Raw genomic sequence first — 144,179 nt, 5'->3', positions numbered from 1 at the left:
AAACTGTGGCCAAGAAACAAGTGGACCACCCTGTTATTGAGCACGCTGCCAAACATGATATCCTTCGTTTTAATGACTGCTTCACAGCCTCTGCCTTATGGATCCTTCCCATCAACGCCAGCTTTTCTTAATTACACAGATAGGAACTTTCCCTGCAATACATCCTACATACCCGTAACCCTCCTGGCCTCAACCTCTGTTAGTCACTGTCCTCACCCATCCAGCCCCTTCCCTGTTCCCATTCCAGCACTACACAGCCGTCATTCCACCATCACAACCAGTCTTTTTATTTCTCTCTTTTCCTGCTACAACCCTCCAACCCCCCCTGTGTGCCTCTCCCTTGCCCTGCATCTAACCTGCAGCACTTCACCATCTGCCACGCCCACCATACTGTCCCTCCCCTCCCTGCTCCAGCCTCTCCTTTACACCCACCCAGTTACCACTCCCATCATGCACTGGTGTTGCTGCTCAAGTGTGATTTCAATTGCCTGAGACTACAGTCACGTGTGCGAGTTGCATTTTCGTGTGTGTGTGTGTGTGTGTGTGTGTGTGTGTGTGTGTGTTGTCTATTGTTGATGAAGGCCTTAACGGCTGAAAGCTTTAATTGTGAGAGTCTTTTTGTTATGCCTATCTGTGATTCAGCATCTCCGCTATATGGTGAGTAGCAACTTTCCTTTTCATACTTTTGTATGAAAATGAAATTGTCACATACCTGTTGAGAGGTGTCATCCAGGGCAAATGGGACACATCTCTTTGGAGAGTAAAAGAGCTGTGAGGGGAATGGGAAAAGTGGCTAAGGGGTGAGAAAGGGGAACCTTTGCCATCAGGGCTCAGGCTCAGGCAGGCTGGAGTTGGAGCTGGTGCCAAGCAGCCATCACATGATGAGACATCTGTGTCGACAGAGACCTCATGTGGGAATGTAGGCAGGTCAATAGGAGCAGGCTCATCCACAGCATTGTCTGCATTGGTCCACACTGGCTTTGGTCAGTGAACTGAAATGGTGAGAGGTCGCTCATGTTGGAGGATGTCAAATGTGTTAGTTGTATGCGCTAACACTTTATGAGGGCTGGAATATGGGCATTGTAAAGCTGTGTGCACTGACTCATTGTGTAACATCACACAAATACACTTGCTTAGTTCCATATGGATGAACATGGCCGAAGTGGAGTGAGAACCAGGAGGCGGCGCATGCTGTCACGAAATATGAGAGTGCACCTGCTCTACTAGGAGGGAGTTCAGTGTCTGCAAAGCAGAGGCAAGTTGTCACTGAACTGGGCCAGAAGGACCAATAGTTTGCCATACAATATTTTAGTCAGGAAGGCCTTGAGGTCCTCCTTGAAGGATCGTGGATACCCCGGAGAACTCAAGGTAATGCATCAGCCCATGAGGAGATGTGGCACATGAGAGTGACTTTTAAGATCTAAGGCAACCATTTCATAAGGCCGTTACTTTGGGGGTGGTAGGCAGTAGTCTAGAATCACACCATCCTGCCGAGTTTGCATAATTTCAAAAAAAGAATGGATTCAAACTGTCGGCCTCAACCTGTTGTAACATAGGATGGATAGCCGAAGCGAGAAATCCAGGTGGCTAGGAAACAACGAGCAACAGAGTCTGCAGAAACATCCACCATAGAGGTAGCATCCACCCAACAGGTCACCCTATCGATAATTGGCAGGATGTATCTATCGTTTTGTGAGGAGGGCAGTGGACCAACGAAATCGAGGTGTACATGTCCGAAGCAACGTGGGGGTAAATCAAACCTGCCAGCTGTAACAAGTCCGATTTATTATGTATCCCGCTCGATTGGGATCTGAATAGCAGCCCAAATAAATATTAATTAATGTGACTGTGTACCTAATGGGGCTGGCAATCGGATTTGACTGCTACGGAGTTTTTACATTCCATTTTGTCCTTCTCAAATGCTGTAATAATGAAATGTCTGGTGACAAGAAGAACACCAACACAGCTTCATTAATCAAGAACCTATATTCGTCTCTAAAACACAAGAAAAAGGAGACAGCCACTGCCTTCGTCATACATATTTAATCACGGCTAATCTCAGCACAGACTGCAATCCAACACTGCAATCCAAATGATGCCGGCGCGGTAGATGCGAAACCACAGATATCAGCACAGAAATATCACTGATCACTCTCGTAATTATACCTTTTCACTTTCCCGTATTATCCTAACACAAAGGGGTTAAACTGCGGCGATGGCCACTCCCTTTGTCGGTAAACTTTGCATTACATCAACAGGCCTCCACATGGCTCGGCCCACAACCTGGGAACTGACTTCAACTCACACTCGCTCACGCAACACGACACTATTTGTTGTTTGCCCCCTCGACCTGTGCCGAGTGCAAACTTATAGTAAGGTCCTACGGACCCCTTACACAGTCCAGGGTTGCACATGCCTACCAGCCTTGAGCATTGGCGTGCAACACATGATCATGTCCAGTTGAGGCATTGAGCTTTAATTCCAGGCCACACGAAGTGTTCAGTGGTAAGCCTGGTCATGGCCTTGATGCCTGGGTAGGTGAGGTTGTGTATGGCATCGAAAATCTACCATCTCGCTGATGATGGGATGAGTGGGCGGGGTGAACCAGTTGAGACATAACACTGGACTGGTATGCTTGACCCACAGAGCGTGTGAGGCTCAATCATAAGAGCCATGGAATTGTCCATTAGTAATCTAGTGATTTCTGCATCATGATGTTGTGCTCGAGTGAGTGCATCAAATTCAATGACACTATCTATGGCAGAGACATGGTAGAGATAAGTCAATGACACTATCTATGGTTGCGATGTGGGAGAGATAATCGGTCATGACATTGTCTGTTCCCCGTATGTAGTACAAGTTGTTTGTGTATTGGGCAATAAGGTCCATGTGGTGATACCAGCAGGGACGGGGGTCTGCAGGTGGGTTGTGTAAATCATCTGCGAGGAGGTAGTGATTAGTGAAGGCCGTAACATCTCTATCCTCAATGTCTTCACGGAAATAACATCTAGCCTTGTACACAGTAAGTAGCTTCTAGCAGGGCAATAACTTTTTTGAGTAGAAACAAAAGGGTTGTACTTCGTCTCCAACGTGCTGTTGCAGGGCGGCCCCACTCGGAGAATCGCTGACAGCCATGGTGATGGAGATTTTGTCATCCGTGACTGGATGAGCTAAAGTGACAGCTTGCATGAGGGCCTGTTCCAAATGTGCAAATGCGTGCCCCATTTCCTCAGTCCATGGTACTTTGTGTGTGCCTGTTGTATGTGTGCCTGACAGAGAATCTGTCAATGGTGTTTGTAGTGATGTAGCCTTAAGGATGTAGTGACAGAAGAAGTTAATCATCCCCAAAAAATGTAGCAAGTCATAGTATATTTCAGGTGAGGGTAGCTGACTAACCAGTGCAATTCTGTCTGAGGTGTGTCTAATACCCGCAGCTGACTGAAGTGCATCAGAGTTGCATTTTCTCTTTGTTGATTACCACACCATTATCAGATAGGATATGAAACACTGCCTTGAGATGATTTTCGTGTACTTCTGCGGATGATGAAAAACTTATAATATTGTCCAAATATGCATAGCAAAATGGAAGCACAAGAAGGAGGGAGTCTAAGAAGCATTGCCATGTCTGCACTACATTATTTAAACCATATGGCTTGTAGTGATACTTGAAAAGGCCATAGGGCATGATGATAGCAGTTTTATGTATTTCATCAGAGTGCACTGGGATTTGATGATATGCTTTCTTGCAACCTACCATGATGAAGATCTTAGAACCACTCAGTTGTTGTGCAAAGTCCTGTATATGGAAAACTCGGTAACTGTCCAAAATGGTTCTATCATTTAATCTACGGTAATTCATTTAGTTTATGGTAATCTCCAGAGAGCCTTAATGAACCATCTTTGTTTTGGAGTGAGTCGAATTGGTGATGACCAATCGGTGGATGAGGGGTGAACAATCGCTGCAGTTAAAAGTTCCTCAATAACAGACTTAGTGGTATTTAGTTTATGAGGGGTCAGTCTCTGAGCTTTATGTCTAACAGGGGGGCCTTCGATTTATGACAAGCGCCATTGGTGACAGCCAAACACTTCACAAGTGTGGGTGGGGCTCACACTGTACACTAGCTGAGGCAGGAACACTGATCTTAATATCATCCGTTGCATGGTGGTCGGTGACAGCAAGCAGGTGGTGAGGCTGAATGGGTGGCACCTCGACGGCTGGAGATCTCGCATCTGGTGAGGTAGAGGGCGTGAGTAGTATCCTCAATGAATCATTGTAACATGGTTTGAAATACAATGTCACAAGTTGCACTTGTGAGTTTAGCTGTAAGCAAAACACGCTCGGCTGTCAAAGAGCTAAGAGAACCGTTATGAGAAGGCAGGGGTTGCACTTGGGAGGCAGCTACAAGAGAAATAATCGTATCAGTAGGTAGATGATGCATGTATTTTCCAATATATTGATAGAAAACGAGTTGTGGCATAGGAAATCAATGCCTCTCCCTGGGTAACTAACTTCTGCTACTTGAAACATCCATGTAAACTGCAGAGAGGTGGATAATTTTGATGTGAGTGGAGCTGTACAGAGCATGTTGATGTTTGAATCATTTGCAGTCTGTAGTAATGTAGGCAATGGTCGCAGATTTGGAGGTGCAAGTGATGGAGGAATGACACTTGTGTCAGCCCCACTGTCATTCAAAAATCTTTGATTAGTGGTAGCATCATGAACATAGAGGCATCTGCCATTGGGTCGGGTGATGTGTGCTGATTGCTCATGAATGTGGCATCATGTATGTTTTGTGTGAGATGAGGTGCCTCATGCATCTTGCATTATGTCTTTTCCACCGTGTGTGGTGAGCAACAGTTGTGGGCATGAAGCTAGCATAAGGGATAACGTAGATGCAGTTGAGTGGCTGTAGTCGTACTGGAGGTTGCTGCTACACTGGACTGCATGTTATACTCACCCTCTTCTTTGCTAAAAATCTGATTAACTGAGCTGCTAATTTTATAGCAGAAAATGGAATCACCACTCTCCCAGTAGACATGTACAGCAAACTACCAAATACCTGTGTTTATATTATTCATCTTGCAGCTTATTTATAGTTAAGAGAGTTTTTTAATATGAAGGAGATGACCAAAAGTATCTGTGAGTGATTAAATGGTGTTGCCTATGAACTGTGATTTCAGCAGACAAGTGATGTGGATGTAGTGAACAAAGTATTGTGGTAGAAGAAGAGTGTGAAGACAAGCCGACCAAGGAACCATTGTTACATATAGTGGAGGAGTGAAATACACTGATCTCTTCTTAGAATATGCAGAACAAAATTCATTGCTCGTACTGATGTTTTGATTCTCCAGAAAATGAAAACCATCATCAGGAAAAAAATTTAAAAAATTGGATGATTATTTTTCTGAAAATGGACTGAAAGTAAGTGACACAAAATTCAGTGTCTACAAAGAGTAATTTTTTAAATAAGTCATCAGTTTTCAGCAAATGTCATGCACTGGACTTTCAAATGTGGCAAGTAGCATGTTTTGAAAGTATAGTAAATAACAGTTTCTGGTAATATACATCTGTCCTTTGAATTATTCTCATTTTTCAGTTATCCATGCCATATCAGATCCACATTAACCCTGATAATAGGGAGCACACTGTTTATAATTTTGAAGCATTTTTCTAGGGATAGTGCACTGTTTAGCAGATTTTCCAATGGACATTCTATTCATGTGAACCAGTGATACCCCTTGTTTTAAAATTTCTTTAGTAACTGTGGTATTTTAACCCCTTCTTACTTTTTGGCATCTAAAATAAAATAAAAATATTATTGCAGACTTTTAATTTGGACATTTTAATGTGTTTTGGTTCAAAGAAATTGAATCAGAAAGCATAAAAACCATATTGTTGTATCGTCAGTCATACCAACATATAATTGATACTGATGCCCGATAGTACCACAATATGTCACCAAAGACAGTATTCTAACAATGTAGCCAACTCTACTCCATTACCAAACACAAAATTCCCTAATTACCAAACACAAAATTCCCTATAGTCAGCTATAACAATCAAAATAATCAGTTATTGATAATATAATACAAAATGTTAGATAAAAAATCTACTCACCAGGCAGTGGCAGGGGAACATACACACAAAAGTATTTAACTTTTACAAGCTTTCAGAGCAGTTCCCAACAATCAGTCTTTCCTTCTCATCCTGTCCAGTAATTCTTCCCTGACCCGGGGTGCTGGGTGACGTTTCTGAACTGCACGCTTTTCCTTAAACCTCTCCAGTCCTTTTCTTTCACCCCTCATCCTTCCCCTTAAACTCTTCTCCCAGAAAAATAGGAGCCACTGGCTCCAAAAGCTTGTAAAAGTTAAATCTTTTTGTGTGTGTGTACCCCTGCCGCCTATAGTTAGTTAGTTAGTTTCATATTCCTTGGATCATTTGCATGATAAATCATAATAATTTTATCTTGAAACTCTTTCATTATTCTGTGTTTGTATACAAAAACAACAACATTGGATTGTGGGTCTGTCTTGATGCAAACACTTTTATTATTTATTTATTCCCCAAACCAGTTTCATTGACAAATATCAGCATCATCAGTTGGTTTTGTAATTGTTTTACAATATTTTAAAGGTATGCTATTTCTACATGTTTTAGAATCAAAGAACCCATTGATGATGGCAACATTTGTCAATGAAACTGGTTTTCAGGATGAATAAATAAATAAATAGCAAATGTGTTTTGCATCAAGGCAGACCCATAATCCCATGTTGTTGTTTTTATAAATCATAATGATTTGGAATGAATCATTTTATATTCATATAACAAATTTCTTATAAATCCAACTACAGGCTAATAATTGACAATTTTTGGAAATGAAAAAGAAGACATTCAAATGTGAGTACCCACCACCTATTACACATTACAATAATAGAAACACTTCTATGGAATAGAAGGAGTTGTCAAGGGGAAACTTTTTTACATTATTTTCAAATTTTACTTTGTTGTCTGTTAGGCATTTTATATCACTGGACAAGTGCCGAAAAACTTTGGTTACAGCAATGTGCACATCTTTTTCTGCTAAATACAACCTTAAAGTGGTGTTATGAATGTCATTTTGCTACTGGATTTGTAATTATACCCATCGTTGTTCCTTTTGAACAGTGGTGTGTTATTCACAACAAATTTCGCGAGGGTATAAATATAATGTGAATCAGCAGTCAAAATGCGTAACTCCTTAAACAGATGTCTACAAGATGATAGTTGGTGAGCACCATATACTATTCTTACAGCATGGTTGTGAAATGAAGGCTGTCTTTCTTAAAGATGAATTACACTAGAACATTGTTCCATATGACATTACTGAATGAAAATATGCAAAATATTTCAACTTGCTGATTTGAATCTCCCCAAGATTTGCAATGATTCTAAGTGAAAATGTGGCTGAACTAAGTTGTTTTAGGGGTTCCAAAATGCCCTTTTTTCAGTTTAAATTCTCATCAATATTGTCATATAAGAACCCTGAAGTTTCCACTGTTTTTATTATTTCCTCACTACATGATATACTTATCATTAATGTAGTACCCCTAAATGTGCAAACCCTAGATATGCAGAACCAAATATGGTGTGTCTTTTTAAAAATGAGGGTATGGCTATTAACAGAAAATCAGTCAGTGATAACTTTTAAAACAACTGTTTACCATTTCTTCAGTTGCTGTATGTATTCTTGGACTGATTACAATATTAGTGTCATCTACAAGAAGAACTAATTCTGCTCATTGTATGTTACATGGACGTCCATTTCCTTGTCAGTTGCTGTATGTATGCTTGGACTGATTACAATATTAGTGTCATCTACAAAAAGAACTAATTCTGCTTATTGTATGTTGCTACATGGAAGTTCATTTCCATGAATGAGGAACAATTGCAGTGGACCAAAGACTGAGCTATGGGGAACGCAGTACATGACTTCTCCCCAGTCAGAAAATGTACCCAGACTATATCGGTTGAATTACTAACCATAACTTACTGCATTCTTTTAGTTAGATATGACATTATCCATTGGGTGGCTGTACCATTACTCCCATAAAACCACAGTTTATTCAGGAGAATATTGTGACTGACACAGTCAGATGCCTTAGTCAAGTTACAGAAAATATCAGCCAGCACTGTTTTGTTACTTAATGCTTGTAAAATTTGACGAGTGAATGTGTAAATGGCATTCTCAGTTGAGCAACTCTTCTCCTAATTTGCGATTTACTGAGGATATTATTGTTTCTTGGGTGAGATACTATTCTAGAAAGCCCCATGTTCTCAAAAATATTGGAAAGTGATGTCAAAGATTTAATAATTTTACTTATTTCACAAGAGGTTGTTAGGTGAAATTTAATCTGACTAAATTTTTTCAAAACAGACTCTTCCATGTACTGCCTGGCTTTTTCTTTTGAACTGTTCTCACCAATTTTTTCCGCTACACTTAAGAAATGGTTGTTAAATGCATTAGATACTTGTGTACTGTTGGTTAGGATGGTCTCATTCTCTTTAATAGTAATACTATCTACTCCAGTGGTTACTTTTCCTGTTTCCCTGCTAACAACATTCCATATCAATTTTCTTTTATTGCCGGAGTTGTTAATTTCTCCTCTAACATACATATTTCTTGATTTCCTTACAACTTTTCTCAGTATGTTACAATAATTTTTATAGTGTAAAACAACTTCTGGATCTTTACTAGTTTTTGCTGCCTCATACAGTTTTCTTTTTCTTTCTGAAGACACTTTAATATCTGTAGTAATCCAAGGTTTCTTTGAAAAGTGTGTGGCGTTACATTTAGTAATTTTCTTTGGAAAACAATGTTAAAAAGGGATATAAATTTATCAAGAAATATGTTGCATTTATCATTAGCATTTGGTTCATTATATACATCTCCCCAATTAACACATCCATCCTGATTTAGGGTTTCCGTGATTTCCCTAAATTGATCCAGTCAAATGCCGGTATGGTTCCTCCCATCATTCCCTGATCCGACGAGACCGATGACCTCACAGTTTGGTCTCTTCCCCTCAAACAGCCCAACCCAACCCCAACTAACATTTCTTAAGCTTTCTCTGAAGTGCTCTACAGATACCGGGTTGAGCGACCTCATACTTTTATTTAATGGTTTCCGAACTGTACACCCTGTTAGGTTTTGTAAGTTAATCAGTTGTGCATCAAGGTCTGACAATCCATTTACCAGAGGGAAAGAATGTGTTTGTTTTACATCCACTTTCTCTACAAATACATTATCTATTAGTGTGCTACTGTCTTGAGCTATATGTGTAGGGAAATTGATCACCGATTCTAAGTTATATGTTGTTAATAAAACTTCTAGTTCGCTTTTCCTATTAGAATTACTTAGAATGTTTACATTATTATCACTACAGATTAAGAACTTCTTCTTTTTGTCTGACAGACAGCCTAATAGGGATTCAAACTCTTTTATGAACAGCTCCCAGTCTCCTAATGGGTACCAGTACACTGTTGCTAATATCAGTACTACATTATCTAGCTTAAGTTCACATGCACAAACCTCAAAGTGCTGATCAACACAAAATTTGCTAACTTCTACAGATTTGCATATATACCCTTGTTTTATGAAAATGGCTACTCCTCCTTTATCCATCCTAGATCTACAAGTGTAAGAAGCTAAATTATACCCACTTATACTGACACTATCCATACCCACAGTTACATTATGTTCAGACAGACCGAGTATACCAATCTCATTCTTATTTTTGAGATCATCTAAACACACTAATAGCTCATCTTCTTTATTTTTTATTCTCCTGATATTTTGATGAAGTAAGTTGGTACTGCCCTTAGCTTTACCCCTATTTACCGTACATGAAGTTTCTCTTATTCTATTTATCTTGATTGTCATCTGTCTGTACTTTGGATTTAACCTAAAAAACCTGTCTGCCTGGACTCATTAACCGCAAGGATCACCCCTTCTGTGACTGTGGACCCCCTTACAGTTTCTGCTAATAGAGAAGCTAACTTATTTTTCCCCATCCAATTCAGGTGCAGGCCATGTGTAGTGTATCCCCACCTACCAATAGCATTTACTGGAACAACACTTATGTAAGATTTTGCCAGTGTCAGGAGCATCCTGTTCAGCTCAGTGTTAACACTCCTTACAGCAATGTTTACCCAGGGCTGATCATGGCGCTGAAAGACCTCCACGAACCCCACATTTGTGTGCTCAGTTTCTGCTCCTATTTTCACTCCTAATACTGTATCTTGGATTCATAGCCAGGCTGTTTGCTGCTCCCCAATCTATAATTACCTGATCTTCCTCCTCAAAGTCCCTGCATAACTAACCTAAGTTTTCTGTCACCTGGCTAAGGCTAGTACTTAGTTTCATAAAACGTGTGACCTGGAACCCAGCACCTAATTTCTCCTGAAGCTGCTGGCCCACACCGCTCCAATCACTGCTGCTTGTAAGCAGAATTCTTCTTTTCCTATTCTGGTTTGATCCCAGCTTGTCTTTTTTCTTTAAGCCAATATTCTGCTTCAACCTACTTTCAACTACATCTGGATGAGGCCCTTCCTCCACTTCAGATAGCAACATCATGTCATATTTCTATTAGAGATACAAACAATTTTTAGCTTGAAAACATAAAAGTAGCTGTCTCTTGTTGACTAGAAATATCAGAATTTTAACTGTTATTTTCTCCATAATTACAATAGCAAATTTATTCCTACCATGTGCCTGTAGTTTGTATTGTGTACGAATTGTGATGGTACGTTAACTTTTAATCCAACATGTTTCCTTCATTCTGCATGCTGGCAAGGCCTGATGTAAACAATGTCAAAACAATAGCTTAAATTAGTGCAGATTACTAATTTGTTGCAAAAAAAGAAAGAAGCTTCAGTGTATTCAAATCCAGACAACCAGAAAAGACAAAATCAAAGCATCAGTTTAAATTGGTGTAAATTACTGATTTTACACATATGCCCATTTCTGGAGAGTGGGGATGAGACTGGAAGAGGACACCGGATCCCAAAATGGGTTGTGGTATTACATTAATGACATCTCTCGTATCACCTTTCTTAAATAGCTGTTTAACAACAGCATATTTCTTCCCCTCTGGAAAAATGCCTTGAGTCAGTGATGCATTACCTATTTCAGGTAAGGTAGGGCTAATTGTGTGGGAATAAATCTTTAGTACTCTATCAGATACATCATCAAATCGAAATGAGCTTTTGTTTTTGAGAGGATACATAATTTTCTTAATTTCAGAATTAGAAGTTGGTAATACAATCATATGACTGAATTTTATGAAAGTTACATTTTCAGCATACTACTGTCAGTTTGCTCTTGAACTGTTTGACACTATAGTTTCAACTATATTTAAAAAAATGATTATTAAATGAAATTGCTGCCTGTGACTCATAATTTATAGCTCTTCCACTCATTTCAATGGTGATGTTGTCTTGTTCTGTGGCTGGTTGTCCTGTCTCTCATGTCACTACATTCCATACAAATCTTAAGCCTGTTGTCAGAATGACTGATTGCTGACATTATGTGCATGTTCCTTGACTTTTTAATAACTTTTTGTAATAATTTTGAGTAGTTTTTGTAATGTGCAACTACTGAAGTATATCTACTTGTTCTTTCCAACAGATACATCTCTCTCTTCCTTTCACAAGATAATTTAATCCCTATAGTGATCAGTGGTTTGTTACATTGTTTTTTTACATGGCTGTTTAATGTCCTTTCTGATCAGCTTACCTGGAAAGCTGTTTTCAATTAATTATATGAATTAATCATGGAATAGATTAAATTTTATGTTAGCATTTGGTTCATAATAAATTTCATCCCAGGTCATCTCTAGTAAACTATTTTTAAAAACATTTACTCTGGAGTTGTTCATTATTCTTATAATTTCTACTTAGAAGTATCAGTATCATAAGGCACTATCTTATTTATTATAGCTGTCTATGTATCATGGTCAGAATGAGCATTTTTAGCAGCTATCCATTTATTTTACTGCTTTGAGGTATATCAAAGAAAACATTATTAATTAGGGCCTTAGTGCCTTTATCCAACTGTGTTTGGATTCCATGTTAAACAATAGGTCCTTTTCCCAGTAGCATTACAAGGGCAGTTAAAGACATGCTAATCTCTGTAGTAGTATCCAATCGAAAGACTTACAGGAGGCCATTGAGCACACAGTATTAGTGTTATAATAATAATAATAATTATTATTATTATTATTATGGTACACAAGTTCAGTGCAAATGAAATAATTCAACATACAAATTGACAAACACATTAATACCACAAATATTTTCATCCACAGCAGCTTTATTGGATAAGAGCCTTTTAATATTCTGTTTTTAATTCTTGCCTCATAGAAGAACTTTTAGTTGAAGCCACCTTATGTGGTGTTTCTGAATGCATTCAGTGACGCACTCTTTCCTTGTGTTTATTTATTTCTTTAATAGTTAAATTTATCTGTAATAGAATAGCACTGAGTGCTAGAGATATTTAATAGGTCAAGTACATTGAAATTGTAGACTGCTTTATACATGTAATTCTTTAAAGTGCTATGGAAATTAAACATCCATTATAATTCTATCTACTATTAGCATTTAGCTTATAAATTTAAAAGAAAAATACATGAGCAGAAAACCGAACACATTACAGTATTTTACAGGTCCAGTGACTGAGTGAAAGCAACAGCACAGTGAACATGACTAAGAATTTCGAGAAGAGTTTTGTTCCTTGATAATTTTATGTTCTCAGTAGTTTGTTAAAAAGCTTCAAACCCCTGTGAAATGTATTGGTCTGAGCTATATGGGGGGTTTTGTTGTGTCTTTAGTTTTGTTTATGAATATTACAGTTTTTTTAAAGTCTTCATGCCTTTGTCAATCAAATGGGCTTTAAAGAACAGGAGTGCTTCCTGATATATAGAGTGATCCTGCGAAATGTTACAAGCTTTCAAAGATGATGGAGAAGGATGAATGTATCAGTTTCAGTTAAAGGACCCTTGTTTGGAAATGACCAAATCAAAAGTTGTAATTGTAGTATCTGCACTAGCAGAACAGAAATGCAGAAAACCCAAATCCTAAAACAATATATTGGACTCACCAAAACGAAACAATAATACAATCTCCAAAAGAACAACTGACTCAATCCCAACTGCAGATTGTCACTTGTTGTTGTTGTGGTCTTCAGTCCAGTGACTGGTTTGATGCAGCTCTCCCTGCTACTCTATCCTGTGCAAGCTTCTTCATCTCCCAGTACCTACTGCAATCTACATCCTTCTGAATCTGTTTAGTGTATTCATCTCTTGGTCTCCCTCTATGATTTTTACCCTCCACACTGCCCTCCAATACTAAATTGGTGATCCATTGATGCCTTGGATATATGCCCTACCAACCAATCCCTTCTTCTAGTCAAGTTGTGCCACAAATTTCTCTTCTCTCCAATTCTATTCATGTGATCTACCCATCTAATCTTCAGCATTCTTCTGTAGCACCACATTTCGAAAGCTTCTATTCTCTTCTTGTCTAAACTATTTATTGTCCACGTTCCACTTCCATACATGGCTTGGGTGATGCTGAGGGAATTAGATTAGGGAATGAGACACTTAAAGTAGTAAAGGAGTTTTGCTATTTGGGGAGCAAAATAACTGATGATGGTCGGAGTAGAGAGGATATAAAATGTAGAGTGGCAATGGCAAGGAAAGCGTTTCTGGAGAAGAGAATTTTGTTAACATTGAGTATAGATTTAAGTGTCAGGAAGTCGTTTCTGAAAGTATTTGTATGGAGTGTAGCCATGTATGGAAGTGAAACATGGACGATAAATAGTTTGGACAAGAAGAGAATAGAAGCTTTCGAAATGTGCTGCTACAGAAGAATGCTGAAGATTAGATGGGTACATCACATAACTAATGATGAGGTATTGAACAGAACTGGGGAGGAGTTTGTGGCACAACTAGAGAAGAAGAAGGGACCGGTTGGTAGGACATGTTCTGAGGCATCAGGGGATCACAAATTTAGCATTGGAGGACAGTGTGGAGGGTAAAAAATCATAGAGGGAGACCAAGAGATGAATACACTAAGCAGATTCAGAAGGATGTAGGGTGCAGTAAGTATTGGGAGATGAAGAAGCTTGCACAGGATAGAGTAGCATGGAGAGCTGCATCAAACCAGTCTCAGGACTGAAGACCACAACAACAACAACAACATGGCTACACTCCACACAAATATTTTCAGAAACAAATTCCTGACACTTAAATCTATACTCGATGTTAACAAATTTCTCTTCTTCAGAAATGTTTCTTTGCCATTGCCAGTCTACATTTTATGTCCTCTCTACTTTGACCATCATCAGTTATTTTGCTCCCCAAATAGCAAAACTCATTTACTACTTTAAACCTCTCATTTCTTAATCTAATTCCCACAGCATCACCTGATTTAATTTGACTACATTCCATTATCCTCTTGCTTTTGTTGATGTTCATCTTATATCCTCCTATCGAGACACTGTCCATTCCATTCAGCTGCTCTTCCAGGTCCTTTGCTGTCTCTGACTAGATTTCAATGTCATAGGCAAACCTCAAAGTTTTTTATTTCTTCTCCGTGGATTTTAATTCTTGCTCCAAATTTTTCTTTTGTTTCCTTTACTTCTTGCTCAATATACAGATTGAATAACATCTTATAACTGCCATCTGGTTTCTGTACAAATTGTAAATAACTTTTTGCTCCCTGTATTTTACCCCTGCCAGCTTCAGAATTTGAAAGAGAGTATTCCAGTCAACATTGTCAAAAGCTTTCTCTAAGTCTACAAATGTTAGAAACGTAGGTTTGCCTTTCCTTAATGTATTTTCTAAGATAAGTAGTAGAGTCAGTATTGCCTCACGTGTTCCAACATTTCTATGGAATCCAAACTGATCTTCCACAAGGTAGGCTTCTACCAGTTTTCCCATTCAACTGTAAAGAATTCGTGTTAGTATTTTGCAGCCGTGGCTTATTAAACTGTTAGTTTGGTAATTTTCACATCTATCAACACCTGCTTTCTTTGGGATTGGAATTATTATATTCTTCTTGAAGTCTGAGGGTATTTTGCCTGTCTCATACATCTTGCTCACTAGCTGGTAGAGTTTTGTTAGGCCTGGCTTGCCCAAGGCTGTCAGTAGTTCTAATGGAATGTTGTCTACTCCCAAGGCCTTGTTTTGACTTAGATCTTTCAGTGCTCTGTCAAACTCTTCACGCAGTATCATATCTCCTATTTCATCTTCATATTCATTCTCTTCCATTTCTATAATATTGTCCTCAAGAACATCACCCTTGTATAGACCCTCTATGTACTCTTTCCACCTTTCTGCTTTCCCTTCTTTGCTTAGAACTGGGTATCCATCTGAGCTCTTGATATTCAGGCAAGTGGTTCTCTTTTCTACGAAGGTCTCTTTAATTTCCTGTGGGCAGTATCTATCTTACCCCTGGTGATATGCCCCTCTACATCCTTACATTTGTCCTCTAGCCATACCTGCTTAGCCATTTTGCGCTTCCTATTGATCTCATTTTTGAGACATTTATATTCCTTTTTACCTGCCTCATTTACTGCATTTTTATTTTTTCCCCTTTCATCAATTAAATTCAATGTCACTTCTGTTATCCAAGGATTTCTATTAGCCCTTGTCTTTTTACCTACTTGATCCTCTGCTACCTTCACTATTTCATCTCTCAAAGCTACCCATTCTTATTCTACTGTATTTCTTTCCCTCATTGTTTCCAATAATTCCCTAATGCTCTCCCTGAAGCTCTCTACAACCTCTGGTTCTTTCAATTTATCCAGGTCTCATCTCCCCACCCAAATTCCCACCTTTTTGCAGTTTCTTCAGTTTTAATCTACAGTTCATAGCTAATAGATTGTGGTCAGAGTCCACATCTGCCCCTGGAAATGTCTTACAATTTAAAACCTGGTTCCTGAATCTCTTTTTTTTCTTACCATTATATAATCTATCTAAGACCTTCCAGTATCTCCAGGCTTCTTCCATTATACAACCTCCTTTTATGATTTTTGAACCAAGTGTTAGCTATGATTAAGTTATGCTCTGTGCAAAATTTTGCCAGTTGGCTTCCTCTTTCATTCCTTAATCCCATTCCATATTCACCTACTAGATTTCCTTCTCTTCCTTTTCCTACCATTTAGTTCCAGTCACCCATGACAATTAAATTTTTATCTTCCTTCACTATCTGAATAATTTCTTTTGTCTCTTGATACATTTCATCAATCTCTTCGTCATCTGTGGAGCTAGTCAGCATATAAACTTGTACTATTGTGGTATGCATGTGCTTCATATCTATCTTTGCCACAATAATGTGTTCACTATGCTGTTTGTAGTAGCTTACCTGCATTCCTATTCATTATTAAACCTCCTCCTGCATTACCCCTATTTGATTTTGTGTTTATAACCCTGTATTCACCTGACCAGAAGTCTTGTTCTTCCTGCCACCGAACTTCACTAATTTCCACTATATCTAACTTTAACCTATCCATTTCCCTTTTTAAATTTTCTAACCTACCTGACCAATTAACGGATCTAACATTCCACACTCCAACCCATAGAATGCCAGTTTTTTTTCTCCTGATAACAACGTCCTCCTGAGTAGTCCCCACCCGGAGATCCGAATGGGGGACTATTTTACCTATGGAATATTTTACCCAAGAGGACGCCATTATCATTTAACCATACAGTAAAGCTGCATGCCCTGGGGAAAAATTACGGCTGTAGTTTCCCCTTGCTTTCAGCCGTTCGCAGTACCAGCACAGCAAGGCCATTTTGGTTAGTGTTACAAGTCCAGATCAGTCAATCATCCAGACTGTTGCCCCTGCAACTACTGTAAATGCTGCTGCCCCTCTTCAGGAACCACACATTTGTCTGGCCTCTCAACAGGTTGTGGTTGAACCTACAGTACAGCTATCTGTACTGCTGAGGCATGCAAGCCTCCCCACCAATGCCACAAAGATGATGTGACTTACCAAATGAAAGTGCTGGCAGGTCGACAGACACACAAACAAACACAATCATACACACAAAATTCAAGCTTTCACAAGAAACTGTTGCCTCATCAGGAAAGAGGGAAGGAGAGGGAAAAGACGAAAGGATGTGGGTTTTAAGGGAGAGGGTAAGGAGTCATTCCAATCCCGGGAGTGGAAAGACTTACCTTAGGGGGAAAAAAGGACGGGTATACACTCGCACACACACACATATCCATCCACACATATACAGACACAAGCAGACATATTTAAATATGTCATCTTTCGTTCATACAGAACACCTGGACAACCGAAATCATACCTGACGACTGGAAGACCGCACTCATTCACCCACTACACAAGAAAGGTGACAGGACAGACACAAACAATTATAGAGGAATTTCCCTGCTACCGGTCATCTACAAAATTCTATCAACCTGCCTTCTCACCAGAACGCAAGGACAACTGGAACCCGCCATCTCGGAATACGAAGCGGGTTTCAGACCCAACAGAGCCTGCCCCGAACAAATCTTCAACCTGAAATCAATCATAAAATCCCACATGACAAGCCCCAAAAAAATCATCTGCACTTTCGTCGACTTCAAAAAGGCTTACGACTCGATCGACAGAAAGTCCCTCATCCAAATCCTCAGAGAAAAAGGCCTAGACCAAAAGACCCGAAGACTAATCGAACAGACACTAACCAATACAAAATCCAAAGTCAAATTCATGGGCGAAATCTCGGACCCCTTTGAAATCCACACTGGCCTAAGACAAGGAGATGGACTATCCCCGCTATTGCTCAGCATCGTCCTGGACAAAGTAATGAGCGAATGGGAAGCTGAAGTCAGGAGACAAAACACCTGGAGACCAGTCACATTAGGAAGGAAAAGACTGGAAATCCCTTACCTAGCATTCGCAGACGACCTAGCGATACTGACCTATGACCCAACATCAGCAAAAACACAGATTGAAATCCTGAAAGAATGCGCCGAGAAAGTCGGCCTACAAATCTCTTTTGAAAAAACGCAAGTCCTAACAAGAGAAGGCGACGACATCACAACCAAGTACGGCAAAATTAAAGGGGTCACACACTTCAGATACCTAGGCGAAATCATCGAACCGACCGGAACAGAGAAACTGGCTTACGAAGACAGACAACAGAAGACACGGAAATCACTAGGCATGATACGAAACGTCTACAACAAACAATGCATTTCCAGAAACACCAAGATCAGACACTATAACACAGTGATCAAACCCGCCGTACTGTATGCCAGCGAAACACTAGCACTCAACAGGAAAATCAAAATTGAAGAAATCAAAAAAGAAGAACGCAAAATCATGAGGAAAATTTTAGGAGGAAGACCCACACCAGATGGCTACAGACTACAGAAGAACTCAACAGTAGAAGCATATTCGAACATCGAGAATGATATGAGAAAAAGGCGCCTTAAATTCTACGGACATTTAGATAGACTCCCTGAAACAAGACTCACCAAGAAAATTCTAGAACACATCAAGACACTTAAAGTCTCGACACCCTGGATGGAAGGAGTCCGAAAAGACCTACAAGCAATTGGCACCACAAACACCACAGACAGAAGCACCTTCCGAAAACACATAGACAATTGGGAAGTAAAGTCAGAAGCGCTAAAACAGCGGACCAAACAAGAATGGTCTGAGGAGAGAAAAGAGGCCCTCTCCAAGAGAATGAAGGAGTACTGGAAGGATAAGAAGAACAAGCCTTCAAAGTCATAAGCTTAACGATTTCCTTTTAGGGAAAATTCGCCAACAATAATAATAATAATAATATATATATACGATGTGACTTACCGAACGAAAGCGCTGGCAGGTCGATAGACACACAAACAAACACAAACATACACACAAAATTCTAGCTTTCGCAACAAACGGTTGCTTCATCAGGAAAGAGGGAAGGAGAGGGAAAGACGAAAGGAAGTGGGTTTTAAGGGAGAGGGTAAGGAGTCATTCCAATCCCGGGAGTGGAAAGACTTACCTTAGGGGGAAAAAAAGGACGGGTACACACTCGCACACACACACATATCCATCCACACATATACAGACACAAGCAGACATATTTAAAGGCCCAAAAGTTAGGTGGTTGTGTTGCCGCCAAAACACGTTAAAGGATGGAGAAATTCGGGAAAATTTCGAAAAAACTGCGTGTAATGTATTGAAAGGAGTGGTTTTGTGGTGGCAGATTATGAAAATGAGGCTAACAATTGTCTGACGAAGAAATAATGACGTTAAAACCTGTGGGAAGCGGCTAAAAATTATCAGTGATGTGGGAAAAACGGAAATGGAAATAAAGCGAAAGTTATTAGAAATAGCCGAAATGGTTGTTTAAAAGGTGAAAGGAACTGTTTGTGAACTAGAAACGGTGGATTTTATATAGCAGCGGTAGTGTTGAAAGCGGCAAAAAAATTTTTTTGGTTATGGTTTGGAACTGGGTTACGTATTATTGAGTATATATAGGCGGGATAAAATTGTATAGCAGATTACGGTAAAAAGGAGAAGGTGAATACAAAGTGAAACTACTGGCAAAAACACAAAGACAAAATAAGACGACAGGAAAGATTTCGAAATGCAACAGTGACAATAACAAACGTAGTTGTTGGGTTCAAATTAATGATATTAATATAATAGAGGGAAACATTCCACGTGGGGAAAAATATATCTAAAAACAAAGATGATGTGACTTACCAAACGAAAGCACTGGCAGGTCGATAGACACACACAAACAAACACAAACATACACACAAAATTCAAGCTTTCGCAACAAACTGTTGCCTCATCAGGAAAGAGGGAAGGAGAGGGAAAGACGAAAGGATGTGGGTTTTAAGGGAGAGGGTATGTCTGCTTGTGTCTGTATATGTGTGGATGGATATGTGTGTGTGTGTGTGTGCGAGTGTATACCCATCCCTTTTTCCCCCAAGATAAGTCTTTCCGCTCCCGGGATTGGAATGACTCCTTACCCTCTCCCTTAAAACCCACATCCTTTCGTCTTTCCCTCTCCTTCCCTCTTTCCTGATGAGGCAACAGTTTGTTGCGAAAGCATAAATTTTGTGTGTATGTTTTTTAGATATATTTTTCCCCACGTGGAATGTTTCCCTATATATAACAAATAGTAATAAAACAATTCTAGAATGTCAAGATGTTTGTTGAGTAAACCATGTCCACCTGCAAGAGATCAGCCAGCTAGAAGTGTCTGGTTGTGGCTGCCGGGGTGGCAGCTGTGTATACTTCCAAGCAGAGCACCAAACTGCCCTTTGCCGGCAGTGTGGCACACTATAACACCTGTTTGGCAACTGTATCTGGCAGAACTATTTGCAGTCATATGCCTAGCATATCAAAGTAGTTCCTGGGCTAGCTGTGACCTCTGGTGAAGCTATTCTGCAGGGTCTGGAAATGGATAGTGGTCCCTGGTGGCTATTGGTGGAGACCTGGGTTGTGTTGTGTTGTGGCCACTGGGAAATATTTGTGTTGTCAACACTGACAACATAGGTTTTCCCGTTGAATGTACATACTTCACTGCATGAAGTGGGCAGTCACAGCAGACCTTCCCCACTCCCACACCCCCAGGGGTGAGAGGAAGGTTCATCTCAATATCAGTTCTGGGTCCATCGCAGGTGCAAGATCCACCTCCATGGGCATAGGGACCTCTGCCAGAGGGTCAGCCTGGGGTGTGACCAGTGGTGATGGTGGAGATGGCGGTTGGGCAGGGAGAGGAGCACCATCATCCCCAAGGGCTGACAGCCATGGAGACAGCAGAGGAGCCAGCTGCAGACCACACTGGGGCAAAGCTGGTTAGTGTGCTTTTGGTCTACTGTGCCATCAGTGAAGGTGACTGCTGCCATAGCACAGCCGATGAGTGATGAGACCTTGGCAGGGACACACCGGGGACGATTCTGGGTGAACACCATTACCCAGACTGGATCCTGCAGAGAAAAATGAGACTGTGCTGAATGCAGAGGAGCTGGCCTGGTAGAAGACAGAAACAGGAGAGACAAGGGGGACTTATGAGGGCAGCCGTGAAGATTTTCAGATGGGAATCACCCATCCTGAACAGTGGACTGGCAGGAGGAAAGAAAGATGATAAGGGCATTGTCCAGAGAGTGTTGGGGACGCAATTTTGACATCTGGACTTTGAATGTGTAGACCAACCGTTCAGCTCACCTGTTAGATGCAGGATGAAAGGGAGTGGTAAGAATCAAATGGATGCCCAGGATGGTGCAGAAGGAGGTAAATTCAGCAGATGTAAATTGATGACCATTGTTGGTCACCAATGTCTCCTGAAGACCCTTAATAGAAAAGTTGTGGGAAAGAGCTTGGAGGGTATGGGTGGATGTTATGGAGAACATGCAGGAGGCATAAGGAAACCCACTGATGGTGTCCACAAGGATAAGCCAGGAGGAGCTGAGGAATGGGCCCACGAAATCCAAGTGCAAACGGGACCAAGGAGTGGGAGCAGGAGACCACAGGAACCGGCGTCAAGGGGGTGCCAACTGATGCCATAGATAAGAGGAACAAGAGGCCACCATGCGGGTGATGGTAGTGTCCATACCCCTCCGGTAGAAATGCTGGTGGGCAAGCCATTTCATCAGGACAATCCTCCAATAACCAACGAGCAGGAGCTCCAAGGCCCACTGCTGGAGGGAGGACAGCAGCACAACCTGCCAATGATCATTATCACACGAGATGAGGAGGACCCCATCTCTGACAGACAGGTTCTGGTGGCAATGCCAGTGGGCCTGGACATCCAGCTGTGGCAGCTGATGATGGTCTGATGGCCACCCATGCTGAATGTGGTTCATCAGTGACTGGAGGGTCGGGTTATCTGTCGTGCAACGTGCGACTAGCTTGGCATTCAGTAGCAAATCAGCTACTGCCTTGGCAGCGGCGTCATCCAGGTGGGAACATTCAACCAGTCAGCATCGAACTCAGTTTCAGCACCCACTGGGAGATGAGAGAGAAGATCCGTGTTGGCGTGGAGAGCTGTGGCCTGAAAATGGACGTCGTAGGAATATTTTGCGAGGAAGAATGCCCAGTACTGGAGGCAGCAAGGAGTCCCCATGGGGATGGTGGACGCTGAACAATGAGATCAGAGGCTTGAGATTGGTGGATAAGGTGAAGCAATGGCCGTAGATGAAATCGTGGAATTTCTTAAACCCAAAGATGAGGCCCAGGCCTCCTTCTCAATTTGGCTGCAGTTACACTGTACCAGAGATAGCATTTTGGAGATAAAGTCCATCGGGTGCTTGACTCCATTGATGATGTGAGACAAGAGAGCCCCCAAACTGTGGTCTGACACATCAGCAGCCAAGTTGAGAAGCTTGGTGGGGTCAAAAGGGACAAGGCACGCCAGCGTCAGGAGAGAAGACTTCAAACAGCGGAACGCTGTATCACAAGCTCCAGAGCCGCGGCATGTGTGATAAAAAAGCAGTAGTTGGCCCAGGGCTGACTTGAGTTGGGAGATGTCCTTTAGGGGGCAGCATCTGCTGAATAGCCTCAACATACTGGGGCATTGGTTGAATGCCATTAGTGCACAAAACATGGCCAAGATAGGTCACCTGAGGAACAAAACATTGACATTTCTCCTTCTTACAACGTAAGCTGGTACCCTGAAGCACATGGAAGAGGTGCTGGAGGTTCCCGGTCAAGTCCAGGCTGGAGATGCCAGTGACTAAGATGTGATCAAGGTAATTAACCATCCTAGGAATGTCTCTTGTGAATGTTTCCAAATAGCACTGGAAGATGGCTGGAGCACTGGTGACCCCAAATGGGAGGTGATTGTAACAGGAGAGCCCACAAGATCATTTTCAATTACTTGTCCAAAGGCAACTGGAAGTAGGCATCCCGCAGGTCAATTCTGGTAAACACCTTGCTGCCAGCCGACCTGGACAGAATGTCATCAACCTTGGGTATGTGATAGGAGTCAATAACAGACTGAGCATTGACAGTGGCCTTAAAATCCCCACAAATGCAAAGAGATCTGTATGGCTTCTCAAGGACCAAGATGGGTGTAGCCCAAGGACTATGGGGAACCAGGGTCAGGATGCTCTCAATCTCCAGGTGATGAAGCTCCTGCTGTAGTCTGTAATGGAGTGCGAACATCGTGAGTGAGATACTGGACCTAAGCCAAGAACCACCCCTGTTGTTGGATGATGTCATTGCTACAGCTCCTCAGGAAAGTATGTAATGGACAAAGTGGCAGTGAACCCAACTGACAGTGGAAATCCCCATCGATGATGGTGGTGCAGTCCCCGTATCTACTTGAAAATGGAGAGAAGTGCTGTCCAACTGCACAGTCAGAGTGACTGCTGCTGCTGTCATGTGCAGAAAAACCAACTGCATGAAGGAAATTGGCGGCAGAGGGTCCATCTCATCCACCACGGAGTTAGAGGTGTCCACAGCAGTGGGGACCACGGCCATCAACTATGACAACCAACAGACCTCGGTCGCCATCTGGAAGTGGCAACCTTGCCCCTGATGGGTGACAAAGTGCTGATTACAGGAGGGTAACAGTAGTCGCTGCTGCTGTCGCTGTGGCCACCAATGGCGCAGGTGGAGACCTGCGCCCTGGTCCGGGGGGAGGGGGGGGGGCATATGTGTTGTAATAAAAAATAAAGAAATAAATATTACTAAATATGCGTATGAAAACATTCTTTAAACTGGTACAACACGATTGTGCTAATAGAAATGTTCTGCATGACATCAGATTTCGTTTCTTACTTGTAATTGTAGCTGCAGGCGGCGGACTCTGGGAACACTGGCACTTTCCATAATCAAGAAAATCTTCTTCCTTATATGTTCCTTCACTTACTTCAATAAGTAAAAAATACTTGATACATGTTTTCCATATAATATTATTCATGCACAAATGTGATACATAGAGTTTGCAATATTTCACATCTAAAATTGTACATCTTCATCATCCTTTTATGAGAGAGTGTAAGAGCAATCATGTACAAGTAATTGAATGAAAGTCCTTTCATTTGTCTGTGTCCCACTGTACATTCACAATTAATGTCTCTGCAAACTCTTACGTTCAATCGGTGTTTCACTCTTTGTTTCTTTATTTAATAAATACTAACTTCACGATATCCTGGGGCCTTTCATCATGTACCTATACAATTGCCCCCCACATTGTACATTGACATAGTACGGAGACATTCAGTGTGGGTGGTTTTTTTTTTTTTTTTTTTTTTTTGCCGATGGGGGTCAATGGCACTTATTGTCAACTTCCTTTTTTATTTAATGGAATGGATATTCCAGCTTATCCTATTTACGTTAGAATTCTACAAGAAATTAAAAGATTATATACATAATGTGACACCCCATTATATATTTCAAATTCAGCGTGCTAACGATAATGTTCAGTTCACTTCTTTCTCACTGCCAGGTTTTGTGCAGGCTCACTGGCCGATTTAGCAGCTAAGAGCTCAGTGCTAAAGGTCACATGCTAGATGCTACCATCACACATGTGTGCACTCACTTTCTTAGTGTTGATTTCACACTGAGTGTCACACTTTTACCTGAGTGTCACATATCGAAGAATTGCCATGGTGTTTGTCTTCATCCTGCGTGCATTGGTGTGCGCTTATTGTTCAAAATCTGATGCTGTGGCAGAAGATCTCCATTTTTATAGCCTGAGTGTCATTATTACCTGTCATACTCTCATTTTCAGTGGAGAAAACCCTGACCAACAGGAGTACGCGAAAGAACTTGCCCCCCTTCTAACAGCCGTGTACCGCAAGTCTCTAGAGGAACGGAAGGTTCCAAATGATTGGAAAAGAGCACAGGTAGTCCCAGTCTTCAAGAAGGGTCGTCAAGCAGATGCGCAAAACTATAGACCTATATCTCTGACGTCAATTTGTTGTGGAATTTTAGAACATGCTTTTTGCTCGAGTATCATGTCGTTTTTGGAAACCCAGAATCTACTATGTAGGAATCAACATGGATTCCAGAAACAGTGATTGTGTGAGACCCAACTCGCTTTATTTGTTCATGAGACCCAGAAAATATTAGATACAGGCTCCCAGGTAGATGCTATTTTTCTTGACTTCCGGAAGGCGTTCGATACAGTTCCGCACTGTCGCCTGATAAACAAAGTAAGAGCCTACGGAATATCAGACCAGCCGTGTGACTGGATTGAAGAGTTTTTAGCAAACAGAACACAGCATGTTGTTATCAATGGAGAGTCGTCTACAGACGTTAAAGTAACCTCTGGCGTGCCACAGGGGAGTGTTATGGGACCATTGCTTTTCACAATATATATAAATGACCTAGTAGATAGTGTCGGAAGTCCCATGCGGCTTTTTGCGGATGCTGCTGTAGTATACAGAGAAGTTGCAGCATTAGAAAATTGTAGCGAAATGCAGGAAGATCTGCAGCGGATAGGCACTTGGTGCAGGGAGTGGCAACTGACCCATAACATAGACAAATGTAATGTATTGCGAATACATAGAAAGAAGGATCCTTTATTCTATGATTATATGATAGCGGAACAAACACTGGCAACAGTTACTTCTGTAAAATATCTGGGAGTATGCGTGCGGAACGATTTGAAGTGGAATGATCATATAAAATTAATTGTTGGTAAGGTGGGTACCAGGTTGAGATTCATTGGGAGAGTCCTTAGAAAATGTAGTCCATCAACAAAGGAGGTGACTTACAAAACACTCATTCGACCTATACTTGAGTATTGCTCATCAGCGTGGGATCCATACCAGATTGGGTTGACGGAGGAGATAGAAAAGATCCAAAGAAGAGCGGCGCGTTTTGTCACAGGGTTATTTGGTAACCGTGATAGCGTTACAGAGATATTTAACAAACTCAAGTGGCAGACTCCGCAAGAGAGGCGCTCTGCATCGCAGTGTAGCTTGCTCGCCAGGTTTCGAGAGGGTGCGTTTCTGGATGAGGTATCGAGTATATTGCTTCCCCCTACTTATACCTCCCGAGGAGATCATGAATGTAAAATTAGAGAGATTAGAGCGTGCACGGAGGCTTTCAGACAGTCGTTCTTCCCGCGAACCATACACGACTGGAACAGGAAAGGTAGGTAATGACAGTGGCACATAAAGTGCCCTCCGCCACACACCGTTGGGTGGCTTGCGGAGTATAAATGTAGATGTAGATGTAGATCCGTCAATGAGGTAAGTATTGGCTCAAACAGCTATATTTCACTTATTAATGTATCAAGTGTTGTGGGCCACGATACTTAGAAATTATTTTTTTGCACACGCATGTTAATGTCACCACACTTGACCATCCACTTGTTGAAAGACACATATAGCCACCCAAAACATTGTCTTTAAAGTTCATTTCTTCACCTGGAGTTTGATTTCCAATGCAAATTCATACAAGTATTGAGTTACAACAATATACATAACATGATAGCTTATACCTATGGCTGACATTCCGTCCATTGCTTATATTATGAACATAAATTTCTTAAGTTTCAAAGTCATAAAATTTTTATTAACTGGGTTCTGTTACTACAGTTGGTTTATTAGTTTCAACATCTCTTCATTCACACCACACATACAGATTATTTCCACATGACATTATATGACACAGTACAAGCATATGATACATTTATGTTTCATTTTATAGACAGGCTTTTATTACTTATGTGGGAGCTTATTTCCTCCTTAAGTAGAAGAGGGAGAGAAACATTGGAAATAGGACTAAAACATTGCATATTGCTGGCCTAACTACGCTTGGCACCACCTCTTTTGTTTGGGAGGGAAAAAGGGAATACTCATCTACTGGTTCAAGGATTTATGAGGAAATGTTACTCGTATAATGAAGGACTAGTTACCTAGGAACTTCTGCTTCATCAAAATAATGTGTACCGACTAATCACCCAAGTAGTATCATGTTGTTTCTTCATGTTTTCGTGCTATCTACTTCAATTCACATGTAGATAAGTGCGAAACCTGATGTTTTAACCATCACAGACTTATCTTTCTCTACTACCTGGAAATGTCATTATTCAAGCTTTCATGTGACACAATAAAAATTAACTGGTTTTTGTAAAATCTCATGCTTAAATGTTTATGTGTACTCTGCAGCGAATAGGTACTGATAATTGCCACAGAGACCCACTGCGGCGACACATATTTCATTTTTAATTTGCCTTATGATCCTTCTATAAATATTCTTATAACTAAATTGTTTACTCGAGGTGTGGCCCGTTTCTTCATTTGGTACCTGCTACTCTAAACATAATTTTCTTATTCTGCACTGTGATGATGCACTGGTTGGAGAAAGAAAAAACTTAAAACTAATTACATTTCATAGCTCGGTGGCCTCTGATACATTTGGTACATCCACAGATATTTCCATACTTTGTGTAGATTCATAGACATTTATTTGTTCTGTTACACATTATGATCGTTTACTCTGCAAAGAAAACTACCGGACATCTCTCACAGTATTTTGTCATTAGTCCATAGCTTACATGTCTTGGATAGTTTTTCATAATGCTTCCTTTTGGTTGTAAATATGTTGTGTATAGCTTAGTATTTAATTAAATCTCTGTGTACATATATCAATAGGTTCCCTAGTTCTTAGATAGTAGATGTATTTGCGTAGTATTTCTGTTTACACTGTATTTCAGTTAGGTACATATTTCATTCCTATTTTGGTTGTGCCTTCTGCTAGTCTGCTGCGCATGCACACAGCTCAGTGTCTCCTCTCCTGCTACTGATGTCAGTGCGTATTGTTGAGCATGCAACAGTTAAGGCATAAGCTAATTTTGTTTATACTTTCGCTTCGTATTAAGTGGTGTGTTATTTCTCATCGCTGTTACTATTTCTTTATGCCTATGTGTACAAATCAAAAGAATTGCTTATGTCTAAACACATAACTTTATCTTAAAATACACTCCAGAAGAAAAGTCACTTAGAATTATGTACACTAGATACAATTATCTTGTGTGTGTGTGGGGGGAGGGGGGGGGGGGAGGGGGGGGGGGGAAGTTACCAGTTACCACGCTTTGTGATTCTAGAAAGACTTTTATATCTTTGTGGTGGTGGAGACAACTGTCTCTTCCCGTTTTCTGATAAACTAATCTGTACATCCCAGGATGTGGTAATTTTGAGATTACGTATGGTCCTCAATAAAGTAATTGCCACTTCTTATTCAGTTTGCCAAATTTGTTGATTTAGTGTGCGTCCATAAGAGGTCCTGTTGCCCTTCAAAAATTTTGTAACATGTTTCAGTTTCTTGTTATAAATTTTCCTTTCATACTCAGCCCTCTTTCTAGTGTAACTATGGCTTGTTTGATTTAGGCTTGTAGTGTCATTTCTTTAGTGTGTACCTTTGGTATGGGCAATTCCCACTCATTTGTTTTTTTGTCCAGAACATCAATTCATTAGCTGTGAAACCTATTTAAGAATGTGGAAGGTTATTGACCACATGCATGAAAGGAGTCTCATATTCTACCCATCGGGCATGTTTCTGAGCTGTGTATGTCCTAATAAACTGGTTAAATTCTTTAAGGACTCATCCTACTGGGCTTGCTTCTGGGTGAAAAAGGCTTACTAATATGTGCTTTATGCCCTGTGAAGTCATAAATTGTTTCCACTTTTGCCCAACGAAATATGAAGCATTGCCAGTTAGTAGTACCTCTGGTTTACGTACTCTTCTCAGATAGTCTCCCTCAATTCTTTATCTGATATTTGTGGCTGTTGCATTTTTAATGGCATACATTTAGCATTGATTGTAGCTCAGTATATTTTGACACACTGAACTGTTTTGACTTTTGACATATTGCACACTTTCTTAATATCTGTAGGACTCACCTTCTCAAATTTGGAAAATAACGAAGTGTTGCAATTTTTTCAGTACACTTACTTACTCCATAATGTCCCCATACTTCATGTGTGTGTCTTATAGATTCGTTGATAGAATCTTCAGGAATACACACACACCACTTATCAGATTTTTCATGTTTTGTGTGAAAGAAATTGCCCGTGTACTCCTGATACCATCTACTTACCTTTCCACCTTCATCTTGCTTAAGGTTTTGCATGACTTTACTCCATCTGTGATCTTGCTGTTGTATAATTTTCATTTGCTTACAAAACTTATGGTAATCAGACTGTCGTGCTGTACCTTACGTTAACAATATTCTGATTTCTGCATCCTGCTCTGTTAATTTGCCAAATTCCTCTGAACTTTGTGATAACCTGGACAAGGCATATGCAGTAACTTTATAACTTCCTTTAATATAAATAATCTCGAATTTTAATTCTTGTAAATATAGGTACCATCTAGCTAATCAATGGTGTAATAATTTACATGTTAAAAGAAATGACAGTGACTGATGGTCACAGTAATCTTGGGTATTCTTGCCCCACAAAAAATATTCAAACTTTTTGAAAGCACATATTACAGCTAAACTTTCCAATTCTGACACAGAATAAGATCTTTCTGCTTCTGATAATGTGCAACTAGCAAAATGGATGACCTTGCGTACTTCCGTTACCTTCTTCCTCTCACATCTGGAACAAGCATGCTCACAGCCCTTGAGATGAGGCATCAGTGTACAGACAAAAATCCTTGGGCATGTCTGGTTGGCTAAGAATGTTTGCATTGACTAATGCCTGCTTCATGTTATTAAAATCCTCTTGATACTTATCATTTCATAACCAAAGGCTATTTTTTTGTAACAAGTTGAACAATGCGTCACTGTTCATCAGTTGCTGTGGTACAAATTTACGAAAAAAGGAGGCTAGTCCTAAAAATGCTTTTAGTTGTTTTTTGTTCCTTGGAGCTGGACAATTGCATGTGGCATCAAGTTTTTTTTGGATCAGGTGATATACCTTGTTCTGACACAACATGTTCTAAAAATTTGACTTGCTCCCTACCAAAACTACACTTTTTTAAATTGGTTGTTATTCCGTAATCTGCAAATCATTGAAGCACCTGTTCAATGAGCCTGTTATGTTCTAACCAAGTGGGTGTAGCTATTAGCATATCGTCTATATAAACAGTGACTTTGCTAAGCAATTCTGGTCCCAAAACCTTGTCCAATGCAGATATAAACACTCCTGTGCTAACGTTCAGTCCAAAATTTAGAACACAGAATTTGTAACTTCTGCCACCTCAAACAAATGCTGTATATTTTTTACTTTCTTCATGGAAGTTTATTTGCCAGTAGGCCATCTTCAGATTGAGTATACTGAAATATTTTGTATTGTAAAACTTCAGAAGTTGTTCATCCAAGTTGCCTAATCTTACGTATACTGACACTATAATCTTACTGATGCCACTAACACCGAGAACTAATCTTACAGAACCATCTGGTTTTATTACTGGTAATATAGGACTACAATAGGGTGAAAATTAAGGTTGTATAATTCACCATTTAATCATATGATTGATCTCTTCCCTTACTGCCTCTTGGTTTGTCCACGACATTACGCAAAATGTCTCATGTGGATAGACTTCAAATTTATATTCATAGTCTTTCATTACTCCTGACTCCTTACTGAAACAATTTGCATACTTACATACCAAGTTAGAAAGTTCTTGTCATTGCATATCATTTAGTACCTGTGATTCACTTGGTTTCTGCTCTACCATTTCGTAAGTAACATCAGTGTTTGCTTCTTGTTCAGTATCAGATTTGTATGTGAAATATACGGCTGGAACGGAATATTGTTTTACAACTTTTGACTCTGGTTTGTTTTTGTTACTTTCATCAGGTGTTTTGACTAAATCAATAGAAAAGATCTGATCTTTTACAAAAAACTGGCATTTCCATTATTGCATATTTGGTCAGGAAATGTTGGGAACTAGCTGCTCTTCTTCAATTCACAAAAAAACACATTTGACATTAGGTTGGTAGTTGAATCTGTATCTAAAATTAACTGTGTGTCAATATTAAATATTTTCACGTTAATGATTACTCATATTTGTTCCTGCTTGACTTTATCTATTATATGTAACTCATGCTGATACAAATCGTCCTTGATGTCGCCTTGTTTGTCAAACCTTATGAAACATGTTTGTAGTTTTGCTTTGCCCCCACTCCCTGAGTGGTCAATAGCCTGGGGCTAAACTATGACTGGTTGCTGTTTTCCGATGGTGTAGTGTAACTTAATTCGTTACCTGGAGAAATTTCATTTAATTTTACTGTGTGGGTACTTCACCAATTGTCGTCATTAGCTGCTGTGCAGTTATTTTGCGGCCCAGAGGTCAGCTGAGGTAGAGCGTAAGGCATGGCATTGTTGCTGTGCTTCGGCCACTGCTGTGACTGTTTCTATTCATATTCAGCATAGGGTCTTGTGATGGTGAATTGTAATTCATTTGTGCATTGAAATTACCCCTGCTGTTTTGGAAATTTCTTTTAAATTGATGGTTTTCTCCATTCCCGTTATCGTACTCATTACCTCTGGGTATGTAATTTTACTGCTGTGTGTACCAACCTTACTGTATGTTTAAATGACATTTTACTGACTGAATTACATAACTATGTTGTTGTTGTTCCCGATTTTCTGTTGCCCTATTGGGTACAGGTCTTTCCTCATAGATTAAGTCGATAGAATAGAATCACACTCTGACAGAAAATATTCAGTGTTGTGCTCTGGCATTGAGACTAATTTCTGTCTAATGCGCAGTGGTAAATGACTTTTCATAATTTTAACACATCTACCTGTGATATTGGGTTCGTCCATTAGCTTGTCTTGTCCAGGTATTTTTCAGAGTGTCCAAGTAGACTACCGTATTTGCCATTGAGTTGTGCAGGGTTGAAAACCTCGCATCTGAGTCTTTCTTACACTGCCTCAGACCAATATTTGTTGAGGAAAGCTCATTCAAACTGGATATAAGTGCTGCAATGTTTGGCTACTTCAGTTGCTCATAAAAGCACATCACCTTGCGTGTATCCCATGACAAGTCCGATTTTCTGTGCTTCCATCCAATTGCTATCACTGATACCTGCTGTGGGACTCATGACAATTTGTGTATAAATACCAACAGGGTTGTGTATTATCTACATGCATATTTTGAGGTCTGGTAATATTTTCTTCTAAAAGATTGCGAATCCTATCTTCCGCGGCTTGTAGGTTAATGTTTACCTTGTTCATGATTTCATTTTCTTTTCTCTGAATAGCCTTTTCTACTACATCTGTATGTATCTTACAATCTGTTACTAGCTTCTCTGCAATGATATTACCCTTATCTAGCATACCTGATGTGGCTTGACTAATGATATCACTCTGATTTTCATTGATCCTGTCTCTCTCCTTCTTAGCATATGCTGAGTCAACTTCTAATGTTGCTACCCTTAAAGAAAACTCTTCCACAGCTAGAGGTACACCTTCATTGTCTTTATTTAGTTCGTTAACGACAATGGTTACGTTTTTTTCAGTCGAAACCAACTGGTTTTGTGTGGCTTCAATATTTGTGTTTGCGTCTGTGATTTTGTTTATTTGTTGCTTTACTAGATCGTGATGGTCATTAAAAGAATCTACCTTCTGTTTTAACTCCATAATGTTACTCTTAACTTCAGAAAGTACTTCTGCTTTACCTATGTTTTCATATCATTCAAATTTTGTTGATTTCAGTGCAAAAATTTTTTCATGCTTTACCTATGTTTTCATATCATTCAAATTGTGTCGATTTCAGTGCAAAAATTTTTGGCTAAGTCATCCAATTTCTGTGAAACCTTGTCTTGTAAATCCTTGAATACTTGTTTTTGTTCTTTCTTCATTGTATTTAGATCTTGTGTAAAAGTGTTTTGTTGCTGTTTTGTGGTGTTCATATCTTGTGTGACGGTGTTCAGATTCTGTGTCAAATTATGAATTTTGGTACTCATATCTTGTTTCATATCACTGAAATTGGTGGTCATATTGTGTTTCATATCATCAAATTTCACATTTATTTAGATAATAACTGCCATAGGAGTTCTTCAGTTGTACTACTGTGATTGCTGTCAGCTGTACTTTCTAAGTTAATGTTTGTGTTATGCACAAGTGGTTTTTGTAACGTGTTGTCTAAATTCATTTTAGAATCACTCGCAAATGTTTCATTCATGAGCAGTATGTTGCTCTGGGAGGTGGGTAATATTGTCTCATCAGTTGTAAACATTGTATCATCGAGGTTATTCTGCTGTGGAGTGTCGCTATCATTTTTCACACCAACGACACTTATCTCTGATCTATTTAAACTTTCTGCAGAAGGCATGTATGATGCCTGAATTCCAATTTTTCAGTCATGCAATTCTATGCCATCTGGGCTGATTGCGTTTTTGCTATCACTATCAACAATGGGCATATATTTTTTGGCCATGTTACATGAAAAAAAAAAAAAAAAAAAAAAAAAAAAATAGTTAAAATTTCGTATGCTAATTATTATACTTGATATTTGTAATTCACATAATTTCAAAGCCTGTTTTATGTCTATTACAATGTGCAAACTATTGCACTGCATTTTTTTTATGTTTCTCTGACAATATGTATCACATTTAAAAATTTCCATAAATTTTTTGCAAATACAATTCAAGGAAGGCAATAATGAGGAAAAGGTTTCTATCTACTTGAAAAGAGGTGTTCTCAAGCATAATCATGCAAGCAACTTGTGTAGCTATCCTATCTTTGCTCCATCAAACCAAACAGCTTACTAAAAAAAATTTTACATGACCTGTATCCAATTATTATTCATCTCAGAAATTTTCTGCTCAGTTTTTGCCTCTTTGCAATAGTTGCTCCTTTTCAAGATTCATGCAAACAGAAAATACAGACAATTAGTGTTTATGAAAAATAACAATGTCACAGAAATTTCTTACAATAACAATAATTAACAAACCCTACTCACAACCAGTGCCCTGAAGTCCTGGCACACAGGCCACCAGTTGTGATGTAATAAAAAAATGAATAAATAAATATTACTGAATATGCACATGAAAACGCTCTTTAAACTGATACAACATGATTGCGCTACTAGAAATGTTCCGCAGGACATCGGACTTCGTTTCTTACTTCTTTAATTGTAGCTGCAGGCGGTGAACTCCGGGAATACCGGCTCTTGTTGTAATAAAGAAAATCTTCCTTATATGTTCCTTCACTTACTTCAATAAATAAAACATACTTGGTACTGTTTTTCCATATAATATTATTCACGCACACATGTGATACATAGAGCTCGCAATACTTCATATCTAAAATTGCACATCTTCATCTTCCTTCTACCTACGAGAGAGTGTAAGAGTAAAAAACAAAATCATGTACAAATAATTGAATGAAGTCCCTTTGTTTGTCTGCACTCCACCACGCATTCACAATTAATGTCTCTGCCAACTCTTACATTCAATTGGTTTTTCTTTTTTTATATAAATACCACCTTAACAATATTCTGGGGGCTTTCATCATGAACCTACACATGCAGCCTCTGATGGGGGCTCTCAGCGCCACTGTGGTGATGTGAACCGGTGTTGCGAGGGGTTGGAGGCAAAGACCTGCACCGGGAATGGCACCATGGAAGAAGAACAAAAAGACTGCTCATGAGTGTGGGTAATGGATAAATAGGTGTCTAAAGAGGGATCTGTCAGCTTCAGAAGATCAGCCCATAAGGTATCATCTGGGTCATGGACAAGAGTCATATCATGAGTGAGTGGCAAACCACAAGACTGCTTGCAATGGGGGCTGACACAGAAAAAATGACAGTCTTGGGAGAGACCTTACAGCATAACAATCCGTTCCCTGTGTGATTGCATGGGAAGCTTCTGACAACAGAAGAACTTGTGATGTGCCATCACCACATGGACCTGAGAGTCAAAATAATCCAAGAGGCTAGAAGTCAACACCTGGTAGGAGAGAGTATGAGGTTCTGCATCGGGATGCAACAGTTGCAGAAGGTGATACATTTCCAGTCGCACATGTTGTTGTTGTTGTGGTCTTCAGTCCTGAGACTGGTTTGATGCAGCTCTCCATGCTACTCTATCCTGTGCAAGCTTCTTCATCTCCCAGTACCTACTGCAACCTACATCCTTCTGAATCTGTTTAGTGTATTCATCTCTTGGTCTCCCTCTACGATTTTTACCCTCCACGCTGCCCTCCAATGCTAAATTTGTGATCCCTTGATGCCTCAAAACATGTCCTACCAACCGATCCCTTCTTCTAGTCAAGTTGTGCCACAAACTTCTCTTCTCCCCAATCCTATTCAATACCTCCTCATTAGTTACGTGATCTACCCACCTTATCTTCAGCATTCTTCTGTAGCAGCACATTTCGAAAGCTTCTATTCTCTTCTTGTCCAAACTGGTTATCATCCATGTTTCAATTCCATGCATGGCTACACTCCATACAAATACTTTCAGAAATGACTTCCTGACACTTAAATCTATACTCGATGTTAACAAATTTCTCTTCTTCAGAAACGATTTCCTTGCCATTGCCAGTCTACATTTTATATCCTCTCTACTTCGACCATCATCAGTTATTTTACTCCCTAAATAGCAAAACTCCTTTACTACTTTAAGTGTCTCATTTCCTAATCTAATCCCCTCAGCATCACCCGATTTAATTTGACTACATTCCATTATCCTCGTTTTGCTTTGTTGATGTTCATCTTATATCCTCCTTTCAAGACACTGTCCGTTCCGTTCAACTGCTCTTCCAAGTCCTTTGCTGTCTCTGACAGAAATACAATGTCATCGGCGAACCTCAAAGTTTTTACTTCTTCTCCATGAATTTTAATACCTACTCCGAATTTTTCTTTTGTTTCCTTACTGCTTGCTCAATATACAGATTGAATAACATCGGGGAGAAGCTACAACCCTGTCTCACTCCTTTCCCAACCACTGCTTCCCTTTCATGCCCCTCGACTCTTATAAGTGCCATCTGGTTTCTGTACAAATTGTAAATAGCCTTTCGCTCCCTGTATTTTACCCCTGCCACTTTCAGAATTTGAAAGAGAGTATTCCAGTTAACGTTGTCAAAAGCTTTCTCTAAGTCTACAAATGCTAGAAACGTAGGTTTGCCTTTTCTTAATCTTTCTTCTAAGATAAGTCGTAAGGTTAGTATTGCCTCACGTGTTCCAACATTTCTACGGAATCCAAACTGATCTTCCCCGAGGTCCGCTACTACCAGTTTTTCCATTCGTCTGTAAAGAATTCGCGTTAGTATTTTGCAGCTGTGACTTATTAAACTGATAGTTCGGTAATTTTCACATCTGTCAACACCTGCTTTCTTTGGGATTGGAATTATTATATTCTTCTTGAAGTCTGAGGGTATTTCGCCTGTCTCATACATCTTGCTCACCAGATGGTAGAGTTTTGTCATGACTGGCTCTCCCAAAGCCATCAGTAGTTCTAATGGAATGTTGTCTACTCCCGGGGCCTTGTTTCGACTCAGGTCTTTCAGCACTCTGTCAAACTCTTCACGCAGTATCTTATCTCCCATTTCATCTTCATCTACATCCTCTTCCATTTCCATAATATTGTCCTCAAGTACATCGCCCTTGTATAAACCCTCTATATACTCCTTCCACCTTTCTGCCTTCCCTTCTTTGCTTAGAACTGGGTTGCCATCTGAGCTCTTGATATTCATACAAGTGGTTCTCTTCTCTCCAAAGGTCTCTTTAATTTTCCTGTAGGCAGTATCTATCTTACCCCTAGTGAGAGAAGCCTCTACATCCTTACATTTGTCCTCTAGCCATCCCTGTTTAGCCATTTTGCACTTCCTGTCGATCTCATTTTTGAGACGTTTGTATTCCTTTTTGCCTGCTTCATTTACTGCATTTTTATATTTTCTCCTTTCATCAATTAAATTCAATATTTCTTCTGTTACCCAAGGATTTCTATTAGCCCTCGTCTTTTTACCTACTTGATCCTCTGCTGCCTTCACTACTTCATCCCTCAGATCTACCCATTCTTCTTCTACTGTATTTCTTTCCCCCATTCCTGTCAATTGTTCCCTTATGCTCTCCCTGAAACTCTCTACAACCTCTGGTTCTTTCAGTTTATCCAGGTCCCATCTCCTTAAATTCCCGCCTTTTTCACTTTCTTCAGTTTCAGTCTGCAGTTCATAACCAATAGATTGTGGTCAGAATCCACATCTGCCCCTGGAAATGTCTTACAATTTAAAACCTGGTTCCTAAATCTCTGTCTTATCATTATGTAATCTATCTGATACCTTTTAGTATCTCCAGGATTCTTCCAGGTATAGAACCTTCTTTCATGATTCTTGAACCAAGTGTTAGCTATGATTAAGTTATGCTCTGTGCAAAATTCTACAAGGCGGCTTCCTCTTTCATTTCTTCCCCCCAATCCATATTCACCTACTATGTTTCCTTCTCTCCCTTTTCCTACTGACGAATTCCAATCACCCATGACTATTAAATTTTCGTCTCCCTTCACTACCTGAATAATTTCTTTTATCTCGTCATACATTTCATCAATTTCTTCATCATCTGCAGAGCTAGTTGGCATATAAACTTGTACTACTGTAGTAGGCATGGGCTTTGTGTCTATCAGTCCCACATAGGCAAGAAAAAATGCACACGCTGAACATCACCAGAGACATCATGAGCAGTAAAGTGTTGCTCCAGATGAGCCATGTAATTGCCACAAGGCTCAATGGATTTTTCGAACTTGGAAAATGCAGGGGGCATGGCACGGAGCCCTAGAAGTGGGAAACTGGAGTGGGACCCCTACATCAGCACTCCGAAAAGGGGGAGGGGTGGACTTTGCCTGTAAATGCTGATTGTCACCTACATATATAATAACATACAATAATACAACAATTCTACAATGTCAAGATGTTTATCGACTGTAACAAGTCCATGTGCAAGAGATCGGCCAGCTAGAAGAGGCGTCTGGCCATGGCTGCCGGGGTGGCAGCTCTATATTTTTCCAAGCGGTGCATTGAACTGCCCTTTGCCAGCAGTGCACTGCCCTATAAAGCCCATTTGGCAGATGTATCTGCCAGAAATATTTGCGATCACATGCCTGGCATATCAAAGTAGTTCCTGGGCTAGCTGTGACCTCTGCTGAAGCTGTTCTCCAGGCTCCATGAACGGGTAGTGGACCATGGTGGCCATTGATGGAGACCTGGTGTTGTGTTGGGGCCGCTGGTAAATATCTTTTTTGACAACACAGACAATGTAGGTTTTCTTGATGAATATACACCTTATGATGCAGGCATCCCTTGTTGGTTGGATGTGAAGTGGGAGGCCTATGCAGTAGACACTACGATGTATGAAGTGGGCGGCCAACAATAGTTGAAAACAATTCTGATACCTCTGATGATGGAATATGTGTACCGGTACTGTTGTTGCCAAGATTTAATGGTAGCAATTTTCAGAGATGGTAGCATGGAACAAAACAGGAAAAAATGTCTAGAAAACATGGATTCTAAAATGCATACCTGCTATGAGCATTTGTTCATCATTGATACTGTGAAACACGTCTCTTCATTTGAACAGTTGCCCAGAGCTCATTTAGTCCATACTACTTCGTCCAAAAATATGGAAATCAAAGAGCTTGCAGTAGAAGAGATGTATTTCACAGTATCGATGATCTAGCACTCATAGCTCTTTAGATATTGGTATCCATTTTTTTGTTTATTAGACTTTTTTGCTTGTTTTGGTCCATACTACCATCACTGGAAGTTGCCTACCCTATAATCTTAGCAGCAGCACTGGTACATGAATTCCAGTGTCAGAGGTATCAGAACACCTTAGCAACAGTACTGGTACATTAATTCCACTGTCAGAGGTATCAAAACAAGTTTTGCTTATAACTTGGGACTCAGTCTTTTCCAGACCAAGGGGCCTTACCTCAAATGGACACATTTGCCATGCTCATCATCCCTGAATGTTTGCAACATCATGGAATCACCCTGTATATCTACCGCTTACATTCAAGTCCTACAGCTAACGTCACAGATTTCAATTACCTCCTCTGTAATAATACTGCTATCTTGCATTCCCATTTCATATCTGCATTTGTCCACGTTTCTTTCTATATTTTTCCACATTTTACATCCTTTTTTGTGTTTTTTCCATATTTTATGTGCAAATGTACAAGAATATTTGTGGTCTTATTGATTACCCTACTAAGTTTCTGTGGCACTCAACATTGATTCAGATTCTCCCCATTAAGCCAGAGAGAAACTATGAATTGTCTGCAAGGTCACGTATTTCTTTCCTTTTTCCAGATGTGAATCCAGAAAAAAAACATCAGTCAACACACAATGCAAACTGGTAACTCTAACCATTATATACACACTAAAATACACACATGGATTGTGGTGGAGGACAGAATGATAACATTTAATGTCTTAAATACTGCTTTATGTTTACTGATTTTTTTTTTTATTTTTACAAACTCTAACTCCATGACCACCTAGCAATGATGACACACATTTGTACTGTCTCGTATGTTGGTGACACAGAATACAGTCAAGCTGTCAAAGTTTCATATATATTCTAAAGATACAAGATGTATGTAACAGATGCAAATAATCTTCAGAATACAGATCAACTGCAGCTCCACCTCCACAGAGGTTTTTGCTACTGATATAGGCAACTGACATCAAGATGCTACTGATATAGGCAATTGGCATCAAAATAAAACATATGCTCATGAGAGGCATTCTGATCATTTTGCTACACTAAATGCATTCCAAGCATGAGACACTGTATTGATAAAAGGTGAAGTATCTGAAATCTATTTTTGCGAAGTATCGATTACATTTCTCGAAGCAACCATGGGAACCCTTTACCTGTTAGCCAATAATTCTGGTGTGGGTTCACAATTGTTGCAAGCATTGTAGATAGATTTGAGTTTTGCAGTATGTGTTGCTTTACTGCACAGAGAAGCAATATAACTGCCAACCTACAATATAAGCATCGCTTTAGTACATTATAAACCTCTAAATTTCTTTCAGAGGTGAAGGCTGTTGCATTAGAGGCATTTTCTGTATCAGAGAAGTTTTTGTTGCAAAAATCAGAGGGATTATGCTGCAGGCAGTATATTACTTCCTCCCACATCTGTCTTGCGAAATGACCACAACAGGGAATTTTGGATGTTCAACAGCCATTCTTTTCATGTGAGTGCAGCTGGATGGGTGTTAATGTACTCTCCACCACACACCATAAGGTGGCATGAGGGTATTACAAATCTGATTTCTTTGTACAGTCCCCATAAAGACACTAGGATTGTCTCAGGAAATTTTTGTATTTTAAATGCCACTTAAGTTCCTAAAAAACATATGTATCATGCAGTGCATTATCAGGCAACGAAGAGTGATGAGTTACTGGGGGTTGGGATCTACTCAACTCTATCTGATATACAGACACCACATTAAACACAGTAGAATGAAAGGCACAGTAGCAAGGTTTTCTGAGATCATTGGTCTGTATGATCACCATTAAAGAACTTACTTTGAGGTTACTGTAGCAGATGTAAGAGATGCCACTCTACAATAAATCCTATGTCAAAATCGTTTCACTCTGGAATAGCATGTTGGGAAAATGAAAAATGCTATAACTTTTTACATGTCTCACTGCTTTGTGTGTAATATTATTAGGCGATACAGATATCAAATTACTAGATCTATTTTCCATTCCAGCTATCTCTCTTATCTTATTCATATGGCCTCTATGCAAGATTTACAATGGCTGGAGCGAAATTATCATGCAGCCTACCTCAAACGCACATTCCCTAAAATCATCCAGCAGAGTTTTGTGAGAATTGTTATCACTCTTCCAATGAATCCTATTTTATTGCTGACATGAGAGACAAACCCAGGGACTGCACATGCCTATGTTCAAACAACTATCATACTGAAATGTGAAACAGACAAATGCTTGCAACACATGTTCCAGTCTTGTCAGTCATGATTTTTTTTCTTTTTTAAACATGGCTGGAGTTTCAAGTGGGAAACACTCCCTGAAAATCACTGGAAACTGCCAATTTCATGGTCGTGGAATGAATTTTAAGAAATAATGATGAATGATATTCCACTTGTGTTGTGATTATTTTAATAACGACTCATTACTGAAAATATTCTCAGGATTTACAGAGTTATGTAATTAAATATTTAATATTGTTTTTTTAAGACTGGTTGCATTCTCCTTTGCTGCTGGCTATTTCTGAGAGCATGTCACTCTAGCCACTCTAATCTGAAACATTGGCTTTCTCTGGTATACAGGCGCTGCTGATGGGTGGGGGTCCTTCAGAAACAAAATAGTGCTAGAGTGCGTAAGTTCTGTGATCTGCACCAGTCTTACCTCTACCATGTGGAATACCTGACAATTGGTGGCTGGTGCCACGGAGAGCTGCCAAGACCATATCGTCTAGCATTACCTATCATCCACGGGGCTGCTTTGACTTTTGCTGGTGGTCAAGGTGGGTGATATCTTCCTATCTCTCTCTATCTCTCTCTCTCTCTAAGTAACAAAGTGGGATGCTCTAACAAGAAGCTGTTATGATATAAATACACAAAGTAAAGAGATGTTGGCTGCCTCAGAGAAAAATGGCTTTCGCTGAGAGTGAGCAGCCATGAGATTACAACCCTTGGGCTGCAGTGGTGACACTATAGTTGAGACAGCATAAGAAGACCCCTGAGAGCTCACAGCACAGTTGCCATTTTTCAGCTGCAAAGCACAAACAGCTGCAGGCTAAAACAGTAACTGTCTATAGGGCTGTGACATCACTGAGGTGTTTCCTTAGAGATGTTTACAAAATTGCATAACGTTATCAGTTATGGTGGGTGCATGAAGCTGTCACTCTCAGCCCAATGCAGCTGCCATGGATCAACTTACTCTGACTCAACTATAGGCTGGTTATTGGGAAGAGGCTTGTGTGACTCTAGTTCCTTGTAAGCTCAGTATGTAGCAGGAGTTTATTTGCTGCACTGTGATAAATGTTCAGAATCATTTTTATGTGCATCTTTGGAATACTGGAGAAGAAAGCCAGTCAAAATTTAAATAACAATAGTAGAGTGTCATGCATCGGAGTGCTTACAGAAAATACAATTGTTTTTTAATGCATTTTAATACTTCAGGAGCAAGTTTTATGTAGACTTGTGACTTTTCTCCATCTTTATTTCTTCGTTAATTGGCCTCGGTGTCATACTGGCTGAAAAATAGGGAGTGGAAGTGCAGTACTGTCTACTGTACATGATGTAACCAATAGGTGCACATTTGCCTTTCACTTTTCACTTTTCACAACCCACCACATACACATTTAATATGGGCAGTGCACAATTGTTTAACTTTCAATAAGCCTCATTAATAGTTTCCAGGTGATCCTCCACATACTGCTACAATAGTTTACTACTGAACATCTACGAGCAGTAAAAAACATGACCTCAAAGTTCACAGTTCTTGAAGAATAGAAAGGTGTCTATGGAGCAGATACAGTCATTATTTTAACACGTGGCCTAATTTTGTAACACTTATTTCACTGATGCATTGTCGTTGTTCTAACCAACACAGGTTTCTTATCTTAACCTCAGGCATAACTGATAGTCTCATGACCAAAAATCGGGCCCTTATATATCATCATAATAATAAGCCCTGAAACTACACATTGTTCAATGCTTAATTTACAGAAATTGCAATTGAAACTTAACTCATTAAATTAGCTGAATACATTGAAGAATTGGTTCTTTTTAACAGTTTCTTCTGCTACAAGAGTCAGGTCGAATTATTTGTTTAAAAGATGAAAATAACAAATATAAGTAGAGCTGCAAAGGCATGCAGTCGTCGCGATGCTCATCATTGATGATGTGGTGGATGGCCTCAGTTGGAGGGAGAGAAAGGCATTCAATAAGCGAAGTTTTTGCCGTCACATCCTTGAGTGAGGCTTGTGGCTAGAATCTGTTCCAACTGCAGGCCCAGAGGCAGGCGTGGTGAGGTCGTAACGGCCATTGCTGGTATAACAATGGGCAGAAGGCGGTCGCGAAACAACCAAGGGGGGGGCTGATCCCAAAACCAGTGCAGAAGAAATGGCCAGTGCTGTTAAGGAGCGGGTGGAAAGTGATCTTGATGCAACTACGGAGCGATGGTCATAGCAACCGGCAAGTATAAGAATGCGCAACCCCACGCATATGAGCTTTCAGAGTACAGCTCTTGAACTGCATCTGCACATCGAACCAGCCAGAAGGCGACTGCTTAACTGGAGGAATGAAACACAGTGTCCTCCACACGATTATCATTCACTAAGTCGGAGAGCGAAGTGCGCTGTCTGGGTGGCAGGCCTTGCTGTGTAGTAGCATTTGACGGTAGCCCTGTTGGGCTGGCAATGGTTAAGTGGCCGCTGGCATGGCCGGGGCCAGAAAATTGTTCACTATTAACCAACTGAACTTTAGGAACACTATTAAAAGCACAACTGATAGGGTGCAATGCACTTGCACAAAACGACACTGGTAGATCCATTGTTTTCAAGACAATGTGGGCTGACACACACAGTATGTTACTGGTGAAAGCAAGCATAAAGCGACTTTGAAGACAGGGTCAACATGGTGGGTATTATGTGGTGTAGAACCGTAATACCACACTTGTAGAGTCAAAACGAAAATTTATTTTGGCACTGAACAGAGCAAATACAGTAGTGGACATTGAACATGGAGTGAGAGAACAAAGACAGAAAGCAAAGCCAAAGAGAATATTCAAAGAAGTGTCACTTCATGTCAGAGATGCCACAGGTTTTTAAAAACCAGTTATTTGTTTTGTTTTTTTCCCTTTATTGTTATTTCAGTACCTTTACAATAAAGGTAGGCCGGCAGCGGCCTATCTACACTGCTCTTTGGCCAAGGTGAACACATACAGGAAACAGAAAGACAGAAAAACAAACAAACATGGTGGACAAAAATGAGAGACAGACATAGTAAAAATAAATGAAGCCATTCATGGGCATACTGATTGGATAAAAAATGTTCATCACTGTACACAACAGGGAAGAAGGAGTTTACACACCTGAATTGAGGAGCACAAACAGAGAGACACTGAAGCACTGACATGAAGACACACACAAGCACTGGCGATGACCTCCGGCGCACAAAGGTGCACTGTTCACGAACACAGCTGGGGACCCGCCAAAGAGAAGAGGTGCGGGTAGAAGGGAGAGGGGTAGGGTGTTGATGCCAGTGGGAGAGGAGAAGGGACAGGGAAGGGAGGGGAGAGGGTAGGGGGGGGTGCAGTAGCCCGGGGGGGGGGGGGAGGGGGCAAGGGAGGGAGGTATGAAAAGAGGAGGGAGAGAAGGGAAGGAGGGTGCCTTGGAGGAAAAACACAGGGAGAGGAAGGGGAGGATCAAAGTTGGTAGGAGGGGTAGATGGAGGGGATGAGGGCATCATCAGGGAGGGGCAGTTGGCGGGAGCCACCTTGGGCAAGGGTATGGAGTGTGGAGAGATGGAGAGCAGGTGGGATGTGGGAGTACAGGTGCGGCAGCAGATGGGGGTGGGAAGGGATGGAAGAGACAAGCGGGTGAGGGGGATCAAGTTTGTGGGAGGTGTAAAGGATCCATATCCGTTCGAGGAAAAGGAGGAGGTGTGGGGCTGGAATTAAGTTGTAGAGGATCGGTGTGGGGGAGGGGAGGCGGATGTGACAGGTGAGGCGGAGCGCATGGCGTTCCAGGATTTGAAGGGATTTGTACAAGGTAGGAGGGGCGGCGATCCAGACGAGATGGGCTTAGCAGAGAATAGGGTAGATGTGGGATTTATAGGTGTGGAAGGCAGTGGAGGGGTCCAGACCCCATGTGCAGCCAGAAAGGAGCTTGAGGAAGCCGAGTCAGGAGCATGCCTTGGCTTGGATCCTCTGGAGATGGGGGGTACAGGAGAGGCGACGGTCAAGGGTGACACCAAGGTACTTGAGGGTGGGGGTGAGGTTGATAGGACGGCCATAGATTTGAGATAGAAATCGAAGAGATGGAAGGAAGGGGTGGTTTTGTCTACAATCATTGCCTGGGTCTTGGACGGATTGGCCTTAAGCAGCCACTGGTTAAATCAAGCGGTGAACTGGTCAAGATGGGATTGGAGAGGGTGCTGAGAGCGTTGCAGGGTGGGGGCAAGAGCAAGGAAGCGGTGTCATCAGCATACTGGAGAAGGTGTAAATGAGGTGCAGGTGGCGGCATGTCTGCCATGTAAAGAAGGTAGAGAAGGGGGGAGAGGATGGATCCTTGGGGCAGACCAGTGGAGGGGTAGAAGGTGTAGGAATCTGTGTTATGGATAGTGACATAGGAAGCATGGTGTGAAAGAAGGGAGGTGATCAGACAGACGTAGTTAATAGGAAGGGCAAAGGTTTGGAGCTTGAAGAGGAGGCCAGAATGCCATACACAGTCATAGGCACATTCAAAGTCAAGGGAGAGGAAGATGGCAGAGCAACGGGAGTTGAGTTGTTCGGAGAGGAGGTGAGTGAAGTGAAGGAGGTCATCGGCAGAGAAGGATGGCCGAAAGCCACATAGGTAGCGGGAAGGAGGCGGTGCTGGTTGAGATGCTGGTGGATGCATTGGGTGAGGATGGATTTCAAGACCTTGCTGAAGACCAAGGTAAGGCCGATGGGATGGTAGGAGGAGACAGCAGATGGCAGTTTATCAGGTTTCAAGAACATCAGGATCCGGGAGGTTTTCCACAGGTCGGTGTAGAAGACGGTCGACAAGACCACATTATATAGCCTGGCCAGGGTGGAGAAGAAGGAGGCGGGAGCTTCAAGGAGGTGACAATAGCTAACACGGTCATGACCGGGGGTGGTGTTGCGTTTCGTGCAGAGTGTAGAAATTATATCTTGCGTAGTGATCAGGGCATTGAGTTCAGTGTGTGTAATGTTGTCCAAGTATAGGAAGCCAGGAGCAAGTGGAGGGGCAGAGGTGTCAGTTCGATCACGGACACCAGGGAAGAGGGAGTAATCAAACTGGGGATCGTCAGGGAGGGTAAAGATATCAGAGAGGTAAGAAGCAAAATGGTTGACCTTACTGAGGTTATCAGGAAAGGGATGGTCATCAAAGGAGAGGGTAGGAGGGGTGCAGTTTAGATCCGGTAAGGCGGCGGAAGGCTGACAACAACTTAGATGAGATGATAGGTAGGGTAGCATTAAGATGGGTGCATGTCTGTCAACAGTCCCGGCATTTCTTGGCCGCGAGCAAGTTTCGGATATGTCGTTGGAGTTGCTGGCGGCATCGTAGTGAATCCCAGTCATGCATGAGATGGAAGGCACGGTATAGACGGCGGGATTCATGGAGGATGAGGATGGCCTGTAGGGTTAAAGTGGGACAGTGTGGGGGATGGCGACAGTAGGGATGTGGGCCTCCACGGCCTCAGACAAGGTCTGCTGGAGAAAGGAGGCAGCACGGGTAACGTCATCAGGGTGGTGGTAAGCAAGGGGGTGGCTATCAAGCCGGGTGGTGAGGTTATCCCGGTGGCATCGTAGTGTGTCCCAGTCATGCGTGTGATGGAAGGCACGGCATAGATGGCGGGATTCATGGAGGAGCAGGATGGCCTGTTGGGTTAAAGTGGGACAGTGTGGATGGATGGCAACAGTAGGGATGTGGGCCTCCACAGCCTCAGACAAGGTCTGCTGGAGAAAGGAGGCAGCATGGGTAATGTCATCAGGGTGGTGGTTGGCAAGGGGGTGGCTATCGAGCCGGGTGGTGAGGTTATCCCGGTAGGCATTCTAGTTGGCACGGGAATAGTGATGGACATATTTCAGGGGAGGGTCGATTCAAGGTTCGGGATGGAGGTGATGACCATCTGATACGGTGAGGAAGATAGGGAGATGGGCACTGCCAATAGGGGTCGAGGACGTCTACTGCTATTCCTGACACGCACTATTGGGAGGGCATTATCGGAGCAGTGAAGGAGGTAGGGCGATGTGTGGACAGGATGTTGAGGATGGAGAAAGGTTTTGTTCAGGAGGAAGGCATCCACGTGGTGGGTTGTGAGGGTATGCATGAGGAGGTTCTTGTTAAGGGGAAGGGAGCGGATGTTGTTGAACAGGATATGGTGCTGTTGTGCCATGACAGGAACTTAGATGAGGGCGTCGAGATGGGGGAAGGTGAAGTGGGCTTGGTTATGGGAGTAGGTGGCATAGGTATTTAGGTGGAAAATGGAGCGGGTGGCGAGGGATATCTGCTGGAGGCTTTGGGGACATTGGAAAGGATGGACGTTTTGGAGGATTATGGTAATGAACCTGATGATGTCCTCAGCAGTGGGGGGGGGGGGGGGGGACGAAGGGAGTTGCCAGGAGGGGTGGGGGCATTCAGAGGACGTGTGGGGATGGTGAGTTCAGGAGTGGAGGGTGGAGGTCGGGCCTTGTACTTCTGGGAGTAGGTGGGTTGAGGAAGGTTGCAGGTGTTACAGGAAGGAGGGGAAGGTTGGGACACTGTTGGAGAAAGTGTGCCTCATTGTAGCACAAACACCTCTGGCAGCGGATGGATTTGGGGGGGGGGGGGGAGAGGTCAAACTTGTAGCGGTGAGGAAACAGGAGGGCACCCTCCTTTAGGAGAAGGTCTATAAAGGGAGTGTGCTAGGAGAACACCCGCATAAGGCAGGTGGGACCGGCAGGATTGTAGATACAGCGGACAGAACGCACGTCTAAGTAGGTGTGTGCCTTAAGCTCCGCCAACACCTTCTCCTCTGTGATCGTCGGACTAAGCTGAGTGATCATGGCAGTGAGTGCCAGCGGGAGGCGAGGTGGTTGGGGCTGGTGGGAGGAGGAAGTGGGCTGGGCAGAGGTGAGGGTGGCCTTGGGACCGAAGTGGATAATTGGGATATGGGCAAGGATATCAGTGTGGAGGGTAGGGCCGGTGGATGGAGTCACATTGTGGGACAAGGATGGAGTTGGGGGAAGTAGGATAGTACTTACGGAGTAGGGGAGTGAGGCTGCAGGCTTCCAGGAGGTGGGTGTCAGAGTGGGAGAGGATGTAGGTGTGGGTAGGTTGAGAAGAAGTGGTAGAAGAAGCTGGAGGGGGAGGGGTGAGATCCAAGAGCTCTTCAGGTGAGGGTGAGGGAGGGAGCGCAGGGGTTTTCTTGGAGCTTGTGGATTGGGTGGGGATGGTGTTGGGGCATTTCTTGGGAGCAGGGTGGGAGGCGGATTGGGGACTGGAGTTACAGGCAGGTGGTGGGAGATGGAAGGCCCCATTGCTGTAGGTGGCGGTTGTGGTGATGTCGGTGGCAGAGAAGCTGCAGTATGTACTGTGGCCCCACGTGCCACAACCCGCGCTGGGGTTGCGGATGCGGGAATGGCAGGGGAAGGTGGAAGGGGAGGGAAGGGATCAGTCCATATAGAGGGAATAGGTGTGGCTGCAGGGGTGGAAGGAAGAGAGAATGGAGTGGGGGTAGGGATGGACATGAGAGGTGGGACGGACATGCAAGGGTTAGCCTGTGCACACCACCTAATGGTGGTAGCTGAAGCAGAAGGAGAAGTGTAGATGGCAGAGGTGGTGGGATTGGACATGGTAGAAGAGACTGAAATGACAAAAGATGAAGAGGAAGACTAACACGAAGACACAAATGATGACAGTGTCCAGGAGGAGATGACAGCAGCAGTACAGCAACAGCAGCAGTGAGCACCAGGAGACGGCTACACGGCGACCAGGCGGCGGCAGTGAGCACCGGGAGGCGGCGGCAGCAGCAGCGAGCACAGAGAGGCAGTGACCAGGTGGCGGCAACGGCAGCAAGCACTGAGAGGTGACGACCAGGTGGTGGCAGCAGCAGCGAGCACCAGGAGGCAGCGATCAGGCGGTGGGCTCCGGGAGGCAGTGGCAATGGCAGAGAGCACTGGGAGGCAGCGACCAGGCCGCGGCAGCGAACTCCAGGCGGCGAGGACTGGGCGGTGGGCAGCAGGCAGCAGTGACCTCATGCAGATGGATGGAAAGACGACAGCACTGGCAGGGGCCCTTCCAAATCAACGATACACCCTGAGTGTAGCCCAGGCAGTGTAATTCCTCGACTCAGAACTGAGGGAATCCAACCAGTTGATTGATCCATCACTAGTTTATAGCCTTCTGCATTGGGAGGTGGAATGTTAGCCAGAGAAATATGCCCTAGACCACAGCCTAATGCCCTGAAAACAAAAATCACGAAGGACTCGACTCAAATGCTGGCAATGCATTGTATAATCTTGTCTAATTATTCAATTGGAACTACCAAGGAAACCTTGTTTTAATGGAGTCACAGTGAGTAAATCTCACCCAGAGCTCCATAACAACAACACAATTAGGTAATGGATATCACTCCCAGTGAACTTTAGTTATCGATTTGCCAATATGCAACCATGACAATGAAGAAGAAGCCTAGTTAAATCATGCAGTATTTATCATGCACCAAATACTGGACACAGCAAATGAAATTACCTCATAAACTGAACTGGCTGAGGACTGAGTTGCCGAGGTCCATTACTGTGCTATTATGTGTGAATGTTGTTGTTGTGGTCTACAGTCCAGAGACTGGTTTGATGCAGCTCTCCACGCTACTCTATCCTGTGCAAGCTTCTTCATCTCCCAGTGCCTACTGCAACCTACATCATTGTGAATTTGCTTGGTGTATTCATCTCTTGGTCTCCCTCTACAATTTTTACCCTCCACGCTGTCCTCCAATACTAAATTGGTGATCCCTTGATGCCTCAGAACATGTCCTACCAACTGGTCCCTTCTTCTACTCAAGTTGTGCCACAAACTTCTCTTCTCCCCAATCCTATTCAATACCTCCTCATTAGTTATGTGATCTACCCATCTAATCTTCAGAGTCTTCTGTAGCACCACATTTCGAAAGCTTCTATTCTCTTCTTGTCCAAACTAGTTATCGTCCATGTTTCACTTCCATACATGGCTACACTCCATACAAATACTTTCAGAAACGGCTTCCTGACACTTAAATCTATACTCGATGTTAACAAATTTCTCTTCTTCAGAAACACTTTCCTTGCCATTTCCAGTCTACATTTTATATCCTCTCTACTTCGACCATCATCACTTATTTTACTCCCCAAATAGCAAAACTCTCTTACTACTTTAAGTGTCTCATTTCCTAATCTGATTCCCTCAGCATCACCTGACTTAATTCGACTACATTCAATTATCTTCTACGTCCTTTGCTGTCTGTGACAGAATTACAATCTCATCGGCGAACCTCAAAGTTTTTATTTCTTCTCCATGGATTTTAATTCCTACTCCGAATTTTTATTTTGTTTCCTTCACTGCTTGCTCAATATACAGATTGAATAACATCGGGGAGAGGCTACAACCCTGTCTCACACTCTTCTCAACCACTAGTTCCCTTTTGTACCCCTTGACTCTTATAGCTGCCATCTGGTTTCTGTAAAAATTGTAAATAGCCTTTCGATCCCTGTGTTTTACCCCTTCCACCTTCAGAATTTGAAAGAGAGTATTCCAGTCAACACTGTCAAAAGCTTTCTCTAATTCTACAAATGCTAGAAACGTAGGTTTGCCTTTCCTTAATCTAGCTTCTAAGATAAGTCATAGGGTCAGTATTGCCTCACGTGTTCCTATATTTCTATGGAAACCAAAGTGATCTTCCCCGAGGTCGGCTTCTACCAGTTTTTCCATTCGTCTGTAAAGAATTCGCGTAAGTATTTTGCATCCCTGACTTATTAAACTGATAATTCGGTAATTTTCACGTCTGTCAGCACCTGATTTCTTTGGGATTGGAATTATTATATTCTTCTTGAAGTCTGAGGGTATTTCGCCTGTTTCTTACTTCTTGCTCACCAGATAGTAGAGTTTTGTCAGGACTGGCTCTCCTAAGGCCGTCAGTGGTTCTAATGGAATATTGTCTACTCCTTAGGCCTTGTTTCGACTCAGGTCTTTCAGTGCTCTGTCAAACTCTTCACGCAGTATAGTATCTCCCATTTCATCTTCATCTACATCCTCTTCCATGTCCATAATATTGTCCTCAAGTACATCGCCCTTGTATAGACCCTCTATATATTCCTTCCACATTTCTGCTTTCCCCTCTTTGCTTAGAACTGAGATTCCATCTGAGCTCTTGATATTCATACAAGTGGCTCTCTTTTCTTCAAAGGTCTGTTTAATTTTCCTGTAGGCAGTATCTATCTTACCCCTAGTGAGATAAGCCTCTACATCCTTACATTTGTCTGTGCGAGTGATCGAATGATATAACGTTTTATCACATTACAGAAACGAATTTGAAGACACAGACATCAATATTTATTTACATTTGTCTTGAATGGTTAGGGGAAGTTCGGGTTAACTGGACATGTATTTTTTTTCTCATCCTGCAGTAGGTTGTCTTCCATGTCCACTGCTGAAGCACTGGAACCGAGTGAAGATATCGCTGGGACATATGCTCTCATGGTGCCGATTTCTTGGAGAATTCTATGGGAGTTTGTAATCGTGACAGCACTTACCAAAACGATTAAGACCAGCTCTCATTGTAACTATGACGTTAGTCTGTTGTACAGATACATAAGAAAAAGCCCCAACACGCTACGACAAAAGTTAAAAGCCAATGATAATAAACACTAGCGCGACCGCTGTAAGCGTCGGGAAAGATGTATTTTGCTACGCCGGAAGGAGAATGACAAATGGTAGAAATTTCATTCAATTTTTTTTTTGGTCAAATATTTACAGACTCTGTCTTTAGTGCTCGTAGGGAGAAGACGTATTCTTGTGAGAAGTTTGTAATAAACATTGTATTATCTGAATAATAATTTTTTACGAAAATATGAAATGTGAGGATTCTTATAAGTGCAAATCACGAAAGTTTTCATTTTCTTTCGCCCATTATGCTAACGTCATATCACTGTAGCTCGCTGCACCTGAAGAGGAAGTCCGATAAAAATCAGCATTGCAATCACGGTCAAAAATGAGAAGTACTTATGGCGGAAGAAGAAATATATATATAACTAATTTACAGAAATCTCAACGGCGTAGAGAACGCAAACATCGACGTAAGTTCACACTATTACTGACTTACAGTTTACAAGAGTTATAAATTAAGACCGAAAGATAAACCATTCGATTCAACTCATTCACTTCAAAATTTATAAAAATCAAATTTGGTACGATTGTAATTAATTTGTATTATTTTTATATATATTTGCACACTGTTCCAGAGAGACGTTTTTATCAAATTTTGTCGGCCAAAGGCGCTTTCTACCTCTGCATTGGACCATGGTATAACCAAAAGTATAACAGCCAGATCTGAGAGTTCTCGGAAAGGATTTAAGCTGTTGGCATCTCTACTCCACAGTATTGTTGAAATGTATCCACTGGACAGCAGTGAGCTTGGACCACTGAAAACCAATATTTGTTACTGTACTGTCCGAGAAGCCCATTTTTTTAGCCAGCGATATATTTAGTTCTTTTATCACTCTGAAGCATTCTCTTGGAGCAATTAAGGACACTTTTGGCAACACTTTTACATTTTGGAGCACGTGGCATTGCAGCTCAGAAGCAAGAGAAACAAGAAAATGTTCACATCTTTTCCTTATGGCATTCTCAACATCAGATGAAATTTTGTTCGAAGCAGTCATATCCTGCAGTAAAATTTCGACTTCATCACCTAAGTATAGTCTTGCCGACTTATATTTGGGGACATCTGCTGTTAAAAGATCGCGTCTATACCCTGGTACAACAATTCGCCTTACGAACCCACTGATTAGTAGAACAACATCGTTTAGGAGCCGTGATTGGTTTGCAGAATTTGTCTGAAATTCCTTATTTTCCAGGTTTCTGAAAAGAAAGATAAATTTTATTTACATCATCGCTGTACGTATTATGGAGGACTTGGGCAGTATAGCACTTCTCATGAAGCGCTGCTATCTCAAAGGGTGTTTTCAGTTCTAGCCACTGAGACAAAGCACGAGAAACAGCCTCTAAAATAGACATCCAGCGTGTATTGCACTTCTGAAGTATTTTCAATCGATTAGCTTCATCATGTATTGCACTGAATAACTTTCTATGAGGAATATGACGAGATGAAGACTTTGAAAACCAAGAATACCTCTCTGACAACAAAAATTCCACATTCTGGGGCAAAGTTTCAACTGCAGCAGAAGATAGTTCTAGCTGCACGGAATGGCATACACAAGGAATTAAGAGAAGATGAGGAACTTCTCTTTTCAAATTGCGATACACACCTTTATTGATGCCTACCATATCTGCTGCATTGTCGGTACACAAACCGCGCATTAAATGAATGTCCAAGCCATACTCATTAGTCAAAGATTTCAAATCACTGCGTTGCCTTCCCCTAACTCTAACATGGAAACAATGCGACCTTGGGCCTGAGAAAAGTGTATCACAAACGCAGCTAACAATTTATTGGCGCTGTCTGTAGATTCATCCAGAAGTACACTGAAATATCTATCACTTATGTCCTTTTTCAGACTGGTCTTCAAATGTGGGTAAAAAATGTTTTTAATCATACCACTACACTTGCTTCTATGCAAACACATCTGAGACACATGGTCACCACCTATAAAACACCTTTTTGAAAGGCTGCAGACGTGATCACAGATCTTATTGCAGAATAGTTACCACAAATAAAAGTAATGCAGCTTCTGCAACAGAAATTTCACTGGCCTGCCTACCTACATGTGCATCTAGTTTCAACTGCCCCTGTGAACAAAAGGGTGCCGCAGCTTTTACATGCTTTTTGTTTCTTGAATTATTCAATAAATCTGATAAATGCGAATTTAAACTGCAATGACAAACTTGACATCCCACACTAGAAGGATTGACGGGGATCTCAAGTAGCTAGTCTTTCAATTGTTTGTTGCTGAGCCACTCTTTTCTAGCCTTTTGGGTGTATATTTTGTCCTTTTGCGTCGACATTTTGATGAGACAAGTAATAAAAAAAGTAAAGAAAATCACTGATTACAATGTGATTAACTGCATCATAGACATTAGCAACTCAACACTATGCACTGTACCGACTTTGGTCCACAATAACTTGTAACTGCAATGCTAAAAGCAAATAACTAAGACGGGAAAGGATTACTCTGTTGTGTTGAGGCAGGGGAAACGCTATATCAGTATCTGGTACTTAAGAGATAGCTGGAATCAGTTTTGGATTTGTCACACTAAATATAATTTCAAATCGTATATTGGAAAGACTGAATTAAATGGAAAAATACTGTAGCAGACATCAACCCACAAATACGTTAAAAAATCCGTTGGGTGCAAAATTTCATCCACTGACAGTGTGTAAAATCCATCAAATTTAGCGAAAATTCCGCAAACTTGGCAACCCCGCTTGCTCAGAGTCTCATCATTGAACCCTCTGGAGCACTGGACGCTCGACTATCGATAGTACCTAATGCGACATGTGTGAGGCAAAGATATATTGTTCCCCTGGGTAAGAGGCGGTTGACCCCTTATGTATCGGAGGAATCAGCGTACCAGACATAATCAACATCTTCAGAGTTTCTGCTGCTCTGTTCCAATGTCTGGCACTTGACTCAACGCTGTACTATGTTAAATTCACGTTTTTTTGAAACTGTTTTGATCTTCTGTCTTTCGCTGCTGCACCTGTCTGTTGTTTAACTGGTGTACTGTTATTAACAATCTGTTAAGGGCAGCTGATTTTTTTGTTTCTTTGTACCTGTTTCTGTGTCCCTTGCGCTAGTCTCAGAATATGGCCAGAATTGTGCAAGATATTTAACTTCTTTTTGCTGATATTATCTGACGTGCAATATTCTCTGCATTGTCATCTGCAGGTTTTCTAGCACCTTCTGCCTGTGAATCGTCGGCTGTTTGTCGCTAACTTGGTAGTTGTGTGTCCATTGCATTTGATAGCAAAAAAAAAAAAAAAATCTAGTAAATATGTTTGAATTGAAATGCTCAATACCACTGACACTAAAGTCTTTCAAGATGTTGAAGACAGTAAAAGCCAAAGGATATGCTACCCCTATGAGGCCGCAGTGACTCATATGGTAATTTTGGGGGCTCTTGCTGGTGTTCCTGAGAAGTTACTCATTATATTCATTTAACAGCAAATTTCTGTTGTTAATTGAACCAGTCCACCTAACCGCAGTTTTTATTGGTCCACTTCACTTAATCAAAAATCTTCCAAATAGTGAGGATATGACTCTATGCACAGCTTGTATGTCATGGAGTATCATAAAGCAATAACCATTGAATTTGACTTAAAGAAACAAAATTTGTACTATTGGTTATTAAAATTTTAGGAGAATTACTTAGATGCGAGAAAAAATTACTTTTACCTCTGGATTTCAAATTTTTATGCAAATCTGCAAAATTAGCTAACATACACTGATAAGCCAAAACATTATGACCACTGCGCACCGCATCATTGGGCTGCATCTGGTGGCGTCGTGGGCAGGAGACGCGGTGGCAAATGTATGTAAATGGAACAGACACAGAAGGAGGATCACTCTAGCGAAGATATGGGTTGCAAATGGGAAATGCATTGAGATAAGCGACTTTGACAAAGGCTACATTATTATTACTCAGAGCCTGTGACAAGTATCTCAAAAACTGCGAAGCTGGTCGAATTTTCATCTGCTGGTCGCATGCTACTGTTATGAGTACCTATGGAAACAGATAGAAGGACAATGAAACTGCCACTAGGCCTTAAATGGTCCGACGTCTATAACTCTTCGCAGAACGTGGGGTTCAGGGGCTTGTCTGCTCTGTAAAGTAGGATAGATAGTGATCTGTGGCGTCTCTGCCGAAAGAGCACAATGCTGGTGCACACAAAAGTGTTCTGGAGCACACTGTTCATCGTTCATTGTTGAACACAGAGTTCCGCAGCAGACCGGCCCTACATGTTTACATTTTGACTCAACGACATCGTCATTTACGATTGCAATTGGCAAGGGACCACCGGTATTCGACTGTCGATCAATGGACATTGTTGGCTTTTTGGATGAATCACATTTGTCTTCACTATGTCAGTGGTCGTCTCTAGAAAACCTGTCACTGAGGTGAATGGGGACTCGAAACTTACAGCTCGCCACGGACGCCTGCTGGTAGGAACAATATTACGTTATGAGAGACATTCTCCTAGGCTTGTATGGGACCTGTGGTAGTAACCGAAGACACGCTGACAGCTGCAAACCACCTACATCCCTTCTTGCTTGATGTCTTCCCCGACGCCAAAGTTTTCTTTCAGCAGTATAATTGTCCATGTCTCGGAGCCAGAACTATGCTACAGTGGTTTGAGGAGCATTATAGTAAACTCACGTTGATGTCTGGGTGACCAAATTCACCGGATGTAAATGCTATGGAACCCATTTGGATCGGTAATGGTTGTCATCACCACGTAGCGAATCAGTGCTCTTTATTTGCGCGAATTACATGACCTATACGTAGACATCTAATGCCACATATTCCAAAAATCTACCAAAGAAATGTCGAATCCCTGATACGCAGAACCAGTAATGCGTTTCGTTCCAAAGAAGCACAAACAAGCTAATAAGGAGGGTGTTCATAATGTTTTGGCTTGTCAGTGTACAGCTGCCATATAAGTTCAGATAACACCGCTAACTAACAACTTTATGATACAAAAAATTATTTTCCCTCTTGAATCGTTAATTAATGTGATGGGCCGATTAACCTCGAGGTTCAGTTAACCACAACCTCTCCTATATGCCTGTCACATTATAATTTAATTTCACTTTTGTATCAGAACGTAAAACCAGTAAATCTTGAAAGTGTACCTTATGTAGAAACAAAGCAGCTGTTTAATAGGTGAATATCATCTAAAATCAAATAAATAAATATATATTTCCTAAGTGGTGAATTCTTCCGTCTGATATTTTCAATAATTATGCCGCTTTACCTATAAGTAAAACAGAGTCAACTTTTTAAAGTATTAGATTCGACGCCAGTCGATAATCATACAATGGATATTTCAATTCTGCGCGAAATATTTGGATGAATCTTGTACGAAGTTCTGCGGTGACCCACAGCCACCTCAGAAACAGAGGGGGCCGTGGTTGACATTCCGCTGTATTCGTGGCTATCTTTGGCTTTTATTCATTTGTTTAATTGTGCCTTGTCGTGACATTGTGTTTGTAAACAGGATGAATGAGGATGCGCTAGACGGAACAGTGCAAAAAGTCAATTTTTTATGTTTGTATTCCTGATACGCCGCAATATGCGTAGAATCGTTTGATTTTTTTAATATTATATGAACCGGTAATAATGACCAAGACAGCAATGGACTAGTAACGTGAATCGCAGCAAAATCAAAAACGTTTTATTTAGCGGACCCGCGTTCTTGTGTGAACTGTATTTAATTTACAGGTTTGGAAACCGACGAACGCCGCCAGTAAGCCGTCGTAAGTGTGATAAGCGTAAGTTGGTACGATAATCAACTGTCAGTATTGAAAATTTAAATCTTCCTTTTATTCATGTTATTCGTCGTATTTGGTATCAAAGTTTCCATATAAAAATCTATTGGCATGGTTTATGTAAGTAATGAGAACACTCACACAGAAATTTAATCTATTCATTATTTTAAGAGAACTCGCGTTCCTACCTTGTAATACCTAACATAAGTGTCATGCCATCCCAGCCTTTGATTGACCTTAATGCTTCGTATTCTTGAGGGGAATGTATTGTTTTTACAGCTGAGCGGATTATTAATTACAAGCATTCGATGACGCTTGTGATACACAGTTTTTAGGAAAGTATTAGAATAGAAGGAATAGGGGGAGGGGGGAACAAATATAGGGGCGGGATAACTGACTATATAGCCATTTGAGACACTTTCAGGTCAAATAAAAGAAACAATGTAAGATTTGTAGTACCAGTGTGTATGCATCCATGAGTGCATAGAGATGAAAGTTGCAGTACCAATACATTTATAATGGTGATGTTAGAAGTACAAATACACAGACCTCAGCAGTTTGGTCTCGTAAGAACTTAACACAGATTTCCAAAGCAAGGGGCCGTCACACCATTTTCTGTATGTTAAATTAGTACACTAGTTTGTGGGATATTAATGTAGTTTCAGCTGACGTGCCTTCACACCACTTAGTTGTTTATGTGTAAGTCCAATACAGTTCGCACATTTCATGTCTCCTGTGTTTTCTTTTATTCATGTCAATAGCTTAGCTGTCATATTGAGCTCACTTTGATATTTGTTCTAGTCATAATATTTGAGATAGCCTAGCTACATACACTGTGTCATGACATAAATTTATTATATTTTCCATAATATATGAACACTTTGATTCTGTCATATATTGCTGTGGGAAGGACTGCAGCACTCAGTTAGTATTTATGTTATCAAATTTATTTCATCATTATTTATCTATTTTGGATGTTTCCATATTCATCTACTGTAAGTGTGCACTTGGGTTGTTCACTAGGCCCAAACAGTTAGTTTTTGTATTTGTTAGCAATGCTCCCATTTTCTTACTTATTGTGTCATAGTTACCAACAAAATATGAGCACAGTGTATGGACACTTGATCTGTGAACAGTATGAAGAGACTCTAAATTGGTAATAGAGAATGAAATAAATTTTCAAGATGAACAGTTATTGATTGATGAATACTCTTCTACAGTACTACAGTAAATCATGTAAATTGGCTAGCTATATCTTGTTTATCACTTTCATGACTTATCTTAAATGTAGTATAAGACTTTATTTGAATGTTTTGTTTCTTGTGTAGTGGATTTGTTTACATGTCAGAAAAAAAGAAGAAAGGTAGCTACTGCGCGCGCGTGTGTGTGTATGTGTGTGTTTGCGATGAGTGTGAATGTGAGAACGTAAGTAAAAATATTTTCTATACTTTGCACTATACACTGAAATCTGTGTAAGGATGGTAGCATGCCGTGAGTAAATTTATCTTCTTGTTTATTGTCCTATATTGTGTTAATGTTGTTGTATACAATGTTATTTTGAATTACCCATGTCAGAGAGGTTGTTCCCTTCATGTTTTCCCAGAACACTTGAAACAGTCATTGCATGTTATTGAGAAAAGGTGAAGATTTTTCATTCATTTGTTTATAAATATGCTAGATACATGAAAACTTAGATTGGCACCTACTGTAGTGCATAATCGATGCTCTGTATAACTGTGTGTTACCATTTTGAGAAATAGGTGTACATGTTACATTGCTAGATGGAATATTTGTACACAAAGTTTATATGACCTCTGACTTATCTGTCCTTTTTTTAAATTTAGAAGACTTTCTTTCATGCTGGTAAAACAAACAGTTAATGGTACAATGGGAGGTGTTTATGAGTATTAGTTACCGTGTATTAATTGTCAAGAGTGGTGTGTGAGGTGTGTTATCCAAGAAACAATCATACTTGTACAAATGTAATATTGTGAAAACATGGCAAAATAGAATGTGTGGTGGAAGAAGCATACACACTATATATAGCTTTTGGTAGATGCATATGAAGCCACTAATCCTTAATACCAAATGCAGAGCTCTCCTCTTATTATGTTGTCAGTATTTTGATTATTAGGCCTAAAAGAATTATTTTATTTCATTTTTTTCCTTTCAGTCACGTATTACGCTTTAAAGTGAAATTTAATCTTTGTAGATATTTTTATCCAGAATTAGAAAATTAATTTGTTAAATTAGTGCTGTTTTTGATTTTATTTTGATTAATATTCATACTTGAGTAATTTTGTATACAACTTTTACAAACTGATTAAAGTTTTTGTAGTTATTTGATGCATTTTACTACTAATGAGCTTGTTTGTTTAGTCATACTTGAAAATTGTAGAAGGTAACATGAAAATTTTATAAAAGCACTGACTTCCAAAAATTGCAGCTGAAATTTAGTCAGAAGAGTAGTTCAGAACAAATATGTTTTACAAATGGTCAGATGCAAACAATAAGGAACTGCTTTTGGTGGCACAGATTAGTTTTAGCTTCTTTTTTTGTTTGGGTATTTCATAGTTTGATGGTATTTTTCATTATTTTCGAAGCACCCGACAGTTCTATTGCTAGATGTATGACTTAATGAGTTGTTGATGTGTGTTACTAGTATCAAAAATTGTTTTTATTCTGTCCTTCAGATTTGCTGATGTATTATTTTGCAGTTTTCTGCCAAGTCAGTTTTTTCACTTTCATATCGTCTCTTTATCTTTAACAATGCATGAGAGATCTGTTTCTGTAAAATGTTGGAAGGTTGGTTTTGATCTGTGAAGGCTTCCGTCAGACACTTGGTATATTTGCAGAGGGACTGCTCATCACTACTGACATGGTGACCATGGGTGGCTATGGTGGCTATGCTATACGGAAGGCAACTCTTGGCGTGGAATGGGTGGCAGCTGTTGAAGTGGAAATATTGATGGTGGCATGTAGGTTTGATTTGGATGAAAGGTCTGATGTCGCCATCCTTGAGGTGGAGGTAAACATTAAGGAAGGTGGATTGCTGAGTTGAGAAGAACAAGGTGAAGTGAATGGGGGAGAAATTGTTGAGGTTATGGAGGACTATGGATAGGGTGTCCTCAACCTCGGTCCAAATCATGAAGACATCACCAGTGAATCTGAACCGGTCATGGCTTTGGGATTCTGGGTGGTTAGGAGTGATTCATATAGATGGCCCAGGAATAGGTTGGCATACGATGGTACCATGCGGGTGCCCATTGCTGTACCACTGATTTGTTTGTAGGCGATGTCTTTAAATGATAAAAAATTGTGGGTGAGGATATAGTTGGTATGTTGACCATGAAGGTGGTTGTAGGTTTGGAATTAGTCAGGCATTGGGAAAAGTAATATTCCATAGAGGCCAGGCCACAGACATTTTGGATGTTAGTGTAGTGTAGAGGGAGGTGCATTAACAGTGATGAGCGGGGTGCTGTGGGTAAAGGAACAGGAACTGGGGAGAGTTGGTGGAAAATATGGTTGACTTTTTTTGTACAGGCAGGTAGGTTACATGTGATAGGCTGAAGGTCTTGGTTCACAAGAGCAGATATTCTCAAAGTGGGAGCACAGTTACTGGTCACAATGAGGCATCCTGTGAGGTTGGAGAGAGAGAGAGAGAGAGAGAGAGAGAGAGAGAGAGAGAGAGAGAGAGAGAGAGAGACTCACAGGATAGGCCAGCTGATTTGAGGAACGACTGGAGATCCTGTTGGAGTTGTGGAATGTGGTCCTTGTGGCAGGGTTTGTAGGTGGACGAATCTGACAATGGGTGGAGTCCCTCTGTCAGGTAGCCTCTGCAGTTCAAATACAGTGTGGAGTCTTTGTTGCTGAACAGGATTATAAGGTTGGGATCAGTTTTTAGGTGGCGGATTTCAGCCCTTTCTGCAGATGTAATGTGATTTTCTGTGTTGAGGGATTTGGGAAATGATGGTAAGGCAAGATTCGAGGTTAAGTAATGCTGAAAAGCTAATGGGTTGATTTAAGGGCAGTGCGGGGTGGATCACAGTTGGCTGGAGGAGTGAATTGAGCCAGACGGGGTTTGATATTAGTTTTGGATTGAGTCTAATTGAGAGGGTTGGTGGTGAAAAGGGGGAGAAGAGAAGCTGTGAAACAAGTCCAGCATGGCTGAATTTGGGAGTGGGCAAAAGGTAAGGCCTTTGTATAGGACTGATACTTCTGTGCATATAAGGCCTTTGGAGGAAAGATCCCAGACTGGGTTTTGAGTTTGTTTAGGTTCTGGATTCTATGAGGTACTGAGAGTGAGTTTCTGAGGGTGTAGTAAATTAAGTAGGTATGCGAGGCGGGGTTTGTCGGCTGTGAGGGATGCAGGAGAGGTTGAAGGCTCTCGTAAAAGTGGTGTAGTCTGTGGTGGGAGTAGGAATGAACAATGTGGACAGTTTTTTGAGGTGACATTGTGGATGCTGCTCCAGTTACTTTAAGGAATTTAATGTGAGAAATTGAATGCAGAAATTTGGGTTGCAGTGTAGGAGAGTTTTACGGGTGGAAGTGCTGCAAGAGGTATGGGTCTGTTTTACATGGGTTTGCTGGACTTGGTTGGTGAGGGCTATGCACTTAATGAATTTGATCAGGTAGAGGTCAGGAGAAGGAGGGTTTGCAGCCAGAGGTGGGTAATTTGCTGGTCACACAATTGTTGGGGATTCCATGAGCTAGACAACAACACAGGAACATTATGTAGGACTTGATTACGGCTAGGAATAGGGAAACCTTTCTGTTTTGGTATAGTTGGAAGGAACAGGGAACCATAGTGGAGGTAAAAACATGTAAAACACACGGGAAAACCTCACAAAAAGGATGGAATGAGTGAAATACATGGAAAAAATGGAACCTGGGGGATAGGCTCAATTATGAAGGGCGGAAAAAAACAAAAATCAAAGTGAAAACACAATGAGACCGAAGTGAAAAATAATTTAAAAGACAGTAATGGTGGAATGCAGGTTGGAGTGTAGATGGATAAGGTGAGGTTATTATATGTGTGCTGTAATAAGAGGGTGAGAGAGGGGGGCTGGGCAGGGGGTTGGTAAAAACAGGGTTCAACAAGTTCTTGTGGCACAGGAAGGTGTGGAAAATAACATGGAAAAAATAAGTGAGAGTGAGGGAAGAAGTGTGATCAGTTTAAAGTTTTGGGAATAATTATATTGGTGGGAAGAATGTGGGACACGAAATGTCACACCAACAATCCATGCAGTCGTGTAGCCATGTATTGTATGTGGACGAGAGCATTGATGCATTGTGGCTCATAAGACAGCATGTGTGCAGTTTGCAAGGCAACAGTTAAAAACACACAAGATAAAGAAAAGGATGGACACTGAGTAAAGTTATATGATGGAGAAAACTAACAAACGCAAACAGTGCTCGGATGTGGGATGGAAGAAAAGCAATTAGGAAAAATCAATCAATGGGAAGTCCAGGATGGAATAACAACAATATTATGTAAATGTTAGATAACTGCTCACCATATAGAGAAGACATTGGGTCGCAGACTGGCATGTTGAAAGGCTACTGTAAATTAAAGCTTGCAGCCAAATGCCTTATTCCAGAATGGTAAATGCGCACACATAACCGCTGGCTCTGGCCACTATGGCTGAACTGCTGACAGCAGCTGCAAGTGATGGGAGCAACAATCTAGTGTGGGTGAGGGGGGTGGGGGGTGCAGCAGGGGGGTAGGGATTTTAGGGTAGGGGTGGGAGAAGGTGTAGAGTTGCCTGTGTGGGTGTGTAGGAATGTGGTGAGGACAGGGTAGAGCTCTTAGGTGCAGTTGGAAAGATTGTGAGGAGGGTGTGGGGGAGAGCAGAAAAGAGAAGGGGGAAAAGACTACTGGGTGCTCGTGACTCAGTACCGCCCAGGACTGGAACAACTGAATGGCTCATAGCTCATATTCCTGAGTTAGACCTAGATGCGAGACCTGTCCCATATGTCTCCCTACCACCACCTTCTCTAGTCCAGTCACAGGTATCTCCTATCCCATCAAAGGCAAGACATCCTGTGGAAGCAACCATGTGATTTCCTAACTAAGCTGCAACCACTGTGCTGCATTCTGCGTGTGCATGACAAACATAAGGTTGTCTGTCTGCACGAATGTCCATTGACAATCTGTGGTCAAGAGACAGCTGGACCACTCTGTTGCTGAACATACTGTCCAACACACTGTGCTTCACTTCAGTGACAGTTTCACAGCCTGTGCCATCTGGATCCTTCCTATCCCCACCAGCTTTTCTAAATTGTGTTGTCCACCTACTCTCTTCCCTGCTCCCACTTCTTCACTAAATGTCCTTCAGTTCTGCCAATGCACCCGCTAGTGTTTTCCTCTTTCTCCACTTCTCTGCTCCCCCCCCCCCCCCCCCTCCCTTTTCCCCGTGCCTGCTCTTAGCAGCCCTATCCTGCCCCCACACAATCCCTGCATGCTCGCACAAGCAGCACTATGTCTTCCCTCACCCATACTCTCCTATCCCTCCCACTCCCTGTCCTATGCCTTGTCCTTATACCCACCACCTTCACCAGATTGCTGCTCCTGTCAGTTGCAGCTACTGTCCACAGTCTAGCCACAGTGGCCATATGTGTGCAAGTTTTGTGAATGTGTGTGAACGCTGAAATTCATAGCAGTCTTTTCTTTGTGCCTGTCTACATGATGAGTAGCAATCTACCCTTTTTATAATATTGTGGTTAGACCTTAATGCATGATTCTTAATTGGATCAATTCTAAAAGTAACTATTTTAGTTCTCCAACCTTGAGGCTGTTTGCAAACAAAGTTGCTGTCTATTGGAAGGTGACAGTATCGAACAACTGTTGAAAAATGCTTTTAAGACCTGCTGAGGTATGGTGCAAGGACTGCTAATGGACCATGAATGTAAATAAATGTAACATATTGGATGTAAATAGGTAGTGGGATCCACTACTTTTTGATTACACTATTGACAATAAAACAGTGGAAACAATAAGAACCTATTAGTAACTGTCCTAAGCAACCTAAAGTGGAATGACTGCATGAAAGCTGTACGAGAAGCAAGTACTAGACTGAGATTCAGTTGGAGTTCTTAAGGAAATGTAATTCAACCATGAAAGAAGTCTTACAAAATACTCGTTTGAAAATTTCATAAGTGTTGTTCATCAGTCGGTGACCCTTACCACATAGAATTAATGCAAGAGATTAAGAAAGCCAAACAGAAAGTTATGTTTTTTTCTCCAGGGTAATTTAGTAAGCATTATGGGGATGCTAATCAAACTCATTTTGCAGACACTAAAGGTGAAGTGTTGTTCATGATGGAGAAGTTTACTGTTAAAATCTGAGACTGTACATTCCAAGAAGAGTCAGGTAACATATTACTTTGTCCGCCATATGTCTCATTAAATGATCACGGCAATCAAATCACACAAATTGGAGCTCGTTTGGAGGCTTTATCTGTAGTCATTCTTCCCACACATCATACATGAATGGGACAGGAAATGGGGAAAATGATAGTCTTGCCATTAGTACCCTTCCAATGAGGAAGCTTGTGGAGTAAGATGTAGGCACAAAAATACTGTGTATGATTGACAACTAACATCTTCCATAGGGATGGTCACAGATTTTGCAATTTTCTCAGTTACTATCCAGAATGTTTAGCCTTACTCTTGGTAATCTATGCAAATAATGAAAATCAGTTTCAGTTGATAGAAGTGCATTTCAGAAAGAGTTGTGTTAAAATGTAACTTGCCTCTACAAGAGTATTTTTCTTTGCTATTTTTCTTTGCCCCCATGAACCATGGACCTTGCCGTTGGTGGGGAGGCTTGCGCGCCTCAGCGATACAGATATCCGTACCGTAGGTGCAACCACAACGGAGGGGTATCTGTTGAGAGGCCAGACAAACGTGTGGTTCCTGAAGAGGGGCAGCAGCCTTTTCAATAGTTGCAAGGGCAACAGTCTGGATGATTGACTGATCTGGCCTTGTAACAATAACCAAAACGGCCTTGCTGTGCTGGTACTGCGAATGGCTGAAAGCAAGGGGAAACTACAGCCGTAATTTTTCCCGAGGGCATGCAGCTTTACTGTATGATTAAATGATGATGGCGTCCTCATGGGTAAAATATTCCGGAGGTAAAATAGTCCCCCATTCGGATCTGCGGGCGGGGACTACTCAAGAGGATGTCGTTATCAGGAGAAAGAAAACTGGCGTTCTACGGATCGGAGCGTGGAATGTCAGATCCCTTAATCGGGCAGGTAGATTAGAACATTTAAAAAGGGAAATGGATAGGTTGAAGTTAGATATAGTGGTAATTAGTGAAGTTCGGTGGCAGGAGGAACAAGACTTCTGGTCAGGTGACTACAGGGTTATAAACACAAAATCAAATAGGGGTAATGCAGGAGTAGGTTTAATAATGAATAGGAAAATAGGAATGCGGGTAAGCTACTACAAACAGCATAGGAAATGCATTATTGTGGCCAAGATAGATACGAAGCCCACACCTACTACAGTAGTACAAGTTTATATGCCAACTAGCTCTGCAGATGATGAAGAAATTGAAGAAATGTATGATGAAATAAAAGAAATTATTCAGATTGTGAAGGGAGATGAAAATTTAATAGTCATGGGTGACTGGAATTCGAGTGTAGGAAAAGGGAGAGAAGGAAACGTAGTAGGTGAATATGGATTGGGGCTAAGAAATGAAAGAGGAAGCCGCCTGGTAGAATTTTGCACAGAGCGCAACATAATCATAGCTAACACTTGGTTTAAGAATCATGAAAGAAGGTTGTATACATGGAAGAACCCTGGAGATACTAAAAGGTATCAGATAGATTATATAATGGTAAGACAGAGATTTAGGAACCAGGTTTTAAATTGTAAGACATTTCCAGGGGAAGATGTGGACTCTGACCACAATCTATTGGTTATGAACTGTAGATTAAAACTGAAGAAACTGCAAAAAGGTGGGAATTTAAGGAGATGGGACCTGGATAAACTGAAAGAACCAGAGGTTGTACAGGGTTTCAGGGAGAGCATAAGGGAACAATTGACAGGAATGGGGGAAAGAAATACAGTAGAAGAAGAATGGGTAGCTTTGAGGGATGAAGTAGCGAAGGCAGCAGAGGATCAAGTAGGTAAAAAGACGAGGGCACATAGAAATCCTTGGGTAACAGAAGAAATATTGAATTTAATTGATGAAAGGAGAAAATATGAAAATGCAGTAAATGAAGCAGGCAAAAAGGAATACAAACGTCTCAAAAATGAGATCGACAGGAAGTGCAAAATGGCTAAGCAGGGATGGCTAGAGGCCAAATGTAAGAATGTAGAGGCCTATCTCACTAGTGGTAAGATAGATACTGCCTACAGGAAAATTAAAGAGACCTTTGGAGATAAGAGAACGACTTGTATGAATATCAAGAGCTCAGATGGAAACCCAGTTCTAAGCAAAGAAGGGAAAGCAGAAAGGTGGAAGGAGTATATAGAGGGTCTATACAAGGGCGATGTACTTGAGGACAATATTATGGAAATGGAAGAGGATGTAGATGAAGATGAAATGGGAGATATGATACTGCGTGAAGAGTTTGACAGAGCACTGAAAAACCTGAGTCGAAACAAGGCCCCCGGAGTAGACAACATTCCATTGGAACTACTGATGGCCTTGGGAGAGCCAGTCCTGACATAACTATACCATCTGGTGAGCAAGATGTATGAAACAGCCGAAATACCCTCAGACTTCAAGAAGAATATAATAATTCCAATCCCAAAGAAAGCAGGTGTTGACAGATGTGAAAATTACCGAACTATCAGTTTAATAAGTCACAGCTGCAAAATACTAACACGAATTCTTTACAGACGAATGGAAAAACTAGTAGAAGCCAACCTCGGGGAAGATCAGTTTGGATTCTGTAGAAACACTGGAACACGTGAGGCAATACTGACCTTACGACTTATCTTAGAAGAAAGATTAAGGAAAGGCAAACCTACGTTTCTAGCATTTGTAGACTTAGAGAAAGCTTTTGACAATGTTGACTGGAATACTCTCTTTCAAATTCTAAAGGTTGCAGGGGTAAAATACAGGGAGCGAAAGGCTATTTACAATTTGTACAGAAACCAGATGGCAGTTATAAAAGAGTCGAGTGGCATGAAAGGGAAGCAGTGGTTGGGAAGGGACTAAGACAGGGTTTTAGCCTCTCCCCAATGTTGTTCAATCTGTATATTGAGCAAGCAGTAAAGGAAACAAAAGAAAAATTCAGAGTAGGTATTAAAATTCATGGAGAGGAAATAAAAACTTTGAGGTTCGCCGATGACATTGTAATTCTGTCAGAGACAGCAAAGGACTTGGAAGAGCAGTTGAATGGAATGGACAGTGTCTTGAAAGGAGGATATAAGATGAACATCAACAAAAGCAAAACAAGGATAATGGCATGTAGTCTAATTAAGTCGGGTGATGCTGAGGGAATTAGATTAGGAAGTGAGACACTTAAAGTAGTAAAGGAGTTTTGCTATTTGGGGAGCAAAATAACTGATGATGGTCGAAGTAGAGAGGATATAAAATGTAGACTGGCAATGCCAAGGAAAGCGTTTCTGAAGAAGAGAAATTTGTTAACATAGAGTATAGATTTAAGTGTCAGGAAGTCATTTCTGAAAGTATTTGTATGGAGTGTAGCCATGTATGGAAGTGAAACATGGACGATAAATAGTTTGGACAAGAAGAGAATAGAAACTTTCGAAATGTGCTGCTACAGAAGAATGCTGAAGATTAGATGGGTAGATCACATAACTAATGAGGAAGTATTGAATAGGATTGGGGAGAAGAGAAGTTTGTGGCACAACTTGACCAGAAGAAGGGATCGGTTGGTAGGACATGTTCTGAGGCATCAAGGGATCACCAATTTAGTATTGGAGGGCAGCGTGGAGGGTAAAAATCGTAGAGGGAGACCAAGAGATGAATACACTAAGCAGATTCAGAAGGATGTTGGTTGCAGTAGGTACTGGGAGATGAAAAAGCTTGCACAGGATAGAGTAGCATGGAGAGCTGCATCAAACCAGTCTCAGGACTGAAGACCACAACAACAACAACAACAACAACAACAACATCTATGTGGGACATGGTCTGTCTAGGACTGAGGCCAAAAGAATTTGTGGGAGTGTGGTTGTGTAGTAAGAATACACATTCACTTTATTCAGAGAACCTGGATCCATAAGACATATGTTGTGAATATTTATTGAAGTCAAGCAAATTGTGCTCCGCAATGTGTTTTGACTCTGGACAGTCAACTCTCCTTTAGCCCCTGTTCATTCGGGTGGGCACACAGTTGGCCATCATGTGCACACAATCGGCTCTACAGGTACGAGTGCTTTCACAGATGGCCATGCCTGTGACATTATTATCCGAAAGTTAAGTGAAAAATTCAGTATTGCTTATATACCTAATGTTCTTCCCACTGCCTCAACTATAAGGTGAAAGATTGTTTAATTTCTTCAGTTATTTGTAGTCAAGAAATGTGATAGTTTTGAAACTGTTTAACAGAACATATATTTATTAGTGTCCATTGTTGAATCCAATATTTTCCTTTTGTTAAAAGAAGAAAGACAACTTGTGATTGTATGAGGGCAGTTTAAAAAGTAACAGGAAAGTGTCAGTATTGAATGCAATTAACACATAAAGCATTTGAAGCTGCTGGGATGTGAAGATACATGCTTTGACAAAGTTCTGGTATATGCTGGTAGATGATATGACAAACTGAATAGGAAAAGTAGCTGTAACAAAATGGCCATATACCTAGCCCACCGTAGAAGAACAGCGAGCAGTAATATGGTTTTTTTGGTAGGAGGGTGTAAAATCTTAGCAGATCCATAGAAGGATGTTGGAAAGGTATGGAAGTAGTTGCATTAGTGACAGAAGTGTGTGTGAATGGGTAGATACCTTTAAAAGTGGACATTCATCTGTCACAGATGAGCAACAATTTGGTCATCCCAGCACGGCCATTATTGACAAAAATGTAGGACGTTCCACGTTCTGACACCATTAGTTGTGAGGACTGGTGTATTTCTGTAGAAGCTTCAGCCAGGCAAATGAGTGTCAGTGTCACATCCACTCATTCCATTATTAGTGAGGTTCTTAAGTACAGTTTTTTGTGAATGCGATAGGTGGCTAGCATGCTCATTGGTGAACACAAGATGATGTGTGTTCAGGCTGCCACCTCATTTGTGGCACTATATAATGTTGAAGGGCATGACTTCCTGACATGTATCATTAGAGGAGATTAAACATGAGTGCATCACTGTGAACTGGAAAGCAAACGACAGTCTTGGTGACCACATCTTCTCCAGCCAAGAAGAAATTCAAGTCTCAGCCCTCTGTCAGAAGGGTCCTTTTCACCCTCTTCTGGGATATGATTTGGCTGATTTTCTAGCACTCTCATCAAAGGGGTGAAAAGTGCACAGTGCCCAGTACAGTGCCATGTTGGAGAATTAGAGAAAGCCATTATGGAGCCATCACAGAGGACATCTGTACAGACACGTTCTTATCGTTCATGACAATGTGCGTCCGCTCACCGCCGCTGCAACTCTTGCCATTATTCGGAGATTGATATTTCATGTCATACTGCATCGCCGTCAGCCCTGATCTTGCTCCTTCAGATTACCACACATTTGGATGCCTGAAGGCCACCATCAAAGGACAGTGATTTGAAAGTGATGATGAGGTTAAAGAAGTGGTGAACTCTTGGTTGCGGGCACAACCAAAAACTTTTTATTTGAACTGAATAGAAAAGTTGGTGCAACGGTATGAGAAGTGTGTTGAAAAGGAGGGTAATTATGTTGAAAAATGACATCTTGTTTGTACCTGTAAGTGAAATATGTGCTTTGCAGGAAATAGTTTGCTGTTATTTTTTGAATCACCCTTGTAATACTAAGAGCAAACATAACCTCTAAAAATCTTCAAAGGTTTATCATTAGCGTGGAAAGGGGATGGGGATGTGTGTGTGTGTGTGTGTGTGTGTGTGTGTGTGTGTGTGTGTGTGTGTGTTCAACATCCTATCAGAGCATATTTAGAGTCTCTTATTTCATATATAGAGGTTAAGAGTGAATTAAAGAATGTTCAGTTATGAAACAATTATTTCATAAATTTACAGTAAAGTCACAGTCCTCAAAACATTTCATGTAACAAGGATAAATTTAAGTAAAACAGCACCTATGTCACTGAAAAGCATCTTCACATGGACTCGCAAATTTAAAGATGGTAGAGTATTGTATCAGCAATTGAAAATTGCAATACTATAATATTTCTTAAAATTTAGCAGGTCTGTTCTGTCGTACTTCAATAAAATGCACGCAGTTGACTTCCATTCACATCTCAGAGCCCTCTCATGATGTGATCCATGAGATATGCCACATACAACGTAAAAAAGAGGGTCGCTGTATTTGGTCAACATCTTAGCAGCAGCAGCTGCTGCTGCTACTACTACTACTACTACTACTACTACTATTACTAGAAGTTCTGAGAGACTATAGATTCAAGAATTTAAAGCATAATAAAGAAGCAGTGTTCATTGTAAAGAGGCCTAATGCATGTTTCTACAAGCATGTGTGACTGCTGTTGTATGATAAATATCCAGTTGACCAACGTTAATTTTACGGGGAATGAAAACGTGGAACAATGTTCACTCAGACTTGTGTTTATCCTACACTGGAAGCTATCAATCAGTTTCAACTGTAATACATATAAAAACTGATTGTGTTCTTTGGTACTGCTGATGTTCATGAGTTCCTTACCAGTTTGGTTAGAAAAGTCATTAAATTTCAGGTAGACATTATTAAAAATTTCTTTCAGAAGTGGGTCCAGATGCTCCATTATATTGAACTTTGTTGCTTCTAAGATAGTTAAATAATAAATCTCAGCAGGCTCTTTTTGATTGTGAACTAACTTTTTGTCTCTGGCTTTGCCACTATGGACATGTGTCACATATATTGCACACCTGTGTGTCTGACTCTCTGATGTTTTATACCCTACTGCTCCAGAGAGGATGTTACATTTTTCTGTGGTATTCAGCTGTGTTACCTGAGCTTTGATCCCAAAACACATTGAAAGAAATATTGGCCTTCTGCATTTCTCATTCTTGCAGCCTGATTGAGACACTGAACAACACGAGTAAGAGAGAAATTGCACTTCATGCTTTTAAGGTGTTCAGAGTCAACTAAATACAGGAAGCAAATTACCAGTAGATGGTTTTAAATCATTTTAGACAATTTTTATGTGCCAATCCCCATTCCCCTGCCACACTACTTTGCACAAAAAAATGAGTCAGATATATACCAAATTTTGTTGTAATAGTTTCATCAAAATCATCAGGAAAAATTAAAATCTTTCTCCTACTCTACTTTCATTCTTCTATTTATCTCTCCCTTCTTCCACCAGCTTCATAACAACCTATTCCTCCTCTATCTTCCTCCTCAAACTCTCCCTCTCCCAACTGCCTCCTCCTGTCTCCATTCCATCTGTCTCCTCTTTTCCCCCCCTCCTCCCCGTGCATCTCCTCTTTTCCCCCCTCTCCCTGTCCATCTACTCTCCCACCTCTCTCCATTCATCCTCTCCTTTCCTCTGACCTCTGTCCAACTACATCTCTCCTGCCCCCTCTCCTCCCCCAAGGGGTATTACATCTTTTGTGAATATGAGCTAGACCACCATGTTTCACTCCCCTCCGTATAATTAACCCTTCACGCACTACTTCAGGCTCTTGTCTTGGCACATGGGCTCATCCCTAGGCTGTGATTCAGTTCACATCCAGGGGTCCCTATACCTGAATTTTCCACAAAGATCTCATCAGCATCTTCAACCACCTCACAGTGGTGAGATAGCATAGTTGTCACAATCATTAAGCCAGGCTAGAACCCTAAGTCTCTCAATAGTTACTGGCTGATTAGCCTGCCTAATATACTCTGCAAACTATTTGAAAGCATGATTCCCACAGATTATGGTTTGTTCTCATATCATGGGGCCTCTTGTCTCCCTGTCAATGTGGTGCCGGGAGGGATGATCTGCAACTGACCATCTGCTTAGGTTGGAAACAGCAATGTGACAGGTGTTTTCTAAATCCCAATACTTTGTCGCAGTCTTTTTTGACCTGCATGAAGTGCGTGACACTACTTGGTATCATCTCATTTCACACCCTCCATGCCAGGTTTTGAAGCACTGCTGGATTTTATCCATCATTTTATATCCCACTGGTTGTTCTGTGTTGGAGTCAGCACTTCATGCAGCTCTCCATGCTTCCTAGAGAATGGCATCCCATAGGGCTTGTGTTGAGTATAACTCTTTTCCCCATCACCATTAATCAGTTAGTGACCTCTGTTGGGCCAAGGGCCGCGTCTGTGATATACATCAAGGATTTTTGCATTTTGTACAGCTCCCACTTGGTTACCTCTGCTGAGTTCCAATACCAAAGTGCCATCTGGCAGGCTCCTGCATGGGCTCTTTTCCATGGTTTCCAGTTCTCTCCTACAGTAACGTGGGTCATCTATTCCTGCCATCATACCACTTTTCTTCTTCACCTGGAACTCTACTTAGGTACTCAGCACATAGGTTTTGTATCACAGTTCTGTTTCTTGGGCCTCCTTTTTGTTAAAAAGCTGACCTGGCTCCCCCATATTTGTCACATGAAGGCTAGTTGTATGCGGGAGCTTAACCCTCTCTGCTTCCGGACCTACATATCTTGGGGTGTGGAACATGCTACTATTGAATGATGTAATCTTCTCGGGTTATCAGCCGAGTGGCGGCATCATCTTGCCAGAACGTTTCGTATCGATCATCTTCAGGTGAAGTACTTCTCTTGTTTGTATTTACTGGCTCTGGTTTCTTCCTGATTGGACTATGAATGCAAGGTTTATAATGTATCAGCTCCTTCAGCTGTAAAACTGCTATACTCAGTCCATCATCATGACATGCATTTGGCCACTGGTGCCTCTTGGACTAATCTAGCAGACAGTCTTCTTGCTGAAGAGGGGATCTTCCCCCTTCAGATTAGATGGTACCAACTCTTGGAATCCTATGCAATTGCCATTTGATAGTTCCTTGATCGTCCCACTTATTCAATTCTCTCTCATACAGTTGGTGTCATCATCCTGATACCCGTCCTTGGGTGGGGCTACCAACTGGAATACACTTCTCTTTCCTTTGCCCAGATGTACATTTCCCTCCCTGGATTGTGCTACCTGTGTTTTCTCATGCATTCCCCCTTGGATGATGCCCAGGCCACAAATTAGGACTGATCTCTTCCAAGATCCTAAAGTATCCAGCAGCTGTTACGTCCAGTTCTTAAAGACTTCCAGAGTGCTACCATCTTTTACTATGACAGCTCTAAGACTGTGGATCAGACGAGATAAGGTTTTATATCTCCTGCTGGTAAAGAACGCCATTCGCTGTTGGGAACACGTAGTGTGTTTGCAGCAGAGCTGACAGCTGTTAGCAGAGCCCTCCATTTTATTAAATGGTCGTCTCTTGACTGTGTTTTAATATGCACTGTCTCAATGAGCAGCTTCCAGGCTTTTGACCAAACTATTATTGCCTACCTTTAGTCTCTTTTCTTCTTCTTTTTCTCTAGCCAAAACCACTTCATTCTTTGACTGTGTTGGTGTTTCCTTTGTTCTGTCCATATTTTCCCCAGTCTCTTCCTTTCTTTTACTTCAAATTTTGTGTTCATAATTTTGTTTCTGAATTTGTATCATTTCTTTATTGACTCCTGCTTGTTTCAGGTCTTCTTCTATTTCATGAAACCAGTTGGTGTTTTTTTAGCTGTTGACTACATCAAAAATCCTCTTTGTGAGTCTGGTGTTGTTCATTCCGTGTATGTGCCCAAAGAATGTTAGCCTACATTTTCTGATGATATCTGTGAGTCTGTCTGTATGTTCGTACAGTTCTTCATTCATACACCATCTCTATGTACTGCTCCAAAATTTGTATAACCGATGTTACGTTCTATCTTTTCTCTCTGTGATGCCTGATGCCCCAATTGTGGTCATTTCTGTTGCACAGAGGACTTCTGGTAGTACAACTGTAGTGTAGTGCCTGAGTTTCACCTGTCTTGAGATGCTTCTTTTGTTGTAGTGCATCCATATAGGTTTGTACACTTTCTGAAGTTTTTCTGTTTGTTCAGTATTGGATGCCGTGTTTGAGCCTCCTATTTGTACGTATTCTCAAAGATACTTGAAATTTTCCACTCTGTTAACCAATCCGTATTTTGTGTGCATGGCTTATGTATTGTTATCCGTTCTTTCCACTTATTAAGTTTTCTCATATATCTGTGACCCTGTTTTGGCACAGACTTCATGCAAATATTCCCGGACTTCTTGCGCTGCCTCACTGTTGTTGCTGAGTATTGCCAAGTCATCTGCACAAGCTAGGCATTTTATCATTGTCTTGTTTGCACATGTTCTTCCTAACTGAATTACTTTCACTTTTTCTTCCCACTGCTGGATAATTTTGTCCAGGACTATGTTGAATAGAAGTGGTGAGAGACCATCTTCTTGTCTGACCCCTGTATGTATCTCAAATGGCTCTGAAATTTCTCCCATAAATTTTATTTTGGATGTAGTGTCAGTGAGCATCTGTTCTATCAGTGCCCTAGTTTTTCTGTCTAGTCCATATTCTTTGAGTGTGTTAAAGAGAATCTGCCTGACAATGGAGTCTTAGGTCTTCCTAAAGTCCACAAATGTAACTACAGTGTTGTTCGCAGGTTCCAAATTTGTTCAGTACAGGATCTTCCCTTTCTGAACCCTGCCTGGTATTCACCTGGAACCCTTGTGGTTCCAGTCTGTTCAGTAACACCTTGGACAGAAATTGATAATGAGATACCTCTGTAATTAGTAGGGTCTGTCCTGTCTCCGTTTTTGTGGAGTGGGTGAATTAGTGAGCATTTCCATTCCATGGAATTTTTTCTGTACTCCATATTTCCAAGAGAATTTTATGAATTTTCTTTGTAATATTTTGGTCTGCAAGTTTCCAGATCTCAGCGATAATGCCATCTTCCCCTGGGGTTCTGTTGTTCTTTAGTTGTTTTATAGCCACTTCTACCTCTGTGATTGTAGGCGGCTTTGAGTCTGGGTTTGGTCATGTTTCTGTGAAGTGTGATTTTTCTTTGGGCTTCTCACAGTTGAGGAGTGTATCAAAGTATCCTTTAGGGTCATTCCATGTCAATTCAACCAATTTGAGAAAATGTTGCAGCTGATAGTCTCAGATGTGGCTGAAATTTAGCACACCAATGCTACCAAGTGTGGAACACTCATGTACAAAATTATAAGTTCCCCTGCCAATTAGTTCCAGAATTATGGCTTGTGAAAGAAGGTGGTGTTACCCGGAAATTGCAACCCGCATCTGGCAATCTATCTTCAGACCCAATCTCAGGTCTTAATAACTTTGGAACTATTCTGCACAGTCCAGTGAAATTTTTACAATCCAGTAACATCCATTTAGAGAACACACTCTATGAATCAAAACACCAGCAACATATTTCTGAGGCAAAATAAAAAATTCCAAAATGTGATTAAAAAAAAAAAGTAATATGTTAAAAGGTACATATTGTAGATGCCCACTATGCCATATATAATTCACTCAAAAAGGATTTTTTTTGTGGTAAGCTTAATGCGGCCTAAACACACACAGAACTCATCTTGCCCATATCAGTCACGCATGCACACGAAAATACAAAAATTTGAAACATTACCTAAAAACATGGATTTTCTAAGTGTGGTAGCACAAAAGGGACAAGTGATATCCAAGCCAAGTTTCAAATACTGCATAAGTAGACCATAATATAATATGTGGCAAAATTTCAACTTGTTATTGCAAGGCAATTGTGTACAATAAAAGTTGACAGGGATGTATTTGGTTACGTTTGTTTTAACACGATTTAACAAGTAATAGTGATGATGCAGACAGCTTGTTTCAGATAAAGCTGCAGCAATTGTTGGGAACCATTAGTCAACAGAAAGTTAAACAATGGTAGTTTTCAGGTACAGTATGAGTCATTGTTAGGCAGAAACAACAAAGGAAACAAGCAAGAATTACAGGTTACTCATGTTTTTAAGATTCTAGTTTAGACTGGTCAGTACTGTTGGGGAAAGTCAGTATGGAGGCAGAAGAATGTACTAGCGGTGCTTTTGTTCAAACAAGTTGCAGTATTGGTAGAGCACAAGCATCTGAATGCCATAAAACAACATGTGGAACAAAATGTGGCATTTGCTTTGTACTGTATGATCTGGATGAATCGCACCAAGGTTTGTTGCTATGGAGATTTGGGATACAGCCTGTGGGCACAAGAAGCACAGTTCCAGGAAAATTTAGTGTTTGTTATCATCATGTGAAAGTGCTTCTGGATAGGTATTCTTTCCTACAAAGAAGTTGTTTTGATCCATTTTGGATTCGTAAAAAGACAGTGAAGTGTAGCCTCAGAGAAATTGATATAAAATCAGTATTGAAAGTGAATCAGTGCATGGGACTTAACACGAAACCATTACAAAAGTTATGTTCGAGGTGTGTTACACTGCTAAAAAATGAAGAATATTCTGATAATTTACATGACAATGACCAGGAGTATCAGCCACCTACAACCACAGCGGATGAGCAATTAAATACTTCAGTGACTGCTCTTGGTTTGTCTTCCATGAAGACACACAAAGTTGGGAAAAGATGCAGGCCCAGCTATAAAACCACAAGAAGCTCAAATGGAATTAAAACACAAAATAACTGACACACTAATGGTGGAAGAGGAAGAACTATCTGCTCCAAAGGAACAGAAATCATGCCAGAAATGCTCTGATTTGGACAAAATTGTGCATGATTTGAAAGAAAAATGTGCCATATCCACACACCAGAAAAAAGTAGCTATTCTTACCCTTGACTTCACTGCAAAGGAATTCAATATTTGTACATATATGGTAAAGCAAGCTAGGAAATTAAAAGCAACCCAAGGAGTGCTTCCACAACTTCAGCAGGCTCAGGGTAAGCAATTGAGTTTCTTATAAACAATGGACACACATGGATCGCACAAGTCTTGAAGCAGAGCAAAGTACAGTGGAAGATTTTGTTGAAATGTGTTGTCAAAAAACGGACAATCTGACCCCACACAGATTCACAGCAACAGCACAATCGGCTTATCTCCAGTTTTGTAAGGATAATTTGAAACAAGAAGAAATTATAGTAATACTAGACTTTTCTGAAAATGATGCATTTATAGTTCAAAATGCCATCCAAGGATATCATTGGGACAATGAAATTGTTAATAAGTTCGTTATTTGTCAGTATAACTGGCTGATACTCAGACAGCTGGTTATTAGTAACTATACATCTCATTTAAGTTAAAGAAAGTTGAAATATGATGATTTGCAAAAAATGGTGTTACCCCGTACGTGTGCTGCGAGTTATTCTACATCACGCGTACGGGATAACACCATTTTTTGAAAATCATTATATTTCAACTTTCTTTAACTTAAATGAGATGTTTAGTTACTAATAATCAGCTGTCTGAGTGTCAGCCGGCTATACTGACAAATAACGAACTTATTAACAGTTTCATTTTTCAGAGACTAAGTCCCATACGGCAACTCTCCAGCCATTTGCGATTTACTATAGAGGTGAATCAGGTGATGTGTCTGTCATGAGCCTGTGCGTTTTTAGTGACTGTTTAATTCTTGATGCCATTGCAGTTGATGCCCACTTTCGCACTGTCGTGGCATATGTGAAAAACAAGCTGCCTCACATACATTTTGCGAAATACTTCAGTGATGGGGCTGCTAGTCAGTACAAAAACTGTAAAAATCTCAAAAATGTATGCATGCATTACCATGATTTTCAGATTCACACAGAATGGAATTTTTTCGCAACAAGTCATGGTAAAAATGTACGTGATGGTATTGGTACTACCATTAAGCGCATGGCATCACGAGCTAGGCTGCAGCATCCTACAGAAGGTCACATTCTAACACCTCTTAAGTTATTTACCTTGGTAACCTTGGTACAGAAAAATATCTCTGGCATACAATCATTCTCTGTTTCAAAAGATGAGTTGAAATCAGGCGAAAAGTTGCTAAAAAGCAGACTAGAACACATTAAAAGTGTTGCAGCCACAAGGAGCCATCATCACTTCTCGTCAGCGGACTCTGACAATGTGCAGATGAGCAGACTGTCCGGTTATAACTATAGGTTCATGCACATGATGTGTCTTCACAGAGTGTCTGACTCAGGATTCAGAAGCAAAAGCAGCAACATACAACCATGTTGCTATGTTATTGCTGTTTATGATGACAAATGGTATTTAGGACGAGTCGTAGAGTGCTGTGAAGCAGAAGGTGATGTACTTGTGAACTTTATGGCACCAGCAGGACCAGCAAGATCATTTCATTGGCCATGTTTGGCAGACAGGTGTTGGATTCGTTTTGAACATATTCTTATGACAGTTCCAGTTCCTGCAACAGTGTCAGTACAGTAGCTAAAGTGTGGGAGAACTTCTGTTTGAAACACAATTGACTGGTTTTTAGCAGTTAAGGTGCAGTGAACCTTAATGATAGGTTGTGTTAATCTGTCTATATGTTGTTGCTTAGTGATTAAACAGTTGTGGGAGAGGATAAGAAGAGGCAGAACAGTTTACGATGTGTTTTTACAAAATTGTGTTGTGGAACAATGGCCACATCACCAAATACACCTGTCAACTTCAATTGTACACAAATGTCTTGCAATAACATGCTGAAATTTTGGGATATATATCATTATGGTCTACTTTTGCAGTTTTAGAAATTTGGCTTGGATACCACTTGTCCATTTTGTGCTACCACACTTAGAAAATCCATGTTTTTCAGGTAATTTTTCAAATTTTTGTATTTTCGTGTGCACGTAACTCTGTTTGCGTGACTGATATGGGCATGATGAGTTTTCTGTGTGTATTTAGGCCACATTAAGCTTACTACAAAAAAATTTATACCCTTTTTGAGTGAATTATATTTGACATAGAGGGCACCTCCAATATGTACCTTTTAATGTGTTACGATTTTTAATCACATTTTGGAATTTTTTATTTTCCCTCAGAAAATGTTATTGGTGTGTTCTCTAAATGGATGTTACTGGGTTGTAAAAATTTCACTGGACCGTGTGGAATAGTTCCAAAGTTATTAAGACCTGAAGTTGGATCTGAAGATAGATTGCCAGATGCGGGTTGCAATTTCCGGGTTACGCCACCTTCTTTCACAAGCCATAATCCTGAACTAATTGGCAGAGTAAACTAATACTTTGTACACGAGTGTTCCACACATGGTAGAATTAGTGTACTGAATTTCAGTCAAATCTGAGACTATGAGCTGGAGCCCCTGGTTGAACTAACATGGAATGACCCTTTAAGAATATTGAAATTTTCGTTAGTGTTTGTTTCTAGACATCTATTTGTTCTTCTGAAGAAGATATTTGGAGGATGGTAACCCATTGTATTTTCCCAGAATGTTCTGTAGAAATTTCTCATATTATTTTTCTTTAAGTCTTCCTCGATTTCATTTAGTATATTTTTGTCGTATGCCCTTTTCACTGCTCTAATATCTTTCGAGGATTGCTTTTGGACTTTGTGAAAATCCTGCCATGTCCGAGGACATACGACAATGTCCTCGGACATGGCAGGACTATCAACAAAGAAATAAAGCAGGTTAACGTCACAGAGTAGTTACAGGTTTATTCGGCCCGGAGGAGAGAGTTACAGTGATGCTGAAAAAATGAAATGGCAGACTTTTGAAAATGGACGTAAACTTTCCCAGTACTAACAAAGGTTAAAAGAACTGACTTTAAATGATGACTATAGGGATATACTACAACCCCTACATGTCACTCACATAGGTATAATGAGGGCAAGATTTGAATATTTACAGCACGCGCAGAGATGTTCATCCAGTCATTCTTCCTGCGCTACATACGTAAATGTAACCCTGATGACTGGTACAATGATGTGCCCTCTGCCACGCAGTTTGTGGTGGTTTGCAGAGTATGGATGTAAATGTAGGTGTAGGTGATCCAGAATCAATTTATATTTAACACATTGAAGGAAATTAATGCTCTCCACATGTAACTTTTAAATGTTGGTTTCACAGTGTTTTAGATAATTGCCTTGATTTTATTTTAGTACCTACTGAAGGTTCAAAGTAAGCAGCACGTTAGTTGTTAAACTGTTTTCCCTGACCACCTTTTCAGGGTTTTGCTTACAAATTTAATGTGCTTCAAGATATATTTAATTTATGTTGCACAAAACTGTATACTATCATGAATTAGTTGTAAAAGACGAGGCATCATGGACCTTCAGAGAAAAAATACAAAATACACGTACGCTGCTGCAGTAGGAGGGGAAACGTCTCTCATTCTGTTGAGTATCAGAGCATGTGGGAAAATGAGCAAGCTCCAGGTAACATAGTGTGACAGTCTGTGCCGTTCTCCTGCAACCTGTCGTATTAGTGTTGAGTCAAAGAAGTATTCAACTGTACAGAGTTAAAGAAAGTATCGGTCTTTGAGCAGATTACCAAGTCCGCTTACCAAGTCTGAGGTCATAAATGAGCATACACTTCAACAAACAATGGAAAATCCAGGATGGAATATAACAATATTATGAAAAGGATGGATGCTACTCACTGCACTGCGGAGATGCTGAGTCGCCGACAGACAAGAAGACTCTTGGAAAGTGAGCTTTTGGTCAACAAGGCTTTAATTGAAAATAGACAAAACAAACACACACACACACACACACACACACACACACACACACACCTGCTAAAGTCAGTTTGCGACCAGCAGCTCATGATGGGAGAGGCAACTGAGTAGTTGGGGTAAGGAGGTGGCTGGGGTGGGGTGGGGTGGGGGACTGATAGCAAGCTAGGGGTGGAGGATGGTAACATGCTGCTTGTGGGAGCATACAGGGACAAGGTGGAGAGAGGGTAGGGCAGCTAGGTGCTGTCGGGAAGTTAGGAGGAGGGCAGGGGAGGGGGGGGGGGGGGTAGCAGGAAAGGAGAGAAGTAAAAAGACTGAGGGTGCATTGGTGGAATAGATGGCTGTGTAGTGTTGGAATGGGAAAGGAAGGGACTAGAAGGGTAGGGACAATGTTTAATGAAGGTTGAGGCCAGGAGGGTTACGAGAATGTGGGATACTCCTTGCGAGTTACCACCTGTGCGGTTCAGAAAAGATAGTTTTGATGGGAAGGACCTAGATGGCACACGCTGTGAAGCAGTCACTGAAATGAAGAATGTCATGTTGGATGGCATGCTCAGCAATGGGCTGCTCCAGCTGTTTCTTGGCCGCAGTTTGTTGCTGGCCATTCATGTGGACAGGCAGCTTGTTCGATGCCATGCCCATGTACAGTGCAGCACAGTGGCTGCTGCAGCTTTGGTTGTAGATCACATGACATGTTTCACAGGTAGCCATTTGTTTGATGGAATAGGTGATACTTGTGACCAGATTGCAGTAGGTGATGGTGGGAGGATGTAGAGGACAGGTCTTGCATCTAGGTCTATTACAGGAATACGAGAGATAAGGTTGGGAGCAGGGGTTGTGTAGGGATGGATGAGGATATTTTGTAGGTTCGGTGGGTGGCAGAATACCATTATGGGAGGAGTGGGAAGGATTTTATTTGGTTTTCGTCTTTCACTATTGGCCTGCTCCCTCAGATTTAACCTTATTTCCCCTTACTGCATCCGTTTCGTACTTTTCGTGATTTTTTTCCGACTGTTTGTTTTTGGCTGCACTTTTCCAAATTTCTTCAGGTGTAATTCTTTGTTAATTGCATATGTTTTTATCCACCGCCATGGATCGTTGCTCCTTACATCTGTGTCAATAAAGAAAAGTTTCCTTATCACAGCCAGAACCCAGTCCGACATTCTGTTCCTGTCTTGTTACTTGGCTCATTGAATTCCCACAGATGGCCTTACCGTCAAATTACCCATCTCTGGCTGCCACCTGTCCTTCCACAATGACCTCCATCTGTTCAGATTCCATCAGTCCTTAACCCCCACCAACATAGTCCTGCAAAACCATATCATCCAAGCCCAAACCTGCTTGCAGTACCTTCTCTCCATCCACAATATTCTCCTACTGTGCAATCCCAAATTCCTGGAACCCATAACACAAATTGGAACTCTCGCCCTCCAGGAACTAAAGCAACATGAACAACGCCACCTCAGAAAGCTCTCTACCCTGCTCACTTCCTACTGCCACCTTGGAGTACCAACATACACCACCTCTACGACAACCTCCAAACGTCCCTCACGTCCCCTCATAGCTGACAAACCCTGTCTCACAGACCTACTACTTTTACCCCACCCTCCAAAACTCCCTCCCATCACTAAACAGAATCCAGAACCAAAACAGACCTGTAACACAGTTATGAACCTTTCTTCAGAAGCCTTAGTCCCACAGAAATATCAGTCCTTTCCAAAGGCCTCACCTTTTGCCCCACTCCCAAATTCAGTCATGCAGGACTTGTTAAAGACCTTCTCTCCTCCTCCCAGTCCCTACAGTGGAAACACATTTTCGCTATCAACCCTACCAATCAGACTGCCTGACTCGGTTCACTTCTCCTTCCAACCGTGATCCACACCCACTACCCCCCAAATCACCCCCTGTTAACTTCGCAGAATTTCTTAACCTTGAACCTTGCCTCACCATCATTCCCCAAATCCTTCAACATGCGAACTAACCTTACATCCACAGAAAGAACCACAGTCAACCATCTAAAAATTGACCCTGACATTATAATCCTACAAGGATTACCTGGCAGAAGGACTCTGCCAGCTGTCAAATACATCCACTTACAAACCATGCAACAATGACCCCATTCCAGAAATCCAGCAGTGTCTCCAGTCACTCCTCAAATCCTTTGGCCCATTCCAGAACCTCTCCCCGGAGTCCATCTCTCTGCTCACCCCTACCACTCGCCACACTCCTACCTTCTACATACTTTCTAATGTCCATAATCGCAACCAGGATGCCTCATTGTGGCATGTTACTGTGCTCCCACTGTTCTCGTAGACCAACACCTTCAATCTATTACCCGTAACCTACCCTCCTACATAAAAGATACCAACCATTTCATCCACCCACTCTCTGCAGTTCCTGTCCCTTTACCACACAGTGCCCTGCTCGTCACTGTTGATGTCACCTCCCTTTACACTAACATCCCTAATGCCCATGGCCTTACCACTATCGAACTCCACCTTTCTCAATGTCTGACCGATTCCAAACCAACAATCACCTTCCTAGTTGCCATGACGAACTATATCCTCACCCAAAATTACTTCTCCTTTGAAGGAATTACCTACAGAAAAATCCAGAGTATGGCTATGGGCACCCGCATGGCACCATCCTATGATAACCTATTCATGGGCCATCTAGATGAATCCTTCCTAAATGCCCAGAATCCTAAACCCCCTCACCTGGTTCAGGTTCATTGATGACATCTTCGTGATCTGGAGTGAGGGTGGACACCCTGTCCATATTCCTCCAGAACATCAACACATTCTCTCCCATTCGCTTCACCTGGTCCTACTCAACCCAACAAGCCACCTTCCTCGACGTTGACCACCATGTCAAAGATGGCTACATCAGTACCTCTGTCCATATCAAGTCTACTGACCATCAGCAATACCTCCACTTTGACAAGTGCCACCCATTCCATACCAAGAGGTCCCTTCTTCCATACAGTGCCGCCACCATTGGCTGTTGCATTTGTAGTGACTAGCAGTCCCCCTCAAAATATACCTGAGGGTCTCACTGAGGCCTTCACAGACCAATTACCCTCCCAACCTTGTACAGAAACAGATTTCCTGTGCCTTACCTTTCCAGTCGCCCACCACCTCCAAAAGTGCCACCATCCGGCGACAGAGGAGCATTCCCCTCACGACTCAGTACCACCCAGGACTGGAGCAACTGAATTATATTGCCCACCAGGGTTTTGCTACCTCTTATCGTGCCCTGAAATGAGAAATGTTCTCCCACTATTCGTCCCACCCCTCTCAAAGTGGTATTCTGCCACCGACCGATCCTACACAATATACTTGCACAACCCTAGACAGTCCCAACTCCCAACCTCTTGCCTCATGGCTCATATCATTGTAGTAGACCTAGATGCAAGACATGTCCCGTACATCCTCCCAGCACCACCTACTGCAATCTAGTCACAAACATCGCCTATTCCATCAAACGCAGGGTTACCTGTGATACCAGTCATGTGATCTACAAGGTAAGCTGTAACCAATGTGCTACATTCTACATAGGCTTGACAACCAACAAGCTGTGTGTCTGCATGAGTGGCCACTGACAAACTGTGGCCTAGAAACAGCTGAGTCACCCATTTGCTGAGCATGTTGTCAAAAATGATGTTCTTCATTTCAATGATTGCTTCATAGCCTGTGCCATAAGTATCCTTCCCACCTACATCAGCTTTTCTGAATTGTGTCAGTAATAACTCTTCTTGCAATAAATCCTATGTTCACCTAATCTTCCTGGCCTCAACCTTCGTTAGTCATTGTCCTTACCCATCTAACACCTTCCTTGTTCCCATTCCAGCACTACACATCCATCTATTCCACTAATGCACTCTCAGTCCTTTTATGTCTCTTCTTTTCCAATACCCCCCCTGCCCTCCGCCTAACCTCCAGACTGCACCTAGGTGCCCTATCCTGTTTCCACCTCGTCCCTGTATGTTCCCACAAGCAATACTTTACCGTCTCGCACTCCTACCATCTATCCCTTCCCTCCCTGCCCCAGCCTCCTCCGTATCCCCACCACCTGGTTGCCTCTCCCGTTGTGTGTTCCTGCTCACTTTGGCTTTAGTTGCCAGAGACTATTGTCATGTGCCTTTGTGTGTGTGTGTGTGTGTGTGTGTGTGTGTGTGTGTATTTTCGAAGAAGGATGAGTCTTCTTTTTGTACCTATTGGCGACTCAGCATATCTGTTATATGGTGAGTAGCATACACGTGGAATAGTTGAATTCATTAACATTTACCTAGTAGTGTGCAACACCCCCATTTGTCGTGATGACAGTGGTAATGTGTTGTCACATGGGCTTAGTGAGACCGAAGAAAGCATTTGAGAGCTATCCTGATGACGACCCATCAAAAGGCTCCCACAGCTCGTTTAGATTAGGCTGAACTGTGTCCATGGCAGGCACTTCTTGCTTGGTGGCATCCCAGAAGTTTTATGTGAAATTGAGATCGTTCTTGCACCCAACAAAGACAAAAATCGAGTCAAAATTTTAGTGAAACACACTAATTATTTGCATTTTGTATGTTATGTCATCATGGTTCTTGCCAAATGATAAAAAGTGTCTTGGAGCAGGAAGATTCACATAAATAATTAGTGACTTATCTTGTTGAACTGGAAGGGATGACAGTTGTTGGTCATAACACACAGAGTTCAGACTGACAGACTACATGATACTTTGCTCCTGGCCCTATGACTGAACACTGGTTTTTGCAGTTGCAGCCGTGATCACTTTTATAATTCCTTGACAATCAATAAAAAGTTTTCTTCTTCTTTAAGACTTATGATGTAATTCATTGTCATAATCCAAATTATTTTGCTGAATATTCACATTAAAATTTATAAGACATTTTAAATTAATATGGTTACCATGATTTTTTATTGTCATAATTTTCCTTTTTTCGTGAAATTACCAGACTTCTTGCATAAGACTTTTCGCATAAGATGTTTTTCTTGTATCTTTTATTGTTTGTTTATGTAATTAGAATATAAATTAGTCTGAACTTTCTTCCAGTAATTGTAACTTTTCAAGATTAATGTCTCTTCTGCTTACATTAATCGTGTAATGTTAACAATTGTGTTTTACATATCCTTATTATTGTTTCATCTGGTTAATTATTCGTTTATGGAATACTGAATCTGAACAAGAGAAAAATTACAGAAGAATGGGAGTGATTGAATAGACTATGAAGCAATATACGAACTGTAAGATTAGGTCCATAAAATGAAATACAGAAGTGAATCATATTGTTCCATTCATGAATCTCCCTCCTGTACTTTTACATCAGGCAGTAAGCTCCTACACCATTTGCTAGAGAGGGATGATGGCAGAGATATCTGGAACTCATTTCTATCTCATGTAACCATCTAACATACACACAAGAATGTCCTCATCATTGTGCCTTGTTATCCTGCAAATCATTGCTTCATATGTTCCTTGAGGAAATCATGTTCAGCCAATGGTGGCATATATTGTACAGTCTTTTTCCCATTGGTGGCATATAGTGTACTGTGACACTCCATTCCAAACAGTCTTTTCCCATACTTTGACCATCTTGTATCCATGCCAATTTGTGTACCCTGTGAAGGTAAATGCAGTGAGCAGAGGTGCATGTGAATTGATGTATTCAGTAGTCTGTAGTGAGGCTGTGGTTCTGGATGGCATGGCTGTTGTTTTATTGTTATTATGCAGCAGTGAATTGGTGATTGATTTTACAGCACTGTGGTGTGCCATGAACTATTGCAATCCACAAAAACTGACTGGTCGTGCTGGTTTTTCCCAAATCTGTTGACACAGTGTCATGTGAAATATCAAGTGCCTGCTTGACTTCAAAGATGGTTTTGATATATGAAATTGCCCTCTGCCCCCACAATCCTATTCTGTATCCCATAACTGTCCTGCTTCTAAACACTTCTTTTTTCCCCTCTAACATTATGCAACTACAGTTTCCTAGGTATTTTCCTAGTTGTAGCTATCCATTTGTGTTCATCTTTCCATTTTCCTTGTCATGATTCGTTCTTGCCTCAAGTTAACTTTTTCTTTCAATCTCTGTTTTTCCTGTCAAGTGAGTTGGCACAGTGCTTAAGACGCAGGACTCACATTTAGGTCATCATTTCCTGCCTGCCCATCCAGTTTGGGTTTACTGTGATTTCCCTTAATCACTTGAGGCAAATGCCAATGTCATCTCTCATGTAGCAAGGTGGTAGTGCTTGCGTAATACTCAGAATGAGCACATAGGACCATGACATGAGATGCCCATGAACAAACCCAGAGTGTCAACCTAACTGGCAAGCAGAAAATCCAAAAATGAGGTCAGGGACAAATACAGGAGTAAAAGAGCATTACAGTTCAAGGTAACAACAACAGGAAGTACAAGTGACCGTATACTGAGTAAAGAAGAATCAGACTAGTACTAGCATGTGGCCAACTCTGAACTCTGCATGACAGAACCAGTTAAGGTAAGACTCCAGAGTATGACAGACTCGTGCTGCTTATAGTGGAGACACAGATCAGTCCGACTCTCAACTGCGAACAACTCATCATCTGACATGTCTGAGTCTGCCAGGGGTACCAAGTTCCCCGCCCCCTCCCCTCCCCTTTTAAGACACACTTAGAGCCAAAAATGACCAGGCCTGCTGAGTCAGGGGTGAGATTTGATGGTGATCTGTGCCAGGAGTTCCACCTGGGCACTTTCTGTTGGGACATCATGGGTGATGATACACTGATAGTCCGTCCAAGGCTGATGGTTGAAGCTCGATGAGAACTGGAAGGCCGTCCTCTGCTGGTTAATGCTTGCTGACATTGTGTCGCTGCTCTTGGACCAGGGGCACATGGCACCAGGTGTAATATGTCAAAGAGATTGCGAGGCTGACCATTCCGCACCTCAGCCAGACTGCAGTGTTTGATTGGAATCACTCAGTAAGATGTCGAAAAACTGGACAGGGCATCCTCTCTAGGAACCTCAGAAACTTTTTTTTTCCCCCAGTAATAAATTGAAGATCCTGACCAACGTCTTGACCACTGTGTTGGATGCTGGTGCTGAATACCATTTTGGTGACAGAATTATTCAAATTCCTTTGATACAAACTGGTGAGCATTGTTTGAGAAAAGGGTGTGTGGAACACCCTAGATAGCGTAAAGGGTGGCTAAGGCCCAAATTGTAGCTTGCAGTCTTGTGGAAGACAACCTAGCAATGTATGGCAAATTGGACAGGGTTCTACCACTAACAACCACATGGACCCCAAGAAGGAACCAATGAAATCCATGTGCACCTCACCCCGTGCTCTTTGGCAGGGATCGTGAAGATAATTTTTGCTGATGGGCTGCCTGGTTGTGGGCACAAGCTGAACAGGCTGCGGGCTTTCAAATAGTAATGAAATGATGTGGTGTGATGACCCTCAACTACGTACCCTCTGACCCAGAGTTGAAATATTGAAAGTTTTGGCTGGTTGTGTTGTCTAGGGGCTGGGGTATGTATTTGCCACATTACAAGCCAAATACTGCTGAGTCTACAGTAAACAATATGAATATACACAAGAATCGAATGGTCAAAGGTTCCTATCACTTGGCAATTGCAAATTTTGAATGTAACTATACATTTATACATGAAAGATTGCAGTTAAATAAATTCTGCAGGTACTATTTTAATGACTTTAAATGACAAAGTGCAATAGCAGAAGTACCTTTAAGAATGCCCTTTATTACGGTAAAACACTTATTGGTGTTGATGGACCAGCAATTAAATAAAATAAAAGTCGAATAACAGAAGGAACAATAGATTCTTACTTCACGTAATTAGTTATGAGCAACAACATAGCTTGCGAGGTATTCACTTATAAATGCATACTACGTTTTCAGTGTAGAAGCCACAGAAATCTCACAAGTGCACAGGTCGGCACTACAAAACATTTCTATCTCTCGCGACCACGGCTCTCTCTGTGTCCTGTGCGACTGTCCCTCACGCCGCACTGTTCAGGACACCCTATGCAATTTGTTTTCACAAAATTCATCTCCTTTTTAACTTCTTTTTGAACCACTGAATCTTTCCATTCATCACCATTCACACACTCATTCATTACACATCCATAACTTACATCATTCCCCTCAAACTTATTCCCATTACTTTTACTAAGATCTCTCACAAATCTATGCTTCCACCGTTTGCACCTGCTTTTATTGAAAGAGCCACCTATATAGCCTTCTTCCTTAACATACTCCCTATTACATATTTGTTGCCTTTCTCCAAACCTATCAACATTTCTACCATTACCATTATCTCCAGTCCTTTTCATCGCTTGTTCATATCACCATCCCTGGACCTGAGATGTGGCGAATGTCAGTTTCCCGACCGATTGTTACGCGATTGCACTTCGCACGAATTTCCCCTGTCAAGTCTGTGTTCTTTACTTGGGTCCCATTCACGGAAGTTATCACTCATGTTCGTTTTCCGATCATTCTGCTCATTCCAACTACTGTTTCCCTGAGAATTCCTTTGATTCCTCTCATGATTATTATTTTGGCGTTGTTTATCTGGATTCCCATTTTGATAACTATCACCCGGTTTGCTCTGAGGTTTGAACTTCAAAGCCCTCTCTAATTTTTTTACAAATTCTAGAAATTCGTCCATGGAATCACATGGACTATGGACAAGGCCCCACTGCAAATTTTCGGGTAGTCGCCTTTTTAACATGGTGATTCGCATTGAAACCCCCAACAGATATTTCAACTGCATGAACTTGCCAAGGTGGCACTTGCAAAAATCTCTCATTGTTCCATTACCATACCTGTAACTCGGCCTGTTTAAAAATTCATTTTGGATTCGCGTATGTTTTGCGTCACTCCAAAATTTATTCAAAAAACACTTTTCAAACTATTCGTATGATTTGCGTGAACTACATTTAACATTTGCCCAAGACTGTGGGTCTCCCTCCAAATGCCGTTTAAATTATTTTATTTTCGTTTCGTCTGACTTGCCGTGAACACGCAGCCAAGAAATTTACTGGGTGATATCTTCCGTCGTCTGTGTAACATTTCACATATCGGGTATTTGCCCCTGGGATATTTATAACCAGTGTGGCCTGTTGGGAGGCTAACGTATTTAAATCACTTTTTATCTGTTGCATTTGTTTTTTAAATTCATTTTCGCTAGTGATACTGGACTCTATGTTATCTTTAATTTTGCCCACTTCTTTCTCCCCCTTGCCTACACGATTTTCAATGTCACTAATTGCTTAACTTATATCGCTTTTATGAGTATCTTGCGCTTTTATACAGTCGCGTACCTTGCCCCCAAATTCCATCTCTATCTTATCCATTTTTCCCCAAGATCTTTTTTCCACTGATTCGATTTTAGATTTTACTATTACAACTTCATCTGTAATTTTCCTCATAGCCGCTCGGACACATTTTAATTTATCATCAGTTGCTTTTTCAAGGTTACCCATAATATTTTCAACTTCCTCTTTCATAGCGGAACCTATTTCAGTTCACATTATACCCATATCTGTTCAATTTGTACTGATATTATTTGCCATTCCCTGGATCATTTGCATTAGCTGAGACATCATATCTCCCCCACATTCATTCCCCTTGCCTGGTTTCCTTATACTTTTGCACTCTGATTTTGGACTAACTGCCTCTCTTCCATTTCCAGAATTACACATACTAGGTGACTGTTTTATATTTGTGAGATCTATAAGTGGAGCTTGAACTTCAGAGTTAAACACTATCTCACTATTTGCGCAGACACTTATCTGATCTGAGATGGTTCCCTCTGCCATGGTGATGCCTTCATTTGTAGTGGAAGTCGACATTGAAGACTGCTCGGGAGTACTCGAAGACTCAACTTATTTAGACTCTGAGCCCCCACACAAATTGCCTTTAACGTGATAGATTAGGACCTCTATCGATAGCATGTGTTAGGTGTGAAAATTACTGCATAATTTCACTATTTCCAGAAACCTAATTGCGAAAAAAAAAAATCTCACTCTGTGTTTAGTGAGAGGTTCACTCTACAGAAATCTCTGCTGGTTTTGCAAAGGTTTTTACATTTCGCATAGTACACTGAATAAGAGGGAACAAAGGAATTACCAGTTTGCAGGACACAAATCCCAGATGAGAAACCTCCAATTGCGGGATTTCAAATAGAAAATGATGTGATGAGTATTGTGGCCCTCAATTACGTACCCTCAGACTCAGAGTTGAAATACTGTAAGACACTTATTGGTGTCGATGGTCCAGCAATAAAATAAAATAAAAGTTGAATAACAGGGAAACAATAGATGCCTACTTCACGCAATTAGTTATGAACAACAACATAGCTTGCGAGATATTCACTTCTAAACACATACTACGTCTTCACTGCAGAAGCCACGGAAATCTCACAAGTGGCACAAGTTGGCACTACAAAATATTTGTATCTCCCACAGCCACGCGCAAAACTCCACTCTCCAACGTAGTTCCTGCGACCGCTGTTGCACCTTCCTGTCCAGCACTCCCTCGTGTCCTCTCCAGAACTCCCCTGTCCTCTGTTGAAACGATGCTCCTCCCCCACTCCCATACAGTCTCTTCATGTTTCCTTTTTGGAACAATCGCTGTGATTGGCTAGAGTGCTGCCGCCCTGTCTCCAAGCCAATGCACACTCACAAACATAATGAAATACATTCTAAATACTGGATTTACATTTATATAACTTGAAATTAAATAAATATTCATATTGTTGTACCATAAACACGCTCTAACACACGTTATTAAATACATAAACAAATTAAATAAACGTATATCACAGGAATAGAACTGAAGTAAGCCAGTGGCCTAATGTCTATGTGCTTTCTAAAACACAGTAAATAATTGACCAATTTCTTCATGAATAATATATATCGGATATAAACAAAGACATAGATGAATAAATATATTTGTAAGCATGCTGCTACCGTTTTTTTCGTGTAACTGTGGAGTAGTTATGCCCTGACGCGATCAATAGTAATCGGCCACTTTGACCTACAATAACTCATGTACTATTCAAGTTACATGCATGTAATTTATACCAATTTAGGCTTACACTAACAGCTTTCTAAAGACACATCAATCGACAAAATCGGATGAACCGTTTAGATTTTGGAAATTCGTTGCTGGGTGTTACTCGTATAATTCATCATCAGATACTAAACTTTAAACTAGTAAAGATATTGAAAATCTGATTACACCATCAGAATCGTCATGCAAATAATGGTAATGTACATGTTTCTTTTTGAGGTATCATGATTCCTCTGGCTACTATTAATTTCTATATGAACTGTGAAATTTCAGCCAGTATGGTTTCACGAAGTCCGCCATCTTTGGCACTCTATGGCATACATATCTCCTTCATCGACTCAAAGCCCATTCCACGACAGAGCTGGACCACGTGCTGGGGCTACCCCTCTTGCTACGGCTAATGTACAACACCACAAGGTTGCTGACGAGCCCCGACTTGCCGAGCGGCCCGTGCGGCCACACCAACTCAGAGCTTAGAATATTTTCAGGGCCCCACAACTCGCCCGTTACCTCACAAGGCATACACTGTGTGTTTGATGGTGGAGTTAATTGCAGGCCAGTAGGTGCATTGCCAGGTGACCACTTTCATTTATGAGTCCAGTGCTTTCATTCACGACATCAGTCAATGATGTGGTAGCAATGTCTACAGAATGTTTTGACACAAGGATGGTGGAATAACATTTCTGATCTTCCGTAGCTCACCGTGAGACACTGTCGAGAATGTGAAGCCCATCTGGAATGTTGGGTCTGACCCTGCAGGAAAGCACTCTATCCATCCCTTGTGGACCACCATAATGGCTCTGCTTAGGAATGGATCCTTGCTCACGACTGCCACAACCTCCCACACTGTCAACAGAAATTTGTTCAGGATATCCTAATGGCTGTGGTTCATTATCAAACAAATTATCACCTTCTTGTCAAAGTCAGTGTTGGGACCGTGACAAAGTGTCTCCTTTTCCATGCTGGGAGATGAGCCAGTATTGAATATCATAAGAGTAACTACTCAGAAACAAGACCCAATCCTGTAAATGCTGTGCTGATGTGCCCAGGAGCTTGTATTGGGGACAAAACAGGGAGATGAGCTGCTAACAGGCTGTCAGGAGGTGAAATTTAGTGCTGTACAAGAACTTGAGGAACTTTTTTACACCAAATATGATTATGAAGGCATCCTTCTCGATCTGTAAAATATTGCTCCGTGTTGCTGACAAAGTCTTTTTAGGTGAACACAGCCAAAGTCCAAGGCTGGGTTGAACATTGCCAAATGCTGAGCAAAGGTGTTGTTTCAGTGTCTGAAATGCCACCTGACATGCCTCCCATCACTCCTTTCTTACAAAGCTGGTTCAGTGAATGGCAAAGGTGAGCAGCTTGTGTAAATTTTGTGTAGTAATTGCTACAGCATGCTCTGCTGTAGGGTTTATACCTTCCGTACATAACACATGCCCTAAGTACTGCACTCTAAAATCAAAAAAACATTTCTCAATCTTGCATCATAGTGCATTACCACAGTCACTGATAAACTGCCTACAAATTTTACAAATGCTAAGTTCGATAGTAGGAAAAGGGAGAGAAGAAAACATAGTAGGTGAATATGGATTGGGGGTAAGAAATGAAAGAGGAAGCCGCCTGGTAGAATTTTGCACAGAGCGTAACTTACTCATAGCTAACACATGGTTCAAGAATCATGAAGAAACCTGGAGAAACTAGAGGGTATCAGATAGATTATATAATGTTAAGTCAGAGATTTAGGAACCAGGTTTTAAATTGTAAGACATTTCCAGGGGCAGTTGTGGACTCTGACCACAATCTATTGGTTATGAACTGTATATTAAAACTGAAGAAACTGCAAAAAGGTGGGAATTTAAGGAGATGGGACCTGGATAAACTGACTAAACCAGAGGTTGTACAGAGTTTCACGGAGAGCATAAGGGAACAATTGACAGGAATGGGGGAAAGAAATGCAGTAGAAGAAGAATGCGTAGCTCTGAGGGATGAAGTAGTGAAGGCAGCAGAGGATAAAGTAGGTAAAAAGACGAGGGCACATAGAAATCCTTGGGTAACAGAAGAAATATTGAATTTAATTGATGAAAGGAGAAAAAATAAAAATGCAGTAAATGAAGCAGGCAAAAAGGAATACAAACGTCTCAAAAATGAGACTGAGAGGAAGTGCAAAATGGCTAAGCAGGGATGGCTAGAGGACAAATGTAAGGATGTAGAGGCTTATCTCACTAGGGGTAATATACAGGGTGTTACAAAAAGGTACGGCCAAACTTTCAGGAAACATTTCTCACACACAAATAAAGAAAAGATGTTATGTGGACATGTGTCTGGAAATGCTTAATTTCCATGTTAGAGCTCATTTTAGTTTCGTCAGTATGTACTGTACTTCCTCGATTCACCGCCAGTTGGCCCAATTGAAGGAAGGTAATGTTGACTTCGGTGCTTGTGTTGACATGCGACTCATTGCTCTACAGTACTAGCATCGAGCACATCAGTACGTAGCAGCACCAGGTTAGTGTTCATCACGAATGTGGTTTTGCAGTCAGAGCAGTGTTTACAAATGCGGGTTTGGCAGATGCCCATTTGATGTATGGATTAGCACGGGGCAATAGCCGTGGCGTGGTACGTTTGTATCAAGATAGATTTCCAGAACGAAGGTGTCCCAACAGGAAGACGTTCGAAGCAATTGATCGGCGTCTTAGGGAGCGCGGAACATTCCAGCCTATGGCTTGCGACTGGGGAAGATCTAGAACGACGAAGACACCTGCAATGGACGAGGCAATTCTTCATGCAGTTGACGATAACCCTAATGTCAGCGTCAGAGAAGTTGCTGCTGTACAAGATAACGTTGACCACGTCACTGTATGGAGAGTGCTACGGGAGAACCAGTTGTTTCTGTACCATGTACAGCGTGTGCAGGCACTATCAGCAGCTGATTGGCCTCCACAGGTACACTTCTGCGAATGGTTCATCCAACAATGTGTCAATCCTCATTTCAGTGCAAATTTTCTCTTTACGGATGAGGCTTCATTCCAACGTGATCAGATTGTAAATTTTCACAATCAACATGTGTGGGCTGACAGAATCCGCACCCATTTGTGCAATCACGTCATCAACACAGATTTTCTGTGAATGTTTGGGCAGGCATTGTTGGTGATGTCTTGATTGGGCCCCATGTTCTTCTACCTATACTCAATGGAGCACGTTATCATAATTTCATACGGGATTCTGTACCTGTGCTGCTAGAACATGTGCCTTTACAAGTACGACACAACATGTGGTTCATGCACGATGGAGCTCCTGCACATTTCAGTCGAAGTGTTCGTACGCTTCTCAACAACAGATTCAGTGACCGATGGATTGGTAAAGGCCAACCAATTCCATGGCCTCCACACTCTCCTGACCTCAACCCTCTTGACTTTTAACCTCAACCCTATTGACTTTTATTTATGGGGGCATTTGAAAGCTCTTGTCTACGCAACTCCGTTACCAAATGTAGACACTCTTCGTACTCGTATTGTGGACAGCTGTGATACAATATGCCATTCTCCAGGGCTGCATCAGCGCATCAGGGATTCCATGCGATGGAGGGTGGGTGCATGTATCCTCGCTAACGGAGAACGAACATTTCCTGTAAGAAAGTGTTTGAAGTCATGCTGGTACGTTCTGTTGCTGTGTGTTTCCATTCCATGATTAATGTGATTTGAAGAGAAGTAATAAAATGAGCTCTAACATGGAAAGTAAGCGTTTCCGGACACATGTCCACATAACATATTTTCTTTCTTTGTGTGTGAGGAATGTTTCCTGAAAGTTTGGCCGTACCTTTTTGTGACACCCTGTAGAACTGCCTACAGGAAAATTAAAGAGACCTTTGTAGAAAAGAGAACCACGTGTATGAACATCAAGAGCTCAGATGGAAACCCAGTTCTAAGCAAAGAAGGGAAAGCAGAAAGGTGGAAGGAGTATATAGAGGGTCTATACAAGGGCGATGCACTTGACGACAATATTATGGAAATGGAAGAGGAAGTAGACGAAGATGAAATGGGGGATATGATACTGCGTGAAGAGTTTGACAGAGCACTGAAAGACCTGAGTCGAAACAAGGCCCCGGGAGTAGACAACATTCCATTAGAACTACTGATAGCTTTGGGAGAGCCAGGTCTAACAAATGTACCACCTAGTGAGCAAGATGTGTGAGACAGGCGAAATACCCTCAAACTTGAAGACGAATATAATAATTGCAATCCCAAAGAAAGCAGGTGTTGTCAGATGTGAAAATTACCGAACTGTCAGTTTAATAAGCCACGGCTGCAAAATACTAACACAAATTCTCTACAGACTAATGGAAAAACTGGTAGAAGCCGATCTCAGGTAAGATCAGTTTGGATTCCGTAGAACTGTTGGAACATGTGAGGCAATACTGACCCTACGACTTATCTGAGAAAATAGATTAAGGGAAGGCAAACATACATTTCTAGCATTTGTAGATTTAGAGAAAGCTTTCGACAGTGTTTTCTGGAATACTCTCTTTCAAATTCTAAAAGTGGTAGGGGTAACATACAGGGAGCGAAAGGCTATTTGCAATTTGTACAGAAGCCAGATGACAGTTATAAGAGTTGAGGGGCATGAAAGGGAAGCAGTGGTTGGGAAGGGAGTGAGACAGGGTTGTAGCCTATCCCCGATGTTATTCAATCTGTATATTGAGCAAGCAGTAAAGGAAACAAAAGAAAAATTCGGAGTAGGAATTAAAATCCATGGAGAAGAAATAAAAACTTTGGGGTTCGCCGATGACATTGTAATTCTGTCAGAGACAGCAAAGGACCTGGAAGAGCAGCTGAACGGAATGGACAGTGTCTTGAAAGGAGGATATAAGATGAACATCAACAAAAGCAAAACGAGGATAATGGAATGTAGTCGAATTAAATCTGGTGATGCTGCAGGAATTAGATTAGGAAATGAGACGCTTAATGTAGTAAAGGAGTTTTGCTATTTGGGGAGCAAAATAAGTGATGATGGTTGAAGTAGAGAGGATATAAAATGTAGACTGGCAACGGCAAGGAAAGCGTTTCTGAAGAAGAGAAATATGTTAACATCAAGTATTGATTTAAATGTCAGGAAGTCGTTTCTGAAAGTATTTGTATGGAGTGTACCTATGTATGGAAGTGAAACATGGACAATAAAGTTTGGACAAGAAGATAATAGAAGCTTTCAAAATGTGGTGCTACAGAAGAATGTTGACAATTAGATGGGTAGGTCACATAACTAATGAGGAGGTATTGAATAGAATTGGGGAGAAGAGAAGTTTGTGGCACAACTTGAGTAGAAGAAGGGATCAGTTGGTAGGACATGTTCTGAGGCATCAAGGGATCACCAATTTAGTATTGGAGGGCAGTGTGGAGGGTAAAAATCGTAGAGGGAGACCAAGAGATGAATACACTAAGCAGATTCAGATGGATGTAGGCTGCAGTAGGTACTGGGAGATGAAGAAGCTTGCACAGGATAGAGTAGCATGGAGAGCTGCATCAAACCAGTCTCAGGACTGAAGACCACAACAACAACAACAACAACAACAACAACAACAAGTTCTCTGGGAGCCAGTAACCCAAATGTCATCCAAATAGTTGACATAACATTTGTCATATTTAATAAGTTGCTTAAGAAGACACTGGAATATTTGTGAAGCTGAAGTTAACCCCCAACCGCAAATGATTAAACTGGTACACCCGAAAGAAGTATTTAATACTAAAATCCACTGAGACTCAGCATCCAGTGCCAACTGCAGCTATACATCTCTGAGCTCAATTTTGAAACAACACTGACTGCTGGCCAACTTAGTCATTAATTTGACAGAATGGGGTATATTACAAAAATCTTTTCACTTTGTGCATCGATTCTGTGCTTAAAATTGCAACAAAGGTGAACATTGCCAATGGGTTTTTTGACGATGAACATGAGGGTGGCTCATTGGCCAGATGGAATCAGGGACACCACACAGAGATTCATTCCATCTGTTGAGTTCCATCTTCGCATTGTCTCGCATAGCGAATGGCATGGGGCAGGCTAGGCAGAACCTAGGAACTGCCAATGGTTTCATTGTAATGTGGGTCTCAGAAGTGGTGGCTCTACCTAGATTCTTACCAATATGTGGATCGTATAACTGTAGCAATGCCGCCAAGTGTTGAAATGGCTTTATGTGCAGAAAAGGTTAACTTCATCAGCTACATCAAAACCAAATATAGTGGAAGCATCAAGTGAGGAAGTATTTTCTGCCAACTGTGAATTTAAAATAAAAAACTTGTTGGTGTCCCAACATTTTCATATTTGGCCACAACCAGTAGTTGTTCCTGCAAGAGAGTCTGCTGCTTCTAAAATATACCACTTGGCACTGAGTGCACTGTAAAGGGGGACACCACATCCATTGAAAAGTATCTAAATTGGTCAGACTGGCTGAGGCACGTGTGTTTAACTATCTTGTTGTCCACCATAATATTGTGCTGCACGGCTGCCGATGTGCATGTGGAGTCAGTTGCGAACACGTAGATGTTGTCCAGCAGATGTTTTCCACACAAAACTGTTGAATGTCCTGGCGTATGGCAGATTTGACAAGTTGCAAAGAAAAGTAAGTGGGCATTGTCTCCTCTCATGTAAAGACCAGAAATCTGGGGAAGATTGCTGTGCCTGCAGGGGTGAGTCTGGCTCTGTGAAAGTACGGTACTCTGTGCCTGATGTGAACTTAGTGGAAAACTCATGTGGAAGAGGCTGACAATGGTCTCATGTGGTCCCTATATTTTTAGCAGACCTACACCGGGACACCGGATTACCCATTCCAGTACTATGCCCATCTCAACGATGTGGTTACTGAAGCCTGAATAACTTCCGATGGGCACCTGTCCCACTAATGTGGCTTGTCAAGTTTTGCCTCCTGCCAATCTTTTGAAAACACATTTTGCGATGCTGCAGTCAACTCCTCAGACTCTGAAATATGTGGTACTTTGTCTAATGTTTGATCTGAATGCATTACTGCTTTAGTGTATGCAGCCCTTGTTGGCACCAGCCACACCACTATTTCATGAATTAGGTAGTCGCCGTAGCAGTTGCTACAGTGTTTACACTGAGAGCTACATCTACATGCTAACACCTGTAAGTTGCCTGTCCACATCGCCTGACACTGCCCAGGACATTTATCGTATTGATTACACTACAAGTAGTCACTTATCATGTGTATTTGTTGACTGTCTTAGTGCATTAACAAGTGACACAATTCTGCAAGTTCTACCTTTTCAGAGCAGGTAAGGGGTTGCAATTTTTATACCATCTGATACAAAGTATTACTACTACTACTACTACTACTACTACAACTGGATAGCAATGAAGTGCTCTGATCATTAGGCAGAAAACATCTTAAATAATTTTCCCACCTTTCTGTGATCTCCTCAAAACCTACTACAAATAGGGCTGGTGACGGAGACTGTACTGCCTGTGCTTCCGTTGCTGGCTGCATAACCAGCAAATAGGTGAGCTCCTGCATTTGCAATTGTTGTTGCTGCTGTTCCAACTGTTTTTGTCATTGCTGTTGTTTCAGCTGCTTGTCCTGCAGCTGCATTTGTTGTCCCCAACCCTCCAAAAATGCCGTATCCATGATGACCACAATATATGACTCTTAATTTAAAAACTAATATACACGCAATAGCAAGTTCTTTTCACCAAATGTTATGTCTCTCATAGCGAGATGGTAGCATTCGCATAAAGCTTGGAATGCAGCATATTACCGCAACATGTGGCTCCGTGAACAAAAAGGGGATATTAACCTAATAAGTGAGCAGAGAGTCTGAATGTGCAGCCAGGTACAAAAATGGAACTAAGAGAGTGCGATAGCATGGAGTAATAACAACATGAGATGCAAGCAAATGTATATCAAGTAAACAAGAATTGGACTAGTCGTCTTTCCGCTGTCCCAATGATCTCTGATAGATGATGGAAAGTCAGTGTATAATCTTATGGGGATACCGTCTGGGCCAGATGCCTTCCTGGCATCTAAGGATCTTAACTGTTTACTTTCCCAGATACACTATGTCAGTCATCCTTGCGTTTGTTCGATAATTGAAAGGGGGAATGGTGCTACAGTCCTCTGTCATAAATGAGTTTTGAAATCTAGGTTTAGAATTTCGGCCTTCTGTTTATCATCATCCGTTACATTACCCATACTGTCAGCAAGAGAAGATATTGAATTCTTTGTAGTGTTCATAGATTTTATGTACGCCCAAAATTTTTTTGGGCCTATTTTTAGAATCTGCCGATGAAATATTGCTTTCAAATTCGTTAAAAGAATATCTCATTGACCTTTTGACAGCTGCTTTCATTTTGCATAATTTCTGTTTGTCAGCAGGGCAGTGACTACGTTTAAAAGGACTGTGCAAAATTCTCTGCTTTCTCAGTAACTTCCTAATATATTTGTTGCACCAAGGTGGATCCTTTTACTCCCCTATATTTTTTCTAGGCACATACTTCTCTAGCACGTGGTGGACGATACCTTTACATTCTGACCAAAGATGCTCAATATGTTTGTGTCTCATGGTAGTCTCTATTATTTGTTAAACAGATTGTAGAATGCCATCTGCACATGAGAGTGTGGTCACGTAGACACACGCACACACACACACACTACATGTAACACCAAAATATTATTTTAACGGTGCAATAAATTAATTCTATTAGTTCTTGCTTTAGGAGCAGTTTTTGTACATTCTTGCTTCGTGTGCACTTTAAGTAGTTTAAAAATTCTGCCGTTGAATAGTAGCAATGGTCTAATAAGAATCCTTTAGGGATTTATAACTCAGTAAAATGAGGAAATGTGGGAGATCATTGGGAATTTGTGTAGCCCCATTTACAGTGGAGATTTCAAAGACTGATGTCCTTACTGACTGCACATCTAGTTTTTCTTTTCACCTGGTATCATAACCATTTATATTAAAGTTTTTATTTACCTCTTTTAAAGTTTTTTTTACATATTTACATGTTTGTTGATTTATTATGTAGGGGAGTGGGGGGGATGGAAGATTTTGAAAGAGGGGTGTGCAGGAATGTGTTTGTCGTGTATTGCACATTGATCTTGTAGTTCTTTTTTGGATCAAGATGATGACTGTGCTCCCTCAGAATATAATCCCATACTGTAGAATGTTGTAGAAATGAGCATTGTGCAACTCAAACTAGGTGGAAGCTTGCTTTGTATGCAAGGAAGTATAACCTGCAGCATGCTTTCTTCACCATCACATTTGCATTTGTTATGTGTATCTAACATTTAAATTCATGTTGAAGCCAAATGCCTAAATTTTTTTTGTTTCCAGTTAGCATGTGATTTTGCTGGAGTTCTTAGTCACAGAGACTTTTCCCTTATGAATGGAAGTTTAGAAAAGTTGCATTATGTGTATTCATTAGTAGCTTATTTCCTTCAAACTAGTCATTTAGCTGGTCTGTAGCTGTATTTATGTTTGCTAGTAATTATCTTGGGGTTTCCCCCATAAGAAGAATTCTAATGTCATCTGCATACAAGACTCTTTTTTTGCGATTCAGTTCTTAAATCCAAGTGTTTTATGCACATAAGGAAAAGGATATGCCCAAGAATGAATCTTTGAGGGACACCACACTGTGTTTTTCCTGCGTATGAAAAATATGTTCTGGTGCTGTCATTTAGCTCATGTTATATTACTGCTTTCTGTTTCTGATTTCTTAAGTATGAGGAGAACCATTTTAATGCCAGGCCTCTAATTAATTAGTTTTGGAGCTTTTCCAATAGGATTTTGTGGTCCAAGATTTAAAGATCTTCATTTAGATCTAAGAAAATGCCAGCAGCATTTTTTTTCTTCTAGAATCTTCTGTAAAAATTACAGATGGCACTAATAGATTTATTTTTCCAGAAACCATGCAGGGCATTAGTGAGGATTTTGTACTTGTCCAGGAATTCATTAATCAGTTATACATGATCCTTTCAGTGATTTATGCAAAAACCTGATGATAAAGAGACTGGTCTATAGTTTCTTAAATGTGCTTTGTCACATTTTTATGAACAGGGATCACTTTGGCAATTTTAATAGTCAGGAAATGCTCCTGTCGAAAAGGACAAGTTGATTATATTTGATTATAATACATTCCTTCGTGATGGAATCAAGAACACCATCAATTTCCGAGGACTTTTAAGGTTCTTACTATATGAATGATTTTATTCGGGGTTGTTTCATAGAGACCGTTTGAGGGGAGGCAAGAATTTGCTTTGTTCTGATCATAGTTGTTTGGCCTATCTCTCATATTAATGATGATGATGATGATTATTATTATTTTATTTTTTTATTTTTTGTTTTGGCTGCATAGTTCTGCCTGAAGAGATTTTCTGTCTGTTGGGGGTCAGTAACACTCTTATTTTCATAGTTCAGCATGACTTTTTCCCTTTTACTATTTCCTTTCTGTTTTATTACTTTCCAGATAGTTGTCTTTTGTTTTCTGACTCTGATATAAACTTATCATTGTGCATTATTTTTGCCTGACACATGGCTTTTCTATATACCTAAATGTGTTTTGTAATATAACTGTTAAGGATAGGGGTACGTTGTGGATTTTTCTGTGATTACACAATTCTCTTTCTGTGTTGCTTGAAATTTTTTTGCCTGTTGCTATCAGTGTCTTTGTTTTTAGATCTGTGTTCCTTACTACCTATTTTTCGAGTGGAAATGATGTTTCAAAATAATACTTGAAAATGTCAGAGGACTTTTCAAATTTTTGTTGGTATCGTACATCTGAGAAATATCTTCCCACCTTTCTATTGACAGTAAGTGAGTGAATTTTTCTGAGCTCTATGTGTTGAACATTCTTGCAGTCATAGGTCTTTTATGGTTTCAGCTGTGCAGTAAGTAGCCTAAGAGGATTACCATTTGTGCTTCATGATCATAAAATCTGCATTTATGCATTTTGCAGTATAGGTTGTGTTTACAAGTGTTAGGTCCAGAGTTGTAGGAGTAGTTTTTGTAATTCTTGTTGGGGGCTGTAATTGTTTTAAATCAAAAGTATTTGTTAGGTTGAGTAACATTTCCTTTATCCCACTTGTTCAAAGAAAATTAATTTTGAAATCTCCACATTGTACTATTGATTCTTTGACATGTATCCTATTTAGTAATGTGTAAAGTTTAATGATTGTGACTCAACGTTACCAATTGGAGAGTGATGGATACACATGACAACTGTATTTTCACCACTTTATTTCTACGACTGTTGCTTTAAAGCCTCTTTCTGCATACTTTTAGTTAAAATAGCAGTACCTCCATTATTTCTGATTTATTCTACAGAAGCAGTTTGCAAGTGTGAAGCCTGGTATCAAAAATGAAGCAATTGGTTCTGCCTTTAACCAGTGTTCCAAGAGATGTAGAACACTGATAAATTGAAGTTCACTATTTAGCAAAACCTCAGAGTAAGTTTTCTAATGGCATTTTATTACATCATTCACCTCAGCTTTGGAGAGATTCTGTCCATAAAAAATCAACTGTGCAGATGCTTGGAGTCGCCTTTTGTCTCATTGACTTCAAAGTGCTTTATGCCCCCAGCATAGCCATCCATGTGGCTGCCACATTTGTGCTCTTGTTTTGGTTTCTTGCACCCCATCATTCCCAAAGACTTTTTCTCTTGCTCAGGATCATTGGCTCCTTCCATGTTATCATTATTATCGTAAACAGCTTCCAAAGGCTACCTTAGCAGTTAACTACTGTTAATTATTGTCACCTATATTTGTGCTCAAGAGAATGAAAAAATGAAAATCTACTACTTTAGGGAGTGGGACTGGTGGGAGATAAACTTCGCTGCTTTTTTCCAGTTATTCTATTTAATTAGTTACTACTTAAAATGTAAATGGTTACACTGGTAGTTGTGAAATACCCATATTTTCAAAACAGTTAAAACATACCTACTGTGAATTTTACTACCAATCTGATAATTTACAGTAAGGATGCCTAATGTGTTGTGCTTTCAGCAGATTAGTTTTTAATATGGAAGTCCCAATTAATTGCCTTATGCCTGAAGCCAGCTCATTACTGTTTTTGCATCAGAAAATAGAACTCCACTTTTGAACCAGTATAGCTTGTCTGGAGATGTACGTAGAATGAATATGTGTAAACTTTTCAATTGAGAGGTTTTGTAAAGTTTTTACTTCCTGTTTTTAATTTTCTGAATTTCGACAGTGTGATGCCATTTATATTATAATTTGGATTTGGCAAGGTTACTGGGTCTCACTTTTTTAAATAGAAGTTTACTTTGCTGGTCTGAGGGGGTTGAAGGAAAGATTCCAGCAAGCTCTGAACATTTTGAAGTATATCGCCCACTGAACTTGGGAAGTAGACGAACTGTGTACTTTGGTGTTACAGGGCTTTTGTGTCATGGAAGTTAGCATACTCTTGCACAGTTTATGCATTGTTTATTCATCATATTTAAAAATTAGGTTTAATGGGCCATGAGGCAGTTACAATGGCTATAGAATTAGCATTCATAATCAAAAGCACGCTGTTCAATACAGTAGTCGAGATGCTGACCTCGTATCCAGGAGGATGGAGCTTGCTCTCTTTGGCCATTCAGATTTAGGCTTTCTGCAGGCTTTCTATATCATTTGAGGTAGATGTCAGGACAGGATAGTTCCTACAGCAAGGCCTCAGCCAACTACCTGTCTAGTCCTCATTAGAACATACTTACATATTCTACATCTACATTTATACTCCGCAAGTCACCCAACAGTGTATATTTGAGCAATTTATTTTCATTGTTTTATGACAGCATAGCCTATATGATTGTGAAGTGAGCCCTGAATGAATGAATTAATAAATAAATAGGTTCCTTATCAGCCTTTGCACAGAGGCCTTTTAAGCTTAATGTTAAATCAGAAGGCAGCTCCTCATCATTCAGTGAGCGTACAAAAAATATTGTCTCGCTTATGAGGAAGTGGTTGAGTTGCCTCTCCTTAAAGTGCCAGATTTATTTTGCGACTATTGATTACATGTTTATTGAAATCAAACTCTCCAGTTGCCAGTTACACTGCAATTTTGATCATACCTTTAATTTTGTGACCATACTGTCTTTGGCTTAGCCATTTGAGAATGATTTGTAATTGAGTCGAAACTGATTGTGTGAGTAAAACTACAACATAACTAGCAACTAATTCCAGTGATCACATAAAATATATTTTGTACAACAGTCATTTGTTTACCATACTGTTAACTGCCAGTTTGTGCAATGAAGTTTTAATACTTGTCCAAGAAGAACAGATTGATTGGAATTCATGTGAGCAATAAGCTGCATGCATCTCCTGCATAAGTTGTAATAGCATTTACCCACATTCTGTTAGGTTCTTTTCGTGATCTTTTGTTATTTCTTGAAATCTACCAGAGAATTTCTGTGATCCATTGGCCTTATATTGTCTGGCAGTGGGATTGTTGTTATTTAACCTGACCCAAACATGAACTGTGTGTTACAAAAAACAAGAAAAATTAAAAAATCCAGAAAACCCAACAAAACCTAAATATAATTAATTATGAAAATTTAATTAACATACAAAATGTTACAGAGTTAGCCTTGCACAAACTAAAGAGCAGTCATATTTATTGAAGGCAACTATTGACTGTCACAAGAATTTATTTTTCTTAATATTGTGTTTTAACTTTTCTTGCAATTAAACAAACATTTAAAAAACACTTACACAAAAAGAAACTTTGCCTTGATGTAGAATCATAATGACTGTAAAGTACAATTTAGTTTAAATGCATAAACTTTTTTCTCTTCATCTATTTCTTGGATCTTTTCTCTCCTAAATTATCTCCCAATTTTTATCAGGCAAGCCTATAGACAGAGAAGATTCTATCAAAGCATGCAATGCTGACAGAGCAAGAAATGAGATATTAATAAAGTATTTGCAAGAATGTCTTACTGTTTTGAATAAATTAATTGTAGGAATTTAAATTGAACTATTTGATTGACAATACAAAGAAACTAATAAAAACCATGAAAACTTAATTTACCCACTGGATTGATTGTACTTTTTTTAAATCTGGGTGGTCCTAAACCCTGCTGCCAACTTTGTTCAATTTTCAATGCAGTTATGATTGTGTTTTTCACACTGTTCCTTGATCTATTTGTTTGTTATCCTGTCTAACCCAGTAATTTGAACAACTGTATCTTTAAGTAACCCTTGATTTTTGTATAGATTTCACACTAAAATACCATGTTTCACTACCTTACGTCAGATCAGGTATTGTGTGATTATTACAAATTTTCCATTTCAGACAAATCAAAGCTTAACTTTGAATACCCAATTTACTTTACTAATGAATTTTTACTCTTTTGTGTATTTCTTTTGTTGTGCCTCCAGATATTATCTTCGTAAACATACGGGGTATCTTGCAATATTGATCCTACAGATAATGGACAACTTCAGGCTGCAGTTAAATTGAAGTGATGAGTGTTAAAGGGAGACTAGTCCATTGAGGCCAATTTTCAGTAAAACAAACAAAACTGTCTCATTCTGAAAATATTGGCAAATTGTTCATTTGGATGGTACTTTTCTGTGGAACCAGCATTCAGAAAAATGCTTGATGAGAAAACTTAATTTTAGTTCAGGTTCTCTGTTTGATAGACCTTTTAGAAGATCAAGGACTACTGCCTTATTAACATGCCACAAAGAAATAGTCAATTTTCTTTGGTTTTTCTGGTGAATTATGGGAAAGCAAAGGTTTTTGGGAAAACAAAGGTTTTTATGAGAAACCAACATTGTTCAAGGAAAACAGAATGTTTTTTATGTGAACAGTGAAAGTATAAGAGAGAGACCTCAAGACAAACGAAAAACATTCAAGGAGTGTTGTCGTTTAATCACTGTACTCAGGTGCTTGGCTATCTCGAGTTGGCCATCATATGGTGATTTCCTGAAATATTTCTATTGCTTTTTCTGTCAAAAATAGATCACACACACACACACACACACACACACACACACACACACACACACACACACAATTGCAGTTGCTGGCAACTGAAGCCACGCAGTGGGCAGCAGCACTAGTGTGATATATTGTGTAGGTTTGGTGGATGACGGAATACCACTGCGGGACGGGTGGGAAGGATAGTGGGCAGGACATTTCTCATTTCGGGGCATGACGAGAGATAGTCAAAACCCTGGTGGAGAACATAATTCAGCCCTGGGTGGTACTGAGTTATGAGGAGAATGCTCCTCTGTGGGCAGACGGTGAGACTTTGGGAGCTGGTGGGAGACTGGAAAGATAAGGCACAGGAGATAATATTTTTTTTGGCAGAATCTGAATCCAGCTGCCACCCCTCCTTCCACAGTGACCTTCATCTTTTCAGATTCCGCCTATCTGTAGCCCTCGCCAACATAGTCCTGCAAAACCATATCAACTAAGCCCAAACCTCCTTGCAGTACCTTCTCTCCATCCGCAAAATTCTGTGATAGACCTAGATGCAAGGACATGTCCCATACATCCTCCTAGCACCACCTACTTCAATCTGGTCACAAACATCACCTATTCCATAAAACACAGGGCTACCTGTGATACCAGTCATGTGATCTACAAGCTAAGCTGTAACCAATGTGCTGCATTCTACGTAGGCTTGACAACCAACAAGCTATCTGTCTGCATGAGTGGCCACCGACAAACTGTGGCCTAGAAACAGCCGGGCCACCCTGTTGCTGAGCATGCTGCCCAAAATGATGTTCTTCATTTCAATGATTGCTTCATAGCCTGTGCCATATGAATCCTCCCCACCAACGCCAGCTTTTGTGAATTGTGCAGGTGGGAACTTTCCCTGCAATATATCCTACGTTCCCGTAATCCTCCTGGCCTCAACCTTTGTTAGTCATTGCCCCTACCCACCCAGCCCCTTACCTGCTCCCATTCCAGCACTACACAGTGCTCATTCCACCATCGGACCCAGTCTTTTTTTACTTCTCTCCTTTTCCGCTCCCCCCTCCTCTCTACTGCCCTTGGTCTAACCTCCCGACTGCATATAGCTGCCCTACCCTCTCTCCACCTTTTCCCTGTGCACTTCCCAGCAGCACTTCACTATTCCCCACCCCCATCCTACTATCCCTCCCCCTCCACACCCCCAACCTTCTCCTTACCCCCACCCAGTCGCTTCTCTCATCATGCACTGGTAGTGCTGCTCACAGTGTGGCTTCAGTTGCCAGAGACTGCAGTCGTGTGTGTGTGTGTGTGTTGCATTTGCACAAGTGTGTGTGTGTGTGTGTGTGTGTGTGTGTGTGTGTGTGTGTGTGTCTTCTATTTTTGACAAAGGTCATGCTGGCTGAAAGCTAATTTGTTACAGTCTTTCTGTTGTGCCTATCTGCGAATGAGCATCTCTGCTACTTGGTGATTTGTAACTTTCCTTTTCAAAATATTGTTACATTCTAATCTGGATTTTCCATTGTTTGGTTAAAGTTTTCCTGGGTTTATAGTGACTTTTTCACTGGTGTAGCTGCACCGGCAGGCAGACAAATGATGATGACACTGGATGCCTTCTTGTTGAGGAAGAAGCTGTGTTTTTCCTCTGACTTACGAGCTCTGATTTACGAGCTTCAACCACTTCTTTTGAGTCATATCTGTATGTGAAAATCATTAGACCAAAGATTTCCCCTGCACAGATTTTGGCTACTACTGTCTTTCCGCAGAAAAACTATGTTTTTTGTAGTAGCCTCAAATTAAATTCAGTCACCTTGCAGAGTGAAAAAATTCTGTCCATCTTCCTCATTTTTCTCTTCGCCATGGAGAAGTCAGGATATACATAAAAATAACCATGGTTAGTAACTGTGGTTAGTTTTTATATTATGGATGTTGAAGACACTGGCAGTTAGTTGCCTCAGGTAGAAAAGCTCCTACACTGGTATTTTCGGCAGTTGGACATTGTCCATGAAAAAAGAACACGAAGCTGGGACATATGCATCTTTTTTGTCTTTGGCATTTTACGCTTTAGCCATAAACACATTGTAAAATTTCTTGTTTTTTCATTTGTGAAGTAAAAGTTCTGCAGCAGCTGTCCTTCTTACATTTCCAGAAAGATGCAGAGATTTTATTTTCACTTCATGTTTTTCACAAGTGCATCTTGTAGTTGCCCAAACATAGAACTGAAATTCTCGGGAAAATATGTCATATAAGATCTGTTACACACTCCTTTCACTTCTAGATGAAGTATTTTGAACAAACCAAACATTGTTTTTATGCGTAGCTCAGCATTCAAAAATGCTGACATGTTCCTGCTCTAGTGCGTCTATTTTGTGGGAAAACTTAGCAATGTACTGATGAATCACTCTTCTCGTTTCAGCAGCTCAAATGAAACTGACATGTTTGACTTGTTTGACTATGGGAGTTTTTCCTTTCAAGCAGAGAGCCCTCAGATGTCAAACTTTTTGTTAGAGATGACGAAAATTGATAAAAATGCCTTCAAAGATACCTTTACTCATGAGACATCTTGCAATATGTGGTACTTCCACTGATGAGTCCTTTTGAAAGCTCTTTCATCTTTTGTGCTCCGACGTTGCACGATCGGGTGTGGATCCCTGAGGCCTTGTAGACAGACATCTTGTTTGTTCTTGATTGCAAAGTTTGTGTGAAAAGCTTTCAGAATGCTGTTTCGTTCATCCCCTTTATGTTCCAAAAAAACATTCTTGCACCTCAAAAATAAAAGCATGATTCAAATCATTCTAAATGATTTTTCAATATTGTATAGCATGAGAATGAACAACATTTTTGTGATTGCATTTTTACTTAAGAGCAAGGCGGTCCAACTTTTTGCTGGTACAAGGTCATTTGTGTGGATGACGCACTCTTCACCATGCAGTTTGACCATTTTTATTTTTTCCCTGGCATGAGCAGTTAGGTTGGCTTTTTTTCACCCACAAGACAAGCTACATAATAAATCACTATCACATGTAGCTGTATCCCTCATGTACTCGATGTGAAACACAGTGCGTGCAAACATTAGTACTTCTGTGGTGACAGACTTGATCGAACTGAAAGTCAAATAACTATGCTGGTGGAGGGGGGAGGATGAGATATGTGCCAACATGCAACAACCTCTATAATATCATGAGGTAACATGCCAGGTGACCGCGCCTTCGCTTGCATGTTAAAGTGGCCAGTGTCTGGACTGTTGCCCTTTTAATTTATTAACTTCGGAAACGTGTGCTTATCAGCCACCAATATGTCTCTAAAAGTGGTGGACAATGGTCCTTTCAGCGTGAAACAATGAAGCTGCCCATGCCGAACCCAAAAATGCAAACAAATCATAACGAAAATCGAAGAAACACAGACTAATGCCCTTCATTCACTAATTCACTTATTTTTTGTATTTTTTAATCAAATAGGATATATAGTTTGTAAATTGTCTCTCTTAGTTTATTTTCTGCCCCTGTTCACCATAAAATACTAATGATAATGTGTGTCCAAAATATGTTAGAGCTGCCACGGACATTTTATAGCACTGAATGGGAAGTGTACGAAAATGTTCTGAGGTGCCATATGTGAATATGTATATCAAAATTATTAAAGTCCTGAATCTAAGTGAAAGTACAAACTCAAAAGTCCAGCACCCACGGTAAGGTTTTAACACTCTCCACGCCAAGCCCATAAAATTTACAGGCCACTGGACTTGTGAAAATTGCCAAGCCCATAGAATTTACAGGGTACAGTGTTTTCGTTGAGTATCAGCTCTTTGATGCTATTCTGACGGCTTTGGATGGTGATATGGGCTTCCTAGGATCTTAGTTCAGGCTTGTGTTCAGCGATGGCACGAGAAGTATCTTTCTCTTAGTGATGTTTGAGGAATAATGTATCTTCACACCAACGTTGGCGCGCAGTGCTTTATTCGTGCCAACGCCGGCACATGGCAAATGTCGGTTGTGAACGGTGTTCAAAATGGGACAGAGAGTACTATCTGATTGGGAAATAAGTGACTTACTCATGATGGAAGGGGTTTTATATGATACAGAGAGTGCAGAAGAGGATGAGGAAGAGAATGGCATTTTTGAAGATACGTGAATTACTACTTATACATTACATGGTTATGTTACTATTTATGCCGTTTTATGCATTTTGTTAGGCTTTGCTGCAACCACACTATCACAGGCTATATTATTCTTTTCAGTTGATGATCTGAACAACAGTAGCTCGTCAGAAGGGGCTGGAAGCGATGATGAATTTCAGTACGCACAACTTGATGTTTCTGTCGCTGAAGCTGACATCTGGAGTACAGCTGATTTTTTACCGTCTTTGCTTATCAACACAACGCCAAGAAAAATACTTGCAGACATCAATTCTGCAAGTTCGGTATTCAACTGTGCTAAAGTGTTTCTAATGGACGGAGATATCAGAGACTTGAAAGCACAAACAAATCCATATGCAGTGCAAACAGTTATAAAGAAACGTAGTACAAATCAACTGAAACCTCATTCATTATTGTGTTCATGGAAGCCAGTTACATTGACTAACATGAGTTTCTTGGGCCTCATTTTCCATATGTGCATTTCCGGAAGGCCAAGAATGGCAGTTCACTGGTGCTCTAATCCAATTGGAAGTTGCAATTTCTGTTCACATGTAATGAGTCGTTTGCGGTATATTCAGATACATTCTTTCCTACAGCTCACTGACAATCATAAGAAAAAAAGCCAGGAGAAGAAGGATTTCATCCACTCTTCAAAATCCTTCCTTACTACAACAGGCTGAGGGAATGTTGTATTCAAGCATGTCGTCCATCAGAAAAACGTACAATAGATGAAGGTATATGCCCATTACGAGCTCATGTAAGTTTTCAAGTGTAAATACAGAACAAACCTCACAAATACGGCTTGAAGCCACACACTGTTGCAGAGGCAAGCAGTGTTATGTCCTCAATTTTGGAGTGTATGCTGGAAAGCAGGTGCTCAACAATGCGTCATCAGCAGTTGTCTTGAGGCTCCTGTCTGAAGGCAATCTGTTGCATAAAGGCCACACTGTGCACTTAGATAGATTGTATTCGAGTCCAGATTTGTTTCAGCATTTGGCTCAAGCAGGAACTGCTGCTGTAGTCATTGTGAGCAAGTCAAGGAGATCGATGCCCCAAGATTTAGTTGCAACTAAACTACAGAAGGGAGAAATGACATACAGGCATAGAGGTAATATGTTGGCAATGAAATGGAAGGACAAGAGGGATGTGTATTCATTATCAACTAGACATAGGTACACACACAAAAAAGAATGGTACATTTGTACTGAAGCCACTTCTAGTTCTAGATTACAATTGCAACAAGGTTGGGGGTCGATCTTGCAGAACAATGCTTACAGTAAAATGTATTTCGACACAGGACAGTAAAATGGTGTAGGGAACTGTATTTTCACGTGCTGCTTATTGGAGTGTCAAATTCATTCTTGTTGTACAATTCGGTGCACCAGAAGAAAATGACAATCACTGACTTTTTTTATAACACTTGCAGCTGAGTTCAGTCAGGAGGAAGTGCAACAAGTCACTGGTACAAATATAAAAAGTGTGGAACTGTGGGAAGATTATTAAAAAGGCATTTTCTGTAGCACATACCATAAACATCCAAGAAGCATACTGCATGTGCGTGCCATGTATGCAGCTCTAGGAGCAAGAAAGGAACTGGAAAAGCTTCCCGCAAAATAACGCAGTATCAATGTGAGCAGTGTGGTGTCACATTGTGTTTGGGACGTTGTTTGAAAATATTCCACACAAAGAAACATTATGTTTCGGTGTGAGAATTGTGTTGAGGAATATAAAGAGTGGATATAAATAAAATATTTTCACTTTATAAATTTTTTGCTGTATTTTATTTGAATATATGACATTTTTATATTTACAAAAACATGGCAGTTAATTATGTGATTACCTTCAAAACCCTATTAAATACAACATAAACATCTCAACATAATTTAAAAGTAGAACGAAGTAGAATTTAAATGATGAGCTATTTGTCAAAGTATATTAACAAATGCCACCACAGCAGGTCTCTAAATGTTGATAAAGTTGTCTGGTTTCTGGAGCTGGGTACACAGAGTAGGGCTGGAACTCAAGAGTGCTAAGTTTATTAGCATAGATCACACAGTAAAATTTCTGAATGTCTGCGCGGTGTTACTCTCCAAAAGCAAAGTTTGGAAATGTGTTGTAAATGTCTGTTTCTTTCTCTGCTTGTCACTGTTATCCAAAAATATTCCAAGTACACAGTTTTGTCACTGTAATCAGATCAGAAACGACTAACGTGAATTTGGTATAACTGTAGTTCTACTGCAGACTATCTCCTCGACCATAGGAAAGGTGATTATTGCTGAAACACCTGTTATATTGGATTTTCTCCACACCAGCTTAATCTCATGCTTAAAACTGCTCATATTACATCCTATAGTGAACATAGAAATCAAACAAAGATTGAAAAATTTTGACCCAGTTCCAAGAGATTTGGAATCAAAATATTAAATTAGATAGCCAAGTAAAAGAAAACTTAGGCCACCCACCATATGCTACTTTTCTCTAAAAGTGGGAAGTGGTTGGATACTACAAGAAATCACCAGTAATCTCCAATTGATTGTAATTTTTTGAAACTCTGCTCGAAAATCGTGTTGTAACTGGGGATCACACCACTATTTGGGTATTACAAATAGTCAGTGTTACACCGCTCAAGGGGCTCACCATTCTTTGATAAGTACTTGCTTAGTTACTAAGGGGCCCCAGGCTTTGCAGCACTACTCCTCTTTCTGTGCTACAAACTTACATTTTGACTACCTCATACCTCTTGGACTTTCCGCCAGATGTTCATTTTTGCGCAGACTCTGCCTGGGCTTTGTTAACAATTTCAGTCTTGATTTTTAGTTTCACTCCTGGCACTTTCTTTACTTTCCATTAACAATTATATTGTCCCTGTTATTGGGTTTGACCTGCCATCTTTTTGAAGTTTTACAGAAGTGTGTGTCATGCAGGGAAGGTCACCCAGTGCGGTGTATGCTCTGCCTCTGCTGCACGTTCACCTGGACACCTTTCCTTGCTGTTGTTATAGTATGCCCAACACCCAGCACAGTATCCATCCCATTGTCGGGGGTCATCAGGTACCTGCACAATGGTAGCCCCCGACCACACAGGTATCGCACTGTTGGTGCCTACGCTGCACACTCCCCATGTATGCCATGGAGTACGTGCCTGTCATGACTGGGACATGGGGCCTCCCGACAATGAATTACTGGCCAGGTAGCCATTGCTGCAACTGCGTGGCACCCATGGGAAGAGCCCCCGTTCAGAGTGGGTGGCACTAAGGTGGATGGATAGCTCGCACATGAAGCGACTTAAACTTTCTCTTGCTGGTGGTCACCTGGCTCCAGCAATCTCTTCAAATGGAAAGACCACATATGATGCAACAAAGTATGATCCCAACACGTACCCTTCACTGGCCATGCCATAGGAGGAATGCAAGACTAAAATACAATATCTAGTCTGTACCAGCCCCAGTGGGGAACCTTTCTGACCACAGAGCCTTTATTTTTCATGGAACACATTGAAGACAAATAAGGGGAGTTGCAACCATCTCGAAGATGAAGAGACGTCCCCTCTTGATTAAAATGTCATCTTCTGCCCAGTCACAGGCTCTGCTCTCATGTGAAAGTTGGGTGACATTCTCGTGACGGTCACTTCTCACAAGAGTCTCAAAATGGTCCAGGGCATCATCATTCACCGTGATCTTCGTTTGCAATCTGATGATGAGCTGTGGGTCAGCTTAGAGCGATGGGGTGTGCACTTCATCCATCACGTCCTTAGGGGACCAAGGGAAAACAGAGTTGCTACCATGGCCTTCATCTTGGCTTTTGGGGGTGATATGTTGCATAAGGAGGCCAAGGTGATGTTCTACCGATGTGATGTGAAACCCTATGCTCTTCCTCCTATGAGGTGCTTCAGGGGTACGAACTTCGGATATATGTCTTTCCAGTGCACCACTACACCTGTCTATACGAATTGTATCTGCTGCATGCATCAGTGCCTTCCTCTATTGTGCTTCTTACAGTGGACACTGAGCTGCCCACTGATACCTGCATCCCAGGCAGTCAAGGGCCATTCTGGTGCCTCCACTGCACCTACTTCGAGAACATTGGCTCCCCTCCTGCCGGGGACACCAATCCCCATCCCCAGCCGGAAATGCCTCATCCTACTCCAGCTTTTCTAGCTAATCTAGCTAGGAAGGGATCCCTTGGGGCTTCCTTCCATGGTTCCTGCTGGCCCACAGCAGGACGCCAGCTGTTGGCTGGAGGTTGAAGGAACCACAAGCTGCTGCCATTGGACTTCTCATTCTTCCTCTGTCCCTGAAACCAGTTCCGAGACACCTTCCCAGTTCTCGTCTTCTAAGGTGAAGGAAAACAAGAAGTCCTCTGAGATGAAGGAAACTCCAGTGGTCCCCCATGCCACTGGACTCTCCATGTACTTCTTCTGTGCCCAAGGTGGAGATCCTGGTTGCCTCTGAGGCACACGATCTCCCCAGATGTGCCGCAGAATGTATGTCAGTGGATCCCCTGACATCTCAGCTGATTGCAGCACTTGACCCTGGGTAATAACCTGCTCCCCACCCCACCTGGTCACTTCATGCCCCCACAGTATTCAATCAGTTTGATCGTCCAATGGAATTGTAACAGGTTTTTTCCACCACCTGGCTGAGCTATGGAAGCTTGTAAGTGGTTACACAGCATTCTGTATCAACATCCAGGAAATGTGGTTTCCAGTAACTGGAAACCCTGCCCTTCATGCCTACCGAGGTTATTTTAAGAATCATACTGGCTGTGAGAGGGTATTGGATGGAGTTTGTATGTATGTGCTGGACACTATATACAGTGACCTTGTGCCTCTTGGTACACCTTTGGAGGCTGTGGCTGTTCATTTAAGGACACGTCAGAATTTTACCATCTGTAATTTTTATCTTCCTCTCGATGATGCCATGTCCCAGTATGTACTGTCTGCATTACTTACTCAGTTCCCCCCTCCCCTCCCCCGCCCCCCCCCCCCACCCTCTCTTAGTTTTTGGCAATTACAGTGCCCATAACCTTTTGTGGGGTGGTACAATGATCACTGGCCAATGTAAAGACGCAGAAATTTTACTGGTACAGCTCAATCGTTCCCTCATCAAATCTGGTGCCCCTGCACGCTTCAGTGAGACACACGGAGCTTATTCAGCCATTGATCTCTCCTTTTGCAGTCCTGTTCTTGTACCATCTATCCACTGGAGGATCCATGATGATTATGTTGATTATGTGGTAGTGACCACGTCCTCATTTTTGTGTCCCTCCCCAGTATTACTCCCCTGGACACGCACCCAGGTGGGTTCTCTGTAATGCTGACTGGGATGGGTTCCATCGCAAGACAGTATCAGTGGGGCTGTCCAGCATATAGTGGCAGCCATTCTTTTGGCAGCCAATTAAGCCATCCCCTATTCCTCAGAATCGCTCCGTTGGAAGCCAGTACCCTCATGGACCCCAGAGATTGCTGCAGCCATTAGTGATTGTAGGCAGGCTTTCCAATGCTATAAGTGGCACCCTTCATTGGAGCATATCATTGTATTGCCTTTAAATGGCTCTGTGCCTGCATCTGCTACCTCATAAAGCGACAAAAACAAGAACCCTGGAACGATAAGTTTCCACCATTGTATCATGTACCTCTCCGGCACCGGTATGAACTAAGATCAGACATGTCTATAGCATCCTGTCCCCTAAGGTGTACCAAGTATTTCCTTAGATGGTTCCATTTATACTGATCCAGATGTTGCCGTTGAACGTTTTGCTGAACATTATGCTTGTGCATCTGTGTCTGAGAACTACTGTCCCACCATTTGGCTCATTAAACAGCAGGTGGAATGGAGGCACTGATCTTGTACTACCCACAATGTGGAGCCATTCAGTGAATGGGAACTCTCCAGGGCCATAGCCCATTGCCCAGATACGGCCCCAGGGCCAGACTGTATCCATTACCAAATGCTGGAACATCTCTCATTGGATTGTCAGCATCACATCCTTGCCCTCTTCAATCAGATCTGGAACGAGCGTGAGTTCCAATCTCAGTGGTGAGAAAGCACTGTAGTTCCAGTACTGAAACTGGGTGAGACACCTCTGGAGATGGACAGTTATCACCCAGTCAGCCTTACTCATGTTCCCTCTAAGTTGCTTTAATGCATGGTGAGCAAGTGGCTGTGTTGGCTCCTTGAGTCCAAGGCCTTTTGGCTGCATCTCAAGATGGTTTTTGTAAAGGCAGCTCCACTGCTGATACTTTTCTGGTTCAAATGTGTGCTTCGTTCAGTACCTTCAGTACACACCCCCCCCCCCCCCCCTCCCAAATATCCAAGAGACTGGGGTCTTGCAGGGCTCTGTACTGGCGTCCCCCTCTTTTCTGCTACCCGTCAGTAGTCTAGTGGCAGCTGTGGGGTCTTCGGTGTCCCCCTCCTTACATGCCAATGATTTTTGCTTTTATTATTGCTCCTCTAGTATGGGTGTTGCTGAGTGTCGCCTACAGGGTGCCGTACAAAAGGCGCAGTCATGGGCCCTCACCCATGGCTTTTGGTTTTCAGCCACCAAGACTTGTGACATGCACTTCTGACCCACCAACACCCATAGCTTTACATAGACGATCAGTTACTTCTTGTTGTTGAGACACACCACTTTTTGAGACTGGTCTTAGGCTCCTGGCTGACAGGGCTTCCCCACTTTTGCCAACTTACGGAAAGTACTGGCAACACCTCAATACACTTCACTGGCTTGTGCCCTGACCTCGGATTTGTCTCAAAGTAGCCTTTGGTCCAAAAATTTCTGCTGACCCCACGGTTTTTCACTCCCTTTTCTTGGCTGTCCTTGAGACATATCCAGGGTCAGAAGTGGTATTCACAGATATATCAACAGTTGACAGACAAACAGGCTTGCATATGCACAAGATGATGCAGTGAACTCCACTTTCTGCCAAATGGCTGCAATGTCTTCACTGCTGAATTGATGCTCATTCACGCCCTTGGCCATGTTCGTTCTTGCACTAGCAAGCATGGTTACTGCTATCCAGGATCTTGTTTCTGACCTCCATCTAGCTCTACAGCCAGTTGTTTTTATTTGGACTCTTGGTCATATTGGGATTTCCGGAAATGAACAAGCTGACCGGTGGGCCAAACTGGCCACCAGGATGCCACTCCTGGAAATGGGCGTCCCAGAACCGGACCCAAGCCGTGCCATCGATTACTGGAAGTCTGGAGCTCAGAATGGTCTGCCCTGATCTCCCCAAGCAAAGTGAGGACAGCTAAGGATATCACGGCCACATGGCAGTCTTCCCTGTGTGCTTCTCGCTGGGAATCCACCATCCTCTGTTGACTCTGCGTTGGCCACACTTGGCTGACCATGGCTGCATTCTCCGGCATGAAGTCCCCACTGGTGATGCGGAGCCCGCCTAACGGTGGTCCACTTACTTATGGACTGCCCCAAATGTGGTTGCTTTGAGGGAGCATCTTAATCTTCCTGACATGCTTTATCTGGTGCCAGCAGACGACACCAAAGCGAGTGATCTGCTGTTATATATTGCACATGAAGATGGCTCTTTTGGCCTCATAGACCACCTGAGGTGTTTGCAACCACTTGTGTCTCATTGTATAGCATCCTATGTCCCTCTGTAAGATTTGTCAGGTTGTAACAACCACTTATGGCGATGATGTTCAACACACCTGTAATTGACAGTAAGAATAGTTTGGCCAGTGTATATTTTACTGCACTCACGTGGTATTTTGTAAATTCCAGGCTCTCTCAAACCTAAATCATCCTTACCAGAGCCAAGAAGTGCTCTGATCTTAGGTGGTGGACAGAATACACATCTGATTTCAAGTTTCATCAAAACCCTACCTATCTTGGCAGACAAGTTCCCAGCATATGGAAGGAAAGCCACAGAACTAAAAGCGTCTACAGGTGGCTTAGGTAGTGGTCCAAACTCTAAAGCATGTTGAATCTGTCTGCCTGTATAGCTGCCATGATTAAGGACATCTTTAAGATGCTACAGCTCTTGTCGTAAATTCCAGTATCTGAGATAGCACATGCTCTTTTGACTGAGGTCCGTGGGACTCCTGTATGTTGAAACAGTGGATGACAGCTGGTAGCTTGTAAATACCTATCAGTACATGTCGGTTTTCAATAAACTCTGTGTCAAGAGTTCCGTCATCTTTTTTATAAACCAGTACATGCAAAAAGGATAACTTCACCGTGAACTTAATTTTAGGGCGAAGACAATGAAATGTTCCAATAACTGGTGCAAAGAATCTATTCCATGTGGCCAATCAAGAAACATATTGTCAACATAAAAAAAGTAAAAAAAAGAGAGCTTCAAAAATGTTTTCAGAGCCATACCCTCCATAAAAAAAAATTAGTGACTATGGGGAATAAAGGATTGCCCATTATCACACCGGCAGTCTGTTCAAAATATTTGTCATGAAATAAAAAATAGAAGGATGTCAGTACATGATACCAGAGATTCATCATTTCCATATCTAGATTTCAGTAATGAAAATCAATGACTCCTCAAGAGGGGCCTGAGTAAAAAGACACCACATTGAATCTGACGAACTAATTAATTTGAAATGGAAAATAATCACAAAATATATTGCATCCAAAACGAAATATCAAATTAATCTAATATGGAACAAGACAAATTAATCAATTAGTCTGTCAACTAAAATACACTCAAATGAACTTAAAACTAAAATACACTTTATATAACTATGGATTACGTCCACGAAACTGTTACACAAGTTGCTTCTCGTCACCAGCAACTTGGAAGTTAACCATACAGAGTAACTTCATCACATGTGATGAATTTAATGCATGTTAGTTTTTGAAATCTTTACATGGTTAATGGTTCACCTATATACTATCTACATACACTTCCAGCATTGTAGTGAATGTCCAGTTGATATTATAGCTCTTCGCAAAATCTGCAATACATTTCTGTCCTCGTGAGTTCATTAACAAAAACAGTACCACAACATCCAAACATTGTAACATTTAGGATAAGGCCAATACTAATACTCATCATATATACCCAAGTTTCTCCTGCTTTTTGTTTACACAATAACAGCCACCATTTAACATGCAGCAAGACCTTGTGACTTCTGTGGCTCATATTTCACACAATGGCAAAATTTCCGTAAGTAGCAGACACTCAACAACACATCTCTCTCTCTCTCTCTCTCTCTCTCTCTCTCTCTCTCTCTCTCTCTCCTTCTTCTCTCCCGACACTGTGCTTGCTCGTTCTTCAACTACACCCGCAGATTTGCTCTCTGTGGAGCAAATATTACCATGAGACTGCTTCCTGCATAATTCCACACAAACAGTACTACACACTCTTTGGTGTTCCTTTGCCTATACTTGCTAATCTACACGCACACTGCCTCAGTGGCAACCTACGTTTAGTTCCAAGTCTGCACTGAATAGGAAACTACTTCTAAATAAACAACTGGTACTATGACAGGTGCCCACAGCACAAAAGAATCATCATATTACACTACATAACACTGATGTTCACCAAATTAAACACACTATGTGATTACTATCATCAATGCACATACCTATAACCACCTGGCTACTACGATAGCATTCAAGTTTTATGTTTTTCCATTATGTATAATCAAACAAGGTAACTTTGTATTCACAACTTCCACATAACGTGAACAAAAATAATTAATTCAAAAATCAGATCACTCAGAAGTAGTTTTAGTTGTCCACCACAAAGATCCAAAGCATCACATCAAATCACGTGTGTGTATTAAAGTATGACCTACACTATCTGATCAAAAGTAACTGAATATATGTTAGTAGCCATTCATATGGTGTATGCCACCTTTTGCTTTATGACAGTTTGTAGTCTGCCGGGGACACTCAATAAGGTGCCTGAATCTCTGTGAAGGGATGACAGTTCATTCCACATCAAGAGCCGAAACAAGAGAAGTTAGTGATTTTGGATACTGAGATCTGGAGCAAAATCAGCTTTTTAACTTGTTCGAGAGGTGTCCCATTGGGTTCAGATCGGAGCTGTGGCAGGTTAGTTCATTTCAGGAATGTTATTGTCCACAAACCATTGCCTCACAGGTGCTCCTCTATGACAGAGTGCATTGTCATGCCGATACAAACACTCATCATCTCTACCATTTTTTAACAATTTTTTTAAACACTACCATGAAAAGCAACCCCATACCGTAACACTACTCTTCCTCTGTACTTCACTTTTGACATAACACTTGAGGGGAGGTATCGTTCTCCAGACAGTCGCCAAACTGAAGCATCAGATTGCAACAGGGTATAGCATGATTCATCACTCCAAATCGCATTCTTCTAGTTATTCACTGTCCATTGGTGTTGCTCTTTACACAACCTCAAGTGTCACTTAGTACCAACTGCAGAAATATGCTGCTAATGAGGAGCTGCTTGATGATTGTACCCCATTATTTTTAACAACCTACACACAGCCATTGTCTTAGCTGGACTGCTGGTAGGACTTTGGAACGCTTGAGTAATTTGTTCTGCTGATTTCATGTAATTTTTTTTTACAAGCCCCCTCCATTAGGCTCAGTGGTTCGTATGTCAGTATGAGGGATCTGCCTGGTCTTGGTTTAGCTGTTGTTGTTCCTTCGTATTTTCACTTCATTGTCATCACCAACAGATGACTTTTGCAGCTTTAGAAGGGTTGAAATGTCCTAGAGTGATTTGTTGCTCAGGTGACAGCCGATGTACAGTCCACATTCGAAGTCAGTGTGCTCTCCTGACTGAACAATTTTGCTGTTATTGCTTCTCTAATGACAACACGGTACACTCTACCTCCTTTTATACTGGTGGATCGTATCGTGAGCCCTCTCTACTACACTGCAAAAGTTACCTCCATAAGGACACCGTTAAGGTGTGGCTAATGGCTGTAATTTACTTTGTAGAGCTGGCCATGACATCTCCTTTGTTGATACTGCTGAGCACCTATTGATGTGGTCTCAATGTCTAGGTGATGATTCCTTTGCTGCTCTGGATACAAGAAAAGGTGCATGTTTTTGATTATCACTGGAGTAATGAAATCATGACACAGGATTCCACGGTTAAAAAAAAAAAATATTTATTGCCAGAACTTCGATACTACTACACTCGACTGCAGCCAAAACTCTAGTGGCCGAAACCCTGTTGGTGTCAAAAGATCACAGTCATAGCTACAAAGAACATACTATTTCAATATCGATTACTGGTTGAAACACGTATCCTAATATCATATTAAGCAAATGCTTTTCAACCCAACTTTAATTAGTGTATAATATAACAAAACGAGGTCTATATGTCAGTTCCATTACAATCTGCCTCTCATGACATATAGTGGTCAGTTCCATCCTACATAGGGGCATCTATATACTTGTTATTAGATAGTGGTTATCTAACTAATCGAAATAGCAAAAACCATCAAATCATTCCAGGTACAACATTTGATGTTGTTTGGATTACCACAGGTAAAGTATGCAAAACTCATGTCAAAAATAGTGAAAAAAAAGTATAAAAGAAATAGCAATAATGTCAAAAAGGCAAACATTTTGTCTCATTGTGAAGGTTTTCATCAACCAATACACACACATTGAGCCTTCCAATTGCACTTAAACACTTCATAGTAAACATCAAAATCAGTGACATCACTAATCGGTGTGGTTTGTGGTGCAGAAGAATATGATTGTATAGTTCAAGATTTGTTAGCTGTAGGAAGATGAAACTTGAAAGAAAGAAAGAAAAAGTTTCACTAACCAAGAGTGCATGGCTACCAGCAAATCATGTAGTAGCAAAACTACTACTAGCACACTGTGCACTGCTTCGGTAATAGAACTTTATGTGACAGAGATAGAAAAAGATGAAACCTGAAATGAAATTTCACAAGGTCCTGTGTACTTGAATCACTGTTCTATTTCTGTAAATCAATCACATGACACAAACCATATGGTTTGTAGAATATTTTAAGCAGTAGATGTTTTCATGTGGTTTTGCTACAATTCTAGAGGATCCATGATGCAACTGCATAAATTTACTACTATGAATTTTGTACTCAGCTGTTCGGTCTCCGTCATCTAATAGGTTTTGCATTGTCCGATGCTAAAAGTTCTTCTACTTGTTCTGTGTGTGTATTCATATTATTTGCTGACAATAAATCAGCCACCTCACAAGTGCCAGCTACCTCTTGGACAAGTTACAGTTTTCCAGTAGCAGTGTAGAAGCACTATTTACTTCTTGCACTGGCAGATAGTGTGCTTCCTTGCCACCCTTACCTGACTGCAAATTTCAATTCCATTATTCCTTATTCTGCTCCATCATGGCAGTATTGTAAAAGAACCCCCATGGCCTCTCATACCCAATTCTGTCTCTTTTTTGGAAAAGCAGGCACCTCACATTTACGTTTTCACTATACTCAATGTTTTGCATTTCCTCTTCCTCAGCTGTTCTTTCTGCCTAGTCCAAGTACTGAGTGAACTTGTCAGTACTATTGCAAGGTGCTGAAATTAATCTTTCACACCAGTAAACAGGTAACTTGATCTCCAACTCAGACAATACAACCTTGGGTTCCTATTTGTCTGGCTAATGAATTCACACTAAACTTTGTTCTCTTTGTCTCATGACCAGTCTCTTTAATGAAGGCAACCTTGTATTTGGCCAAAGCTTTGAATTTTAGCATTAGTTCTCCTTATCAACGTACAGACTATCCTTACAAGTGATCCCTTACATAGGAAATTTTCTGTGTATCAGTCCATCATCTAGACAATACATCTTTAATCTTACAGAGGATGATGCATGAAAGATCAGGATCAAAATGCCAAAACTGCCTGCTTGCAATGAATGCAATAATATATTGTCCTGACCACTTGCTACTTAATGCTTTATTTCTTGGAGGCAGGTTTTGTGCCTCCTTTATACCTCTTGTCAGATTACTATTTAACAGTCACATTAAGCTCTGCAGTTACCACTTATACATTGTTAAATTTGTATCGTATTTCATTTTGGACTGCGAAGCTATTTCATTATAAATCTGTGCATGCTGATTATTACATTCCCTGCTTACAGCACTTAAATTTGGCAAAGCTCTCCAGTTTTGGATACTGTGTTGGTATGTTTGCTGATGCTGATTTTTGGACATCCGATCTACTTTTCTGCCACATACTTTTCTAAACTTCCAGATCTTTCTAGACAGAGCTTCTGTACTGGATCTCTGTCAGCTTTTAAGTCGCTTTTTTTACAGTGTTAAGTTCTAATCAAGAAATCAGTGCATGTGCTGTTCGAATTTTTCGTCTGTACGTTTACTAATAGCCACTTGATTTGTCTCCAGTTTAGAAAAAAAATCATTTCTCAATTCAGCATTAGTTGAACTTATTTCCTCCTTGTGGATCAGCAAGGACTCATTATTACTAGCAATACTGGGATTAGTTAAATCTGTTTTATAATTTAAATTTGAGTCTAAATTGGATATACTAGAATTGGTTACAAAAATTGTGTCATTCATTTCCTGCAAGAGGTTTAGTATTTCAGCTGTAGTTGTCCCTGCTTCCTGTACTTAGTAAGTTTGTCCTCATATTCAGCTTTCGGTAGCTCCATAGTTGCTTAATGATTGCAGTTTTCCACGTGGTGAAAGGTTGATGAACATATGTCAAATAATGTACATCACATAGCAGTAATTAATTTTTGCTCTCTTTTATTTAAAATAAATGCACCAGGCAGACAAACTACATTCATAGGGAACATATCATAAAGTTCTCTATTGGTATACTAACAAAATAGGGTCCACAGCTTCTTATAGGCCAAGTGGATTCACATTTTACCCAGCTCGGCACTGACATAACATCTGACTATTACATTTTGATATTTCACTACGAAATCATCAAAGTAAAAATACATTTTAACCTAGTGCATGATATTTATGATGAAAATTATTCTCTGACTTACTGGTAGTGACACATAGATGTTGGCAATTTGACTGACTTACAACATGTTGCTTATGCACTGGTAACCAAACTGGGACTGACTGTGGTGCTGTACTCCATGTCTGTTTATAGACAAGTGTAATGTGAAAAATCATAAAATGTTGAATTGTGGCACTAATATATTTTGAATAATTAACTTAAAATGTAACAAAATTGGGCAACGCAAAGATGTAATAGGCAAGGAAACAAGTCTATTTAATTATGAGCTGTGTTACTAGAAAATAGCAAAAAAAAGGTACTACTTTATAAGGATGATTTCTATTTTAGGACAAATTCCCATAGCCCACTGAAATGTTTCAGTAAAAAAAAAAAATCCAAATTGAATAATTAACAAACTAACAACTTATTATGTGAAAGTTGGGAAATAGAAAAGTGTGGGCTACAGAACTGTTGTACTGATTTCTGAAAAGAATCACTGTTTAAGATGGTACATTATGAAATATGAACATTTTGATTATAAATAAATTCATGACACATTAAAGTTATTGAAAAAATTAAGACATTTGTTGAAAATAGGGGAATGAGGGCTTTTAACTGAGCTGTGTTACTTTATAAACAAACACCTATTTGCAGACTGAAAATTTCATCTTCCTATGGTTTGTTTTTATAGTAAATCCTAAATATTTAGTTAAAGAAAATATTTCTGTCACAACCAAAAGTATTGCTATTATCAGTGGTATCAAAACTGTTCAGTGAATAATAAATGTCAGCGAAATATAGCACGAATAAGAAATTAGCTATTTTTTCTTAACAAAACAAAATCAAATAAAACAAAAAAAAATTGTATTGTTGTCAGAGGTGATATAAGAATTACATCACCCCTGTTAACTGGATAATCCAATGGAAAAAAATTATGTACATAAATGCATAGTACAGTCAGTGCATATCAAATTGCAACAATTTATTATATTAAAATTTTGAAATGACCAATAACAATTATATCATATAAAAGTTGTAGGAAAGTTCTTGTAGAATGTAAATACTTTTGGATTAAAGGAGACCACTCACTGAAAAGCAGAAACATTGAATTGACAATGGGCACCCACAAAAGAAATATAACTTGCTGCCTTTTGGAGTTATCCTTTGACGACCTAGAATAAAACACATGCACAAGCAGGCGGGTGCCCAAAAACACACACACACACACACACACACACAAACAAATGTCTCCACATGGTGCCAGCTGAATCCTCACTGGCAACATATAGGTGTGTGCGTGTGTGTGTGTTTTATACTGATGTTACACTAATAATTTTAAATTTTCAGTAAATTTTAATAATTTGGCAAATTCCTGTAATATTAAAATGTTTTCTTTTTTCATTTAGAAAATAGAAACATTTTTTTCTAGTTTGTATATTTTGTGAAAAAAAAACCTGCACTTTCATCGTATTTATGTTCTCATTACACAGTTGAGTACATTTCTACAGGAATCCATTCCATAACTTAATCCCCAGCATCTACTAGCCCTTGCAAAAAGTGCTTTTTAGTCCTTTTTGGCACTGCCATTACATTATTCAGTGTCGATTTTTTTCAGTTACATGAAAAACAAACAAAAAAGACTTACATTAGCAATCAGTGTTATAAATCTGCAACATACCTGTAGAAAATTCAAATCATTACAACAAACGGAGAATATTTACTATATTTTTCAACTCAGCATGATGACTTTAAAATTGAGCAGATGGAGGCTGTACTGAAGACCTAAACAAGTTAGGTAATATCTAAAATTCAGCTACTTTTAGTATTATTGAAATATGTTGTTAATTTCTGTCAGTTTTTTCCCTAGTTACTCAGATTAATTATCCATAAAACTAGTTTTTCATAACACATTATTATCTGAAATCATTAGTACAAAACAAAACAGAATGATGACAAATTTACATAACACAGTAGCTAAACATTTCAGCATTTTGAAAACATATTCACAGCAGTATACACCTTATGAACTATTAAATATTTAAGCTTTCAGTCGGCATTTGAAAATAATTTTATGGGACACTTTAAACATTACCATTACTTTTCTGAATTAACTTATTTTATTTTGCGTTAATACATGTGGCAAAGTCTTTATCGTTCGTATGCCTGTGCTATGAGCCTCTTCCTTTCCTTTCTGTTGAGTGCACCATTTGTCCATCTGGTGCTGATGTTCACTGTACTTGTGTCATCCTGAACGTTCCATTTGTTGTTGTGCAGAATGCTATTCTAGGTTGTGAATTATCTGTTATTCCTGCTATATGGGCTGCCCAGTTTAACGTTCTCTTCTTTAGCACATCAAAGATATTACAGTGTTCGCACAGCTCTCTGAATTCCTCATTTTCTTCTTTTAGTCCATTCCATATTATTTTAAACATGTTCAAATCCAAGAATAGTCCTTCACATTTTTCTTTTGAATATTATTAGTTTTATTCTTTTTCTTTTTTAAATATAAATGCTTGGTGCCCTCATTATGTTACCATTTAATATTCAATTGATACAAGCTGATTTTGAAGTGAGTACTCAGTGCTCTTTTCTTTAAGATTTTGCTATAACCAAAAATGTGTTTCGTTTGCTGCTACTAGATGGGCATCTGTTCCATTATTGTTAATAAAAGGACTCCCTAAGTACTCGAAGAAATCAGCTGTCTTGAAAGGTGCATCACTTCATATTTTCTTACTTATGACCAGATATTTTGTCTTCTCTTCATTAACAAGTACAATAAACTCGCAGTTATCCGCTGGCAGATTATATGCTTCGCAGAATATCCATGCCCTTTTTCTTCTACTTTTTTCCCTGCTGAATATTTTTCTTTAACCGAGGAGTGGTCGCAGGTGAGCGATACTCTCATATTAGAATGCAAGTGTGGTAAACAGTGTGTGGTTTAAACACTGCAAGTGCTGGACTGTAATTGTTGCAGAAGATAGTCAGTGTTTTATGTTAGTACTGGACAATGTCTGAAAAGTGAAAATGTGTCATGTTAAAAATACAACAGAAATTGGAAATAATACACAAACTCAAAGAAGGTAGTATTGGTATGCATAATCTGGCATTGATTTACAATGTGAGTGAAACCACGATTCATAATATTCAGAAAAATAAAGACAAAATAATTCAATTTGCTAGCAGTTCTGACTCATCTACAGATTTGTCAAAGTGGAACTCTATGAAAATATCTACATACGTGCAGCTGGATAAAATCACGTTGAAATGGTTTCAGCAGGAAAGAGCAGATAGCATGCGAGTATCTGGCTCAATACATGCCAAACAGGTCATTTTCCTTCAAACCTATGGGGATTGAAGGCGATTTTGATACATCTTCTGGCGGGTTAACAAGATTTAAACAGCGTCGTGGCATCTGGGAGATTGTTGTCCAAAGAGAAAAGTGAAGAGGGAACAATAAGATTGCTTCTGAATTTTGTAATGATTTTCAGGAGTTTATTGCATGAGAAAATTTAGAGCTGGAGTATGGACAGTATGGACAAAACTGGGTTGTTTTGGAATTGTTACCAGTAAAGACTTTAGCTTTTGAGACAGATTGTAGAGCAGCTGGTTATAAATCAAGCAAGGAAAGTATAACTGTGTTGTCTTGTGCTAGTGTTATGGGGTCCCATAAAGTTAGGTTTGTTGTAACAGGTGAAGCTAAAAAACCAGACCTTTTCAAAGGTACAGAAATGCAGTATTACATATCCATTATTTTCCCCAGAAACGGGCCTGAATGGACTGCACAATATTTCAAAGATTGCTTTGTGCCATAGGTGTGAGGACATTTGCTGTTGAAGGGTCTACCTGCAAGGGCTATACTGATACTAGACAATGCACCACCACATCCAAACAAAAATATTCTGAAACTGGATGATGGGATGATATTTGTAAAATATTTACCTGCTAAGGTGACAGCCTTAATACAGCCAGTGGATTGGGGTGTCATCACTGCCATGAAGAAAATTTATGGAGGTAGTCTGCTGCAAAAACTTACTGATGAGGGCAGCAATCTTCATCAACATTTTGGAAACAATTAACTATGCTAGACGCAATTTATAAAATGTATAAAGTAAAAAATATTTCCGATTGGTTTGACGTCAACCGCAAAGAGTCAGGTCATGAGATGTTGAGTAACAATGCTATTGTTCAATGAGTACAATCGAAATCCAAGGAAGTTGATGTCAGTGACGAAGTTGACAACATTCCTGTAATTCCAGAAACAGCAGTCAGTCATGCGTCAGCACTTTGAAGGGCTGAAGGGTTAGTGGACTACCCAGAACAGCAAGAAGATGCTCCCCTTTCTGACAAGCTTGTGATGTGTAAAATTTGTAGTGCGTTATGTAAAAGACAAGCTACCTCACTAAGACAGAAATCGATTCTAGACTATTTTGTTGTTCTAGACTATTTTGTTTCAAAAATATGAAATTGGCTTGACTCTATTCTTTGTACATACTGTATTCTCGCATGTACTATGATGAATAAAGTAGTATTTATTATAAACATTACTAAAGCGATTTTAATTGTGATTACAGTGTACTTTAACTGTGGGTTATCTGTGGAATTTGATTAGCTTTGGATTTCAAGTTCCTGTTTACTGCAGATAATCGAGAGCTCACTGTAATCTTTTTTTCTCAGTAATTGTATAATAATTTTGCATCGTTTTGACTAATTCTTCTTATTAATGCTACATCGTCTGCATAGGCAACCCTGCAGTTGGATCCCTTGTGGATTAGTTTTAGTAAATTATCTATTGATTTTCTCCAAGACAGGGTTAAATAAAATTGGTGAAATGACATCCCCTTGTCTTAGTTCAGTGTACACCTCAGAATTTTCTGTTGTCACTACAGATGTCTTTATATGACATAAAGTTTTGTCTACACGCATTTTAACTAATCCAATTAACTTCGAAGGTATTTCAGGTTCCCTCATTCTTTTTAAGAGTGTCTGTCGGTATATTTATCATAAGTGTTTTTGAAATTTAGAAATACGATGCTGCCTTAGGTTGTAGCTGTGGCAGAAAATCTGACGCATTATGTGGGACACCTCAGATGTCGCTTGTTTCGCCCACATGCTCTGCTGGCGTGTTTGCATACATCAAGGCAGAGGGACAATGTGAACACTTGTACACTTGTAGTCTACCCTCACCCATTCACCGTGTGAGTGGACAGGTGACCACTCCTTCTGCAGGATCCAAGCAGGCAGGCATATCGGGTGGGAGGGGGGGGGGGGGGGGGGGGAGAGTGGTTTGCTAGTTATCAGGAATTCCAGTGTTAGTCATGTTATGGACCCCTTAGGGAAATAATGTTCAGGGCCACAAAGAAATGCTGTCCATATATCTGCCGGGGAGCCTCATCCAAGGGTGGAGGAGACCCTGCTGCTATGAGGGGTGGCTGAGGAGGAACAATGTGGGTATGGTAGGGGTTGGATAGTGGTGGCCCGAGGCAGCAGTAGGATGTCAGCAGGTTGGATAATTTGTGGAGGTGGTGTCTGGAATGCTCCACTATGATGAACTTTACTAAAACACACACTTAAATATAAACAAATGAAATTAATATCACTTTAACTTGAGACGTGGCTTTAACATAACTCTCAAATACTTACACTAATGGCACTAAATTTATTTGAAACCTTCTCTCTACTGCTGCTGTATAAATTTGTCATTCTTTTGCATACTTACTGTTCTGTTCAGTTCTGCAATAATGCTAGGTGCTGCAATCTGCAAGTTGGGGCTCACACTGGCATCAATGATGTTTGTTGCTTAGGTTCTAAGGTCATTCTCAGCTCATACGGGGAGCTGGCAGAAGTGGTGAAGACTGCTGCCCTCACATGTGAGAACAAGTAGAGCTCACAATTTGCAGCATTGTTCCCAAATCGATCAGGGTCCTTTGGTTTGGAGCCGATTGGAGGATCTCAGCTAAAGGCTCTGTCAGTTCTGTAATGGTAATGACTGCAGATTTCTGGATCTGCTTTAGGGAGTGGAGAGTTCTAAGACTCACCATGGTAGGCCACTGAAGCAGCTACTCTGGTAACAGAGTGCTTACGGAGTACATAAGAGGATTTTTTAGTCTACACAGTAGTTTAAGGTCCTCTGATGAACACTCACCCATCAGTATGCAGGGAGCAAATTAGTTGTAAATACAGAGTAATGTTACTTTGACTGTCAAAACACTAAGGGCAAATTTTCAAAGAATTTGTAACAAAATTCCTTAATTTACTGCCCTCTAAGAAAGTAGCTATACAGTATACTACAATGTGTACATTATACAACAGATAGTGTGGAAGTATGGATTAAACAGACTGAAGATTGTATAAGCATTGTATCCATAACTTTGATATGTGTCACGTAGCACAGATCAACCTATAAAAGCACTTTTGCAAATATGATAAAGATCAAAAGTCAGAGAGTAAATAGTTTTCATAGAGTAAAAATTTTTCTGTAATTCATGTAATATCCTTCAGATCAATAAGTACCTTGTACTACACACTTTCTAAAGCAGCCTATGTCATTCCTCATGGTTCAGGCAACATCCATACTAAATTTCATAGAAACTGGTCAAGGATACAGGGTACTTTTCCGGCTCAGAATTATGTAAAAATTAACACGTATTTCTTTCAGGCACTGTATATAATGTATATGTTTTACAGACTTTTGTAGATATCCGGTAATAGAGCAAGCTTTTTTAACAAATTAGAAGTATTTTGAATATTTTTGAACCTTCTGAGGGTTATTAAAAAAATTTTAAAAAAAATTATGCAATTTTTTCCCAAAATGCTTCCTGAAATTGAGGTACCATTTAATCCTATGTTACACATTTGAAGGAGACCAAATTTTTACTGGTATGTATGACATGATGGCCAAAGTACTAGATCTATTTAATTCCACCTATTATGTATATTACAAGGATAGAAAAAACAACACAGCCTACATTTTAATTTTTATATATTTTTTTCCTAATAAAAGTGTTATTTTTTCTATAATTTAGTTGATTCTGCAATAAAGCTTAGGACTGCTACATAAGTATGGACTATTGCAAGTTACAGAGAAAATTTTGAGCTATGCTTTATAAGCTTTAGGAAATATTTGTACCTGAATTCTGAAAAATACAACTTGCAGGAAATTGCGAATGAAGATATGAGTCCAATTAAACTGTGCCTCAGAACATTCCTAAAGCATAGTATTCATCCTGCAGCATTTCTTCATCTTCAAGCTTCATCTTGGTATCCCTTTTAGCACTTTGTTGGTAACTTAAAAAGCTAATCTTTCAGCTTCATGCACCCATTGTCTGTCACAAGCAAGCAATTGATCATCCATATTAGGGCCACATTTTATGACTAAATTTCTCAGGACTTCCAGCCTACCTATCACTCCATCATTGAAACATATCACTGCATCTACTGCACCAACTTTTAATATATGTAGTCCTACAGAAACATTCTTGGGTAATCTTTCCCATATGCAATGGTTGAAACTTTCATTTGTATTCTGAGTGCCCCCATGAAGACATTTACTAAGCAAAACTGGGTCACTCAGGTCTAAAAATTGGTTTTATTTCATTCATATCAGGCTCAGGAAGAGAATGCTTATGATGGTATATTTGACCACTTTTTGGTAACCACACCAAGAATCTGCTTCTTTAGGGCGAAGTCCGTGAACAGGGTGATCATCTGTGGACAACTTATTAAAAGTACATGGCCCATACAGCTTTTCTCATTGCTGTAACATCATTCAGAGGCACAGTTTGCCTAATGGCCAGTCCATAATAACTCTGAAGGAGGCCTGTTTCAGTTTCTGTCAATCTGCCGTGGCCAGACAGAGATTTTCCATCAGATAGCAACTTTCATTTCATTTCTCTTCGTAGTGTCCTCAATGTGGCACCCATCCTCCTTTGCACATGTTCACAACACTCCAGTTTTGTTACCAAGGTATCACCATAAACATTAAACTCATTGATTTTATTGTAAGCTTTAGAGCTAGGCACTTTGTATATTTAACGTTATAAGCAGGCACCGACCTCTGAAATATTTTTAGAGCTCTATCACACTCCCATACCTCCACTGTAACCATCATAATTCTTAGAACACTGATGTTCAATATGTCCTTCTGTGTTACCATGGCAGGTGTGGCAGTACTTAGATAAGCACTCAATCTCAACAACTTTCCCATTCTCCAGAGAAGTAGCACTTACAATACCATTCAAGGAACGATGTCCTCAACGTTGCCATGTCCCATCAAGTGCAACAGTAATGTCCCTGGTTCCACTAATATTTACAGTTTCTTCTACTGCATGATTCATAGATGCTTTAGACACAACTGTCAAGGCACCTAAAAGTGTTTTTGTGTACTTGCTGAACCTACTGGGAGGGGGAGGAAGGCCCATCAAACCACAAAACGTTTGAGCAGCCTTTTTTCATTTTCCTATTGCATGCATTGCATACACTAACTTCAAATTCACATCATATGAATTAAGCACAGTGTTTGAAGTCATTTTCGAGATAGATTTATTGTAGGATCTACACAGAACAACTAATTTTGACACTAAACCCTTCATGCTACTTTGTTGTTCAGTTATTTCCAGACAGCCTACACCATCACATTGTTTACATTTCGCCACATCCTTTATCAAAGAAGATAAGATGCCGGCACCGCCAACAACAAATCCACTACAAACAGCATCATTGTTAACACAAAAATTTGAATCACCAGGAGGCATGCCTTGTGGGAGTTTCTTCCCTGAAGAACTGACACATAAGTTACTTTCAACAGTGTGGCTTGCTTTGTTTGTGAACTGGTTGGAATTTCCTTCTATTGAATTTCATGATGCGTGGCATAGTTTGTATTTATTGCACACTAAAGGATATGTACTTCCACAAATATATGTAGCACTTGGGCAACAAACATTCAGTAATGTGTGAACAAACTGCTTCAACGTAACAAAACTAAATACTAGCAAAGATAATCATTTCTAGGCACTAGAAACCTGCACTGTTACCAACATATACAATGTATCATACATATAATTGCTGGAAACAGAAAGTTCAGTTATTTTCAAAATAATACTGGTTTCTGTAACAGAAATAAAGGGGGCGTGGCGGCGTACATGACCGTAAATTTAAAATTTGGTATATAAAGGTCATTTTTCATTTGAAACCCTTTAATGTATATATCAATGTAATGAGGGAAGTCTATAGAATTTAATAAAGTCATAAAAAAATTTCGATTTTTCCACCATTTATAAGTACCCTCTATCCATAAGCTGGTTGGTTAGTTTTAAAAACTTAACAAATGGAGTTGCTTTTGCATTTGCATTTATTATATTAGTAAAGATAAAAATGATCAGATTCTGGTTTAATGAAGCCTATATGGTGCCCCAAACTATGCACAAATTACCTGCAAAAACTCCATGAAAATTCATCTAGTAGTTTTCAAGAAGTGTGTTCAGTCAGACACATGAAAGTTTCACAGGTTTCTTAGCAGTATAGACATACAAAAATTATCTGACGGACATGATGAACGACTATTTGTGGCTGTTTGCTGATGATGCTGTGGTGTACAGGGAAGTGTTATCATTGAGTGACTGTAGGAAGATACAAGATGGTTTAGGCAAAATTTCTTGTTGGCATGATGAATGGCAGCTTGTTCTAAAATCTAGAAAAATATGAGTTAATGCAGATAAGTAGGGGAAAAATTCTGTAATATTCAAATACAGTGTAGTAATGTGCTTCACGACACAGTCACATCAGTTAAACATCTAGAAGTATAATGTTGTGAAGTGATATGAAATGGAATGAGCACATGACAGTAGTAGGGAAAGTGACTAGTCTGCTTCAATAACCTTGGAGAATTTAACTTGGTGGGTCTAAAATAAGACATCAAAGCAATTCAGAGGCGAGCTACTAGACATGTTACCAGTACGTCTGACCAACACACAGATATTATGGAGATGCTGAATGATCTCAAAGGAGAATCCCTAGAGGGAAGACAACATTGGTTTTGTGGAGCACTATTGAGGAAATTTGCTGAACCAACATTTGAAACTGACTGCAGAATGATTCTATTGCTGCCAACATAAAAATTTTGCTTAATAATCATGAAGATAAGAGAAATTAGGGCTCATATGGAGGCATATCGGCAGTAGTTTTCCCCTCACTCTGTTTGCTAGTGGAACAGCAAAAGACATGCCTAGTAATGGTACAAGTTATCATCTGCCATGCACCATATGGTGGCTTGTGAAGTATGCATGTAGATGTAGATGTAGATTGTTCTTAAATATCTGCCGTAGAAGTGTGGCTTTCCAGTCTGCAGGTATGGATTCTGTCTTCCATATTTGGATCACATAGACGTTCTTTCACAGTAAATACTTTCGTTTTTACACAATCATATTTTAACCCCTATCAATATCTGTTCTGTAATTCTTTATTTCGGTACTTACTACTTGCTAGTTAATGAAGCCTGTTCACAACAATTAACTACCACAAAGTCAGGGTTCATAACCAGTACGTATAACAATTCCTATATCACATAATACCTCTCACATTCTTCTTTATTAACTTCATTATTCTTCATATACTTCACTAAAACATATACTTTATGTATTCCTTATAACTTTACTAATACCTTGTCACTTAATATACCCCGTACTCAATTAAGTACATCATTTACATCATTAAGCTTCAAATCCATGCTTTGGCTTATTCACAAAAAGACTTCATAGCAACAAACAAGGGTAACCATTACTGACAATAACCGTGAGTCATCTTTATGCAGCAGAGAGTATGTGAGCTAGTCAAATTTACTTTGAGCTACATATTTTTCTTTTCTCTGGCCCGAATGGCTCCACTATGATGAACTTTACTAAAACACACACTTAAATATAAACAAATGAAATTAATATCACTTTAACTTGACATGTGGCTTTAACATAACTCTCAAATACTTACACTAATGGCACTAAATTTATTTGAAACCTTCTCTCTACTGCTGCTGTATAAATTTGTCATTCTTTTGCATACTTACTGTTCTGTTCAGTTTTGAAATAGTATTTTCAGGTAAATTCTACATTATTTCATACTTGTGTTTACCTCTGATTTTTAATATTTTTAGTTGAAAGAGATTTCTCATTTTGTGCAAACTTTCACCCTTGCTATATTTCCAGGAATAAAATTAACCATTTTTACATGAATGTAACTAACATTCAAGTATTCTTAGCTTTCAACCTCCTAAGGATACTGTTACTATTCGACTCACAAAAAGTCCATTTACATTGTACCACTAATTCTGATTGAAAATAGTAGAAGACAATTACTTTGTAAGAATCCTCAGAGAGAGTAGGAGAACAAGTGTGTGAACCAAGAAATAGAGAGTGGTTGCACCCAGTTGGGGAGACAGTACTTGTTATGTAGTGTACTCACTAAAGGACATTGAACTGCCTGTCTACTTTCATATTTTAAATCTCTTTCTACTGTTTTATCTTAAAAAGATGTGAATATCTCCAATCTTGTATTAATATCCCCAATCTTGTATGGAATAAGTCTTAAAATGTCCGATGGGCCCACATTTTACAGAGTCATCCCTGTTTAGCAGAACATAAACATCATGCTATAAATCAGTTGTCAAAATTGCCAACATCTATGTGTCACTATTAGACAGTCATTTTGTAAATGAGAGTACTATGTAAGATACATTATTTATTCTCTTGTCCCTGTGAAATCATTTGAATTGCCGTGGCTGTTCTTCTTCCATGGCTAACATCACATCTCGAAGGCCGGACCTGATGCTACGGAATAAACCATCCCATGTACAAACATGATAAGAGTTCTGTTGTCATCGTGGCTTGCAGATACACTGTGTCCATTCATTCCAGAATACATGCACATAAATAAAACACACATCCAGACAGCACACTATATAAATTCACTACTTATATAAACTTTTTATTGTGGCAGTTATCATCTGTTGGTTTGGTAAATGTTTGTGTCACATATAACTTCACCATTGGTATGTTACACTACACTACAGATGCCTCACCTTAGGCGAATGATGTCATCACTATTCTAAAACCCAAATAAGCAACAAACATTTAAAGTTCAAAACTAGTTTTAACCTTCTTAACTAAAATTATCAACAGCATGTGTCCATTTGATGCTTGATCATAGCTGTAATTGTATCTCATTTGCAATAAATGTACTTATCCATGTTTATTACTTGTGAAGTGCCTCACAATGAATTATAAACCTTTAATCATAGACTTGCATTTGTTATTCCCTCACATTAAGTCTCTTTACACCTCCACAAGGCAATCATTCTCTTACTGTGAATATGAAATTTCAGGCAACAAATATTTACACCAGTATGCATCATTACATAGCTTTACAATATCTCCTTATTTTATAGTCTTGTAATAATGACAACACACACACACACACACACACACACACACACACACACACACACACACCTAATGGTCCATAATAATAATAATAATAATAATAATAATATTAACTTCAGTCATTACACAGAAATTAATGACACATACAACACGGAACAAAATTATAAATGAAGAACAAAAAGGCTGTTGCAAAGGAGCACAAGGATGTAAAGAGCAACTGATAATAGATGCAGAGGTGACATATCAAGCTAAAACTAAACAAAGGTCGCTACGCTACGCATACATTGATTACCAAAAAGCTTTTGATAGTGTACCCCACTCATGGTTACTACAAATATTGGAAATATACAAAGTAGATCCTAAATTGATACAGTTCCTAAACATAGTAATGAAAAATTGGAAAACCACACTTAATATCCAAACAAATTCAAATAATATCACATCACAGCCAATACAGATTAAGCGTGGAATATACCAAGGAGACTCATTAAGTCCTTTCTGGTTCTGCCTTGCTCTGAACCCACTATCCAACATGCTAAATAATACAAATTATGGATACAATATTACTGGAACATACCCACACAAAATAACACATTTGCTATACATGGATGATCTAAAACTACTGGCAGCAACAAATCAACAACTCAACTAATTACTAAGGATAACAGAAGTATTCAGCAATGATATAAATATGGCTTTTGGAACAGACAAATATAAGAAAAATAGCATAGTCAAGGGAAAACACACTAAATAGGAAGATTACATATTGGATAACCACAGCGACTGCATAGAAGCGATGGAAAAAACAGATGCCTATAAATATCTAGGATACAGACAAAAAATAGGAATACATAATACAAACATTAAAGAAGAACTAAAAGAAAAATATAGACAAAGACTAACAAAAATACTGAAAACAGAATTGACAGCAAGAAACAAGACAAAAGCAATAAATACTTATGCTATACCAATGTTGACCTACTCATTTGGAGTAGTGAAATGGAGTAACACAGACCTAGAAGCACTCAATACACTTACACGATCACAATGCCACAAATATAGAATACATCACATGCACTCAGCAACAGAAAGATTCACATTAAGCAGAAAGGAAGGAGTAAGGGGATTTATCGACATAAAAAACATACATTATGGACAGGTAGATAATTTAAGAAAATTCTTTATAGAACGAGCAGAAACTAGCAAAATACACAAAGCAATCACTCATATAAATACATCGGCTACACCACTGCAATTTCATAACCACTTCTACAGCCCTTTAGATCACATAACATCAACAGACACGAAGAAAGTAAATTGGAAAAAGAAAACACTACATGGCAAGTACCCGTATCATCTAACACAGCCACACGTCGATCAAGTCGCATCCAACACATGGCTAAGAAAAGGCAATATATACAGTGAGACGGAAGGATTCATGATTGCAATACAGGATCAAACAGTAAACACCAGATATTACAGCAAGCATATTATTAAAGATCCCAATACCACAACAGAGAAATGCAGACTTTGCAGACAACAAATAGAAACAGTAGATCACATCACAAGCGGGTGTACAATACTAGCAAATACAGAATACCCCAGAAGACATGGCAATGTAGCAAAAACAATACATCAACAGCTTGCCTTACAACCTAAACTTATAAAACAACACGTTCCCACATACAAGTATGCACCACAAAATGTACTGGAGAATGATGAATACAAAGTTTACTGGAACAGAACCATTATAACAGATAAAACAACACCACATAACAAACCTGACATCATACTCACCAATAAAAAGAAGAAATTAACACAACTAATCGAAATATCCATACCCAATACAACAAATATATTGAAATATATTGAAAAATACATCCAACTGACTGAGGAAGTCAAGGACATGTGGCATCAGGATAAAGTTGACATTATACCAATTATACTATCAACTACAGAAGTCATACCACACAATATCCACCAGTACATCAATGCAATACAGCTACATCCAAACTTATATATACAACTACAGAAATCTGTAATTATTGATACATGTTCAATTACCCGAAAGTTCCTAAATGCAATATAATGTATACTGTACAGTTAAAAGGAAGTCACACTTGATCAAGGTCCGTGTCACTTTCCATTTTTGACCAGACATAACGTCTGAGAAAAGAAAGAAAGAAAGAATAGTAATAATAATAATAATGATATTTGGCACAGGATTTTCAGTACACAGATCTGTCATAGAAATCATAAATTTGAATTCAGTATCAGAAGGAATTGCCACAATAATCAGGAAATAAACGATACACAGTATCAATGCACATGCACCTCCAAATGATCACAACAAGAAGAGACCACAAGAAGTCAAAGACTTTTGGGAAGACATGGAAGAAATGACAACCAAAATACCAGAAAGACACGTCAAAATTGTACTAAGAGATTTCAATGAACAACTAGTGAAAGAGTAGTAGTACAAGTAAAGTACAGGCCGACATACAGCACACAAGTGCACAAACAAGAATGGAGAGCAATTCATAAAATACTGTCAAGATTTTAACTTAAAAGTTGTGTTGACACAATTTCAGAAACCAAGACGAACACTTGCAATGTGGAAAACGCCCAAAAACATGTGGGGAGAATTCCAAATAGACACATAGCCATAACAAGTAAAAATACAAGTGAAATTTTAAATGTGAGAAATCGCAAAAGATTCTTCAAATCTAACTATCATTTGCTACAAGTAAAGATTAGGCCACTTCCGAGGAATAGAAAGACAACACAGAACAAAATTATGAGACCAGATCCAGAATACATTAAGATAAACAAAGACAAAATTATTGAAGATAATAATCAGAATACAACAGAGAATTGGCCAGACCTGGCAAAGGCAAGTCAGAAGACAGTGCGTTGGTGTCAGCCTCCCAGGAAACGCAAACATAGATGGCGGAATGCAACTTGTGATCAGGCTGTTGAACGAAGAGTTAAGGCATGGTGGAAGTTTAACAGCATCAGAACAACAGAAACATGGCAGGATTTCCACAAAGTCCAAAAGCAGTCCTTGAAAGATATTAAGAGCAGTGTAAAGGGCATATGACAAACATATACTAAATGAAATCGAGGAAGACTTAAAGAAAAATAATATGAGGAATTTCTACAGAACATTCTGGGAAAATATAATGGGTTATCATCCTCCAAATATCTACTTCAGAAGAACAAATAGATCTCTAGAAACAAACACCAAAGAAAATTGCAATATTCTTGAAGGATACTATGTTACATTCCTCAACTGTGAGAAGCCCAAAGAAAAATTACACTTCACGTAAACATGACCAAACCCAGGCTCAAAGCCGCCTACAATCACAGAGGTAGAGGTGGTTATAAAACAACTAAAGAACAACAGAGCCCCAGGGGAAGATGGCATTATCACTGAGATCTGGAAACTTGCAGACCAAAATATTACAAAGAAAATTCATAAAATTCTCTTGGAAATATGGAGTACAGAAAAAATTCCATGGAATGGAAATGTGCACTGATTCACCCACTCCACAAAAAGGGAGACAGGACAGACCCTATTAATTACAGAGGGATCTCATTACAAATTTCTATCCAATGTGTTACTGAACAGACTGGAACCACAAGGGTATACAAAGATAGGTGAATACCAGGCAGGGTTCAGAAAGGGAAGATTCGGTACTGAACAAATTTGGAACCTGTGAACAACACTGTAGTTATATTTGTGGACTTTAGGAAGGCCTATGACTCCATTCTAAGGCAGACTCTCTTTAACACACTCAAAGAATATGGACTAGACAGAAAACCTAGGGCACTAATAGAACAGATGCTCACAGACACCACATCCAAAATAAAATTTATGGGAGAAATTTCAGAGCCATTTGAGATACATACAGGGGTCAGACAAGGGGATGGTATCTCACCATTTCTATTCAACATAGTCCTGGACAAAATCATCCAGCAGTGGGAAGAAAAAGTAAAGGTAATTCAGTTAGGAAGAACACGTGCAAACAAGACGATGATAAAATGCCTAGCTTGTGCAGATGGCTTGGCAATACTCAGCAACAACAGTGAAGCAGCGCAAGAAGCCCTGGAATATTTGCATGAAGTCTGTGCCAAAACGGGGTCACAGATATATGAGAAAACTTAATATGTGGAAAGAAAGGATAACAATACACAAGCCATGCACACAAAATACGGATTGGTTAACAGAGTGGAAAAATTCAAGTATCTTGGAGAATAGGTACAAATAGGAGGCTCAAACAACGCATCCAATACAGAAAAACTTCAGAAAGTGTACAAACTTATATGGATGCACTACAATATGCTTATTCAAAGTCCAAGCCTCTAATACCAAACAAATACCCATGTCCCGTTTTCCCACTACTAATGCACTCAGACTTAATTCTATAATACCACTGTCAATAATTTTCTGTATTTGTTCTTGTACTGCAATGCAAAGACTCATACACTGAAGAGCCAAATAAACTGGAACACCTACCTCATATCATGTAGGGCCCCTGCGAGCATGCAGAAGTGCCGCAACATGATGTGGCATGGACTCAACTAATTTATGAAGTAGTGCTGGAGGGAATTGACACCATGAATCCTGCAGGGCAGTCCACAAATCCATAAGTGTACAAGGGTATGAAGATCTCTTCTGAACAGCATGAGGGAAGGCATCCCAGATATGTTCAATAATGTTCATTTTTGGGGATTTTGGTGGACAGCGGAAGTGTTTAAACTCAGAAGTGTGTTCCAGGAGCGACTTTCTAGCAATTTTAGATGTGTGGAGTGTCACGTTTTCCTGCTGGAATTGCCCAAGTCCATTTGAATGCACAATGGACATGAATGGATGCAGGTGAGCAGACAGGATGCTTACATATGTCACCTCTAGGAGTCATATCTAGATATTTCAGGGATCCCACATCACTCTAACTGCATATGCCCTACACCTTTACAGAGCCTCCACCAGCATGAACAGTCCCCTACTGATGTGCAGGGTCCACTGATTTATGAGGTTATCTCCATAACCATACGTGTCCATCCACTTGATGCAGTTTGGAATGAGATGCATCTGTCCAGGCAACATGTTTCCAGTCATCAATAGTCCATTGTCGTCGTTGATGGGCCCAGTTGAGGTGTAAAGCTTTGTGTCGTGCACTTATCAAGGGTACATGAGTGGGCTTTTGGCTCTGAAAGCCCATGTTTATGATGTTTTGTTGAATGATTCACATGCTTACACTTGTTGATGACGCAGCATTGAATTCTGCAGCAGTTTGCGGATGGGTTGCACTTCCGTTGAACGATTCTCTTTGATCATTGGTGGTCCTGTTATTGCAAGCTCTTGTTCCAGTCACAGTGATGTTAGAGATTTGATGTCTTACTGGATTCCTGATATTCACGATACACTCATGAAATGGTCATATGGGAAAATCCCCGCTTCATCGCTACCTCGGAGATGCTGTGTCCCATCACTCATGTGCCGACTATAACACCAGGTTCAAACTTGTTTAAATCTTGATAGCCTGCCATTGTAGCAGTAGTAACCGATCTAACAACTGCGCCAGACATTTGTTGTCTTATATAGGAATTGCCGACTGCAGTGCTGTTTTCTACCTGTTTACATATCTCTGTATTTGAATACACATGTCTATACCAGTCTCTTTGTCACTTCAGTGTAGGAATAGCATATGATTTTTAAAAAATAAAAAAAAAAAAAAAAAAGGAGAGGGGGGGAGAGACAGAAGAAAAAAAGCTGTTACCATCTTTTATCTGAAACATAAAATCTCTCCCACTTTATCCAAAAATATTTATTGATACTTCAGTAATGTTTCCTGTAGTTCATCTTTGTGTACCTGGGTTAATACGCTAGATTCCTACGACTCAACTAATGTGTTTTCCAATAGTGCATCCTGTGATGTGAGTTATCTATTGTGAGTGGTCTATCCATTGCTACTGTATTGGGTGAAGCTACCGAGTTAACATAACTTACTTCTTCCAGTTCTTCCTTGAAATCTACAGACTTCTTCTTGAAGTACATTTGCCGTTTATCTTCTTGGCATACTACTCAGTTCATGCTAAAAACATGTGAGGCCTTATTTTCTATTGGTCATTCTAAACTATACACTACCTCTAAATTAAGATTTGATACAACTAGTAAAATGATTAATGGTTGATGGTAACCTGGTTTCTTCTTTATCTATCTTTTCGTTGCTCTTGGTTATTTCAACCATTTAAACTGTGGTTACAGATAGTGTTGGACAGCTATATTTGTGACATATATTTAACATTAACTCTTGCAACGTCAAAGAAACCAAGAGTCTAAATGAATATCTACTTCCCCATCAAAAATTTTTCCCAGTATAATAGGTTTTATCTGCTCCTCTTCCTCTTGATTTCCTCCTTCCAGCAATCACTCACGCATCTACTTAAAGCTGGTTAAGGCTACTAACTTTTTTACATGAGGGCCTATTGTTCCATTGTCATGTCCTGGTTCCGGCTCTAGAATGTTCTTGGTTTACAGATGACTAGTTCAAACTCAAATGGTCTGATGGTATGTAAATACATGTTATGTTTATATTATTTGTAGAAAGCATTGGTGATGGGTTACTGCTTGGATTGCGCAACTATTGTTATTATGTTTCCTTAT

General features: G+C 40.3%; 1 protein-coding gene across 1 annotated transcript; it reads left to right on the top strand.

Moving 5' to 3' along the window:
* Window positions 1-57,174: 57,174 nt before the first annotated feature.
* LOC124789409 lies at window positions 57,175-112,941 on the top strand. Its single transcript, XM_047256753.1, has 2 exons — window positions 57,175-57,317; window positions 111,293-112,941. The coding sequence occupies exon 2, from the start codon at window positions 111,502-111,504 to the stop codon at window positions 111,868-111,870; it is 369 nt and encodes a 122-aa protein (XP_047112709.1). The 5' UTR covers window positions 57,175-57,317; window positions 111,293-111,501; the 3' UTR covers window positions 111,871-112,941.
* The last annotated feature ends 31,238 nt before the right edge of the window (window positions 112,942-144,179 follow it).

Source organism: Schistocerca piceifrons, chromosome 3, assembly GCF_021461385.2.
Source record: "Schistocerca piceifrons isolate TAMUIC-IGC-003096 chromosome 3, iqSchPice1.1, whole genome shotgun sequence".
NCBI lineage: Eukaryota > Metazoa > Arthropoda > Insecta > Orthoptera > Acrididae > Schistocerca > Schistocerca piceifrons.
This window is presented reverse-complemented; position numbering and strand designations above follow the sequence as displayed.

Bases quoted from the DNA above. Each gene is read 5' to 3' on its own strand.
- LOC124789409 (XM_047256753.1), top strand. From the start codon at position 111,502: ATGGACGGAGATATCAGAGACTTGAAAGCACAAACAAATCCATATGCA.